Source organism: Rhinoderma darwinii, chromosome 3 (genome assembly GCF_050947455.1).
Source record: "Rhinoderma darwinii isolate aRhiDar2 chromosome 3, aRhiDar2.hap1, whole genome shotgun sequence".
Classification (NCBI taxonomy): Eukaryota; Metazoa; Chordata; class Amphibia; order Anura; family Rhinodermatidae; genus Rhinoderma; species Rhinoderma darwinii.
In genome coordinates, this window is record NC_134689.1 from 38,541,567 (window position 1) to 38,685,745 (window position 144,179).

The window sequence follows — 144,179 nt, forward strand, 5'->3', positions numbered from 1 at the left end:
ATAAAACACCAGGCCCAGATGGCATATCCTTAGAATATTACAAAATGCTTTCACCTTACTTAATACCTCCCTTAACTAGATTTCCAAATGACATCTATACCAAGGCATCTGGGCCACACAAATTTTTCAGTTCACGTACTATTTTAATCCAGAAACCACATAAAAACCCCACAGACCTATATCCCTGTTAAATCAGGACTATAAATTCCTAACGAAAATTTTGGCAGATTGTATGCAATTGATCCTGGGAAGGATAATTACACAGAATCAATTAGGCTTTCTTAGAAATATACATTCAGACAAAGGGATTAGACAGGCAGTTGCGGCCACGATACAGGCCCTGAACCCACACTCTGAAACCACAATGCTTCCGGGACTGGACATGGAAAAGGCCTTTGATTCGGTTTCATGGCCTTTCTTACACGCCAATCTTCGATACAGAGGTTTTGGAAATGTTTTCCTAAACTTTCTCACGGGATCACAAGACCAGGCACATACCACCTTCACTATAAATGGCAGTAACACACTACCCATTGAGATTCACAGAGGCACACGACAGGGTTGCCCATTATCACCCCTTTTATTCAACCTGTCCATAGACCCCTTTCTTAGACACTTACTCTCACTGACCCCCTTTGAGGGGATACACGTTGGTCCCACTGAACTGAAGCTCTCAGCCTTTGCAGATGATATACTGTTATATATCACCAATCCAAGAACCTCCCTTGACACGTTACTATTTGATATTATCGGGTTTTTCAAATTAACACAACTAAGTAAGAAACACTACTTCTAAAAGGCCCTGCAAATCCATCTTGGGTCCCTCGATATGACTTCCACTGGAACACCACTTCTATTACCTACTTAGGTATCCAAATTACTAGATCCCCCAGTCTCCTATACAAGCAGAATATAGGAGCCTTCATCTCATATCTGGGGTACCAACTTACCACGTGGCGAGGCTTCACACTCTGCTTTCTAGGAAGGGTGAATCTCCTAAAAATGGTAATATTTCCCAAGCAATTATATATTTTCCAATCTCTGCAAGTTTTTCTAAAACCACGGGACATTAAGGTCATAAATGGGTTGTTTCACCGTTTCATTTGGAACAACAAACGACCACGAATTGGATTACACATCCTGAAACACAAAACAAATTGGGGTATAAACTTCACGGACATTCAACGTTATAACATAGCCGCCTAACTACGTATTGTGGGAGACTGGTTATAGCAAACCTTGGTATACACAGACATCATATTAGAGGGTCAATTTTTCCCTCATATATCATTGACTAACCTCCGACATAGCCCATATTCAGAACTTCCTGAGGACATTACTAAAAAGCCTTTATTGTTCACAACATGGAAATCTTGGACCAAGAGTTGACCGTTATTGTCACTTAATCCGAGATACTCCCTATCCCTGCAATTCCTGAAAATCCTACTTTTCAAGATGGTCAACCGCCCCCAATATTCAAACTCTGGCACTCTGGAGGCCTGAATATCGTTGGGAAACTAGTGGATAAGTCCAGGAGACAGATATATACCTTTAACGAATTAAGATTGAAACAGGATGTAGTGGGTCCACACCCGTTTTACTATTTACAAGCCCACAGCTACATCACTAGGATATTACATCACGTGACGGATAGTGATTGGGATGATCCCTTTTTGGCAGTGACACCAGCCAGACAACGTTCCCCTAAACTAATAATGACATACTACCAACTACTTTCCTGTAAATGGGATTACTCTAAATCCAAAGAGGGAATGATCCGTTGGACCACTCCACTAACTGACATTGCGGTGGATGATATTTTAGTTGCATTACAAATGGCAAATAAATACCTACCATCAGCGATGTATTGGGAAATGGCATATAAAATAACTCATAGAGCTTACATCTCCCCACATAGAGGCTTTATGATGGGCAACACGACAGATCATTCTTGTCCCAAATGCTCCTCGTCCAACGCAGATTTACTCCACTGTCTTTGGCTGTGTCCCCAAATAAGAATATTCTGGACGCAAATTCACTTTTTTGTCACCAATAACCTGCTACACTCTTGTCCAAATGCAGATGTGTGGAGCTTATTTGGTATTGTCCCACCTGAACATAACATAATCCTGCAACATGAGAAAAAGCTCTTACTATTTATTTCAGCAGCAGCACGTAAAACTAGACTCCACTGCTGGATCTCACCCTACCCGCCTACTATTAGACTCTTCCTTGAGAAGTTATCATACCTCTTTCCTATGGACTGGATAGAAGCCTCCTTGTCTAAGGAACAGAAAGTAAAATACTTCTTCCAAATCTGGAACAAATTTATAACCCTTCTTCCCGATAGGATCAAGCTTAAATTAAAATGTTGCTTTGGCCCTACTACTTGGTATTTGGAGCAGACTCTATTGGGTTCCGCACCGATTAGGATATGATGGAATCAATATACTTGGGGTGATGACCCAACTCTTTGGACCATGAACGGGCCCGGATGTCCCATCACTGTCCCCCCCCCTCCCTTCCCCCTGTATTGATAATATGCTGATCTACTGTATATTGTCCATGGCAAGTTGTGTACCATCAGACTAGATTTTGGATTGACTGTCATTAGAAGACTGTACTAAATAACTCTGAACATGTTATTATGGAAATGGACATTTTGAAATATATTACTGTGTTTATCTAATCCCCCCCCCCTTGCCCCCTTTTCCTTCTGTATCCCTTCCTGAAAAATTGAAAAAAAATAAACTGCACAGCTTTGGAGGAGTCGCCTCTAGCTTGTGAAGCAAAGTCTGTTTTTGCATGTTTAACCCCTTCCCGACATCTGCCGTATATATACGGCACTGTCGGGAGGTGCTTCCCGCAAAGCGCCGTATAGGTACTTCTCAACGGGAAACGGTCATCGGTGCTAATTGCACCGTGACAAAGTAAAGATGGCTGCTGTCCATGACAGCAGGCCATCTCTACTACTCTCCCAGGGTGCCGTTTTGGCCTCCCCGCATCGGCGATCGCTGCTATTGGCCAGTCAATTCTGACCGGCCAATAGCAGGGATTTTTGTTAAAACTGCGCCCTGGAGTCACAGGGCACAGTTAGACAGTGGCGATTGGTGCTGTCTAAGACAACACCCATCGCCACCAACGTCACCTAGGGAGCGATCTGATTGGTCGCTTCATTACAGACCGACCAATCAGTGAACCAGGCAGTGTGGTGAACATCGACACTGCTCTGCACGCCGCCATTCCAGTTTGAGGCAGCGTGCAGAGCGGTTGAGAGAGTGTCTGCTGCGGATTTTCTGGGATCTGTAGTGCGTCCTGCACTACTGTGTAAAAAATAAGAAAGCCCTTTTGCTTCTGTCTGATCACCTTTTTTTTTTATGATCAGACAGATTTTTTTGGCCCTGTCCCTGTCCTTGGGCCTGTCTCTGCCCTTGGGCCTGAGCCTGTCCCAATCCACCCCCTCCCTGTCCCAATCTACCCCACCCCACCCCCTCCCTGTCCGAGTCCTGTGCCCACTGAGCGATGATCAGTGACCACCATCACTGATCAGCATCTGTGCTCAATTTTTGGCACAGGATTTTTTTTTTTACATTTGCACCATCACCCTGTGTGCGCCCTGCGGCCACGAAGTGCTGGTTAGTGACCGCCATCACTGATCAGCATCCGTGTTTTTTTTTTTCCCGCAGGTTCTTTCTTTGTGCCTTTTTTTCACCCACACCAATTACCTGTGTGGGTCCTGTGACCGCTGAGCGCTGATCAGTGACCGCCATCACTGATCGGCATTTGTGCTCAACTTTTGGTCCAGGAATTTTTTTATTTTTGTCATTTTTTTCCAATTATAAATTTGCACCATCTATCTGTGTGCACCCTGCGGCTACAGACTGCTGATTAGTTATCAGCATCTGTGGTAATTTTTTTACGCAGGTTTTTTTAGGTATTTTTTTCACCTGCACCTTTCCATAGTGTGCGTCCTGCGCTGCGTGCTGATCAGTGATCAGCACATTTTCTGGCGCAGGTTTTTTTTTTTAATACAATATAAAATTTAAAATATAATAGTAGTTAGGTGTAGCTAGTAGGTAGGGAGTTAGGGTAGCATACACCAGCGTTAGAAACGTTCATTTAGTTTTAGACCTAGATAGATATATCTAGCAACTTTTTTCTGCAGTTTTAGTAGAAATTTACCGTAGTTCAGTTAGACTACAGTTTTTTTAGTAATAGAAAGCGTCACTTACTGACGGACATTCAGTTGTTTTTTTACTGATGTTCGTCCAGTAAATTTTTAGAACCTAGATTTGCTGTAGCAAGTTAGTTAGACTACAGTTTTTTTTTAGTAATAGATAGCGTCAGTTACTGACGGACGTTGAGTTGTTTTTTTCTAACTGACGATCGTACAGTAAATTCTATTCTTTTTTTTTTTCCTTTTCTTCTCTTCTAATTTCTGTTCACTATACACGTGTAAAAACACCACACATACACACACCCCCCTGTGTAAAAATAAAAGTTGATTACACGTGTAAAAACACCACACAACCCCCTGTAATAAATCAAAATGCCTCAATCGTCCAGAAGGATGTATTCAGTCGAGGAGGCATACGCCATCATTGCCTCTGACACTGAGTCGGCCAGCGAGGGAGAGGAGGAATATGCCCCATTCCTTTTAGTTTCCTCCTCTTCCTCTTCCTCCAGTGATGAGGAACCCCCCCAAAGGCGACCCAGGAGAGCAGCTGAGCCAACCCCAATTATTGATCCCATGTGGACTCCACTTTACGAAACTTATGAGCCTCAAATTCCTGATTTTATAGGCAGCTCAGGAATTCAGTTTGAGACTGAAGGCCTCGCAGAAATGGACTTTTTCAAGGTCTTTTTCTCTGAGGAGTTTGTTAATTTAATGGTGGCCCAGACGAATCTGTACGCCCAACAATTTTTAACCCAAAACCCCACTTCATCATTTGTTAGGTGGACCCCAGTAGATGCAGTGGAGATGATGACATTTTGGGGCCTTGTGCTGCATATGGGACTAGTGAGGAAGCCAGAGCTTAGGAAATACTGGAGTGCGGATATTTTGTACAGCACCCCAATTTAGAGCATGGCCATGACCCGGACTCGCTTTGAAGCCATTTTAAGATTCTTGCATTATAATGATAATGCCCAGTGCCCGCCCCAGGACGACCCCACATTTGACTGTCTTTTTAAAATCAGGCCACTCATTGATCATTTCTCCACCAAATTTTCACAAGTGTACACCCCCGATAAATATATTTCCATAGACGAGTCCCTTGTTCATTTTATGGGGAGGCTTAAAGTCCGCCAATACCTGCCCAATAAGAGGACAAGGTATGGAATTAAATTGTACAAAATGTGTGAGAGTACATCTGGGTATACACACAGGTTTGGGGGTTTACGAACGGAACGACTCTATTATTGAACCCCCAGAATGCCCCCCCGTCCTGGGAGTTAGTGGGAAAATAGTGTGGGATTTGATGCACCCATTGCTGGACAAGGGTTATCACCTTTACGTCGATAACTTCTATACCAGCATCCCACTATTTAAGTGCCTTTCTGCTAGAAGTACTGTAGCATGCGGTACTGTGCGCAAAAATCAGACAGGCCTCCCTAAAACACTGCTTAGCCAAAACCTCAGAAGGGGTGAGAGCAGGGAACTATGCAGCGAGAACATGCTGTTCGTCAAATATAAGGACAAGAGGGATTTCCTTATATTGACCACAATTGAGGCAGCGGCAGCACCCCTGTCCCTGAACGAGCTACCTCCACAGTGACCGAGAAGCCAAATTGCATCCTGCGCTACAATAAGTACATGGGCGGGGTTGATCTCTCTGATCAAGTACTGAAGCTTTATAGTGCCCTACGGAAAACAAAGACATGGTACAAAAAGCTGGCCGTGCACATCATACAGATGGCAGTGTATAATGCTTACGTACTATCCCGATGTGCAGGCCGGACAGGGACATTCCTTAACTTCCAAGTTGTGGTGATCAAGGCACTTCTATTTGGGAACCAGGCAGGGGATGGCCCAAGCACATACTCCACGTATTGTACCAGGGCAACATTTCCCCAATGAAGTGCCCCAAATTGCAAAGAAGGGAAGGACACAAAAAAGGTGCAGAGTGTGTTCCAAAAGGGGAATTAGAAAAGACACTATTTACCACTGTGAAACTTGCCCCGAAAAACCAGGCCTGTGTATCAAGGATTGCTTCAAAGAGTACCATACATCCATAAATTAGTAATTTCATGATTCATTAACCCCTTTATTATGCCAAAAGCAACATTGCGTCCACACACATATCCAGCTAAATCCTAGTTCCAAAAGTCAAATGGCGCTTCTGAGCCCTGCCGTGTGTCCAAACAGCCGTTTATGACCACATGTGGGGTATTGTTTTACTCGGGAGAAATTGCTTTACAAATTTGAGCTTTTTCTCCTTTAGTCCTCGTGGAAATGAGAAAAAATAAGCTAAACCTACATTTTCTTTGAAAAAATGTAGATTTTCATTTTCACGGCCTACTTCCAAAAATTTCTGCAAATAACCTGTGGAGTCAAAATGCTCACTATACCCCTAGATAATTTCCTCAAGGGGTGTAGTTTCCAAAATGGGGTCACTTGTGGAGAGTTTCCACTGTTTTGGCCCCTCAGGGGCTTTGCATATGCGACATGGCCTCTGCTAACTATTCCTGCTAAATTTGAGCTCCAAAAACCAAATGGCGCTCTTTCCCTTCTGAGCCCTGCCGTGTGTCCAAACAGCCGTTTATGACTACATGTGGGATACTGTTTTACTCGGGAGAAATTGCTTTACAAATATTGTGGAGCTTTTTCTTTTTTAGTCATCGTGGAATTGAGAAAAAATTAGCTAAACCTACATTTTCTTTGAAAAAATGTAGATTTTCATTTTCACTGCCTACTTCCAAAAATTTCTGCAAATAACCTGTGGGGTCAAAATGCTCACTATACCCCTAGATAATTTCCTCAGTGGGTGTAGTTTCCAAAATAGTGCCACTTGTGGGGGGTTTCCACTGTTTTGGCACCGCAAAAGCCCTTTACTTCTGAGGCCTGTGCTTCAGTCCATGAGCACACCAGGGCCACATGTGGGATATTTCCTAAATCTGCAGAACCTGGGCAACAAATATTGAGTTGCGTTTCTCTGGTAAAACCTTCTGTGTTACAAAAAAAAAGGGATTAAAAATGAATTTCTGCAAAAAAAAATCACATTTGTAAATTTCCCATCTACTTTGCTTTAATTCCTGCGCAATGTCTAAAGGGTTAAGAAACTTTCTAAATGCTGTTTTGAATACTTTGAGGGGTGAATATTTTAAAATGGGGTGACTTTTTGGGGGTTTCTAATATATAAGAAAATGTGAGAAATTGCTGCTAAAGTTCTAAGCCTTGTAACGTCCTAGAAAAATAAAATGATGTTCAAAAAACGATGCTAAACTAAAGTAGACATATGGGGGATGTTAGTTAGCAACATTTTTGTGTGGTATAACTGCCTGTCCTACAAGCAGATACATTTAAATTGAGAACAATTTTAATTTTTGCAATTTTTCGCTAAATTTTGGTGTTTTTCACAATTAAATACTGAATGTATCGGGCAAATTTTGCCAGTAACATAAAGTCCAATGTGTCACGAGAAAACAATCTCAGAATCGCTTGGATAGGTAAAAGCATTGCGGAGTTATTACCACATAAACTGAAACATGTCAGATTTGAAAAATGAGGCTCTGTCAGGAAGGTCAAAAGTGCCCAAAGAGGGAAGGGGTTAAAGGTCACTTAGTGGAAACTTTTAGGGAAGTGGCGACATTTAGTGGTCAATCCACTAAATCAGTCCCTAAACCTGCAGACTCTATGTCAGAAGAAGAAAGAGCATTCTGCCCTGTTATCACAGAGTCTTCAATGGCGGCCTCTAGCAATTCTGACTCAAATGATGATGATGATGATAATTCCCTTTTTAGGAAAGAACAAGTATCAAAACAGATTAAAGCAGTTAAATCTACCGTAGAAGTTGATGATGCAGGACTTCCGCTATAAGGTAGAAAAAGTTTATTTTATTTTCCAAAGAAGTAGGGTAATGTTTTGCCCTCCAATCCTATTCTGGAAACTATGCTTACTAAAGAGAGGGCAGCTCCGACAAAAAATCTGATTTTGTGAATAGGCTCAAGTCTACCTATAGACTTGATGAAAATGACAGTGTTTCCTGGGATTCTCCTGCAAAAATTGACTTTGCTGTAGCTAAGTTGTCTAAAGGTGTAGTGTTTTACCTGCTGAAGATTCTTCTCTTCTAAAGAACCCTCTAGACGGAAGTGCTGATATTTCACTAAAGAAGATTAACCCTACTTCTGCAGCCCTATGTAAAGCCTCCATGGCCACAGCTTCTGTGGCCAGAGCACTTAGGGTCTGTTTAAGCCAGCTGGTAAATGATATATAAGCAGGAAAACCTTTAGACCAGATTCTGCAGATGTTTTGTACCTGTCTTCCAAGGAGAGAGAGCTTTCTAAACGTGCGGTTTGGCTTAAACCCTGGTCTGGTGATATGGCCTCGAAGAATCAATTTTGCTAATTGCCTTTCAAGCCAGGGTATCTTTTTGGGGAACAACTCAATAAGATTTTAAAGAATCTTAATGAAGAAAAGGGTAATTTTTTTCCTAGGTTCCTCAGCAAGAAGGAGATTTCGTCTAGGCCGAATCTCTAGATCATCTCCTTCTAGGGAAAGAAGACGCTTTCGACCCCTTAATAGGCAACAGTCAGGACGGAGAAGAACGGATTCTGACAAAAACCATAAGAAGCCCTCAGCTCCTCCCTCCAAGATTGATTTTTGTCGCCAGAAGTCTGCCACCCCTGGTAGGTGGCAGGCTGAAACATTTCTACCAGATTTGGCAAGCTACCACCACAAACTCCTGGGTGCTAAAAACAATAAAGGAAGGTTATTCTCTAGAATTTGTTTGTCCTCTGCCAACCAGATTTCTCCTCAACCACGGAAATTGTCCTCAGATCACCTCCTTGCTGAAGGAATTTGTAAAAAAAAAAAAAAGCCTTAGAACCTGTTCCCCTGACCAAGTGTTCAAAGGGCTTGTACTCTCTCGTGTTTACTGTCCCCAAGCCCGGAAGCAGATCGAGACTTATAATAGACCTGAGAGGTCTCAAAAGTGCCTTTGCAAGAAAAAAATCAAAATGGAGACTTTCAAGTCTGCAGCTGCACTAATTACAAAGTAGACATAATGGAAAAATTAGATTTCAGGGATGCATACTTGCACATTCCGATACATCCAGACCACAAACGCTACCTCTGGATTGCTTATCCTCATTTAGGCGAGATAATACACCTCCAATTTGCAGCCCTGCCCTGTGGGCTTTTTGCAGCCCCAAGGGTCTTTTCCAAGACCTCTGTGTTGTTGTTGTTGGCAGCCGTTTTTTGTCTTCAAGGAGTATGTATAGTTCCGTACCTGGACGATTGGTGGTTAAAGGCGTCATCCCCAGAACTTCTTCAAAGCCAGATTCAGCTAACCATAAGATGTCTAGAAGACCATGGGTTTGTCATAAATTGGGAGAAATCCCATCTAGTCCCCAGCAGAACTCTCAAATTGCTGGGATTACAGTTGGCCATGAAAACCTTCCTCCCACCGGAGAAGATAAAGGCTATAACAGAGGGAATCCTGTATGTTCTCAGCAGCTGCATGATTTCCATCAGAGGTGCAATGAGAGTTTTAGAAGCAGTACCATGGGCCAAAGCCCACTTGAGGACTTTACAGTCAGCTATCCTGAGGAATTGGGACCCGGCAGTCTTAGCACGCAGATTCTCCATCACCGCATGAACAAAGCTTCTTTTAAAGGGGTGGATAGATAGAAAGAATCTTCAGAAGGGGGAAGTCCCTTGCATCACAGGACCAAGTCCTGGTAACTACTGATGCATCCAGCAATGGTTGGGGGGCCCACATTCGGGAACACTGGACTCAGGGCAGTTGGAGTTCTCAAGACAGGAGGAGATCATCCAACTTCAGGGAGATGAAGGCGGTGAGGTTGGCATTGTCACATTTCAAGAGCAGAATCAGAGGTTCCCATGTAAAGATACATTTCTGGTGGCCCACTCTGCCCAAGGATATTGTGGACTTCGTTTCTTCCTGTGCTGTATGTGCAGCCAACAAGGCCACCCACTCCAGACCTGCTGGTCTGCTCCAACCATTGCCTGTGCCCAATGCTCCCTGGCAGCATATAGCGATGGACTTTATCACGGACCTGCCTCTCTCTGCTGGATGCAGTGCTGTCTGGGTGGTGGTGGAACGATTTTCGAAGATGGCCCACTTAATTCCTCTGACCGGTCTTCCTTCAGCTCCTCAGTTGGCCAAGTTATTTATCCAACACATCTTCCGCCTGCACGGCTTGCTGCAGCATATTGTGTCTGATTGGGGGGTTCAGTTCATCTCGAGGTTCTGGAGAGCCCTCTACGGACTCTTTGCCAAGAAGTTGGACTTTTCTTTTGCCTACCATCCTCAGTCTAATGGTCAGGTCGAGAGGATCAACCAGATTTTGGAGAACTACCTACGCCATTTCATCTCCAAGCAGCATGATGACTGGGTGCAGCTGCTCCCGTGGGCTGAGTTCTCCTACAATAATCACACCAGCAAGTCTACTAAGAATACACCGTTCTGCATTGTCTATGGCCAGCACCCACTAATTCCTTTCCCGGTGCCTGATACTTCCGAGGTACTTGGAGCTAATTCCACGTTTAGAGACTTTTTGAAGATCTGGCAGCAGACTCGATCCTCGATCCTAATGGCAGTGGACCGCATGACACAAAGGCTGACAAGGAGAAGACAGCCCCCTCTGTTTCTTCCTGGCACTAAGGTCTGGCTGTCGTCCAGGAATATCCGACTGAGGGTGCCGTCATGTAAATTTGCCTCCAGGTTCCCCGGACCATTCGAGGTTCTGCAGCTGATCAATCCTGTCACCTACAAGCTTCGGCTGCCTCCTACCCTCAGGATTCCCAACTCCTTCCATGTGTCCCTCCTGAAACCTGTGATCCTAAACGGCTATTCCAAGACTCCCAGCCCTGCGGTTGCCTCCAGCGGCCCCTCGGACATCTTTGAGGTCAAGGAGATCTTGGACACCAAGAGAGTGAGAGAAAATACTTTTTATTTGGTGGATTGGAGGGGGTTTGGTCCTGAGGAGAGGTCCTGGGTGCCAGAGGAGAACCTCAATGCCCCTACTCTTCTGAAGTTTCTCTCTCGCTCTGGTCCCAAGAAGAGGGGGCGTAAGAGGGGGGATACTATAATGTCCGTGGCTGCGGGCTGTCAGCTCCAACCTCCCCCTGACAGCCGCAGCCACGAGTCGGCAAGCGCTGGCCCAAGCCTCCTCCTCAGGAGACGCCAGCGCTCGCGTCCACTTACCTCTGCCGGATACCGTAGGGTGGGCGCACACGCTCGTGCCCGCTCTTAAAGGGGTAGCGCGCACACCGGACCCTTATGAATGAACTTTGACCCGTGAGTACCCTGGACTATAAGAGGGGTCCAGCCCCCTAGTTCTATGCCTGAGCGTTGTTGTGTTCCCTATAATTTGTCTATGTGATGGCCTCCTAGTGTGTTTCCTGTTCCAGTCCCTATCCCTATACTTGTTTCCAGTTCCTGTACCTAGCAATCCATACCTTCCTGGTCTAGCACGGAGCTGTGCCAAGGTCGTGCTGCACTACATCCATGTCTGACCTGCTTCACCTCGCCTAACGTCCGCCTACTACCTAAGTCCCAGCTGAGTCTGTCCTGCTGCTGTCTGAGCTGCCACAGGTACCTATAGAACTATAGACAGTCACACGGCTCCCTGTTAGCCAGCTGCCTTACAACCAAGGCGGTACGGTCCAGTGGGTCCACAGACCCTTCGTGACATCGGGTTTCAGCTCTTTAAGACCTACTGTTCTCGACATATTCACAAAAACAAATATGACACCACTGGCTTCCACATCAAGGACCTTCCTCTATATCACATGACCTGTATTAGCCCATAGAAGCTCGCAGGTCCTTCATTCTTAGCCTCACTCACATACACACAGATTTTGACCAGGTTTCTAGAACAACCAAGCTATTTTTCTTTACTCTACGTGTTACTCGCCGTAAATGAACTGTACCAATGATTGATCATTCTCATAAATTGAAACCCTTTTTATACCAGTCATACCTCCAAAAAGGTACCCAGCACTTAGACTCCTGTGGCACAGAGCTTGGCTGCTGCCCGAGCTGCTGAAATTTGTCAACAGAACCAAACCTGTGGATTTCAGCACTCTCATAAATTTAACCCGTTTCATACCAGTCATAGCTCCAAAAAGGAATCCTGCACTTGGACTTTATTGGAGATGTTGGTTTCATATTAGTAGGAAACGACGTTTTTAACCACACACACAAACAACAAACACATAGACCAGTGTGAAACCGGGTAACTCTGCTATTCTAGATTATAAAAGTGAATGTCTCTTTGTCGTCCTCTATAGGCATCCAAACGCCTGAACCATTTGACCCCAAATTTGGCGCATAGGTACATCAAGCATCCAGGAATATTTTCATAAATGTCCCAACCATACCGTTGTTCTGTGTTATGAGCCATTATAGCGAATGTTTGTTTGTCGTTCTCTATAGAAATCCAAGCACCTGAGCAATTTGACCCCAAATTTGGCACATAGGTACATCCGGTGTTCAAGTATATTTTCGTAAAGGTCTCAACCTTGCTGTTGTTTTCTTTTATCAGCCATTATCACAATCCAATACTATAAAAGCAAATACAGACATTCACTTTTATAGTAAAGATGTTTTTATCTGGCAGTAGCAGGTAGTGCACTTTACAAGATAATCCTAGATGGGAAGGTACAGGGGAGCGGTCACCCATAGCAACCAATCAGATTACTGATGGCCAGGAGAAAGGCTGCAGAGGCTCCTCTTGCCCAACTGCAAGCTGATCAAATGAGTCATACTGCTGCTCGAGCTGCTGAAACTCCTTAGCAAACTCGGGCGTTCTCAGCAACAGATCAGACAGGTGGCTCTCAGAAGCCCAGGGACTCCTGCCTGAACCCAGGCCAGTCAGCAAGGTGATAGAGCACATCATGTTCAGCGTGCTAATGAGTGGGCTTTCATGCATGATGCGGTTTTCAATTATGATCCAACCATAGTCTATGGCCAACTGGTAATAAAACTGCCAATGTTGTTAATCAACAGGTTCTGTCACAGCCTTATGACTCCATTTCCTACCGGTTTAGCGGTTAGATATTTATGAAATTAAAATTGAAATAAACAGTTTTTAACTGCCAGGGTATATAGGGCTACTAACGATTTCCTCGTAAACCAAGAAAATATGAGGGCATGGATTAGACTCCTGGGCACCCTTGGAACAAATCCAATGGACACAAACAGACAGACCGACACGTTATACCCGGGCAGTGCTGGGTACTTTTTCTAGTTAGGAATATATTTGAAGAAATTAAAATGCAAACAAGATTACAGCATTCACAAGAGCTTGTTGCCAAGTTTCTGCTATTAGATTCTTGTCCAGTAAATCTTATAGGTGCTGACATCCTTGTAGCAATTCAGATGGTCATCCGATATAAGCCTGATGGACAAATTGATGTTACAGATGACACTAAGTTTTAATGCGTGTTGCACTCTATAGGGGATTGCACTGGGAGGACCCCACACCTAAAGGAATTATTAAGGGCAGTCCTGTCCTCCTTTTGGGCACAGGGTAAACAGACGTATGCCTGTGGCCCGTGACCGTTAAAATCATGGCAAAGAGCCCCAAACCCCAGTTGAAGCAGTACCCTCTAAGCCTCCCACAGTTGCAAGTATTGATATCCAGATACAACAGTATTTGGAAGCAGTGATACTGAAGAAATGTGTATCTCCTTATAATCAACCCCTCCCCCTCAGAATGCCAAGCAACCTGAGAATGGATGCCCTCCACCTCTGCCCTTATGCAACCCCTAGACGATGCAATAGGGCGGCAACCCTTCACTTTAACAGAGGAAGACGTTGAGGCCATTAACTGTCTGAAGCATGCCATTGTTTCTGCCCTAGTATTAGGCCCTCCTATCTATACCAGTCCCTTCTTCCTGTTTTGCCATGAGATCAGAGGACATGACCAAGGAGTTCTCACTCATCTCCATGGAGGAAAGCAGCGTCCTGTGGCCTACTACTCCGGCAAGCTTAATCCTCTCATGTGGGTCGTTGCCTTTCATCTGTGTAGTAGCAGCAGCAGCTCTACTCAAAGACAAGGCAACATACATATTGTTAAGATTACCACCTAGTTCTCATGGTGCCCCATGCAGTTAGTGAGATTCTTAAACAAACACACACCAAACACGTCTACCTTACGTCTCACTAAGTTTGAGACCAGTCTCCTCACCCCATCTAACCGAACCATACAGAGATGTACAAACCCAGCTACATTGCTTCCGCAGGATCCAACAGAGGAGGAAGAGAAGGATAGGTTACATGATCAATGAGAGACTTTTGTGAGGGAATGTGATATGTCGCAGGAAATAGCAGACAGAGAACTGGTGGGAAGTTAATTTCCCAGCGCATTTGATTCCCCGGTACTCAGGACATCAAACATAATGGTCTTGAATTAATGAAAATAAAGATGAAACATTAGACAATGTAAGAGAGGTAATAAAGAAAGAACCACTTCCACCCTCCATGTCGGCACAGGCAGCACAGTTGAAGGCACTGCTGAGGGGGTGTAGACTGGCTGAAGGTAAAACTACAAATATTTATACAGATTAGATATGCTTTTGGTATTGCACAGGATTATGGCCCAATCTGGAGGAGCAGGGATTTTTGTTGGATACACGGGTAAACCCAGAAAGAATGCTAAAAAAGAGTGGGAGAACTGTTTGAAGCCCTGACATTGCCAAAGCAGGTGGGTATACTGAAAGTGCAAGTGCACACTAAAGAAACTACCCCCGAAGCGAGGGGGAAATAGACTCGCAGACGAGGCTGTGGCTCGCATGTCCCTCAAAGGGTAGAATGAATCTTGACCAGCATAGTATCTGGTCTCATAGACATGACAATATTAAGTAGACTACAAAGTCAAGCCACAAAAGTAGAAAAAGAACAGCGGCAGACAAAGGGGGAGGATTGAATATTGAAGGTGGGTAATACGATAGGCCTACCCAGAGTCCTCTTCCCCATGGTAACCCAACACGTGCCAAGAGAAGGAATGTGTGCAATGGTGACCAAATGGTGGGTAGCCCCAGGGTTCAGTAGTGCTGCTGCCAGATTTGTTCAGGGGTGCATGATACGTGCCTGCCATAACAGGCAAAACTGTGCGGGTTGCAAAAAGGCATATGCTAAAGGCAGACTATGGACATGCATCATCCCCATACCAGTGGGAAGGTAGAAAGGTTGAATGGGACTTTAAAGGGAAGGTGTCACGAAAAAAAAAAAATATGTTATTGCTTTTAGTATGTTATTAAAATACATTTTATTTGTGTTTTACTTTTCTTTCTTTTACTTCTCTATGGGGGCTGCCATTTTTTTTTTCATCACTGTATGTGTCGATTAACGACACATACAGAGATGGAATACGGCACAAACATCCCCATAGAGAATGCGAACGGGAGCCGTTCCATTCACTATAGTGTACGCCATCTGTGTGGGAACGGCGCATGCGCCGCTCCCACACAGTCCAAAAGGAAGGTCTTCGGCAGAGCGACATCCAGCGCCATTTTCATGTGGACCGGAAGCCGCGGCCGGAGAGTAAGAGGACTACTTCCGGTCGCGGCTTCCGTCCATATGTTCAGAAGCAAGGACATGGAGCGGAGGCAGCGGCAGAGACAGCGGCGATGGCAGGAGCAGGTAAGTTAGGTCTGTGTATGTTCGTGTTATACTGTGTGATTACCACTGTATCTAATCCTCCTACACTGTGCATTTGCTCAAAAAATGGCAGCACACAGTGTAGGAGATTTGAACATTCAACACCCGCACTAGCCAGGATAAAGGAGGGGGGATTGTTTGAGCACATTAGAGCGACTGTGTATTCTCCAATTTTGCAGCATAAAGCAATGAGGTTGCTTTACCACATGCCAATGCTGCAATTTTGGGAATTACTCCCTCTAGTGACCAGCACATGGAAATGTTATAAATTAGAATCTAATTTATAATATTTCCTGATTTGTGAAAAAAATTAGAACAATGTGTAATCATTTATATACTGTTTAACTAAAACAAATAAAATTCTAGCGACAAATTCCCTTTAAAGTTAAAAATCCAGAAGGCAATGGTTGAATCCCATAAACCATGGACTGAGTGCCGGCCCATTGCACTCTATTCAGTAAGGAATGCCCCACAAAAGAGAACTGGATCGAGTCTGACATAATGTTTGGGCAAGCCCCTAGGACAGGACTTTACTTTCCACAAGAAGTCCAAACCTTGCACTCTGACCATACTAGTTATGTGGGAGCCTTGTAAAAAAAACAAACAAAAAAAAAAAACAGCTTACACAGATATGTTTATAATTCCATTCCAGATCCTAACGCAGTGAAAGGAGGACATAGTTTACAGCCAGGGGACTGTGTGTGTTTAAAGAGACATGTCCAGAAAGCACTAGAGCCTCACTTTGACGGTCCATACCAAGTACAATAAATTCCACATCTGTCAGGTTAGAAAGAAAGACAACTTGGATTCACACCAGTCACCGCAAAAAGGTTCCCACTCACAATGCTGAACTATGGGTCTCTTCAAGCTCCAGATGACCATCTTCTCGTTCATCTCTACCTATGGTCTAAATGAAGTGCTAAGAGTTTAACAAGTTTATCAGATATCAAGTGATATCAATATTGACTAACTTATCTGACTGTTGGATATATGTACCCATTTTCCCCTTTCTTCAAAAACGATACCATATTTAGCAATACCCTTGAGGATAGATGTTATAGTCTTGGCCTTGAAGCCCCATCTTTCTTTCCCTAGGACATAAGCCTAAGGCCCCACGCACACGACCGTAGATTTCATCCGTAAAAACAGACCCATTCATTTTAATGGCCAACAGACACCTTCCCGTATATTTACGGGTAGGTGTCCAGGTGGCGGCGTAACTACCACGGTAGCAGCTGCTACGCGGCCCGCGGCTTGAGGGGGCCCATGCCACCAGCCGACCCCCCCCCTCATATGCTCGGTGGCGCGTGAAGCAGCCGTTATGCCCGCGCCGCCGAGCCTCCAACAGGTATGGGCCGGGCAACAGGCCCTCTCATGCCTGTAGACGTCGCTAGCACCGGAGGGGGCCCCGGTGCTAGCGACAGCCAAATACATGCATTAGCACTGAATGGCCAGGCATGTTCCGTGCCCGACCATCCAGCACCTTACAAATGACACTGATTGGCTAGTGGCACGATGATATCACACCGCTTCCACGCTTGAAAGTCGCTGATTGACGGGGCAAATTATTCTGCACCGCCAATTAGCGTCATTGGATGACGCTCGTTTAGCTCCAGCAGACCCGCTCAAGAGAGCAGATCTTCATCGCCAGCAAACAGGAACGGGATCATGAGTAAAGTTTTTTTTTTTTCTCTGATAAAACTTAGTGGGGCACCAGGGGTGGGTCACCGGTGGGGCACCAGGGGTGGGTCACCAGGGGTGGGTCACCAGGGGTGGGTCACCAGCAACAGGGGTGGGTCACCTGTGGGGCACCAGCAACAGGGGTGGGTCACCTGTGGGGCACCAGCAACAGGGGTGGGTCACCAGCAACAGGGGTGGGTCACCAGCAACAGGGGTGGGTCACCAGCAACAGGGGTGGGTCACCAGCAACAGGGGTGGGTCACCAGCAACAGGGGTGGGTCACCAGCAACAGGGGTGGGTCACCAGCAACAGGGGTGGGTCACCAGCAACAGGGGTGGGTCACCAGCAACAGGGGTGGGTCACCAGCAACAGGGGTGGGTCACCAGCAACAGGGGTGGGTCACCAGCAACAGGGGTGGGTCACCAGCAACAGGGGTGGGTCACCAGCAACAGGGGTGGGTCACCAGCAACAGGGGTGGGTCACCAGCAACAGGGGTGGGTCACCAGCAACAGGGGTGGGTCACCAGCAACAGGGGTGGGTCACCAGCAACAGGGGTGGGTCACCAGCAACAGGGGTGGGTCACCAGCAACAGGGGTGGGTCACCTGTGGGGCACCAGCAACAGGGGTGGGTCACCAGCAACAGGGGTCAGAGAATGTGTGTGACAGTGTATGGTACTATTATGAGGGACCGTGTATGGCGTTATTCTAGTTAGAGGTGCAAGAGGTGGAGAATTTTAACTTTGTTTATAGGTGCAGAAATTTTTTAAAAGCTGAAGACATCTGAGCGGAAAACTGCAGAAATGGGTCATGGCCGGTAGAAGTCCATCATAGATGTCTGGAACAGAGGAGAAAAGAACTAGAATCCAAAACGTCACTTAATGTAAAGGTTTATTCTGCCTCTAATCAGCACTGTAGAGTCATAGTCCTGCCTCCAAACCCACCTTTCCATGTTTGAGTGACATCCCAAAGGGGGCCGTGGGCGGGTGCTGTGCAGCACTATACACGTGGGCGGGTGCTGTGCAGCACTATACACTTGGGCGGGTGCTGTGCGGGCTGCTTGTGGGACCCAGGGGGGCCCCCAGTCAAGAGTTTTCTATGGGGCCCAGTCTTTCCTAGGTACGCCCGTGTCCAGGCTGTAGAGTTTCTGTAATCAAAAAAAATGACCCATTTTCTTAATTTACCAGCCATGCTCCCTTACTTTATAATGTGAGCACGGCCCGCAAATGTGGGTTACTGTCCACGGTCATCTGTGCCCATGGGGCCTAAGGCCCTGTTCACACTGAGGTTTTTTGCAGGCAGTAAAATCTGCCTCAAGATTCCTTCAGGAATTTGGAGGCAGACTTGACTGTCTGCACTTCCTTGCTTCAGTTTTTGTAGTATTTAGGCCATGGCCATTACACTGCAAAAAAACTCTGCCGCTCCTTGATTTCAATGGGAGGTGAAATCGCAGCAAGAATGAGCATGCTGGTTTTTGTTTTTTTTACAGCTAAAAAGCTGCCGCCAAAAGAAATGCCTCTGCCTCCCATTGAAATCAAGCTAGGCTACAACCAGCTAGATATTGTTTATGGGACACTGAACGCTTCCATACCTGATAACGTTATGTCAAGCCATAGCATGACACCAAGATGGATGGTGTTGCCCGAATTGTGTAAACTGATTGCTTAAATATTCAGGTGTACAGTATGTAATGTTGTAAAAGCACCTGTAAGGCTGGATTCACACGAGCGTGTTTGGTCCGTAAAGGATGGAACGTATTTCGGCCGCAAGTCCCGGACCGAACACACTGAAGGGAGCCGGACTCCTAGCATCATAGTTATGTACGATGCTAGGAGTCCCTCCCTCTCCGTGGAACTACAGTCCCGTACTGAAAACTCCTAGCGTCGTACATAACTATGATGCTAGGAGCCCGGCTCCCTGCACTTTGTTCGGTCCGGGACTTGCAGCCGAAATACGTTCCGGCCTTTACGGACCGAACATGCTCGTGTGAATCCAGCCCTAGACTTGTAAACTGAACGCCAATTGAATAGTGAATGGCATGTGGTGTCCTGATTCAGGGGATTGGATTAGAATGTAGCTGTTGTGCATTCTATGACATGAATGAGCAAATTTTTGTTCAAAAGAAGGAAAGTCAGATATGTTTATTGTGTGAACACAAATATCTGTCAGGAAGATTTATTGTGGACAGTTACAACTGTCAGAGGCTTGCAGAGGAGGATGGGTGTTCTATTTAAGACCTATGGTATCTGACCCAATGGCCCTTGTATTCTGCTACTAGATTAGAAAGCCTGACGGAATAAAAGCCCAGTGACATTTTGTATTCCATTGGGTTAAGGCTAAATATACATACTAAGACAAGATTCAACTATTGTCTTGTACCAGATGTGGAATACATGTTTAAGCATCTCAAGTGTTCACCTACTCTTGTATGGTCTTAAATAAAGATACGTCAGCCATTCATGGCAGAGGCTTATTTGAACCCAAACTCTGTCATAGTTTAAAATCTCCAGGGAGTCTGAATTCATGGATTTGGAACTCAGACAATTGCAGGTTAAGTCCCATCTATAAAAAAAGGGACACACCTTGTGGAATGACACTGCAGCAGACACATGGGAATCATCCCAGGGGGACTGCATTGGAAAAGCAGTGAGAAGTATTTGTGGATTAGCTCTGCAAACAATTCTGTACTCAAACACTTGTCCCCCCTACTGCAACTGCCCCCATTAAAATTGAAGAAAAAACCCAAAAAAATAACTCTAAAATTATTAATTGGAAGTCAAAAACATTAGCTCTTATACAAATTGAGAATACCATTTCCATTAAATGATACCTAAAAACTGCCTAAACACTAATCCAGGAAAGCTGCCTTTCCATAGGTTCCTACATGAAGTTTGGGACAGAAGGTGCAAGTTCTGGTTGCATTGGCTATTAAGGGCCTCACCACTGGCCCTAGAACTTCTCTGTAAAGAAGCCTGACATGTTGGAGTACAGGAGACCTTGTTAGTTCAGTGGGACACTCCTTTACCAGTTTGTTTTTAAATAAAGAGAGAATTCATAGATTAAAAAGAAGTGTTTATTAAAATATAATCATTTACAACACAGGAGTCTTTAAAAGTCACATGCAAGAGGCAAGTCGATAGTGAGGTCTTCAAACATAGGACTGAATGTCTCATGGGAATCTAGAAAGACATTAATGAAGGCACTTTTAGCTTCGTAAAGGTCATTTTTACAAATAACTTTAGTTAGTTACTCAATTCAAACATTCAGTAGCCATTACACCATTAAAATTGGGGTTCAGAGCCAGACTGCTTTGTGCTAAATTTCAGGTGTGGCGTTCGAAATTCTATGTAGTCATGAGTAAGCCTTCGTTCACACCTGCACCAGGGTCCCGTTCAGACAGCGCGGGACCCTGATTGACAAACGGAAACCATAGGTTCCGGTTTCCATCACTATTGATTTCAATTGTGATTGATCCAGTGCCAATGGTTTCTGTTTGTTGACGTTGTGCAAGGGTTCCATCGTTTTGACACAATAGCGTAGTCGACTACACTATTGATTCAGTTACAACTGAACACTTGCACAACGGAGACAAGCGGAAACCATTGGCACTGGATCAGTCACCATTGAAATAGATGATGGAAAGCTTTGGTTTCGGTTTGTGTCAGGGCTTCGTTCCGATGTTCGTTGGAACAGAGCCCAACGCAGATGTAAATGAAGCCTTCGTCTGCTATTGCAATTGTGCGAAAGTTTTATATTTTCAGGCGTTACTCCATGCAGCTTCGTAGTTAATGTCCAGTTTCTCTGGAGGTCTAGTGGTTAATGTTGTATCATACTCCTGGTAAATGGGATTGGAGGAAGATTTATATAAACCACATGTTTACTCTAAATGGGCCCCCATTCTTAGTTAGGGTTGGAGCTCTGTTCCCCCCACCCAACCACTGCCAATTCAGAGCTCCAAATAGCCTTTCCTTCACAACTATTTGTTTAAAACACAATTCTGTCTGCAGCCAGCACTAGGACATTACTGCATAGGGATTTCTACAGAGCCCATGACACCACGGTTTATGCTGCCACTAGGGGAGCTCACTGCTTCCATCATTTACAAAGGGCTTGTCTGGTTTCAAAATGTTATTTGTATAATTCAATGTTATACAATTTTCCAATATTAATTGTTAGATTTCAAGATCTGCTTGTTATTCAGTAGGAACACTCATTGTTTACATCCAGTGGATAAAGTTCTGTCCATGGTCATGTGATGGACACAGGTGCCGGAACATAAGACACAGCTCTGACACTAATTAGCTGTGTAAGATCACATGATCATGAACAAAAATTCGTCAACTGGAAGTAAACAATGAATGTCCTTACTAAACAAGTAGATGCGGAATATGGATAGTATATTGTATATATTAATACCCTTTATGTCTGACTGAGAGGGGGGCTGGGTATTAATAAACCATCTGCCTGTGCACTGTATCAATTTTATTTAGTTGTACAAGATTATGTTTAGCCTATAAAACAATACTTACCATAGTTTATCAGACCAATGTCCATCGGGGAAAGAATTGGGCTGGTGAGGGTTTCAAACCTCTTTGCATTGTGCAGAGAAATAAACAGTGGAACACCAGCAAGACAGCGGTCACTCAGTTTGTGTTCTTCAGGGACATCAAAGGTCTCAAAATCTGCTCAAGTATTAAAATAAAAAAAAAAGTGTGAGGAAGTATTATAGGCAGAGTGAGCTCAACGCACAATGGTTGAAATGAAATTGGCAGATATGCATATGCCCTAATAGGCCAAGCAATGTCAGAGGCCATGCCCTGCTGGGAACCCCCTCAATGCACAAGAGCCACTGACAAGCATCAGTGGTCACTGGCAGACTGAAGCCACCCTTGCATTATATGGACAGACATTCATCTGGATGGCCACCATGTAACGTATCCACTGCAGGGATGATCATAGCTGGCTGAATTTTTCCCTAGCCAAGTCAGTTTGTTGAGATCCTGGGAACCAGTCTTGTAGTTTTCGGTGAGAAGTCTCGTTTAAAAAAAAAGTTCCTTCAAAATCTTACAGCAAGACAGTCCCTTGGAACAAATTATATTTGGTAAACTTATGTATCTTTTGAAGAAATTTACTTTAATATGGACTCGATGAACCACATCTCAATGACAGGTGTAAATTTAATTTCAAATGCTCTACACACTATCTTACATGAGCTGGAAGAGGACATTCTGTACATACCAAGAGGATTGTATGGGATGAAGGTCTCAATGTCAGGATAAGTCTTCTTGCTCTTGGGGTGGACTAGGTTATTGTTCTTTACCTATATATAGAAGGGTAATAGTGTTGTATTAACATTTGTCTTTTTAACCACTTCCCATAGAGCTTGTTGTGCTACATCCTATTAAAGCGGTGTCTTGTGACACTGTTTAGTACAGTTGCTACCAGTGTAATGTGTATCTGTGCAAGATAGAACAGCAGACTTACATATACAGCTCAGTGAGCAATATATGTAATGCACCCACTAAGGTCATGAAAACTGCATTTTCTGTATCTGCTAGACCAGAATTAGTATTTTATTATTTTTTTTAAGCCAAAGCCAGAAGTGGATTGAAAAACAAAAGTCTGATATATAGCTCCTGTGACTACTCTTGTGTTTGGCTGAAACGGACCCAAAATGGTGTGTGATCCTGGTCTTATGGAGAGTCACCCCATGTGTGGCAATCTGCATACAATATTGAATGTAACATGTGATCCTTGAATGGAGCCACAAAATGAATCTGTGCCCCCCCCTCCCATTTATAAGAAATTAATGCCGTAGGTTTAAAAGACAGTCATTGGCATTAATTTACGGGCACTGTGATTGGTCAGTGGTATGCTTAGGTCCATCTGTTGCTGAATTGTGTCTTTAGAACACCTTTAACTTACAGAAAAAAAAAAGCTGAACCCTTTATTTTCATGTAACCTATTTGAGAATTCTAAGTTAGAGGGGGCCCTTATCTCTTGGACAGTCATTACAAAGAGTCTTGCTCTAGAGGGCCTGTCCTGCATTACACACCATTGATGTGAATGGGCACTTATGCTTTGTTTGCCCAGTGGTGGCACTGCAGGGAAATTGAGCACTAAAGCCTCATGCACACAAACGCATTTTTGTCCTCCCGTAAATACGGGTCCTTGGTCACACGTATTCGACCCGTATTGCACCAGTATTTCCGGACCAGTGCCCGTAAATACGGGTCCGGTGTCACCAGTATTCCACCCGTATTTATGTGCCCGTTTTTGCTGCAAAATTGCACTGCTGTAATCGGCAGCACTTCTCTATCAGTGCGGGATAGAGAGAAGGGACAGCCTTTAACGTAGTAAGAGTAAAAGAAATTCATACTTACCCGGCCGTTGTCTTGGTGACGCGTCCCTCTTGACATCCAGTCCGACCTCCCTGGATGACGTGGCAGTCCATGTGACCACTGCAGCCTGTGATTGGCTGCAGCGGTCACATGGGCTGAAACGTCATCCCGGGAGGCTGGACTGGAGGAAGAAGCAGGTGTCAGGGATCATTACCATGTATATGGTTTGAAAAATATCCATATATATATATATATTCACTATATTACACAGAGATTGGATTCATGGAGCACAAAGAGCAAGCATAACACGCCTATGGAAGACACCGCCCCCTGGAATGCAAAGGAGTGTGCAGAAGAATGTACAGGAGAACTTACAGCTGAGGAGCCAATGGGACTTAAGCAAGTCCCACATCTCTAGTGAGGGGCATGTGTCTTTTCTCTGTGTGTGTTTTTGTTCTGAATAAAGTTAGTTCGCTCACTGCTTGACTGAGGGAAAGAGGTCTACCAACATTTGTCTGTGTGGTGTACTTCTTTCCAGGCATGCCTTCAGCTTTCAATTTACAGAGATGGTTATTCGGTGTGAAACCGGGGCCGGAAGCCACCCTGAAATACAGACCTGACACAGGGAGTTCTGGGTAAGTATGAACTTCTATTTTTTTTCACAGGTTGATCTATATTGTGATCGGTAGTCACTGTTCAGAGTAAGGGTATGTGCACACACACTAATTACGTCCGTAATTGACGGACGTATTTCGGCCGCAAGTACCGGACCGAACACAGAGCAGGGAGCCGGGCTCCTAGCATCATACTTATGTACGATGCTAGGAGTCCCTGCCTCGCTGCAGGACAACTGTCCCGTACTGTAATCATGTTTTCAGTACGGGACAGTTGTCCTGCAGCGAGGCAGGGACTCCTAGCATCGTACACAAGTATGATGCTAGGAGCCCGGCTCCCTGCACTGTGTTCGGTCCGGTACTTGCGGCCGAAATACGTCCGTCAATTACGGACGTAATTAGTGTGTGCACATACCCTTACTGCCAATCGTTTAACTCTTTCAGCACCCTGGACAGTGACTATCCCCTGATGTTGCCTAGCAACGCTCCCGTAATCACGGGTGCACACATGAAGGTCACCCATAATTACAGGAGCCCCATAGACTTCTATGGGCCTGCCCGTGCCGTTATTACGGCCTGAAATAGGACATGCTCTACTTTTTTTTTTTTTTTTTACGGCACAGGCACCTTCCTGTAAGCATACGGGAGGTACCCGTGGCCAATAGAATTCTATGGGGCAGTAATTAGGCGTTTTCACGTTCATGTGCATGGGGCTTTACTGCCAGGTTCCCCACAGATTATAGCAGATCACTGGGACACAATAAACTTTGCCAAAGAACCCTTCTTAGGGTAAGTTCACACATTGCATAAAGCCTGCAGATTTTCTGCAACAGATTGTGGAAAATTCACAGAATACAGTAACAGCAAAGTGGATGAGATTTGAAAATGCTCAGAAATTGACCTGCAGGGAGTTTATTTTTTTAATCCGCAGCATGTCAATTGTAGTTGCATGATCACTGCTTTTGTTGCAGGGTTTCTCACCCATTGAATTCAATGGGCAGATGAAACCTGCAACTAACAGATGTTACAATTTTTATGGCAAAAAAAACAAAAACTAAAAACTTACTCAGTATTCCATGCTCCAGGCTGGCCTCCTGGGATGCCATTTTGTTCCATGGCACTGCTGCATCCAATCACAGGCTGTGGCAGTCACATGTGATGAAAGGTCATCCCAGGAGGCTTGGCTGCAGGATGGCAGAGGGAACAGGTCAAATGACTACACAAGTATGAAACTTTGTGCAGTTTTCTGAAGTGGACACTGGCCAAAAAAACTGCACTACAAGTGTGTGGATTTTTGTCCAGAATTCCCTGCTGCAGCACAGTGCAGGGAGGAACACTACTAGCATCATAGTTATGTACAATGTGGGGAGTCTGCCTTGCTGCAGGGGGGGAAAAAAAAAAAAACCTCCCGCACTGTAATGTTTTCAGCATGGGGCATTAGTTCTGCAGAGAAGATTTGCATCAGAGATAACTGATGCTAGGAGCCCAGCTCCCTGCACGGTGTTTGGTCTGGGAAACACGGCCCGACATGCAGTCTGTGTATCATGGCGGTGTGAATTAGGCCTTAAGGAAAACCAAAAAAAAAAATCACAGTACATTTTGCCGATTTGTACTAGATTACATGTGCTACCGTCACAGGGGAGGCTGTACATCTTTAGTACTACATGGCGGTGGCAAGTTTGCCAGTGGGAGCTTGTTTAGGAGTATTCTGCTATATGGAGCAGATGTGGGCGCAGCATTAGGGTACTACCATCTATAACATTTTAGATCCCTTATAGGGAATATGAACAGGTATGGTTTTGTGACATCCCCTTTAACTAGGTTAAGAAGGCTTTTTAGTGTTATTGAACCCTACAGTGACAATCCACGCTGCTCCACTCACCTTTGTTGAAGATTGCTTGTCCTGCACGTGTTGGTTCACATTTCCCAATGCTTTCCTGAGTGACTGTCCTTTTGCGTTATTAAAACTCCTCTTGGCTTTTAGTCCTTTTGAGGGCTGGTTAACTGGAGAAAAAAAAAATAGTTTCATAGATTAGATGAGTTAATATATGGTCTACCATAATGCAAGGTTAGCGCCTGATCCAGTGAGTGTTCCCATCACAGAAAGTGGAGAAACCCGAGTAGATCTTTCTCACAGTTCAAATCATTTTCCCAACAGAAACATTTTCATGCCATGGGACAGTGCTGATGTGACATTTCCCACATGTATTCTTGGGTGATTGTAGGGGGGGGGGGGGTGGGAATCAGTGTTTACTAGTGACATTTATTTTATTATCAGCTAAGGGCCAGGTTCACAGAACAGTGGTACAGTTCTTAGCCAAAACCAGGAGTGGATCCTAAAGAGGAAATTTATAAGGCTATGTTCACATCAGTTTTTTGCCCTACATTTGAGGTATATGCCAGGAAAAGCTCCCAACCAATCCATTAAACGTAGGCTGTGACAAATGCCTAAGGGCTCTGGTTTTAAAGCATCTTGAGTCACGCAATAGTTTTCATGGACCCATTCACTTCAGTGGGTGAATTGGGTCAGTTTTCACTGTCCACTCCATGGAGAGCTAGAACATGTCCTATCTTACCATGGATCACAGACAAGACTCTGGCAGCACATGGCTGTGTGCAAGAGCCTTAAGAGTGGCCTCTGTCACCCATAGACTATAATTTTATCAGAATAACCATATCATAAAAGTCATGCATTAATGACATACATTAAACTGATATCCAAAGAAGTAGTAGGACAACAGCACACGTCTTCAAATCATCAAAGTGGTTTTATTGTCAAGACATCCACAAACGACAAGCAACGTTTCGACCCATAGTGAGTGAAGGGTCTTTGTCAAGCCTAACATTATGTCTAAAAACATCGTTATAAATGGGTGAATACAAATGATCACATGGCCCATTCCAACCAGTGAACATCGTGAATCTGGTCTCCCAGGTGAAGCATACATTAGTCTTAATGACATACATCAAATAGTTATATAATCTTCAAAAACGTGAAAAACTACAATGTGTAATACATCTTTAATACATCATCAATCATATGTCAATCATTGTTATTACAATAAAAAAGTGAAGGAGGAAAGTTTATGTAGGCGGTTTAACACTAAACAGTATTTGATGACATTAACTCCTAGGGATTGATATCATGTAGCAATATGAACCTGATCCCTTCTCCCTCCGTCTGCCCTGTTCACATGTGACTTAAACAGAGTGAAGGCGTTTTTAATTATCGAATTAATTTTGCCTCAAAAATATACAGATTTGGAGCTGTAGTATGATGGATTCTTGTTTATGACTGAGGATGTCTTATATTTAACTTCTAGTGATTGATATCATGAAGTAATATGAACCTGATCCCTTCTCCCTCCGTCTGCCCTGTTCACATGTGACTTATACAGAGTGAAGACGTTTTTAATTATTGAATTAATTTTGCCTCAAAATATACAGATATGGAGCTGCAGTATGATGGATTCCTGCTATGACTGAGGATGTCTTACATTTATACATACTTTGATTACCATTTTTTGATCGAACGCTGGTCTTTATTTATTTTTTGCACAGCAGAGATGATTGATTGCTGAGCATGCACAGTAGAGCTCTGTGATCGTAGCTGGAACCTGGAGTGTGGTGAACTTTCCTCCTTCACTTTTTTATTGTAATAACAATGATTGACATATGATTGATGATGATGTATTAAAGATGTATTACACATTGTAGTTTTTCACGTTTTTGAAGATTATATAACTATTTGATGTATGTCATTAAGACTAATGTATGCTTCACCTGGGAGACCAGATTCACGATGTTCACTGGTTGGAATGGGCCATGTGATCATTTGTATTCACCCATTTATAACGATGTTTTTAGACATAATGTTAGGCTTGACAAAGACCCTTCACTCACTATGGGTCGAAACGTTGCTTGTCGTTTGTGGATGTCTTGACAATAAAACCACTTTGATGATTTGAAGACGTGTGCTGTTGTCCTACTACTTCTTTGGATATACATCGTGCTGGAGTGGGTTTGCCTGGCTTGACAGCGTGCACCGCACCATACTCGGGACTAGTGCTGCTTCAAAAATCTCCTTTTTTCTGATACATTAAACTGATATGACAGATCATGAAAAGAGAAGACTTCTGTTTAATGGATGCCATACGGTGGCATCCATCAAACATACTTTTATTTTTTAACATGGTAGCCTATGTTTTATTTTTACTGGACTCTGGGATGGAATTGTGTAGTCTGCTATGCTAATCTATACTTTTACCATATACTAACGTATTCTTGCCAGACAGGCCAAAACAACAACCTTGGTGTCTGACAATAGAGTACTATGGGCATGTTTAGCGTGTATGTTGGTAGCTTTCCCAATATATATCCAAGGTTTGTTTTTTTTATGGAATAAAAGCTTACAGCCTTGGTTAAACTTGGAGGGGTGGACATAAAGATCTCCATTTTCCTGTTCCATATGCATGAGAAGCTCCATTATAACGACTCGAAGCCCTATAAAAAAAAAACAAAAAAAAACCAGTGGTTAATATTTATACTTATAACTACTCAGCTTATCTGCATCTAGGAACCTAGAAAGAAAGCGATAAAATACCACGGCGCCACATGGTGCAGATCACAAGTGAAAAAATGAGCAAACGAACAATGGTGAATCAAATGCTCACCTTTGGGAGTTGTGCAAGTAGTAGGCACAACTCTACTGTAGGCAGGTAATAAGTGATGTAGCTGCAGCTAGATCCAAACCGGTGGTCAACAGACAACCGCTCAAGGAGTCATGGAGGGAGAAAAATTGCAGACCAAAGTACAGCGCTGCTAACATCAATTTCAGGCTGAGCTTGGCCTGATGAAGACGCTAGTCCAGCGTTGAAACGCGTAGCCTCAAACTGCCTTAATTGTTTTAAACCCAATAAATCCCATTTATCACATCTGTCTGGACTTGAAATTGATGTTAGCAGCGCTGTACTTTGGCCCACAATTTCTCCCTCCATGTATCTGCATCTAGGGAATGGATAAAGCGGTAAAGGAGTCCTAGGCAGGAGGGATTGATACAATGTCATGAGGTTACCTTACATAAAGGGGGAAGTTTAGTGAAAATTCAGATATTTATTTATAGGAATTTGCTGAAATCTGACACTGCACTCTGAGGAGTGCCATAGGGGATTAAGAATGCAACGGCCATTTCATTCTGGAAATTAGCGGTGGTCTCAGATAAATGATATCTTCCTACATCCATCCTTAAATCAAGAGGTTTTCACTGGATTTCCCCTATAGGCCAAATGCACACTATGCGTATTTGTGTGCGGCAAATCCGCAGCGTCATGCAGTAACAGCAAAGTAAATGAGATTATGAAATCTCATGCATGTGCTGGTTTCTTTTTTTTCCTGCACATACATTGAACTGCGGTGCGTATTTGAAAATCCACAGCATATCAATTTATCTTGCGTTTCTGCTAGCGAATCATATCTGACCAATTCTAAAGAAAAAAAAAATAAATACACCAAAACGCAATTAGGTGCAGTTTTATCCTGTGGTTGTGATACACATTTTCAGCAGCAAATTATGCAATGTGTGCATGTAGTGTAAATGCTGCAGGATTTCTGCAATGGAATTCTGTGTGGAAGTTTTATATCATAGTGAGTGAGATTTAGAAGAATCTCATGCTCACAGTGCAGAAAGTGTTCTGCGGTGCATTTTTCAATTCCACACCATGTCAATTTATGCTGCGTGTTCTGTGCAGAGGTGCTGCGTGTTTGGCCCATAGACTTAAATGGTGAGCAGAAATTCCACGACAGATTTATGTTGTTGGTTTTTACACCGTTTACGCAGTAAAATCTGCAGGTGCACATATACTTGCTATAACAAAGGCTTAAAGAGTCTGTCACCAGATTATGTATGACGCTGACCAGTCAGTGACCAATCAGCGTCATACACTTCTCATTGTTCCAGCCCAGCTTCTTTCACTGCAGAATGACACTGCTGTGGATCATGCTGGGCTGGAACAATGAGAAGTGTATGACACTGATTGGTCACGGATTGGTCAGCCTCATACACTCCTCTGTACAACGCCCAGTTGGTAAAAAGTAACACGCCCAGTTGTCTAAGAAACAAATTAGCATAAATCTAAAATTGCTCATAACTTGCTCTAAAATGACAGTTTTTCAAAATAAAAGCCACTGCTGTTGTCTACATTCCAGCGCCGATCACATTATGTAGGAGATAGGCCACTTATAATCTGGTGACAGAGCCTCTTTAACACTAGATCCGCAGATAAAACTGCGTTTCCGCAGCAATATGAGCAGGAAAAACGCAATATTTGCTGCAGATTTCTGTTCGATTTACCAGCATTTTTCTAGAGATTCTGCTGCAGAAAATCTGCAGCGTATCCAGTGTGGGAACATATCCTTAGGGTATTTTCACACAACCTCTTCAGACGTAACGGAGGCGTTTTACGCCTCGAATTACGCCTGAAAAGACGGCTCCAATACCTCGGCAGACATCTGCCCATTGCTTGCAATGGGTCTTACAATGTTCTGTGCAGACAAGCTGTCATTTTACGCGGCGCTGTCAAAAGACTGTGCATAAAATTAGTGACGTCAAAGAAGTGCAGGACACTTCTTGGGAGGTAATTGGAGCAGTTTCATTGACTCCAATGAAATCCAGCTCCAATATACGTCCGTAAACGCAGCAAAAAACGCGAGTACTTGTAAAAACTTCTGAAATTCAGGAGCGGTTTTCTCCTGAAAACAGCTCTGTAATTTTAGACGTATTTGGCGTTGTCGTGTGAACATACCCTTAGAGTGCACAGTTTGTCAGACATGCTGCCTAAAGGGATGGTTAGAGTAATGAGCATTAAATAATCTGAGCCCACATTATATCCAGAACCTAGATCCCTTTACCACTAGTCAGTGACTGAGCCACAAACTACGTACCACGTTTTTGCTTGTGAAAGTATAAGCTGTATTTTGCCAAAAGTGTACTAGATGCCATCTAAAGTGTACTAGAAGCCATCTAAAAGAATTGTTCTTTCCTTTGGGAGGAGACTAATACTTTTTCATAACTGGCATTGTTTTTACAAAACAGATGCCAACAGCAATGTGAATGCCGCCATTACTACATTTCTGCATAGGAGTGAAATGACAAGATCACACAAAAAAAAACCAGAAGGTTATATATATTTGAGTTATCCAGGATGAGTTTTTAGTAGGGACTTCAAGTGAAAGAAACCCAAAAGCAATACTGATCTATAATTGCCCCCAGCAACCAAGCACTGGCACTCCGGTATCACTCTTGGTGGAGGTTTACATGCACGTGGCATGTAACCGCTGCAGCCAAATACAGGCCTCAGATGAATCATATTTCTGCCATTATGTCAGAAATACAACACATGACCACTGAGCCCTCTGATTTGCAGTGAGAACAGCAGCCAGCACCACCAGAGCAAGGCTTAGCAAGTATTGGGTTGTTTATTTAGAACTTCCAGCCCCTACTAAGAAAAAAAATAAGAAATTCTCACATCCCGGATTACCCCTTTGAAACTACTCAGTTCCTACATAATACCCCATAGACAAGGGGAATAGTAACAACGTTGTCAGATGTGTTATTCAAACATTTCCAGGAGGAACAGATTGATGAGAGATCTAAGCGCTCCAGCATGGTTATTATATGGAACATACAAGCATTTACTAAAGCCAATAAGACTGGAGAGCAGGCAGGTCCTCATCCAAGCACAGATTTACCTTCGGTAAGACAGCAATCTCAAAGGATCACTCACATGAAACATTTAAGGCCTCATGCACACAGCCATAATGGTTTTTACTGTCTGCAAATACAGATCCACATCCATCCACGTTTGTGGAAGCATCCATGGACGGTTATGGGAAGGGTGTCCATGGCCAATGCAAATTAAATCCACAATTAGATGAAAACTACAGTCATGTGCATGGGATCTAATACTTATCCACAGAAAAGATGACAAGTATTACTGGCCTGGCAGCCTCAGAGTGAGGAGGACCAGGAGACACGAGAGCTGGTCAGCAGAGTCCCAGCAGCCAGGAATTTACCACCGCCAGTGGTTTCATGGGATTTATTACCTCTTCGAAAGTTCTTTAGCAAATAGTTATAGAATGATTATTACAGAGGTGCACCGCACATAGGACATTACTAGGGCCATGTACCAGTCTGATGAAAAAAATTCACTGGAAGCAAATGACCACATTAAAATTAAGACAGTTTAAAAAAAAAAGTCTTGCAACCATAAAAGACAGGACATTTTAGGGTGAGTCAAAAGCATCTCAAAATTTTCAAGAGAAAACAGCTCCTGATTCAGAAATTTTTTGTGCCACTCGATTTTCAACAGACGTTTTAGGAGTTTTTTTAAATAGAATCTATGGAAAACGGCTCCAAAAACATCCCAAGTAGTGTCCTGCACTTCTTGTTTGCAGCTGTATTTTTAAACGTAAAAATACACTGCAAAAAACGCTCCCTCGGAAAACAGACCGCCATTCCCATTCTGCATCAGATTTTTCAGCAGTTTACGAAAATAGGCCATGTGAACATACCCTTACAGCAGTAGGAGTGATTTATCATAAGAGGCTTTCATTTAACCTCCAATACTAGGAGTACATTAGGGATACGCTGCATGACTAAAACATCAATATATCTGAAGGAAGAAACATCAACAAATCCAAAATCAGCCACTAACTATTCACAACCCAGGTCCAAAACCCCATCCACTTACACAGCAGCCGCCTCTTAACCCACAGCCAGGGAATGTTCTGAGGAAGTGACCCGCTCTAGGCTCTTTTATATTTCACCACATCTTCCATCGTTTAATCAAATTGCCTCCACCTGGCCTGTAATTACCATAGTAACTATTAGGCCGGATTCACATGAGCGTGTGCATTCTGCGCGCGCAAAAGGTCCATAACAGCTCCGTGTGGCATCAGCATATGATGCGCGGCTGTGTGATTTATCATCATTATCATTTACCATCATTATGACACTCCGTTTGTATGTTTGTAAACAGAAAAGCACGTGGTGCTTTTCTGTTTTCATTGGTACTTTTTACTGCTGTTGCGCGAATCACGCGCGTCACACGGAAGTGCTTCCGTGTGCTGCGCGTGACTTTCACGCACCCATTGACTTCTATGGGTGCGTGATGCGCGAAAAACGCACAAATATAGGACATGTCGTGAGTTTTACGCAGCGGACACACGCTGCGTGAAAATCACGGACTGTCTGAACGGCCCCATTGACTAATATAGGTCCGTGCGAGGTGCGTGAAAATCACGTGCGTTGTGTGTGAAAATCACGTGCGTTGTACGGACGTATTATACGTTCATCTGAATAAGCCCTTAGGCTGGATTCACACGAGAATGTTCGGTCCGTAAAGGACGGAACGTATTTCGGCCGCAAGTTCCGGGCCGAACACACTGCAGGGAGCCGGGCTCCAAGCATCATAGTTATGTACGCTAGGAGTCCCTGCCTCTCCGTGGAACTACTGTCCCTTACTGAAAACATGATTACATAACTATGATGCTAGGAGCCCGGCTCCCTGCAGTGTGTTCGGTCCGGGACTTGGAGCCGAAATACGTTCCGCCCTTTACGGACCGAACATGCTCGTGTGAATCCAGCCTTAGGCTATGTGCACACGCTTACTAAAAAACGTCTGAAAATACGGAGCTGTTTTCAAGGAAAAACAGCTCCTGATTTTCAGACGTTTTTTAAGCCACTCGCGTTTTTCGCTGCGTTTTTCTGACCGTTTTTGGAGCTATTTTTCTATAGAGTCAATGAAAAACGGCTCCAAAAAACGGCTCAAGAAGTGACATGCACTTCTTTTCCGCGGGTGTTTTTAAAATACGCTCCGTCGGAAAAGAACGCTGTATTTCGCATTGAAATCAATGGGCAGTTGTTTGGAGGCGTTCTGCTTTCGATTTTCTCGGCCGGTTACGGCCTGAAAAAAGGCCGAAAATAAGCCGTGTGAACATACCCTCATAGTACACACAGGACATGGTGCTGGGGTGGCAGAACAGAACACAACTAGAACAAAGGCTGACTGAGTTTATACGGGGCGAATACGCTGCGTAAAAGCACGCAGGGTATCCGTCCTGTGCACCGCAGGGAATTCCAGGCGAAAAACCTGTTACATGAGTTACATTCCATGTAACTGCCGCTACAGCCTATGATTGGCTGCAGCGGTCACATGGGATGAAACGTTATCCCAGGAGGCCGTGCTGGAGGGAAGAACACAGACTTCTGGGTAAGTATAAGATTTTAATTTTTTTTCTGAGTTGCGTTTTTTGTGGCGGAATCGCTGCAAACCCACCGCAAAAAACGCAACAACTGCTATTTGTTGCGGGTTTTACCTCCCATTGAATTCACTGGGGAAAACCTGCAACAAATAAGCAGCGGTTACGCAAATACAATTGACATGCTGTGGAATAAAAAAACGCACCTCAGGTCAATTTCGGAGCTGTTTTTCCACTCAGTGTGGATGAGATTTTTTTCCATTTCATCCTTTTTGCTGCTACTGCATGTGCTGTAGAAAATCCGCAGTATTTACGCAATGTGTGAACTGACCCTTTGAGTGTTTTGGTTTCTGGTGTTTTTGAGGCAATTTTGTACATAGTGGGGTTTTTTTCAAAACGCAGCATGCTTTGGGTATGGCGTTTTTTCAGGCCCTTTTTCCATAGACTTCTCCATAGGACCTCAAAAACACCATAAAAAATGCATATACAAAATGACACTAAATGAAAAACGCCACAAAAAACCCAATTAACAACGCATGCTACATTTTAATAATGCTAGCGCTTTTAGAACTATTTTAACCCCTTCCCACTCCTGGACGTACTATTAGGTCATGGCAGCTGTATCGTTCGCGCTCCATGACCTAATAGTACGTCACGGGAGTAACGGCCGTTTGGCCATCCTCACGACACATACAGGAGCTGTGACAGCTGCTGTCTTGTACAGCAGCTGTCACAGCTACTACAGCGGGGACCGATCGCTGTGTCCCCCCCCCCCGCTGATTAACCCCTTAAAAGAGGCGTTCAATAGAGATCGCGGCTTTTTAGGGGTTAAGGTACAATCGCCGGCCTGCTACACGATAGTGGCTGGCGATTGTAACTATGGCAACCGGACACCAAACAATGGCGTCCGGCTATTCCATCGACGGAAGCCTAGTGGGTCCTGACAAAGTCAGGACCCACTATGCTTGCTGTCAGTGAGTAGCTGACAGTTCTAATACACTGCACTACGCATGTAGTGCAGTGTATTAGAATAGCGATCAGGGCCTCCTGCCCTCAAGTCCCCTAGTGGGACAAAGTAATAAAGTAAAAAAAAAGATGTGTAAAAACAAGAAAATAAAAGTTTTAAAAGTAATAAAAGTAAAAGTCCCCCTTTTTCCCTTATCAGTCTTTTATTACTAATAAAAATAGATAAATAAAAAAATAAACTATACATAATTGGTATCGCCGCGTCCGTAACGGCCTGAACTACAAAATTATTTCGTTATTTATCCCGCGCGGTGAACGCCGTAAAAGAAAATAATAATAAACCGTACCACAATCACAATTGTTTGGTCACTTCACCTCCCAAAAAATGGAATAAAAAGAGATCAAAAAGTCGCATGTACCTAAAAATGGTAATGATTGAAACTACAGTTCGTTACGCAAAAAATAAGTCCTCGCACGGTTTTATTGATGGAAAAATAAAAAAGTTCTGGCTCTTAGAATAAGGTAACACAAAAAGTGAATGATTGTTTACAAAACGTATTTTATTGTGCAAACGCCATAAGACATAAAAAAAAACTATAAACATCTGGTATCGCCGTAATCGTATCGCCCCGCAGAATAAAGTCAATGTGTCATTTATAGCGCACGGTGAACGCTGTAAAAAAAATAGAATAAAAAAACAATAGTATAATTGCTGTTTTTTAGTCACCACGCCACCTAAAAATAGAATAAAAACTGATCAAAAAGCCGCATGCACCCCATGAAAACTGCAATGAATTCCTCAAGGGGTCTAGTTTCCAAAATGGGGTCACTTTTGGGGGGTTTCCACTGTTTTGGCACCACAAGACCTCTTCAAACCGGACATAGTGCCTAATAAAAAAGAGGGCTCAATATCCACTAGGTGCTCCTTTGCTTCTGAGGCCGGTGCTTCAGTCCATTACCGCCCGAGGGCCACATGTGGGATATTTCTCAAAACTGCAGAATCTGGGCAATAAGTATTAAGTTGCTTTTCTCTGGTAAAACCTTTTGTGTTATAGAAAAAAAATGGTATAAAAAGGATTTTCTGACAAAAATAAATATGTAAATTTCACCTCTACTTTGCTCTAAATTCCTGTGAAACACCTAAAGGGTTCATAAACTTTCTAAATGCTGTTATGAATACTTTGAGGGGTCTAGTTTCTAAAATGGGGTGTTTCATAGGGGTGTCTAATATATGGGCCCCTCAAAGCAACTTCAGAACTGAACTGGAACCTAAAGAAATAAAAAAATCAGGCAATACTTCCCTTCTCCTAATCAGCAGCGCCCATTCCAAGATGACCCCAGTTTTGACCCTTTGTATAAAAGGAGACCCCTATTAGACCGTTTCAGTGCTCGGTTTTCCCAAGCATACACCACCGAGACGTGTATTTCTATTGATGAGTCCTTGGTACATTTTAAAGGGAGGCTTCAATTCCGCGAGTACCTGCCGGGTAAGAGGGCAAGGTATGGCGTGAAGATGTATAAGCTGTACGAGAGTGCATCAGGGTACACCTACAAATTTAGGATATATGAAGGGAAGGACACCAATATTCAGCCCCCAGCATGCCCACCCTTACTGGGAGTTAATGCAAAAATTGTGTGGGGTTTGGTGCACCCACTGCTGGACCATGCTTACCACCTCAACCTGGATAATTTTTATACCAGCGTTCCACTCTTCAACTGCCACGCTTCCAGAAGTCCTGCGGCATGCGGCACTGCTAGAAGAAATCTGAGAGGCCTCCCTAAGACTCTGCTTGGGCAAACACTCAGAAGGGGTGAGAGCAGGGCACAATCTAGCAGCAACATATTGTGTGTCAAGTACAAGGACAAGAGACATGTCACACCAGTACCCATGTACCTGTACGACATACCAGTACAGAGACCCCCAAAACAGACTGCATCCTGGACTACAATAGGTACATGGGAGGGGTGGATCAAGCCCTGAAGCCCTACAGGGCCATGCGGTGTGGTATAAGAAGCTGGCCGTGCACATCATACCGATGGCATTGTACAATGTGTACATGCTACGTCGATGTACAGGCCAGAGGGGAACTTTCCTGAAATTTCAAGAGGTGGTAATGAATAAACTAATTTTTAGGGACCAAGAAGCACCCAGTACTTCTGGAAGCGAGGCCACACGCATCGTACCAGGGCAACAATTTCCAGGAGAAGTTCCCCAAACTGGCAAGAAAGGAAAAAGTCAAAAGAGGCTCCGTATGAAAGAGTGCTTCAAAATGTATCATACATCCCTTGATTTTTAATCTACCCCAGTTTTACTTACCCTGATGCACTCCGCACAGCTTATCCCCCCTCGTCTTTCCCCTCTAAGCCCTGCTGCGTGCCCAAGCTGCTGATAACAGCCACATGTAGGGTATTGCCATACCCGTGGGGACACACATTACAGTTTATAGGGTGTATGTCTCCGGTCAAAATGCTCACTACACCTCTAAATGAATGCCTTAAGGGGTGTAGTTTTTAAAACGGGGTCACCTCTTGGGGGTTTCAACTGTACTGGTACCTCAGGGGCTTCTGCATACATGACTTCGCACAAGAAAATCCCTAGTAGGCCAAATGGTGGTCCTTTCCTACTGAGCCCTCCCATGGGCCCAAACGTCAGTTTATCACCACAAATTGGGCATTACCGCACTCAGGACAAATTGGGCAACTAAATGGGGTATTTTATTCCTTGTGAAAATAAGAAATTTTCAGCCAAAACGACATATTATTGGAAAAAAATTATTTTGTTTGAATTCCCAGCCCAATTCAAATAAGTTATGTGAAAAAACTATGGGCTCAAAATGGTCACAACACCAATAAATGAATTCTTTGAGGGGTGTAGTTTCCAAAATGAGGTTACTTCTGGTGGGTTTCCATTGCTTTGATACCTCTGGGGCTCTGCAAATGCGACATGGCACCCGAAAACCAATCCAGCAAAATCTGGACTCCAAAGAACAAATAGTGCTCCTTTCCTTCTGAGCCCTCCTATGGGCCCAAACGGCAGTTTATCACCACAAATGGGGTATTGCTGCACTCAGGATAAATTGGGCAACAAAATGGAGTGTTTTATTTCTTGTGAAAATAAGAAATTTTTAGCTAAAACTACATATTATTGGAAAATATATATATATTTTTAATTCCCAGCCCAATTCAAATAAGTTCTGTGAAGAAACTATGGGGTCTAAATGGTCACATTACCCATCAATTAATTCCTTGAGGTGTGTAGTTTCCAAAATGGGGTCACTTCTGGTGGGTTTCCATTGCTTTGATACCTCTGGGGCTCTGCAAATGCGACATGGCACCCGAAAACCAATCCAGCAAAATAGGCACTCCAAAGAACACACAGCTCTCCTTCCCTTCTGAGGCCACGCATGGGCCCAAACGGCAGTTTATCACCACAAATGGGGTATTGCTGCACTCAGGACAAATTGGGCAACAAAATGGGGTATTTTGTTCCCTGTGAAAATGAGAAATTTTTATCAAAAATGACATCTTATTGGAAAAAATGTAATTTTTTTAATTTCACAGCCCAATTCAAATACGTGCTGTGTAAAAACTGTGGGGTCAAAATGGTAACAACAACCATAAATGAATTCCTTGAGGGGTGTAGTTTCCGAAATGGGGTCACTTCTGGTGGGTTTTCATTGATTTTATATCTCTGGGGCTCTGCAAATGCGGCATGGCACCCGAAAACCAATCCAGCAAAATAGGCACTCCAAAGAACACACAGCGCTCCTTCCCTTCTGAGGCCACCCATGGGCCCAAACGGCAGTTTATCACCACAAATGGGGTATTGCTGCACTCAGGACAAATTGGGCAACAAAATGGGGTATTTTGTTCCCTGTGAAAATGAGAAATTTTTATCAAAAATGACATCTTATTGGAAAAAATTTCATTTTTTTAATTTCACAGCCCAATTCAAATACGTGCTGTGTAAAAACTGTGGAGTCAAAATGGTAACAACAACCATAAATGAATTCCTTGAGGGGTGTAGTTTCCGAAATGGGGTCACTTCTGGTGGGTTTTCATTGCTTTGATATCTCTGGGGCTCTGAAAATGCGGCATGGCACCCGATAACCAATCCAGCAATATCTGGACTCCAACAAACACACAGCGCTCCTTCCCTTCTGAGGCCACCCATTGGCCCAAACGGCAGTTTATCACCACAAATGGGGTATTGCTGCACTCAGGACAAATTGGGCAACAAAATGGGGTGTTTTGTTCCCTGTGAAAATAAGAAATTTTGATCAAAAATGACATCTTATTGGAAAAAAATTTAATTTTTTTTAATTTCACAGCCCAATTCAAAAATGTGCTGTGTAAAAACTGTGGGGTCAAAATGGTAACAACAACCATAAATGAATTCCTTGAGGGGTGTAGTTTCTGAAATTGGGTCACTTTTGGGGGATTCCTACTGTTTTGGCACCTCAATACCTCTTCAAACCTGGCATGCTGCCTAAAATATATTCTAATAAAAAAGAGGCCTCAAAATGCACTAGGTGCTTCTTTGCTTCTGAGGCTTGTGTTTTAGTCAACGAGCGCACTAGAACCACATGTGGGACATTTCTAAAAACTTCAGAATCTGGACAATACATATTTAGTAGTGCTTCTCTGGTAAAACCTTCTGTGTTACAGAAAAAAATTTAATACAATTGAAATTCAGCAAGAAAAGTTACATTTGCAAATTTCACCTCTACTTATCTTTAATTTCTGTGAAATGCCTGAAGGGTTAAATAAACTTTCTAAACACTGTTTTGAATACTTTGAGGGGTCTAGTTTTCAAAATGGGGTGTTTTATGGGGGTTTCTAATATATAGGCCCCTCAAAGCCACTTTGGAACTGAACAGGTACCTTAAAAAAAAGGCTTTTGACATTTTCTTAAAAATATGAGAAATCGCTATTTATGTTCTAAGCCTTGTAACGTCCAAGAAAAATAAAAGAATGTTCAAGAAACGATGCCAATCTAAAGTAGACATATGGGAAATGTGAGCTAATGACTATTTTGGGTGGTATAACCATCTATTTTACAAGCAGATGCATTTAAATTCTGAAAATTTTTATTTTTTATAAATTTTCTCAAAATTTTGCAATTTTTCACCAATAAACACTGAATATATCGTCCAAATTTTACCACTAACATAAAGCCCAATGTGTCACGAGAAAACAATCTCAGAATCGCTTGGATAGGTTTAAGCATTCCGACGTTATTACCACATAAAGTGAAATATGTCAGATTTCAAAAATGGTCTCTGAGCCTTAAGGGCAAAACAAGGCTGCGTCCTTAAGGGGTTAAATGGCAGTTTAAATTGCCAAATAATTTTTTTGTGTGTGAAGGAAGCCTTCACCTTTCAGGACGCAGTCATTTTTGGGATTTTTGTTTTCATTTTTTCCTCCCCACCCTCCAAAAGACATAACGTTTTTATCTTTCCGTCAATATAGCCAAATGATGGCTTATTTTCTGTGGGACAAGTTGTAGTTTTTTACGGCACAATTTATTGCACTGCATAATGTATTGGGAAACTGAAGAAAAATTATTTGTGGGATGAAATAGGAAAAAAACAGCGATTCCTCAATCGTTTGAGGGGTTTCGTTTATATGGATTTCTCCACGCGTTAATCAATGCTATATTGTAATATTTCAGACTGTTACGGATGCAGCGATACCAATTTTGTATATGTTTTTTATTTTTTACATTACTCCAGAAGAAAAATGTGAAGTTTTTTTTGTAACTTTTTTTTTACACTAAACTTTATTTTACTTTTTTTTTTACACATTTATATTAGTCTCCCTAAGGGACTTGAACCAGCAATCGTTAGATCGCTGGTACAATACACTACAATACTAATGTATTGCAGTATATTGCCATTTTTCTAGGCTACTGTTAAGTCCTGCCAGAGTCAGTGCTTAAGGGGAGATGAAGAAAGGCAGCCCTGGGGGCCTTCATTAGGCTCCTGGGCTGCCATGACAACCATTGACAACCCACGATCGTGTTGCAGGGGGGCCGATGAGCTGTCATAGGGGGCGCCCCCTCTTTCTAACATCTTAGATGCTGCGATCGTGCTTGATCGCTTCATCTAAGGGGTTAAACTGCCAGGAACAGCGTGATCGCTGTTCCTGGCCGTTAGTCCCGAGTGTCAGCTGTAAAATACAGCTAACACCCGCTGCGTACAGAATAGGCTCAAACATCACCTCCCACAGCACAACGCAAAAGTATGTCGTGCTGCGCGAACATCCTTTCTCAGGCATTTTTTAGTTAATCACGTTTCAGACAGTGGATATTACAAGAAGTTTAGATATTTTTTTTATATCCTTTTCCTGCTTTAGGCCAGGATCACACATACAGTTTTGATGCAGTTTTTGGATCCGTTTTTTGAGCTAAACACCCGACTGAACACAAAAGAAAGGAGATGCATCAGTCTTTTCTTTGTACCTTTCCTTCCTTTCTAAATCCAGTTCTACCTTTGGCTCAAAATCTGCATCAAAACTGTGTGCGTGTGCCATACTTGCAAACAGTCCCAAATTTGCCGGGACTGTTCTAAATTTACAGAGTCAGTCCCGGCAAATTATTGTCCCGGGACTTGTCCCAGCAACTGCTACATTCAATTGTATCTGCGCCCTCAGGAAGCAGATACAATTGAATACTATCACAGAGCTGGAAACTATTCGCTTCCTGCTCTGCCATTCACTCCTCCTGGAGCGCCGGAAAGCTGAAACTGATGCCCTGGCTGTTGATTTCGCTCATAGATGGAGCCCCTGACTCCACTGTCTATATAAGGGCAGTGGCGACAGGGGCACCACCTGCAGCGGAATTCCCGGCCAGAACATTGCCGATGCTCTGGCCTAGGATACCACTCATAAATGGACAGTGAAATCTTGGGCTCCTCCTGGAGCCCCGGAATCCACAGCCCCGTTCAACTGTTTAGATGAGGCAATGGCAAAAAACCCTGAGGGTCTATTCACATGTCGTGGTCAAATAACTGCTAAGCTCACATGTGCTGCCCCTTCTATATATTTACACGTGCAAAGGAGCAACGAGCGCAAGGCAACTGGATCGCCCTGTCTGATGCTGCATCTTTCACTGACGACTATACATTTCGGCATGAGATTCCTATACTATATCGTGACAATGTTTTTTTAAAGGGGTTGTCCAGTCCTAAAAATTTGATGGCCTATCCTTCAATATCTGATCGGTCCGCGTCCTGCCGTGGCAACCCCGTGGATCAGCTGTTTTGAAGGGGCCCCAGCACTCGTATGGTAGCTGCGGTTGCCTCATTTCGTATTAGCGATGCAGCCCCTTCAAAACAGCTGATCGATGTGGGTGCCAGGAGTCGGAGCCCGACCGATCAGATATTGATGGCCGATCCTGAGGATAGTCCATCAAATTTTTGGGACTGGACAAACCATTTAAAGTTTAATTTATAACCAAAACAAGGGAGGATCCATCAGGAGATACCATCCTCTTTGAATCACAGGCCACAAATAGACATGTAACCCTAGTTTTATGTATATTTATCGTATCTATTTATGTATTATTGTCTCGATTGTGCAAAGGTTCCATTGTTTTGACTCATTCAATTGCGTAGTCGACTACGCTCTCAGGGCTCCATTCTGACGGAAAGCTCAGATGGATTGTCGAAATGGAGCCCTGATGCAGATGTGAACAAAGCCTTAGTTATGTACTGCACCAAACCCAATGAAAGAAAAATTTAAAAGGCATGAACACAAAATAATAACATTTCCCATAAAACCATGAAAGTCGTTACCGTTCCACCCCCTGACACGTATAATAATAAGATCGACAGATACAATAACACATTCTCGCAAATTGGCGTACCATTACGTCCTAATTGCAGTCTTAAGACCGCAATAGGACATAATGGTACGGCTGGTGGATGGCACAGACACAGAAACTGTGTTTTTACGTCATCTGCAGTAGGTGCCATCAGTAATATACAGCTTACTACACTATCTACAAGAGGGGGACAGTGTGGCACTATCTACTAAGGGGCTATGTGGAACGATTTACTAAGGGGGGCTGTGTGGCACTATATACAAGAGGGGAGGACTGTGGCGCTATCTGCAGGGGGCTGTCTGTGTGGCGCTATCTAGTAAGGGGGGCTGTATGGCAAAATTTACAAGGGGGAGGGCTTTTCTGGCACTATCTACAGGGGTCTGTGTGTGGCACAATCTACAAGAGGGGGGCTGTGTGGCAGTATCTATGTACCATGAGAGGCAGTGTGGCACTATGTACTAAGGGGGGCTGTGTGGCACTATATACAAGGGGGAGGACTGTGGCGCTATCTGCAGGGGGCTATGTGGTGCTATATGCAGGGGGCTGTGTGTGTGGTGGTATCTGAGGGGCTGTGTGTGGCGCTATCTGCAGTGGGCTGTGTGTATGGCACTATCTGCAGGGGGCTGTGTGGCACTATCTGCACGGGGCTGTGTGTGTGGCGCTATCTGCAGGGGGCTGTGTGTGTGGTGCTATCTGTAGGGGGCTGTGTGTGGCGCTATCTACTAAGGGGGCTGTGTGTGGTGCTATCTACTACGGGCGTGTGTGGCGCTATATATTAAGGGGGGCTGTGTGGCACTTCCTACTAAGGGGTGCTGTGTGTCGCTATATACAAGGGAGAGGACTGTGGGGCTATGTGCAGGGGGCTGTGTGTGTGGCGCTATCTGCAGGAGGCTGTGTGTGTGGTGCTATGTGCAGCGGGCTGTGTGTGGCGCTTTCTGCAGGGGGGATGTGTGTGGCACTATCTGCAGGGGAGTTGTATGTGGCGCTACCTGCAGGGGGCTGTGTGAAGCTATTTGCAAGGGGCTGTGTAAGTGGCGCTATCTGCAGGGGGCTGTGTGTGTGCCACTATCTGTAGGGGGCTGTGTGTGTGGCACTATCTACTAAGGGGGGCTGTGTGTGGTGCTAACTACTAAGGGGGGGGCGGTGTGTGGTGCTATCTACTAAGGGAGGCTGTGTGGCACTATCTACTAAGGGGGGTGTGTGTCACTATATACAAGGGGGGCTGTGTGTGTGGCACTATCTGCAGGGGGTTGTGTGTGGCGCTATCTGCAGGGGGTTGTGTGTGGCGCTATCCGCAGGGGGCTGTGTGTTGCGCTATCTGCAGTGGGCTGTGTGTATGGCGCTATCTGCAGGAGACTGTGTGGCACTATCTGCAGGGGCTGTGTGTATGGCTCTATCTGCAGGGGGCTGTGTGGTGCTATCTGCAGGGGTCTGTGTGGCGCTATTTGTAGGGGTCTTTGTGTAGGGCGCAATCTGCAGGGGGCTGTGTGGCGCTATCTGCATTGGGCTGTGTGTGTGGCGGAGAACCGCAGGGGACTGTGTGTGTGGCGCTATCTGCTAAGGGGGCTGTGTGTGGCGCTATCTACTAAGGGGGGCTGTGTGTGGCACTATCTACTAAGGGGACTGCTGTGTGTGGCACTATCTACTAAGGGGTACTGTGTTGCACTATCTGCAGTGTGCTGTGTGTATGGCGCTATCTGCAGGGGGCTGTGTGGCACTATCTGCAGGGGGCTGTGTGGTGCTAACTGACTTTTCCTGCATCCTCCCCACCTAAACCCCATCCTCTAAACAAACTCGTAATCCACAGTGCCCCAGATTGTAATAATGAACCCTTAGTGCTCGACACAACAAAAGTGCCACATCAGTAACCATGCCCCCTTTTGTGCCCCCCACAGTAATAATGCCCCCTTTGGGCAGTGTGTGTGTGGCACTATCTGCAGTGGGCTGTGTGTATGGTGCTATCTGCAGGGGGCTGTGTGGCGCTATCTGCAGGGGGCTGTGTGGCGCTATGTGCAGGGGGCTGTGTGGCGCTGGGCTGTGTGTGTGTGTGTGGCACTATCTTCGGGCGGCTGTGTGTGTGGCGCTATCTGCAGGAAACTGTGTATGCTGCGCTTCCTGCAGGGGGCTGTGTTTGTAGCGCTATCTACTAAGGGGGGCTGTGTGTGGCGCTATCTACTAAGGGGGGCTGTGTGGCACTATCTACTAAGGGGGGCTGTGTGGCACTATATACAAAGGGGGAGGATTGAGGCGCTATCTTAAGGGGGCTGTGTTTGTGGCACAATCTGCAGGGGGCTGTGTGAGTGGCGCTATCTGCAGCGGGCTGTGTGGCGCTATCTACAGGGGGCTGTGTGGCACTATCTGCAGGGGGCTGTGTGTGCGGTGCCATCTGCAGGGGGCTGTGTGCAGCGCTGTCTACCAAGGGGGGCTGTGTGTGGTGCCATCTACTAAGGAGGGCTGTGTGGCACTATCTACTAAGGGGGTTGTGTGGCACTATATACAAGGGGGGAGAACTGTGGCGCTATCTGCAGGGGGTTGTGTGTGTGGTACTATCTGCAGGAGGCTGTGTGTGTGGCGCTATCTGCAGGGGGCTGTGTGTGGCGCTATCGGCAGGAAACTGTGTGTGTGTTGCTACCTGCAGGGGGCTGTGTGTGTGGCGCTATCTGTAGGGGGCTGTTTGTGTGGCGCTATCTGCAGGGGGCTGTTTGTGTGGCTCTATCTGCAGGGGGCTGTGTGTGTGACACTATCTGCAGGGAGCTGCGCGTGTGGCGCTATCTGCAGGGAGCTGCGAGTGTGGCTCTATCTGCAGGGGGCTGTGTTTGTGGAGCTACCTGCAGGGGGCTGTGTGTGTGGCGCTATCTACTAAGGGGGGCTGTGTGTGGCGCTATCTACTAAGGGGGCTGTGTGGCACTATATACAAGGGGGAGGATTGTGGCGCTATCTGAAAGGGGCTTTGTGTGTGGTGCAATCTGCAGGGGGCTTTGTGTGTGGCAATATCTGCAGGGAGCTGTGCATGTGGCACTATATGCAGGGAGCTGCGCGTGTGGCGCTATCTGCAGGGGGCTGTGTGTGTGGAGCTACCTGCAGGGGGCTGTGTGTGTGTCGCTATCTACTAAGGGGGGCTGTGTGTGGCGCTATATACTAAGGGGGGCTGTGGGTGGCACTATCTACTAAGGGGGGCTGTGTGGCACTATATACAAGGGGGGAGGATTGTGGTGCTATCTGAAGGGGGCTGTGTGTGTGGCGCAATCCGCAGGGGGTTGTGTGTGGCGCTATCCGCAGGGAGCTGTGTGTTGCGCTATCTGCAGTGGGCTGTGTGTATGGCGCTATCTGCAGGAGGCTGTGTGGCACTATCTGCAGGGGCTGTGTGTATGGCTCTATCTAAGGGGGGACTGTGTGGCACTATATACAAGGGGGGAGGATTGTGGTGCTATCTGCAGTGGGCTGTGTGTGTGGTGCTATCTGCAGGGGTCTGTGTGGCGCTATTTGTTGGGGTCTTTGTGTAGGGCGCAATCTGCAGGAGGCTGTGTGGCGCTATCTGCATGGGGCTGTGTGTGTGGCGGAGAACCGCAGGGGACTGTGTGTGTGGCGCTATCTGCTAAGGGGGCTGTGTGTGGCGCTATCTACTAAGGGGGGCTGTGTGTGGCACTATCTACTAAGGGGACTGCTGTGTGTGGCAATATCTACTAAGGGGTACTGTGTCGCACTATCTGCAGTGTGCTGTGTGTATGGCGCTATCTGCAGGGGGCTGTGTGGCGCTAACTGACTTTTCCTGCATCCTCCCCACCTAAACCCCATCCTCTAAACAAACTCGTAATCCACAGTGCCCCAGATTGTAATAATGAACCCTTAGTGCTCGACACAACAAAAGTGCCACATCAGTAACCATGCCCCCTTTTGTGCCCCCCACAGTAATAATGCCCCCTTTGGGCAGTGTGTGTGTGGCACTATCTGCAGTGGGCTGTGTGTATGGCGCTATCTGCAGGGGGCTGTGTTTGTGGCACAATCTGCAGGGGGCTGTGTGAGTGGCGCAATCTGCAGCGGGCTGTGTGGCGCTATCTACAGGGGGCTGTGTGGCAATATCTGCAGGCGGCTGTGTGTGCAGCGCTGTCTACCAAGCGGGGCTGTGTGTGGTGCAATCTACTAAGGAGGGCTGTGTGGCACTATCTACTAAGGGGGTTGTGTGGCACTATATACAAGGGGGGAGAACTGTGGCGCTATCTGGAGGGGGCTGTGTGTGTGGTACTATCTGCAGGAGGCTGTGTGTGTGGCGCTATCTGCAGGGGGCTGTGTGTGGCGCTATCGGCAGGAAACTGTGTGTGTGTGTTGCTACCTGCAGGGGGGCTGTGTGTGTGGCGCTATCTGCAGGGGGCTGTTTGTGTGGCGCTATCTGCAGGGGGCTGTGTGTGTGACACTATCTGCAGGGAGCTGCGCTTGTGGCGCTATCTGCAGGGAGCTGCGAGTGTGGCTCTATCTGCAGGGGGCTGTGTTTGTGGAGCTACCTGCAGGGGGCTGTGTGTGTGGCGCTATATACTAAGGGGGGCTGTGTGTGGCGCTATCTACTAAGGGGGGCTGTGCGGCGCTATATACTAAGGGGGCTGTGTGGCGCTATATACAAGGGGGAGGATTGTGGCGCTATCTGAAAGGGGCTTTGTGTGTGGTGCAATCTGCAGGGGGCTTTGTGTGTGGCAATATCTGCAGGGAGCTGCGCGTGTGGCGCTATATGCAGGGAGCTGCGCGTGTGGCGCTATCTGCAGGGGGCTGTGTGTGTGGAGCTACCTGCAGGGGGCTGTGTGTGTGTCGCTATCTACTAAGGGGGGCTGTGTGTGGCGCTATATACTAAGGGGGGCTGTGGGTGGCACTATCTACTAAGGGGGGCTGTGTGGCACTATATACAAGGGGGGAGGATTGTGGTGCTATGTGAAGGGGGCTGTGTGTGTGGCACTATCTGCAGGGGGCCGTGTGTGTGGCGCTATCTGCAGGGGACCGCGTGTGTGGAGCTATCTGCAGGGGGCTGTATGACACTATATACAAGGGGGAGGATTGTGGTGCTATTTGAAGGGAGCTGCGTGTGTGGCGCTATCTGCAGGGGGATGTGTGTGGTGCTATCTACTAAGGGGGGCTGTGTGTAGCGCTTTCTACTAAGGGGGGCTTAGTGTGGCACTATCTACTAAGGGGGCCTGTGTTGCACTATATACAAGGGGGAGGACTGTGGCGCTATCTGCAAGGGTCTGTGTGTGGCGCTATCTGCAGGGGGCTGTGTGTGGCACTATCTGTAAGGGGCTGTGTGTGGCACGATCTGCAGGGGGCTGTGTGTGGCACGATCTGCAGGGGGCTGTGTGTGTGGCGCTATCTGCAGGGGCTGTGTGGCACTATCTGCAGTGTGCTGTGTGTATGGCGCTATCTGCAGGGGCTGTGTGGCACTATCTGCAGGGGGCTGTGTGGCGCTATCTGCAGGGGGCTGGGTGTGTGTGTGTGTGCGGCACTATGTGCAGGGAGCTGTGTGTGTGGTGCTATCTGCAGGGGGCTGTGTGTGTGGCGCTATCAACTAAGGGGGGCTGTGTGGCGCTATATACTAAGGGATCTATGTGTGGCGCTATCTACTAAGGGGGGCTGTGTGGCACTATATACTAGGGGGGTTGTGTGTAGCGCTATCTGCAGGGGGCTGTGTGTGGCGCTATTTGCAGGGGACTGCGAGTGGCGCTATCTGCAAGAGGCACAAAGGGGGCATTATTACTGTGGGGGGCACAAAAGGGGTCATGGTTACTGATGTGGCACTTTTGTTGTGTCGAGCACTAAGGGTTCATTATTACAATCTGGGGCACTGTGGATTACAAGTTTGTTCAGAGGGTGGGGTTTAGGTGGGGAGGATGCCGGAAAAGTCAGAAACCAACATGTCTGAGTGTAAAATTCTGCAGAGACGAGTCTGGCTGGAAGTCATCACAGTGGTCTGGGCCGGATGGAGAAAACAAGGTAAAGTGAACGACTAATCAGAGAAGACATTACCTGTGAGTCACTAGATATAAATGTGCTGTAATCACTTATATGGTTTGCAGAGCTCGTGTATAATTGGAATCTTTCACTATACGGTCACTACATGGTTGTTATATTGGTCTTTGTACATTGGTTTTTATTCAGTAACCATATGGGGGTATTATTTAGTCACTATGTGGTTATGGTGTGGAGGTATTATTCAGTAACAGTATGGGGGTATTATTCAGTCACTGTGGTTAGGGTGTGGAGGTTTTATCAGTAACAGTATGGGGGTATTATTCAGTCACTATGTGGTTATGGTGTGGAGGTATTATTCAGTAACAGTATGGGGGTATTATTCAGTCACTATGTGGTTATGGTGTGGAGGTATTATTCAGTAACAGTATGGGGGTATTATTCAGTCACTATGTGGTTATGGTGTGGAGGTATTATTCAGTAACAGTATGGGGGTATTATTCAGTCACTATGTGGTTATGGTGTGGAGGTATTATTCAGTAACAGTATTGGGGTATTATTCCGTCACTATGTGGTTATGGTGTGGAGGTATTATTCAGTAACAATATGGGGGTATTATTCAGTCACTATGTGGTTATGGTGTGGCGGTATTATTCAGTAACAGTATGGGGGTATTATTCAGTCACTATGTGGTTATGGTGTGGAGGTATTATTCAATAACAGTATGGGGGTATTATTCAGGCACTATGTGGTTATGGTGCGGAGGTATTATTTAGTAACAGTATGGGAGTATTATTCAGTCACTATGCGGTTATGGTGTGGTGGTATTATTCAGTCACTATGTGGTTATGGTGTGGCGGTATTATTCAGTAACAGTATGGGGGTATAATTCAGTCACTATGTGGTTATGATGTGGCGGTATTATTCAGTAACAGTATGGGGGTATTATTCAGTCACTATGTGGTTATGGTGTGGAGGTATTATTCAATAACAGTATGGGGGTATTATTCAGGCACTATGTGGTTATGGTGCGGAGGTATTATTTAGTAACAGTATGGGAGTATTATTCAGTCACTATGCGGTTATGGTGTGGTGGTATTATTCAGTCACTATGTGGTTATGGTGTGGCGGTATTATTCAGTAACAGTATGGGGGTATAATTCAGTCACTATGTGGATATGATGTGGCGGTATTATTCAGTCACTATGTGGTTATAGTGCAAAGGTTTTATTCCGTAACAGTATGGGGGTATTTTTCAGTCACTATGTGGTTATGGTGTGGAGATGTTATTCATTATCAGTATGGGCGTATTATTCAGTCACTATGTGGTTATGGTGTGGAGGTATTTAGTTACAGTATGGGGGTATTATTCAGTCACTATGGGGTTATGGTGTGGTGGTATTATTCAGTATGAGTACGGGGTATTAGTCAGTCACTATGTGGTTATGGTGTGGCGGTATTATTCATTCACTATGTGGTTATGGTGTGGCGGCATTATTCAGTAACAGTATGGGAGTATTATTCAGTCACTATGAGGTTATGGTGTGCCGGTATTATTCAGTAACAGTATGGGGGTATTATTCAGTCACTATTTGGCTATGGTGTGCCGGTATTATTCAGTAACAGTAAGTGGGTATTATTCAGTCACTATTTGGTTATGGCGTGGCGTTATTATTCAGTAGCAGTATGGGGGTATTAGTCAGTCACTATGTGGTTATGGTGTGCCGGTATTATTCAGTAACAGTATGGGGTATTATTCAGTCACTATTTGGTTTAGGGATGAACGATGCATCGAAACTTCGATACTGTTTCGATACTCTGCATCCCCAAACAGTTCGATACCGCTATTTCCTGTATTTCGATACTTAGTTGCGCAGCCGCATAGCTAAGTATAGTAATACATGAATGTATGAGAGTGGGGCTGCAGCTGTGTAATTCAGCCATTGCCCCGCTCCTGAGTCCTGATAAATAGTGCGCGCCGTCAGGATGAGGAGATGCGGCCGGCGCTGCACTAATGAGCGGCGGCACTGAAGACAGAACATGGCGGGTGGACTTCAAAACACCCCCATGTTCTGTCTTCAGTGCCTAAACCGCCGCTCATTAGTGCAGCGCCGGCCACATCACCTCATGCTGACCGTGCGTGCACTTCAAGGAACAGTGTCATCACAATTTTTTTTTTTATATGTTAACGATGTTAGTGCTTTATTAAAAATGTTTATATTTATTTGTGTGTTTGTGTTTTACTTTTTCTTATTTTTACACTTTTTCTTCCCTATGGGGGCTGCCATTTTTTTTTCCATTTCTGTATGTGTCGATTAACGACACATACAGACATGGAATACGGCAGCCACAGTCCCATAGGGACTGCGAACGGCTCCCGTCCCATCCACTTCAATGTACGCCGTCTGTGTGGGAACTGCGCATGCGCCGCTCCCACACAGTCCAATTTGAAATGCGCGCCGTCCGGCGCCATTTTCGTGTGGACCGGAAGTCGCGCCCGGACAGTAAGATTACTACTTCCGGTCGCGGCTTCCGGACTTGTGCACTTGGACCAGCGGCAGCAGACGGAGCGGACGGGCCGGAGGGAGCCGCGGCGGCAGGAGCAGGTAAGAGATTTATATGTATGTTCGTGTTTGTGTACGTTTACTACTGTATGTAAACCTACTACACTGTGTGTTAGCTCAAAAAATGGCGACACACAGTGTAGGAGGTTAGACCGTTCAAACCCCTCGTTTATCCCGGCACTAGCCAGGATAAAGGAGGGGGGGATGCTGAGAGCTCACTAGAGCGAGGGCTTTTTACCCAATTTTGCAGCATAAAGCAATGTGGTTGCTTTACCACATGCAATGCTGCAATTTTGGGAATAGCTCCATCTAGTGACCAGCAATGGGAAATATTATAAATTAGAATTAATTTATAATATTTCCTGACTCGTGAAAAAAATAAAAAAAAATTTAACAATGTTTAATCACCTACACACTAAATGTTTAATTAAAAAAAAAACAACATGTTTTTCTGGCAACACATTGCCTTTAATGTCAGGAGCAGGGCAATGCCTGTATTACACAGCTGCAGCCCCGCTCTATAACGGCGGAGATCAGAGAAACCTCTACTCTCCGCCGTTATTCCCCTGAATGCTGCCATCAAAGCGGACTGCAGCATTCGGGAAAAAATGAGAAGGGGAGATGCCCATGGATCGCGTCACAGGGAATTCCTGTGACGCGATCGAGGGCCAAACCATATATGGGCAGACAGCTCAGGGTCTATTGACGGACCCCAGGACTGTCTTACCATATTTCTTGCTAGGGCATACTGAGATATGTCCTAACAACTGCCTGTACTATCCGTCCACAGGCTAATGTACTGGCACATATCTGATATATGCCAGTACATTAAAGTTTAAAAATAAAGTAAAAACAAAGTAATGTTACATTTTTAAAAAAATACACATACACCTTTTTTACAATAAACATTTAAATAAGTCTCAATACATAAAATATACACATTCAGTATTGGCGCGGCCGTAATAACCTGAACAACAATTTTTTTGCATCATTTATGATGTGTACGCTGTAAAAAATAAAATAAACACTGCCTACTTTCACTTAATGTGAGGCGCGAGGTGCGATGAATTTTGAATGTGCCTCACATTAATAGAAATTAACCCCATCATGTACCTCACACATGAACCCATTATGAGTGAGAAATATGATGGGATTAATTACTATTAATGTGAGGCACATTCAAAATTCATCGCACCTCACATTAGAAAACGGAAGAACTTTTTTTTTTATTACTGTTGGCAAAGTATCGAAATTGGTATAGAAATCGCAATACTAAATATCTAAGTATCGGTATCGAAGTCCAAATTCTGGTATCGTGACATTCCTAATTTGGTTATGGCGTGGCGGTATTATTCAGTCACTATGTGGTTATGGTGGGGCGGTATTATTTGGACCTTATATTGTGTTATTATTGGTAATATTGGTCTTATAATAGTGAGTTGTGTTCAGCAACAGTATGCAGGCAATATTTCATCTGGTATAGTGGTATGATTTAATAACTATATGTATGTAGATATATGTGAATAAACATGTATTCAAAAAGTCCTAAACGAAAAAATTTATATGTTGTGAAAAACCTGTGTATATAATATATACAGGAAAAATAATAAATTACTCTGCTTATATTTGTCCCGTGATAATAAAATATATAAGCACAACTATGATGTGTGTAAATGTGATGTGTGAAAGACATGAATATAATATTTAATAGATAAGAAATATATATATATATATATATATATATATATAAAAATATTAATAAAAGTGAAAACAAAAAAATAAATGAAAACAAAAAAACTTGCATAAAGCACACACCAAAAGGGTATGTGTGTGTAAATGTCATATACAGACAATCAAAATGGTACATTATAATCCTGAAAAGTCATTCACTTCACTTTCATCATTCTAAGGGTATGTTCACACGCAGTGTTTTCAGCCGTTTTTCAGGCCGTAAACGTCCTGAAAAACTACTGAAAAATCGGAAGCAGAACGCCTCCAAACATCTGCCCATTGGTTTCAATGGGAAATTCTGTTCCGACGGGGCTTTTTTTACGCGGCCATTTTCCAAAAACGGCATGTAAAAAGACGCCCGCCAAAAAGAAGTGCATATCACTTCTTGGGACGTTTTTGGAGCCGTTTTTTATTGACTCTATAGAAAGACAGCTCCAAAAACGCTGCCAAAAACGCTGCTAAATACCCTTAGCCTTTTGGTGTGTCCTATAGCTTCTGCCAGCTGCATTTCAATAATCACACCCAAAATGGCAGCCGGACACTGCTTAGCAATATGAAGACACCTTTTCCTGGCTTGTAGGAAGGGGTGGGGGGGTGTGATTCCCTCCCACATTTACGGCAGCTGTAAGTCAGGTTGCTTTGCCTTATTCACCTTGCTGTAATTCTGGGAAGTGCTCCCTCTGGTGACCAACATAGGAAAACATGTCAAATTATTATTTAATTTTTAATACTTTCCACCATGTGGAAGAAAAAAAAATAATAATACAGCAAAAAACGTAAAAAATATAATAGAAATAAGTAACTTACTTAAAAAAAAAAAGTTTAATTCGCGACACATTCCCTTTAACATTTTTTATTTAATGTGTTAAAGGCTATGTACACCTTTTAAAAACTACTTTTTGAGATATGGCTGCTTTGATCCTGTATACAGAGCAGCTGTATCTAGCACTAAAACCTGTATCAGTCTGGTCTGCGGAACTGACGGGTTCAGTGACAGAGGGTCAATGCGGGATCGAGCTGTTATTGATCACATCTAAGTTCATATATTTACGGTTTTATATTTGAAAAAATTGTTAATAGGATTGTTTGTTTTACAGTTTTAACCCCTTAAGGACGCAGTCCTGTTTGGGCCTTAAAGAGGCTCTGTCACCAGATTTAGCAACCCCTATCTGCTATTGCAGCAGATAGGCGCTGCAATGTAGATTACAGTAACGTTTTTATTTTTAAAAAACGAGCATTTTTGGCCAAGTTATGACCATTTTTGTATTTATGCAAATGAGGCTTGCAAAAGTCCAAGTGGGCGTGTTTAAAGTAAAAGTCCAAGTGGGCGTGTATTATGTGCGTACATCGGAAGTCAGGACCCACTAGGCTTCCGTCGATGGCATAGCCGGACGCCATTGTTTGGTGTCCGGTTGCCATAGTCACGATCGCCGGCCGCTATCATGTAGCAGGCCGGCGATTGAAGCTTAACCCCTAAAAAGCAGCGATCCCTATTGAACGCGGCTTTTAAGGGGTTAATCAGAGGGGACACAGCGATCGGTCCCCGCTGTAGGAGCAGCTGTCACAGCTCCTGTATGTGTCGGGAGGACGGCCGTCAAGGAGCGCGAACGGGGCGGTTTCCATGACGGAATAGTACGTCACTCAGCGTTAAGGGGTTAATAAAAGTTCAAAGAAGAAAAGCGTTGTTTAGGCGTCTAACAAGGGAAAAGGTGGTTGGGGGGGGGGGGGTTTGCATTGCATGTAAGGGAGAAGGAGGGGCCCCATGTTGTGTCAACAGCCCAGTGCCAATGGTGCAATTAATCCGCCACTGCTGTCCCTGCAGCGGTACCTAGCGACACGATTGGTGGCCCCGATAGGTTGCCATGGCTATATGCTTATTAGGCCTAATAGATTGCCACTGACACGCTTATTAACTGACACTGATCTACACTGACAGGCAGTAAGGGTACGTTCACAAGGCCTATTTTCAGACGTAATTCGGGCGTTTTACGCCTCCAATTACTCCTGAAAAAACGGCTCCATTAGGCTTACAAACATCTGCCCATTGCTTTCAATGGGTTTTACGATGTTCTGTTCCCATGAGGTGTAATTTTACGCGTCGCTGTAAAAAGACGGCGCGTAAAAAGACGCCCGCGTCAAAGAAGTGCATGTCACTTGGGACATTTTTGGAGCCGTTTTTCATTGACTACATTGAAAAACAGCTCCAATAACATCCGTAAAATACGCCGCCAAAAACGCAAGTTGTTAAAAAACTTCTGAAAATCAGGAGCTGTTTTCAGGCGAAAACAGCTCCGTAATTTCAGACGTATTTTGCTACTGCATGTGAACATACCCTAATGCTTTGGTATACTGAGTATACCAAAGCATTAACCCCTTCCCGCACCTTGACGTAACTGTACGTCGAGGTGTGCAGTAAGTTCGTGCACCTTGACGTGCAGTTACGTCTGTGCTTTGACAGTTAACCGCCGCGCGGCGCTACACCGCAGCGGCGGTTAACTATGCAGGGCGTCTGCCCTGCATTCCCCGTTGCCGATCAGCGGCCTATCGCCGCTGATTTCGGCAGTTAACCCCTTAATTGCGGCGTTCGATTTGAACGCCACAATTAAGGTGTTTAGCGCCGATCGGCAGCCCCCATGTGAAATCACGGGGGCTGGCGATCGTACCCATGGCAACCGGACGCCAGACAATGGCTTCCGGGTTGCCATGTACAGAAGCCTATGAGGACCACCCCGAGGGTGGTCGTCGTAGGCTTCCTGTCAGTGTGACTGTCACGTCACAATGACAGTTGGAATGCATTACACTACATGTGTAGTGTAATGTATTCCAGCAGCGATCAGAGCTGCAAGTCTAAGTGTCCCCTAGTGGGACAAGTGAAAAAAGTAAAAAAAAGAATAAAAATGTTTTCAAAAAAGTGTAAAAATAAAAGTTAGAAGTGACATAAACATGAACTGCTTTTTTTCCTATTATAAGTCTTTTATTATAGGAAAAAAAATGAACACGTAACAAAAAAGTACACATATTTGGTATCACCGCGTTCGTAACGACCCCAACTATAAACCTATAATATTATTTTTCCCGCACGGTGAACACCGCAAAAAAAATAAATGAAAAACAAAGCGAGAATCACTATTTTTTGGTCACCACCCCTCACAAAATATACAATAAAAAGTGATCAAAAAGTCGCAATGACGCCAAAATTGTACCGATACAAACTACAACCCGTCCCGCAAAAAACAAGCCCTTACACAGCTTTTTTGACTGAAAAATAAAAAAGTTACGGCTCTCAGAATACGGTGACACAGAAAATAAATTATTTTCTAAATAAGTTACTTTATTGCGCAAACGCTGCAAAACATAAAAAAACAATATACATATGGTATCGCCGTAATCGTACCGACCCGCAGAATAAAATATAACGGTCACTTATAGCCCAGGGTGAACGCTATAAAAAATAAATAAAAATCATTGTCAGAATTGATGGTTTTTGGTCACCTGGCTTGCCGAAAAATTGAATAAAAAGTGATCAAAACAATCGCACATACCCCAAAATGGTACCAATGAAAACTACAGATTGTCCCGCAACAAATAAGCCCTCACGCAGCTCTGGTGGTGAAAAAATAGAAAAAGTTCCGGCTCCCAGATTATGGCGATGCAAAATGTGCAGAGCGTTCCAAAAGCGGATAAGATCGGGCGCCATTTATAATATAAGTGCAACACCGGCCACATATCTGCGGATTATTATTTATTTACCCCATTATTATACCCTCTTATTATGCCCCTGATGTACTCTGCCCAGCCTACATTTGCCCCCACATTATAAACTGAAATACCAGCAAAACGGCAGAGCTTCTACCAAGCAAAATCTGCGCTCCAAAAGCCAAATAGCGTCCCTCCCTTCTGAGCCCTACAGTCTGCCCAAACAGCCGTTTATGTCCACCGATATGGCATCGCCATACCCGGGAGAACCCTGTTAATATTTTATTTGTGGTATTTGTGGCACAAACTGGGCACAACATATAGTGCACTAAAATGGCCCATCAGTGTAAAATTGTAATTTTCACTTTCCACCATCGGCTGCGAATTAAACCCTTTGCGCACCATGACTTAATAGCATGTCGTGGTGTGAGGGGTGATATATGGAGCGTCTCACGCACTGAGCCCGTGCCATACGCTGCGGGTGTCAGCTGTGTATTACAGCTGATACCCGGGACTAACGGACAGAAACAGCGATCGCGCTGTTAAGGGTATGTTCACACGGCCTATTTACGGACGTAATTCGGGCGTTTTTGCCCCGAATTACGTCTGAAAATAGCGCCTCAATAGCGCTGACAAACATCTGTCCATTGAAAGCAATGGGCAGACGTTTGTCTGTTCACACGAGGCGTATATTTACGCGCCGCTGTCAAATGACGGCGCGTAAATAGACGCCCGCGTAGAAGAAGTGACCTGTCACTTCTTTGGCCGTAATTGGAGCCGCTATTCATTGACTCCAATGAATAGCAGCGCTAATTACGGCCGTAATTGACGCGGCGTTCAAGCGCCTGCACATGCCGGTACGGCTGAAATTACGGGGATGTTTTCAGGCTGAAACATCCCCGTAATTTCAGCCGTTACGGACCCCCGCCGTGTGAACATACCCTTACAGGAGCCTGTAAAAATCACAATAAACTGCAATACATTAGTATTGCAGTGTATTCTACCAGTGATCTAACGATTGCTGGTTCAAGTCTCCTATGGGGACTAATAAAATATGTAAAAACAAAAGTAAATAGTTATTATTAGTGGAAAAAAATAAATAAATATTTAAAGTCCAAAAAGAAACCCTTTTCATATTTTTTCTCTAAAGTAATGTAAAAAAATAAAAAAAATACACAAGGGCTTACCCAGGAGCAGAATGGTCATTTGAGCGCGGAGATTACACTAGAGGAAGTTTGGAACGCCATTAAAACATTATCTAACGGGAAGGCCCCGGGTCCGGATGGATTCACAGGGGAGTTTTTCAAATCTCTGAGAGAAGAAATCAGCCCTACCTTGGTGGCATATTATAATACTTTACTAGGAACGGGAGCTTTACCAGCAGAGGCCAAGGTAGTGCATATAAAGGTGTTACCCAAGAAGGGGAAGAATCCTCTTGACCCGGGGTCGTACCGTCCCATCTCGCTGATAGATCAAGATCAGAAATTGCTCACAAAAATTTTGGCCAATCGACTGGCTATGTATCTACCCATACTGGTGGGAAAATCTCAGGTAGGCTTTGTAAAGGGCAGGGCTGCAGTGACAAATTTACGCAAGGTATTGACGGTGCTAGAAACAGTCAGGCACGATCCCCAGCCAGGTACCAGGCCGGCACTTTTAGCGCTAGACGCAGAGAAAGCCTTTGATAACATACAATGGGAATGGCTGGGGATGGTGCTAGACAAAATGAACATTCAGGGAGATTTCCGGGTCTTCCTGAAGGGAGTCTACAATAGCCCGCAAGCACGTGTTCACTCCTCGGGGTTCCTATCAGATCCCTTCCAATTACATAAAGGAACACGACAGGGTTGCCCCTTGTCGCCCCTGCTATTCAATCTAGCACTGGAACCTATGGCCAGATTCTTGGAGGAATCGGACATGTTCAGAGGCATTCAAGTGGGATCTTGTGCAGTGAAATTAGCCCTGTTCGCTGATGATGTCATACTTTTTATGTCAAACCCTCAGGAGCATTTAGGGAAGGTTTTTCAATTTTTGCAGGAATTTGGGCAATGCTCGGGATACAAAGTCAATATAGCTAAGAGCGAACTGCTGGAGTTGGGCAGGCCACTGCCAAAGACCTTTTGGCAATCCTTGGGTTGCGGGATATCACCGGTGGAACACTGCATTACCTATCTGGGTATCAAAATAGGGAGGGTACCAGACACTCTGTATGGCTTAAATTATCCCCCGTTAATTAAAAAAATACAAGCGGAACTCACTAGATGGGGCCAATTGCCGTTGTCCCTCTTGGGAAGATGTCATCTGATCAAGATGGTTAGTTTTCCTAGATTGCTATACCCCTTTCAAACGCTACCTCTCTTATTGAAGCATGTGGATGTCTCGAAATTGACGGCTTCATTCACTAAATTTATATGGGCAGGAAAAAGGCCGCGTATAGCGCTCACCAAGTTCATGATGGGTAAACAAGAAGGGGGTGTGAACTTTCCGAATGTCAGGGGTTATAACGTGGTCTGTCTTTTGCGTCATGTAGTAGATTGGCTTCATGAAACAAGTAATTATTCCAATTTAGATTTGGAAGGGGAGTATGCTTCACCCTGGAACCTGAAAGCTTTGTTACATTGTAGAATCGCTTCTCTTCCGTGCCGTCTCAAAACCTCCATTGTGTTGAGAGATACAGTTCTAGCTTGGAAAGTGGTACGTAAGCAGTTTGGGTTACCCCACCTGTTATCGAAGTATATGCCGTTGAGCGGCCATCCGGAGTTTTTACCGGGAATGGACAAGGGGGGCAGAATTGCCTCATGGGGGAGGGTAGGCATTGGTAGCGCAGGGGATCTTATGCATACAGAGGAAAAGAGGTGGTTAACTGGGGAGGAAATCACCGCTAAACTCAGACCCATAGTAGATAGAGTCAATTTTTTGCAAGTACTTCAGGTACGAACATTTTGTACCTCCAGGCTCAGGGATTTGAGTAAGGAAGCTACTACGCACACTCTGGATGAGGTCATAGGTCCAACAACTGGGCGGGCGACCATTTCAGGAATGTATAGAGCATTGAGAGAGGGTTTTGTTCGTCCGCAATTAAGGATTAGTTTTAAAAGCTGGGAACGGTGAACTCAGGATCCAGATATAGGAGAGACCATACTGGGGGGTTGGGAGACGGTACGGAAGAGTGTGATAAATGAGAGCTGGAGGGAAACCTATTTCAAGTTGATGCATACAGCTATATATGGCTTTAATATCTTGCCCTCACAATCTTTCCCTGATCGCATTACAAGTTGTCCCAAGTGCAATACACCACTGACGAATTTGTGGCATGGAGTGTGGGGGTGTGTACATACGAAAAGATTTTGGGGGATGGTACAGAAATATATTAAGGACCATTGGAAAACGAATCTCCCAATGACGCCTCAAGCGCTACTATTCCATCAGGCGCGGCCGCCAGAGGAAGAGGGTGCTCGAGGAGTGAGATCACCTCCCGTGTTGGTGCACACGATTTTACTGGTAGCTTTGAGATGCCTCCTGAGTCACTGGTTAGAGGCAGACACGCCGGGGTTAGAAATGATTGTGTCACGGCTGAAACAGTTATTGGTTCTTGAGAGGGTGGAGGTGGAAAGGCGGAAGGAAACGGGAACCAAGAAGCTATTTGATAAGTGGCAAGTATTTATAGAAACGCAATGTACAGCAGCCGAAATAGCGGAAATTGTTAGGCCTTTCCAGTACACAAAGTGGTACTGCACGCAGCTCTTGGCAGGCGTTTTAGGGAGGATGCAACTGTGAACCAGCTGGGGGAGAAAGGATGAGTGGAAACTCATTGATGATCTAGGTGGTGTTGGAGTTGGGGGAGTCATGTTTGTTTGGTCCATCTGAAGATCGACAATTATGCCATATTTTCTATGTTGGTGTGTTTATATGTTATGTTGAATTTAATTTAAAAGTTAATCCCATGACAGTTGAGTGCTGCGCACTCATGATGTAACTCTTACGTGAAATGTTAGTAAGAAAATGTGAAAACTGACAATAAAAAGGATATTTAAAAAAAAAAAAAAATGCACAAAATTGGTATTGCTGCGTCCGTAATAGTCCAAGCTATTACAATATACCATTATTGAACTCGCACGGTGAACGCCGTGAAAAATAAAGAATTTTAAATGGCAAAATCGCAGTTTTTTGATCACCTTCGCTCTACCAAAAATTTTTATAAAAAGTGCTGAAAAAGTCTTATGTACCAAAAAATGGTACCAATAAAAACTACAGCTCGTCCCGCAAAAAATAAGCCCCCACTCCGCTCTATTGACGGACAAATAAAGACGTTGTGGCTCTCGGAAAGCGGGGAGGAAAAACGAAAAAGAAAAAGCAAAACATGGATCAGTCCGGAAAGGGTTAATTTATTTTCTATTGAAAAAACATTTATGACCACATGTGGGGTATTGCCGTACTCGGGAGAAATTGCTTTACAAATGTTGGGGTGCATTTTCTCCTTTATCCTTTGTGAAATTGAAAAAATTCAACATTTTAGTGGAAATAATGTTGATATTCATTTTTACGGCCTAATTCTAATAAATCCTGCAAAAGACTTGTGGGGTCTAAATGCTCACTGTACCCCTAGATAGATTCCTTAAGTGGTGTAGTTTCCCAAATGGGGTTACTTTTGAGAGGTTTCCACTGTTTTAGTACCGCAGGGGCTTTGCAAATTCGACATGACACCCAAAAACTATTCCAGCTAAATTTGAGCTCCAAAAGCCAAATGGTGCCCCTTCCCTTCTAAGTGCCGGTGTGGGTCCAAACAGCAGTTTATTACCACATATGGGGTATTTACGTAATCAGGAGAAATTGTTTTACAAATGTTGGGGTGCTTTTTCTCCTTTATTCCTTGTCTAAGTTCTTACAGAAAAAAAGTTGATTTTTACCTTTACAGATTAATTCCAATGACTTCAGCAAAACAACTGTGGGGTCAAAATGCTAACTTTACCCCTAGAAAAATTCCTTGAGGGGTGTAGTTTCCAAAATGGGGTCACTATTGGGGGGTTTCCATGGTTTTCATCCCTCCAGTGCATTGCAAACGTGACACGGCACTGAAAACTATTCCAGCAAAATCAGAAATCCAAATGGTGCTCCTTCCCTTCTGAGGCCTGCTGTGGGTCCAAACAGCAGTTTATTACCACATATGGGGTATTGCTATAATCGTAAGAAATTGCTTTACATATGTTGGGGTGTTTTTTCTACTTTATTCCTTGTAAATATTTAAAAATTTTACGTTTTTTTCACAAAAAAAGTTGATTTTTATCTTCACGTACTAATTCAAATAAATTTAGCAAAAAAACTGTGGGTTCAAAATGCTAAGTATACCCATAGATAAATTCCTTGAGGGGTATAGTTTCCAAAATGGAGTCACTTTTTGGGGGTCTTTACTGTTTTGGTACCACAAGACCTATTCAAACCTGACATGGTACCTAAAATAGATTCTAAAAAAAGGAGGCCCCAAAATCCACTAGTTGCTCCTTTGCTTCTGAGGCTGGTGCCTCAGTCCATTACCGCACTAGGACCACATGTGGGATATTTCTAAAAACTGCAGAATCTGGGCAATAAATATTGAGTTGCGTTTCTCTGGTAAAACCTTCTGTGTTACAGAAATTTTTTTATTACAAATAAATTTTCGGAAAAAAAAATGAAATTTGTACATTTCACCTCTACTTTGCTTTAATTCCTGTGAAACGCCTAAAGGGTTAAAACACTTTCTAAATGCTGTTTTGAATACTTTGAGGGGTGCAGTTTTCAAAATGGGGTGATTTATGGGGACTTTCTATTATATAAGGCCCTCAAAGCCACTTCAGAACTGAACTGGTCCCTGAAAAAATAGGCTTTTGAAATTTTCTTGAAAATATGAGAAATTGCTACTAAAGTTCTAAGCCTTGTAACATCCTAGAAAAATAAAAGAATGTTCAAAAAACGATGCAAACATAAAGTAGACATATGGGAAATATAAAATAGTAAGTATTGTGTGTGGTATTACTATCTGTTTTACAAGTAGATGCATTTAAATTTAGAAAAATGCTAATTTTTGCTAATTTTCTCTAAATCTTGGTGTTTTTTACAAATAAATATTGAATTTATCGAACAAATTTTTTCCCTAACATAAAGTCCAATGTGTCACGAGAAAACAATCTCAGAATCGCTTGGATAGGTAAAAGCATTCCGGAGTTATTACCACATAAAGTGACATGTCAGATTTGAAAAATCTGCTTCGTCCTGAAGGCCAAAACAGGCTCAGTCCTGAAGGGGTTAATAAAGTGATCAGTGGATCTAATATTTAAGTCCCCTAGTGCGACCAAAACATTAGTTGATCACAGTTTAATAAAGTTTATTCGGAGAAAAAAAAGTGTTCACAGTATGGCTGGATTCACACGAGCATGTTCTGTCCATAAAGGACAGAACGTATTTCGGCCGCAAGTCCCGGAACGAACACAGTGCAGGGAGCCGGGATCCTAGCATCATAGTTATGTACGACGCTAGGAGTCCCTGCCTCTCCGTGGAACTACTGTCCCGTACTGAAAACATGATTACAGTACAGGACAGTTGTCCCGCAGCGAGGCAGGGACTCCTAGCATCGTACATAACTATGATGTTAGGAGCCCGGCTCCCTGCAGTGTGTTCGGTCCGGGACGTGCGGCCGAAATACGTTCTGTCCTTTATGGACCGAACATGCTCGTGTGAATCCAGCCTCAGGTCCCATGCACACGACCGTGCCCGCAATCACGGCCCGCGATTGCGGGCACGGCCGGCCGCCGAATGACAGCCGCATTTTCGGGCCGTGCTCCCATACAAAGTATGGGAGCACGGGCCGCAAAATGCAAAAGAACGGACATGTTCCATAATTCCCGGAACATTTCCGCGGCACGGACACCCTTCCGTAGTGCTACGGAAAGGTGTCCGCGTTCAATGAAAGCGAATGGGTCCGTTTTTGCAGACCGCAATTGCGGTCCGCAAAAACGGAGCTTTTTTACGGTCGTGTGCATGGGGCCTAAGGGTATGTCCACATGGTGTAAATGCCCCCGAAAAACGGCTGAAAAAACGGAGGTTGAATGCCTCCAAACATCTGCGCATTGATTTCAATGGGAAAAATGGCATTTCGATCCGACGGGGAGGTTTTTTACGTGGCCGTTTAAAATAAACACCCCATAAAAAGAAGTGCATGTCACTTCTTGAGCCGTTTTTCATTGGGTCAATAGAAAAACAGGTCCAAAAACGACTGTAAAAAGTGCATCAAAAAACGCTTGATGCTGAAAATCAGAGTCTGTTTTCCCTTGAAAACAGCTCCGTATTTTACAGCCGTTTTTTGTTTAGCGTGTGAACATACCCTCAAGATTAAAAAAAAATACACAATTAAGTATCGCCGTGATCGTATCGACCAGTATAATAAAGTTAACACGTAATTTAAACCTCATACCTGCAGGGTAAAGTTAACATGTCATTATTACCGCACTGTGAACGCTGTAAAAACAAAACTCGAAAAACAACGGAGGAATTGCTGTTTGTTTTTCCATTTCCCCACAGAAAAAAATGATACATTTTTTTAATAAATTCTATGTGCCCCCAATGCTGGTAAAAAGTTATTTAATACATTCTAAGTACCCACAACTCCTCTTGCAAAAAACAAGTTTACAGAAAAATAAAAGTTAGCTTGGGTTCCCACTTCGCGGTCAATATGCGCTTTCTACAGCGATTCACGTTAAAACCTCACCTTTATGCCTCGATTTCTCAACCGCGGTCGCGTCAAAACACGCATTTTACCGCGACGTTTAAACCCAGCCTTATGGCCCTGAACGCAGTGATGAAAAATTGAAAAAAAAGTAGCTGCTTCCTCAAAGTAGAAAATAGATGCGACCTGAAGGGGTTAACTACATTACAGGACTCGTCCAGTGTAAACATCTCCACGTTACTTGTCTCCATCCAATAACGGCGCGTCCGTCACTGAAACACGCGTCCAATCAAATGACAGGCACACTCAAGAATAACCAATGAAAACGTGCTGCTTGATTTAAAAGCTGGTGCCGGTAATCAGCTGGAGCGTTCTGTGTTCCGGCTCTCTGAGTACGGTACGTGGCGGAGGAGTGGGCGGTGGTTACGCCGTGTACTTTGTTTGTGTTACTGCTTTTCCTGTCGGTGCCCGGTAAATACTTTCTAAGGTCCTGCTGGCGCCGGGAAGCGTCTTGTTGCTGTAGAATGCTCCAAATATGTTCCGTGCAGGTGGAGTGCGGCGGTTTGTCTGTCACGTGGCGGTTAATTGCCTTGGTTAATAGTAGTAATGTTTTGTGTAATAGTAACCTACGACTTGCCGGCTTCTATGAAACTACGACTCCCAGTATATAAACTGCTATTCAATGGCTTATAATCTGCAGACCATGAAGCTTTTAGAAAACCAATGGCCTAAAACATCACAGGAATGTGGTCCTGATCTTCTGTTCTATTACAAAGTGCAGTTAAAACCATCCTGGTGTTGGAGAGTGATGGGTTAATGAAATAGCGGAGCCGGAGATGGCACAGGAGCCCTGGTCCCCTCACATAGAGGTGGTGGTTTGGGTAATTGAAGTATATTTGTCAGTTGATGGTCATTGGGAGCGGTTCATTCCAGACTGTAGACACTGAGGACATGGATATCAGAGGGGTTAGCAAAGGAAGAACTCGGAGCTGCACCCTGGCAAAGTCTTTCTGGTGCCCGTCACCTGGTGGGCTTGGATCTATCTCACCTGTACAGGTAGTGAATACGATACATCTTTGCGTTACAAGAACGGCTGTTCACTTCAACGGTCAGACTAAGGGCCCATTCACACTAGCGTGTATACAGTCCGTGTGCTGCGCATGGAAATCACGTGCATGGAAATCAGGATGCATTGATTTCAATGGGACTGTTAACACATGCATGAGTTCACGTAGCGAGAATCTGCTGCGTGCAACTCACTGCCTGTCCTATATTGGCGTGTTTTCACCTATGCACCCACTGAAGTCAATGGGTGTGTGGAAACCATGCACCGCACATGTATGCACAACTGTCTGCGGTGTGTGTATTGCACATCAATTCAATTGATAAAAAAAAGTGCCTTGCTAGGGTAGTCTCAAAGCACATTGATGCATAACGCAACACACGGACCAGATTCACGCGCTCATGTGAATGTAGCCTAATATTACTTTCACTGCAGTGGCCGCTACAGGGAAAACGTGTGGTTGGCAGCTGCTTTCCCCTGGCGATAACAGTGGCTAAGAAGTCAGACCTGCATGGTACTTTTTGAAAAGGTTATCTTCATGTTCCTTTCACCTCCCCATACATATGCAGGATGTAATGGGCAGGGCTGCACAAAGCCTGGGGCACGTTAAAAAAAATTTCCACCCTCCTCTGTTATTTAGACATCGGTGCTGTTATATTTGGCACCTGATATTTAAATAACGCCACTGAATTGTCAAGGGGGTGTGTAATGGCAGGGGGGTGTGTTACTATGGCTGTGACACTGTCTAGTCAGATACAGACAGTCTTGGGGCCTGTTCACATCACCGTTCGCTTTCCGTTTCCCGGAGTTCCGTCGGATGAACCCCGCAAGTGAAACCACGGCTTCCGTTTCAGACACCATTGATATCAATGGTGACTGAAAGATCGCTAATGGTTTCCGTTCGTCACTATTGCGGCAGGCTTCCATTTTAACGACTGAATCCATAGCGGAGTCGACTGCGCTATTGATTCTGTCTGAAAAACTGAAATCTGCCGTATTAGTGATGAACGGAAACCATTAGCGATGTTTCCGTCACCATTGATATCAATGGTGTCTGAAACGGAAGCTGTGGTTTCACTTTCACTTGCGGGGTTCACCCGACGGAAACCTCCGACAGAACCCTGGAACGGGAAGCGAACTGATGTAAACAGGCCCTTAGAGCAACAGCGAGGATAGAGTAGTGTGCGCGTGCACGCTTTCACTCTTCAGCTGTCAAGATCAGTTTTCTATCGAACTGGCAAGGGGGTGTGTTACTGCTACCGACTAAGAGCTGGAGAGTGCGCATGTGCGCTCTCCTCAGCTCTTACTGTCCGTAGCAGTGACGCCCCCTTGCCAGTTCAACAAAGACTGATCTTGACAGCTGAAGAGTGAAAGCGTGCACGCGCACACTACACTATCCTCGCTCTTGATGTAACTGTCTGTATCTGATTGGACGGTGTTGCAGCCATAGTAAAACACCTCCCCCTGCCATTGCACGCCCTATTGACAGTTCAGGGGGTTATTTAAATATTGAGTGCCAAATATAATGCCCATTGCATCCTGTTCTCAGCTGCACATGTTTGGGGAGGTGAAAGAGCCTCTTTAGGGAGAACCTGTCACCAGATTATACGTGCCCCATCTTCTACCTAATCTAATAGGTGCTCTTAATGTGGATAACCGTTTTTTGAAAAATGTTTATTTTTTAGCACGTTATGATAGTTTTTTGCGAATTTGTTCTAAATGACCAACTGGGCGTTCTTTTTTTTTTTTTTTTTTTTTTTTAATTTCAACCAAGTGGGCGTTGTAAAGAAAAGTGTATGACACTGACTATATGCTTCCCTTCATTCATGACCAGCTTGTTTCACTGCACAGTGTGATCTCACAAGATCATGCTATGACGGGACTTCCTCCCGCAGATCCTTCACCGAAGTGACGGAAGAGTCAACAAATCTTGCCTCCAGCCATGCCAGGACCTCTATCTGAACCTGGAGGCGAGGTCTGTTCAGTCTTCCATTGCTCCAGTGAAGGACCTACGGGAGGAAGTCCCGTCAGTGTTCTCACGAGATCATGCTGTGCCGTGATACAAGCTGGGCATGAATGGAGTGAAGTGTATGACTCTGACTGGTCAGCGTCATACACTTTTATTTACAACACCCACTTGGTTGAAAAAAACAACAAACTCCTAGTTGGGCAGTGATTTAAACCCTGTGGTCGCTATTGCCCACAGCATTTAACGGGTTAAATGGCAGCGATTGAAGTAAACTTCGATCGCTACTGTTGGCGCAGGAGTCCGGCTGTCATCAGACAGCCGAGCCCCGGCTCCAGCCTGCACAGGACACCGGTGCAGGGCTTCGACTGGCCACCGTGAAAAGGCGACGGCCTAGCCTTAGTGACCGCTGTGAAAAGGTGTATTGATGGTCACTAAGGGGTTAAACACTTTTGTGAAAGCCTGTTAACAGAGCAGCAAGTTGGAGGTTGTATGTGTAGGGGGAGAAAGATCCTATTCAGGGTGGGGTGGATAACACAAGATGTACTAAATCAGTCTAGATAGGGGGAAGTCTCTGTAGAGCGCACCTACAGACGGCTGTGCAGGGGGAAATCGCACACTCCTTAACAAGGAGGAAGAGATCCATCATGGACTGTAGAATAGGGAAATCAGTACAGAAATAAAACTGAGAGCCAGTCAAGGCAGCATCCTGGACTCTGGAATCCTATCCAGCATGTATTAGGAGGGACTGTCCCACAAGAGAAGTCTGAAACTAGGAGTAGGTTGTAAATGGGGATATAGCCTGGAGCTAGACATATGATAAAAAAAAGATTCCTATGTGAAGGATGTCATTGAAGGCTATGTAAAGCTTTGACCTTTATTTAAAAAAAAATAAAAACCAATTCTTTCAATCCGTGTGGTGCAACTTTATAAATATTTTTTAATAGATGTTTTTCCTGTTTGAGGTACAGCTGCTCTATATTCTCTATACAGGGTAGCTGCATCTAGGTCTAAATCTTGTTCCCGTCAGTGAGACGGACAGGTTCAGTGAAAGCAGGTCGTGTCTGACGCAGGATCTACCTGTTATCCATCACGTTTAACTTCATAACTTAGGTGTGATAGATTACAGGTAAATCCTGTCTGACCCGCTGACACTCAACCAGTCAGGTCCATGGGACTGATGGATTCAGGTCATAGTGAAAGATACAGCATACGGAGCAGCTGTATCTCAAAGCAAACTGTTTATGATGTTGCACCACCCTGACCTTTTTGCCTTTCAAAGGTGTATGTAGTCTTTAAAACAAAAGCCTAGAATACTCCTGTAGTGTTGGGTGCTGTTCACTGTTTCTGCGAGGGATATGTGGGCAGCGAGTCATGCAGAGATGGCCTTCAAGTGATCGATACTAATCTATATTTGGGCTTTTGCCTGAAAGGACATGTACAATTACATTTTGGAACAGGTGTAATTTTTTTTATTTTTTTTTCAGAATTTGACTTTAGAAACAACAAAAAAATGGCAACCATGATCTTCATTGACCAGGAGAATGGTGATGTTGCTGTTTCACTGTTGTCCAAGGATCGTGTAAATCTGTCAAATGCCGGTAAGTTGTATCTAGCAACTCGACAATCCTGGTAAACTTTCTGTTTTGTTTACATCTGTGCTGCCCAAACTCTGAAGAGAACTGAAAGATGCCCCCTGTTGGCAAATCTTGAGGATAGAATCACAGCTGAGATCATGGTGCAGCTGCTTGATAGCCCAGACGTGGAGGATCTTGAGAACTGAGTCTTTGCACCACTGGTTTACTTAGAGAACCGTTCACCAGCCCATACATGTGCAGGATGTAATGGGCACGGCTGTACAATCCATGGGCCACTTTACATTTTTTTTCCTACCCTCCTCCGTTATTTAGACATTGGTGCCGTTATATTTGGCACCCAATATTTAAATAACACCCTGAACTGTCAATGGGACGTGTGACATTGTGACACAATCAGCTTCGGACAGTGTCACAGCAAGAGCTGGAGAGAGGAGAGCATGTGCCTGCACGCTCACTATTCAGCTCTCGGCAGACAAGTACTAGACTGATCTCTCATGAGAGATCGGTCTTGTCTGCCGAGAGCTGAAGAGTGAGCGTGCGTGCACATGCTCCTCTCTCCAGCTGTAGCTGATTGGACAGTATCACAGCAATGTTACATGCCCCCTTGACAGTTCAGGGGGTTATTTAAATATTGGGTGCCAAATATAACGGCACCAATATCTAAATAACGGAGGAGGGTAGAATTATTTTTTTTAAAGTGGTCCAGGGTTTGTGCAGCCCTGCCCATTACATCCTGCATATGTATGGGGAGGTGAGAGGTTCTCTTTAATGATGTGGTTGTCTTAGGCTGTTATTTTTTTTTTGGTTGGGGGGGTTAGGCCCCATGCGCACAACCGTAAAAAACCTCTGTTTTTGCAGACCGCAATTGCGCTCCTCAAGAAATGGACATTTTCATTGAACGCGGACACCTTTCCGTAGCGCTGCGGATGGGTGTCCGTGCCGTAGAAATGTTCAGAAAATTATGGAACGTGTCCGTTCTTTTGCATTTTGCGGGCCGTGCTCCCATACACATACTCTGTGTAGGGGACAATAGAAGTCACCTGATTGTGGGATTATTACTTTAGCATTGTTTGTGCAGTAAGTGACTGCATGAGATGTATTCTGGGGATGGCTTTCTGACTTATTTTTCTCTGACTAAAGGTAGGACTGTTGTCAAAGGCCACCAGGGTAAAGCTTTTAGTGATTCTGCATCAGAAGAAAAGACTTTAAGAAAAGCTCTAGGAAATGTGAACAAGCAGGTGAACCAGAAACCTGTGCAGCCTCTGAAAGGAAACGTGACAGTAAAGAAGGCGGCAGCTAAAAAGGTACTGAATGTGTCATCCTGTAACCGCTTCCATGCACCGCACCCTCCACATTACCAACCTGGTCAGTGAAGTGACCTAAAAATCACGTCCTCTGCCCTGACCATGTACATAACAGACGAGCGCTTCACATTGACCTTCTAAGATGGCATAGAAGATCCTAAGACGACGATGACTGCACTGAGATCTCATAAAGATGGAAGCCAATGGTATTATACAGCCATGAAAGAGGATCTCACTAGTTTATTAATTCCCTATCTCTTATAGAGGCTCTGTCACCACATAAGTGCCCTATCCCTTACATACTAAGATCGGCGCTATAATGTAGGTATCAGCAGATTTATATTTAGAAAAACGATCTATTTTCACCAAGTTATGAGCGATTTTAGCTTTATGCTAATGACTTACCTAATGCCCAACTGGGCATGTTTTTACTTTTGACCAAGTGGGCGTTGTGGAGAAGTGTATGACGCTGACCAATCAGCATCATACACTTCTCTCCTTTCATGTAATCGGCACAGCGTGTGCTGTCACTTACACCCACATTAACCCCTTAATGACCAGCCTATTTTAAACCTTAATGACCAAGCCATTTTTTACGTTTTTCCAGTCATTCCAAGAGCTATAGAAATAGAAAAAAACAGAATTTTCGCGTCTTAAATCTACGCCGTTTACTGTGATATAAATAACACTAACTTTATTCAGCGGGTTGTTAAGATTGCAACAATACCAAATTTGTATAGTTTTTGTATGTTTTGCTACTTTTACACAGTAAACGCTTTTTTTTTTTTCAAAATTATTTGTTTTTGTGTCCATATTTGAAGAGCCGTAACGTTGTTTCGCCGATGCGGTTGTATGAGGATTTGTTTTTTGTTTTTTTTTGCGGGAAGACTTGTAGTTTTTATTGGTACCATTTTGGAGTAGATGCGACTTTTTGATCACTTTTTATCACATTTTTGTTAAGTCAGGATTCACAGAAAACAGCAATTTTTCCATAGTTCTTTATAAAAAATACGGCGTTCACCGTGCGGGTTAAATGTAATAGATTTATAGTCGGGGTTGTTACGGATGCGGCAATACCAAATATGTGTAACTTTTTTACTTTATTTTGTTTTTTTTAACAGTAAAGCATTTTGTAAGGGGAAAAGCTGGGTTTTTTTTTGTTTTTTTTTTTTTTTCCCTTTTAATGAACTATTCTATTTTTTTTTTTTTTTTTTACTAGTCCCACTAGGACTTTAATATGCGATTCTCCGATCGCTATTATAATACACTGCAATACTTTTGTATTGCAGTGTATTACTGCCTGTCCGTTTAAAACGGACAGGCATCTGCTAGGTCATGCCTCTGGCATGATCTAGCAGGCATTCGCTCCAGGCAGACCTGGGGGCCATTATTAGGCCCCCGGCTGCCATTAGAGACAGACACTCGGCGATCGTATCGGTGGGAGAGAGGGAGCTCCCTCCCTCTTTCCAAAACCACTCAGATGCGGTGCATGCTATTGTGCACCGCATCTGAAGGGTTAAACGGGTGAGATCAATACTAATAGCGATCTCACCCGGCAGAGCAGGGACGCCCCCAGCCCTCAGCTGCCTCTAGCAGCTGAGAGCAGGGAGATTTGACGCTCCCTGCTCTGTTTACTTTATCCTGATGCAGTGCCGTAAAAAGGCATATGCATCAGAAATCCAGTTAGTGGCCGCCGTTAAAAGGCGTATTGGCGGTCACTAACGGGTTAACGTTACTGAAGTGTCTTGACAGTGAATAGACATAGCTTCCATCCAGTGCAGGATGTCTATTCACAATCCCGACACTTCGGTAACGTGTGTGGGACTTACAGCACATCGAGATCACGTTGTGCTTTCATTTACAGCGTGATCTCGCGCGCTTACGATTGCTGTGCTGTAAGTCCCACACAAACGTTACCGAAGTGTCAGGATTGTGAATAGACATCCTGTCCTGGATGGAAGCTGTCTGTTCACTGTCAAGACACTTCAGTAACGTTAATGTGGGTGTAAGTGACAGAAAACGCTGTGCTGATTACATGAATGGGGAGAACTGATTGGTCAGTGTCATACACTCCTCTGTACAATGCCCACTTGGTCAAAAGTAAAAACACGCCCAGTTGGGCATTAAGTAAGTCATTAGCATAAAGCTAAAATCGCTCATAACTTGGTGAAAATAGATTGTTTTTCTAAATAAAAAAATCTGCTGTTACCTACATTACAGCGCCGATCACATTATGTACAAGATAGGCCACTTATAATGTGGTGACAGAGCCTCTTTCGCTAATCTAATAGGTGTTATGATGCTGACAACTAGTGATAGTTGGTTTTTATTTTTTTTGTAAAGTTGAGCCTTTTTCTAAATGCACTAATTTTTCTTTAAGGGTATGTTCATACGCAAACTTAAAATACACCTGAAATTACGGAGCGGTTTTCAGGCGAAAACAGCTCCTGAATTTCAGACGTTTTTGCATGTGCAGGCGTTTTTCGTGGCGTCCATAACGGACATAATTGGAGCTGTTTTTTCTATGGAGTCAATGGAAAACTGCTTCAATTACGGCCCCAGAAGTGACCCTGTACTTTGACGTGGGCATCTTATTTTTTTACGCGCTGTCTTTTGACAGCAGCACATAAAAAAATAAAAAACTGTCTGCACAGTACATCGTAAAACCCATTCAAATGAATGGGCAGATGTGTGCCGACGCTTTGGAGCCGTATTTTCGGGCGTAATTCCAGGCGTAAAATGCCTGAATTACGTCCGTAACTAGGGTATGTTCACACGCCCTAACAGCCAAATAGGAGGTGACATTCTCTTCACTCTGGGTGGTGTATTGTTTTCTGTATGACTCCATCCAATCATCATACAGCTTCTCCTCCTTCCCTGCCCAGCAACACAGCCTGATCATATAGTATACAGCTTCCATTCCCGACTGTCTTCAACTGGTGATATCTCTGGATGTTTCACAGCTAGAACTGCTATCCTGGTGCCATATGAAAGATTAGAATCTTTCATATGACACCAGAGCCACTGTTTTATGTGGTCCACAGCCCAAGATATGGCTATTTGAAAAGTGCTTTCCCCCTCCCCCTCTTCTGCCTTATTCTCTCATACTGTGTGAGGTAGCTCCACCTCAGGAGAATTACTGCGGTTTACACCCACTTGGCTAATCTAGGCTCACTTGCATATTTAGAAAAGCTAAACTTTTAAAATCGTTTCGGACACCATTGTCACTAGCATTACCAGTGTGACCGCACCTATCAGATAGGACATCACTAAACAAGTGCCAGAGCCTCTTTAGGTGTTATATGAAGAATAAAATGACACAACAGCGAAATCTCATTACTTACAGAAACTGTATATATAATTGTGGGAGGTTAGACTAACACTTAACTTCACGTTTCTCTTCCTCATCAGGTTTCTAAAGCTTCTCTGAAGCCAGACAAGCCATGCTACCCTGAAATAGAGAAGTTTATTCCCTACAATCCTGCAGGTATCTTATATACTTTATAAAACTCTACAGCTATACTATGTTTATGTTGAGAATTTGTGTCTACACCCTCCAGCTTGTGAAAGGATGTTTGGTAAATATAAACAAAGTAGGAATCTGGGCAAATGATGGTATTGTTCCTCCCCATTGACTAATATGATGTAAAATAGGCTTGGTTTTTCCCTAGTTCCATGTCTTTATAGCAAAGCTGATGGGCTTTTTGGGAACCAGACTATTAATTATGATAAACTATCAGCCTACACTGGAGAAAACAAACACTTCTACTTTGTCACGAGTTATGGCCATGCGTGTATTGATTCTTATATTTTTAACCTGTCTTGTAGATTTTGAGACCTTTGATCTCCCAGAGAAACATAAATTGAGTCACCTCTCCCTGGCTGGGGTTGGTCTTATGGTGAATGTGGAGGATGCTAAAAAGTTTGAGTCACTACTAAGTCTGGAACCATCTCCAATGGAAATTCCTGCCTTTAGCTGGGAGTCAGGTTAGTTATCTTTATTGTGGTGGGACCCAAGGGCATCCGCTGCTCATCTTGACCCATCTCAATGGCCTGCAAGAAGCCTGCACTGCATTTTAGTGTTATCTACCACTTTCCTAAACGACACCAGATCCTTACAAGAATGTAGATCCAAGTGGTCACTGGCCATTTCTTATTGTTATAACATGTTGGCTTGGGTATATGTCTTATGTGATCATTTTATATTCCAGATGCAGCGGACTGTCTCCCATCTTTCCTCGCTACTCTGGAAGAGATCACCTTGGAATTGCCCCCAATCCTTCAATGTTAACCACTTTACTTTCCTTTAAAATTGTGTTCATTGTTAATAAATAGTTTTTAATGTATTTTATAACCTGGTCTCTCTCCAACTCTTACATTTTAGAGCCCCTCAATGTGAAAGCAGAAATGGCCATATCTTTGGGAAAGTTGTTTTTTTTTGTTTTGTGGTAACTTAAGATCTGACATTTGGGTCCTATTAACACTTTACTGCACTGAGGGCTTTTGCCCTGTTTCCTTTTGGGACCTTAAAGTCCTTGAAGAAATTTGATTCTGGCCATAATATATAAAGCAGATGACCTTTTTGCTACTGATTAGTTTCAGTTCTAAATACAAAAGCGAGGCTCAAAGCCATCTGATGTTGCCCTTCCGTTGAGGGGTTCTGTTGGAGGTTTCCGTCGGGTTAACCCGCCCCCCCCCCCTCCGCGGCAAGGCAAACAAACCTTAGCTTCTGTTACCCTCACCATTTGAGCTCAATAGTGATGGAAATGTTGCTAAAGGCTTCCATTTGTCACCGTTGCGACAGGGTTCTTTTCTTGACGGAACAAATAGCGCAGTCGACTGCTCAATTCCATCTAAACAACGGAACCCTGTGACAATGGTGACAAACGGAAGCCTATAGCAACGTTTTCATCAACATTGAGATTAGGGATGTAACGATACCAGACTCTGGACTTTGGTACTGATACTTCGTGTAGTATTACAATACTCGATACCATACCAAAACTATACTTTTGCCAACCATAATAAAAAAAACAGGACATATGGTCATACAGCCCTGGGGTCCTTCAATGGACCTTGGGCTGTCTGCCCATATATGGTATGGCCCTTGAGTCACAGGAATTCATTGTGATGCAATCCAAAGGGCATCTCCCCTTCTCATTTTCCCCTGAATACTGCAGTCAGCTTTGATTGCAGCATTCAGGAGGATAGCGGCAGATATGAGAAGTTGTTCTGAGCTCCGCCGTTATAGTGGCTGCGCCTGTTCACATCAGCGTTGGCTTTCCGTTCCGGGCGGTGAACCCTGCAACGGAAAGTCAAACTAACCACAGCTTCTGTTTCAGTCACCATTGATATCAATGGTGACGGAAACATTGCTAATCGTTTCCGTCAGTCACCGTTCAGGCAGGTTTCCGTTTTAACAACGGACTCAATAGCGGAGTCGACTGCGCTATTGATTCCATCGGAAAAACGGAAACCTGCCGGAATGGTGATGAACGGAAACCATTAGCAATGTTTCCGTCACCATTGATACCAATAGTGACGGAAGCTGTGGTTTCAGTTTGACTTTCCGTTGTGGGGTTCACCTGACAGAAACCTCAGACGGAACCCTGGAACAGAAAGCTAACGGTGATGTGAACAGGCCCTTATACAGTCATTGCACCGCTCCTGAAAATAAGTGCACGGTCAGCATGAGGTGATGTGGCCGGTGCTGCACTAGTGAGCGTTGGCACAGGCACTGAAGACAGAACATGGGGGTTCATGTTTGGTCTTCAGTGCCGCCGCTCATTAGTGCACTGCTGGTCGCATCACATCATGCTGACCATGCTTCTCGGCAGCGGCTGTATTACACAGCCGCAGCCCCGCTCTCATACATGTGTTACTAAGCTGTGCAGCTGCACAGCTTAATATAGTATCGGAACGCATGAAATAATGGTATCTAACCGTTGGAGGGTGCACAGTATCGAAACAGTATCTAAGTTTTGATGCATTGTGCATCCCTAATTTAGATCAATAGTGAGGGAAACAGAAGCTAAGGTTTCAGTTTGCCTTCCCGTTGAGGGGTTAACCCTACAGAAACCTCCATTGAGGGGTTCTGTCCAAAGGGCAATGCTGTGAACGCAGCCTTACTTAACTTCTCACTTCCCAAGAATCCCAGAACCCTGATAGGAGGGGACATCTGATAAAGATAATACAAAAAAGGAATAGTAGCAAATATGTCTAAATAGATCCATAGAAAAAGTAAGAACACATGGATACGAGCTTGAGCGGAGTGAGCCTGCCATGCTGCTACCCTGAGCAAACTATGGTAGAACAGAGTGCCCTTGGCGAGCTGGGTGCAGCGAGTAGAGCCCCCCCCCCCCCCCCCCCCCCCCCCACATGTCCGAGAAGGGCTGTAACAGGAGGGAGGGGGATGTGCAGCAGAAAGTAAAAATTCCCTAATATGGTTTTAAGATTTGATAGCGTGCTTTATCTTTTGAGCTATTTTTCATGCTGTGTATTGACTGACAATGTCATGATTCATAGGATGGAAAGATATGTAACGTTCTACCAAAAATAGCTGCTGCCCTCAGTGATCGCTATAAACCCAGATACCCATTACTGTAGGATATAAATCCGAGCAGGTGATTGTTAGACATGTTTTCCGACTCCAGTCTAGTTGTGTTGAGCCTGGTGACTAAATGTTCCATATAATTTATATGTGGTAAGTGTGGTCTGATTGAATCATTTATAGGCAAAGGAAAATATGGATATTAAAAACTTGTGTGGTTATGTTCACACTTGTCATGTACACTGCATATCCAGCCACAAGACCACTCAGAATCACATTGCAGATTATTGTTGGGAATTGCTACTGTGGAAAGAGCAGAAAAAAAGCTAAAATTTGCCTTCACTGACATAGTGGGGTGTCCAGCTGGTCTCCAGGCAGCCTATGTGACCACTACAGACTGATTGGCTGCAGCAGTCGCATAGGATTATTATTTTTTTTTCCCCTCCAGCATGTGGATAAAATTGTTAAACTCATCCACTTTGTAGTAGTATAGTAATAGCAGCAGACTTTCCCCAATGAGATCATTGTAGAAAATCCAAATCTTATCTGCCCAGTGTGAACATACATCTAATGCTGACAATCTGCTTGACTTCAAGACTGGCCTTTATTGTAAAGGTATCACTATAATTCTGAATGGATTCCCATAAGATGGAACACTTTTGGGTAGTTGGTGGCATAAATAGAGGGACTCTATAAGAAAGGGCATACAGGGCCCCTATGGGTCAAAGCGCTGCCACCCAAGGAAGAAGTTTGCCCTCTGTTACCCCTTGGCCAATTCCCCTTGAATATGAATTCTAGAGACACTAGAGCGGGTAATAAGTTCTCACCACTAAAAGTAAATTGGATGGCATCAACCAGGGCTGGGTCCCCCAGTAGCTCTATGGTATGTATGCCCTTGGTTAGTTTTTAGAAGTTGATGGTCAACTTATTCAAACTGCTGTGTTCAGAGATATATTTTTTTTTTGGTAGGATGGGCTGTTGGGCTTTAGTAACTCCAATGAGATTAATGACCACTCCAGGTACAATACTGATATAGTCCTATCACTGTCTAGGTTTCTGAATAATTGTGTAATGGAGAATGCCTGCAGACAGTGATTTCTACAATCAAAATGAACAAAAGCTGGATTATTCTAAAAAGCAAGTTAGAGGTGGCTTAGGGAGGCTATAGAGGAACACTTATGTAGGTGAGGGGCTGGTGCCAATTTTGCCTGTTGCAGCATTTCAGGTGCAGATAAAAAAAAAAAGGAACAGAACTTGATAAAGAAAAAAAACATTCTGCTCTGTAAGACAATTAATTGGAAGCCTAAAACATTAAAAAAAAGCATTCTTTTAAACAGTGTATAATTGATTAAACATTGTCCTAATTTTCAGGAAATATTATAAATTAGATTCTAATTTATAACATTTCCCAGTGCTGGTCACTAGATGGAGCAATTCCCAAAATTGCAGCATTGCATGTGGTAAAGCAACCACATTGCTTTATGCTGCAAAATTTGAGAACTCACTCGCTCTAGTGAGCTCTCAGAATCCCCCCTCCCTTATCCTGGAGAAAGGAGGGGATTGAACGGTCAAACCTCCTACACTGTGTGGTGCCATTTTTTGAGCTAACACAGTGTAGTAGGTTAACATACACTAGTAAACACACAGTAAAACACGTCGCTCGGCCGAAGACCTAAAATTTGGACTGTGTGGGAGCGGCGCATGCGCCGTTCCCACACAGACGGCGTACAGCATAGTGGATGGAACGGGCCCCGTTCGCATTCACTATGGGGCTGTATGTGCTGTATTCCATGTCTGTATGTGTCGTTAATCTACACATAGAGATGGAAAAATAAATGGCAGCCCCCATGGACAAGAAAAAGTGAAAAAATAAAAAAAAGTAACACAAACACAAATAAAAAAATGTTTTAATAAAACACTAAAAGCAAATTGATAAAAAAATAAAAAATTTCCGCAACACTCGTCCTTTAACTCTTATGCAAATAGAAAATACCACTTCCATTAAATGATAACGGAAGCTGCCTTTCCATAGGTTCCTGCATGAAGCTCTGGATGGATGGTGCAAGTTCTGGGTGCCTTGACTATTTCAGGACCGGTAATGAGGCCCATGGCATAGAACATCTGTAAAGAGGCCTGACTTGTAGGAGTACAGGAGACCTTGTCAGTTTAGTGAGACATTCCCTTATTACCAATTTTTGTTTTTTTAAATCGTGCGAATCCATAAATTAAAGACTGTTTATTAAAATAATTCAACACAGGAGTCTAAAAGTCACAGGCAAGAGGCAAGTCGATAGTGAGGTCTTCAAATGTAGGACTGAATGTCTCTTGGGAATCTAGAAAGGAAGGCACTTTCAGCTTAGTAAAGGTCATCTTTACAAATAACCCATTAGTTACTCAATTCAAACCTCATTCAGTAGCCATTACACCATTAAAATTGGGGTTCAGAGCCAGACTGCTTTGTGCTAAATGTCAGGTGTGGTGTTCGAAGTTCTACGTAGTCATGAGTTAGTCTGCTATGGCAAATGTGCGAATGTTTTATATTTTCAGGTGTTACTCCATGCGGCTTCGTAGTTAATATCCAGTTTCTCTGGAGGTCTAGTGGTTAATGTTGTATCATACTCCTGGTAAATGGGGTTGGAGGAAGATTTATATAAATCACATGTTTAGTCTAAATGGGCCAGCATTCTTAGTAGGGGTTGGAGCTCTGTCTTCCCCACCCCCAATACAGAGCTCCAAATAGCCTTTCCTTCACACAACTACTTGTTTAAAATACAATTCTACCTGCAGCCAACATTAGAAGGATGTTACTGCATAGGGATTTTTACAAAGCCCATGGAGCACAATGGTTTATGCTGCCACTAGGGGAGCTCACTGCGTGCTGATCAATCATTTAAAAAGGGATTGTCTGGTTTCAGAAAGTTATTTGTATAAATGTTATACAATTTTCCAATATACTTTCTGTATTAATTCGTTACAGATTTCAAGATCTGATTGTTATTCAGTAGGAACATTCATTGTTTACATCCAGTGGTTAAAGTTCTGTCCAAAAATGTGATGGACACAGGTGCTGGGAACATAAGACACAGCTCTGATAATGTAATTATCTGTGCACCTGTGTGTCCATCATGTCACGTTCTGTGGGTATGTGGACCCACTGGGCAGTACCGCCGTAGCGGGATAGCAGCTGGCAAATCAAAGTACCAAGTCAATGTCTAAGTAAGGATACCTGTGGTCAGGGGCGTAGCTAAAGGCTCATTGGCCCAGGTGCAAGAATTCAGCTTGGGGCTCCCCAACACCACCATCACCAGACACCATCACGCCTATGCCCAGCTGCCTTGCCCAACAGCCCTCATAGTATAATGCCCCCACACAGTATAATGCTCCCATAACTGCCCCCACAGTATAATGCTCCCATAACTGCCCCCATACAGTATAATGCCCCATAACTGCCCCCATACAGTATAATGCCCCATAACTGCCCCATACCATATAATGCTCCCCATATCAGCCCCCACAGTATAATGCCCCACATAGCTGCCCCATACAGTATAGTGCCCCCCATATCAGCTCCCCATACAGTATAATGCCAACATATCAGCCCCCCCATACAGTATAATCCCCCCATACAGTATAATGTCCCCATATCAGCTCGCCATACAGTATAATGCCCCCCATATCAGCGCCCCATACAGTATAATGCCCCCATATCAGTTCCCTATACAGTATAATGCCCTCCATATCAGCTCCCCATACAGTATAATGCTCCCCATATCAGCTCCCCATACACTATAATGCCCTCCATATCAGCGCCCCATACAGTATAATGCCCCCATATCAGCTCCCCATACAGTATAATGCCCTCCATATCAGCTCGCCATACAGTATAATGCCCCCATATCAGCGTCTCATACAGTATAATGCCCCCCATATCAGCGCCCCATACAGTATAATGCCCCCATATCAGCTCCCCATACAGTATAATGCCCTCCATATCAGCTCCCCATACAGTATAATGCTCCCCATATCAGCTCCCCATACACTATAATGCCCTCCATATCAGCTCCCCATACAGTATAATGCCCCCCATATCAGCCCCCATACAGTATATTTCACCCATATCAGCCCCCCTTGCAGTATAATGCCCCCCATCTTATCAGCCCCCATGCAGTATAATGCCCCCTGCCATATCAGCCCCCCATACAGTATAATGCCACCATATGTGCATAATAGAAAAATAACATAATTACTTACCTATCCCCGTTCCCTCGCCGGGTGGATGCTCCTCCGGTGTGTGCTATGAGTGACTCGGCACAGACAGGCGCGATGATGTCGCTACATCGTGCCTGCCTGCGTCATGCCAGTCAGGGCACAGTGAATGCTGGAGCGAGGAGATATCAGCTCCTTACTCCAGCATTGAATGGAACTGGGACCTCGGTGAGTGACTCGCGACACCCCGGAGGTCTTCACACGACTCCCCAGGGGGACGCAACCCACAGTTTGTAATGTATTGTGTTGTATTGTGCAATTTGCGGTGGAGAGCGGAGTGGGGCTGTAATTTAATGCCCCCCCCCCCTCTCCACTGCAAACACAGACAGCACAATACATTACAAGACAACACAATACGTTACAACAACACAATACATTACAATACAGACTCTGCACTGGCTGGTAGACGTGTCACGTGACACCGAAAAAGGCCATACTTGCAAATGGACACAGCCAGGCCAGAAATGCTGATGAAAGGGCGAGCAGGTGCTTTAAATAATAATAGCCACTCCCACTAGTCTTGAGGGGAGTGGTGTGTGGTGCATGGGATGTGTAGTAAGAAATAATAAATGAATAGTGTGTGTGCAAGTGTAATACTATAAGTGAAATATAGGGGGCAGTAATAAATGAAGTGCCTCAATAGAAATAAATGGATAATGGGGTGCAAGTGAGTGAAACATGGAGGGATAGTGTGTATGTCATGAGGCACAACGTGTATAGCCAGGTAGAAGCCTATTTGTGACGCCTTGATAATTCATAGAGCGGGCTACCCTGCTTGCTATACCAAACAACAACACACCATGCTCTCCCAGCATCAAAGACCCGGCTGTGTCCAAGAGAAGCGAATATACATAATGAAAAATACCTGGGGTATTGGTAATCATTTTGGCCAAAAGGACGCAAGCTCGCAATCCACGACAAGGATCCCCAGACTTGCGAGTCCCTAAATCCTAAACTGGAACAGAACGTTCCTGATGCACAAACAGAACCGATAAAAACACAGGGACATATACAGAAACACCGAAAAAGGCCATACTTGCAAATGGACACAGCCAGGCCAGAAATGCTGATGAAAGGGCGAGCAGGTGCTTTAAATAATAATAGCCACTCCCACTAGTCTTGAGGGGAGTGGTGTGTGGTGCATGGGATGTGTAGTAAGAAATAATAAATGAATAGTGTGTGTGCAAGTGTAATACTATAAGTGAAATATAGGGGGCAGTAATAAATGAAGTGCCTCAATAGAAATAAATGGATAATGGGGTGCAAGTGAGTGAAACATGGAGGGATAGTGTGTATGTCATGAGGCACAACGTGTATAGCCAGGTAGAAGCCTATTTGTGACGCCTTGATAATTCATAGAGCGGGCTACCCTGCTTGCTATGCCAAACAACAACACACCATGCTCTCCCAGCATCAAAGACCCGGCTGTGTCCAAGAGAAGCGAATATACATAATGAAAAATACCTGGGGTATTGGTAATCATTTTGGCCAAAAGGACGCAAGCTCGCAATCCACGACAAGGATCCCCAGACTTGCGAGTCCCTAAATCCTAAACTGGAACAGAACGTTCCTGATGCACAAACAGAACCGATAAAAACACAGGGACATATACAGAAACACCGAAAAAGGCCATACTTGCAAATGGACACAGCCAGGCCAGAAATGCTGATGAAAGGGCGAGCAGGTGCTTTAAATAATAATAGCCACTCCCACTAGTCTTGAGGGGAGTGGTGTGTGGTGCATGGGATGTGTAGTAAGAAATAATAAATGAATAGTGTGTGTGCAAGTGTAATACTATAAGTGAAATAAAGGGGGCAGTAATAAATGAAGTGCCTCAATAGAAATAAATGGATAATGGGGTGCAAGTGAGTGAAACATGGAGGGATAGTGTGTATGTCATGAGGCACAACGTGTATAGCCAGGTAGAAGCCTATTTGTGACGCCTTGATAATTCATAGAGCGGGCTACCCTGCTTGCTATGCCAAACAACAACACACCATGCTCTCCCAGCATCAAAGACCCGGCTGTGTCCAAGAGAAGCGAATATACATAATGAAAATTGGTAATCATTTTGGCCAAAAGGACGCAAGCTCGCAATCCACGACAAGGATCCCCAGACTTGCGAGTCCCTAAATCCTAAACTGGAACAGTCTGGGGATCCTTGCAGGGTAGCCCGCTCTATGAATTATCAAGGCGTCACAAATAGGCTTCTACCTGGCTATACACGTTGTGCCTCATGACATACACACTATCCCTCCATGTTTCACTCACTTGCACCCCATTATCCATTTATTTCTATTGAGGCACTTCATTTATTACTGCCCCCTATATTTCACTTATAGTATTACACTTGCACACACACTATTCATTTATTATTTCTTACTACACATCCCATGCACCACACACCACTCCCCTCAAGACTAGTGGGAGTGGCTATTATTATTTAAAGCACCTGCTCGCCCTTTCATCAGCATTTCTGGCCTGGCTGTGTCCATTTGCAAGTATGGCCTTTTTCGGTGTTTCTGTATATGTCCCTGTGTTTTTATCGGTTCTGTTTGTGCATCAGGAACGTTCTGTTCCAGTTTAGGATTTAGGGACTCGCAAGTCTGGGGATCCTTGTCGTGGATTGCGAGCTTGCGTCCTTTTGGCCAAAATGATTACCAATACCCCAGGTATTTTTCATTATGTATATTCGCTTCTCTTGGACACAGCCGGGTCTTTGATGCTGGGAGAGCATGGTGTGTTGTTGTTTGGCATAGCAAGCAGGGTAGCCCGCTCTATGAATTATCAAGGCGTCACAAATAGGCTTCTACCTGGCTATACACGTTGTGCCTCATGACATACACACTATCCCTCCATGTTTCACTCACTTGCACCCCATTATCCATTTATTTCTATTGAGGCACTTCATTTATTACTGCCCCCTATATTTCACTTATAGTATTACACTTGCACACACACTATTCATTTATTATTTCTTACTACACATCCCATGCACCACACACCACTCCCCTCAAGACTAGTGGGAGTGGCTATTATTATTTAAAGCACCTGCTCGCCCTTTCATCAGCATTTCTGGCCTGGCTGTGTCCATTTGCAAGTATGGCCTTTTTCGGTGTTTCTGTATATGTCCCTGTGTTTTTATCGGTTCTGTTTGTGCATCAGGAACGTTCTGTTCCAGTTTAGGATTTAGGGACTCGCAAGTCTGGGGATCCTTGTCGTGGATTGCGAGCTTGCGTCCTTTTGGCCAAAATGATTACCAATACCCCAGGTATTTTTCATTATGTATATTCGCTTCTCTTGGACACAGCCGGGTCTTTGATGCTGGGAGAGCATGGTGTGTTGTTGTTTGGCATAGCAAGCAGGGTAGCCCGCTCTATGAATTATCAAGGCGTCACAATTAGGCTTCTACCTGGCTATACACGTTGTGCCTCATGACATACACACTATCCCTCCATGTTTCACTCACTTGCACCCCATTATCCATTTATTTCTATTGAGGCACTTCATTTATTACTGCCCCCTATATTTCACTTATAGTATTACACTTGCACACACACTATTCATTTATTATTTCTTACTACACATCCCATGCACCACACACCACTCCCCTCAAGACTAGTGGGAGTGGCTATTATTATTTAAAGCACCTGCTCGCCCTTTCATCAGCATTTCTGGCCTGGCTGTGTCCATTTGCAAGTATGGCCTTTTTCGGTGTTTCTGTATATGTCCCTGTGTTTTTATCGGTTCTGTTTGTGCATCAGGAACGTTCTGTTCCAGTTTAGGATTTAGGGACTCGCAAGTCTGGGGATCCTTGTCGTGGATTGCGAGCTTGCGTCCTTTTGGCCAAAATGATTACCAATACCCCAGGTATTTTTCATTATGTATATTCGCTTCTCTTGGACACAGCCGGGTCTTTGATGCTGGGAGAGCATGGTGTGTTGTTGTTTGGCATAGCAAGCAGGGTAGCCCGCTCTATGAATTATCAAGGCGTCACAAATAGGCTTCTACCTGGCTATACACGTTGTGCCTCATGACATACACACTATCCCTCCATGTTTCACTCACTTGCACCCCATTATCCATTTATTTCTATTGAGGCACTTCATTTATTACTGCCCCCTATATTTCACTTATAGTATTACACTTACACACACACTATTCATTTATTATTTCTTACTACACATCCCATGCACCACACACCACTCCCCTCAAGACTAGTGGGAGTGGCTATTATTATTTAAAGCACCTGCTCGCCCTTTCATCAGCATTTCTGGCCTGGCTGTGTCCATTTGCAAGTATGGCCTTTTTCGGTGTTTCTGTATATGTCCCTGTGTTTTTATCGGTTCTGTTTGTGCATCAGGAACGTTCTGTTCCAGTTTAGGATTTAGGGACTCGCAAGTCTGGGGATCCTTGTCGTGGATTGCGAGCTTGCGTCCTTTTGGCCAAAATGATTACCAATACCCCAGGTATTTTTCATTATGTATATTCGCTTCTCTTGGACACAGCCGGGTCTTTGATGCTGGGAGAGCATGGTGTGTTGTTGTTTGGCATAGCAAGCAGGGTAGCCCGCTCTATGAATTATCAAGGCGTCACAAATAGGCTTCTACCTGGCTATACACGTTGTGCCTCATGACATACACACTATCCCTCCATGTTTCACTCACTTGCACCCCATTATCCATTTATTTCTATTGAGGCACTTCATTTATTACTGCCCCCTATATTTCACTTATAGTATTACACTTGCACACACACTATTCATTTATTATTTCTTACTACACATCCCATGCACCACACACCACTCCCCTCAAGACTAGTGGGAGTGGCTATTATTATTTAAAGCACCTGCTCGCCCTTTCATCAGCATTTCTGGCCTGGCTGTGTCCATTTGCAAGTATGGCCTTTTTCGGTGTTTCTGTATATGTCCCTGTGTTTTTATCGGTTCTGTTTGTGCATCAGGAACGTTCTGTTCCAGTTTAGGATTTAGGGACTCGCAAGTCTGGGGATCCTTGTCGTGGATTGCGAGCTTGCGTCCTTTTGGCCAAAATGATTACCAATACCCCAGGTATTTTTCATTATGTATATTCGCTTCTCTTGGACACAGCCGGGTCTTTGATGCTGGGAGAGCATGGTGTGTTGTTGTTTGGCATAGCAAGCAGGGTAGCCCGCTCTATGAATTATCAAGGCGTCACAAATAGGCTTCTACCTGGCTATACACGTTGTGCCTCATGACATACACACTATCCCTCCATGTTTCACTCACTTGCACCCCATTATCCATTTATTTCTATTGAGGCACTTCATTTATTACTGCCCCCTATATTTCACTTATAGTATTACACTTGCACACACACTATTCATTTATTATTTCTTACTACACATCCCATGCACCACACACCACTCCCCTCAAGACTAGTGGGAGTGGCTATTATTATTTAAAGCACCTGCTCGCCCTTTCATCAGCATTTCTGGCCTGGCTGTGTCCATTTGCAAGTATGGCCTTTTTCGGTGTTTCTGTATATGTCCCTGTGTTTTTATCGGTTCTGTTTGTGCATCAGGAACGTTCTGTTCCAGTTTAGGATTTAGGGACTCGCAAGTCTGGGGATCCTTGTCGTGGATTGCGAGCTTGCGTCCTTTTGGCCAAAATGATTACCAATACCCCAGGTATTTTTCATTATGTATATTCGCTTCTCTTGGACACAGCCGGGTCTTTGATGCTGGGAGAGCATGGTGTGTTGTTGTTTGGCATAGCAAGCAGGGTAGCCCGCTCTATGAATTATCAAGGCGTCACAAATAGGCTTCTACCTGGCTATACACGTTGTGCCTCATGACATACACACTATCCCTCCATGTTTCACTCACTTGCACCCCATTATCCATTTATTTCTATTGAGGCACTTCATTTATTTCACTTATAGTATTACACTTGCACACACACTATTCATTTATTATTTCTTACTACACATCCCATGCACCACACACCACTCCCCTCAAGACTAGTGGGAGTGGCTATTATTATTTAAAGCACCTGCTCGCCCTTTCATCAGCATTTCTGGCCTGGCTGTGTCCATTTGCAAGTATGGCCTTTTTCGGTGTTTCTGTATATGTCCCTGTGTTTTTATCGGTTCTGTTTGTGCATCAGGAACGTTCTGTTCCAGTTTAGGATTTAGGGACTCGCAAGTCTGGGGATCCTTGTCGTGGATTGCGAGCTTGCGTCCTTTTGGCCAAAATGATTACCAATACCCCAGGTATTTTTCATTATGTATATTCGCTTCTCTTGGACACAGCCGGGTCTTTGATGCTGGGAGAGCATGGTGTGTTGTTGTTTGGCATAGCAAGCAGGGTAGCCCGCTCTATGAATTATCAAGGCGTCACAAATAGGCTTCTACCTGGCTATACACGTTGTGCCTCATGACATACACACTATCCCTCCATGTTTCACTCACTTGCACCCCATTATCCATTTATTTCTATTGAGGCACTTCATTTATTACTGCCCCCTATATTTCACTTATAGTATTACACTTGCACACACACTATTCATTTATTATTTCTTACTACACATCCCATGCACCACACACCACTCCCCTCAAGACTAGTGGGAGTGGCTATTATTATTTAAAGCACCTGCTCGCCCTTTCATCAGCATTTCTGGCCTGGCTGTGTCCATTTGCAAGTATGGCCTTTTTCGGTGTTTCTGTATATGTCCCTGTGTTTTTATCGGTTCTGTTTGTGCATCAGGAACGTTCTGTTCCAGTTTAGGATTTAGGGACTCGCAAGTCTGGGGATCCTTGTCGTGGATTGCGAGCTTGCGTCCTTTTGGCCAAAATGATTACCAATACCCCAGGTATTTTTCATTATGTATATTCGCTTCTCTTGGACACAGCCGGGTCTTTGATGCTGGGAGAGCATGGTGTGTTGTTGTTTGGCATAGCAAGCAGGGTAGCCCGCTCTATGAATTATCAAGGCGTCACAAATAGGCTTCTACCTGGCTATACACGTTGTGCCTCATGACATACACACTATCCCTCCATGTTTCACTCACTTGCACCCCATTATCCATTTATTTCTATTGAGGCACTTCATTTATTACTGCCCCCTATATTTCACTTATAGTATTACACTTGCACACACACTATTCATTTATTATTTCTTACTACACATCCCATGCACCACACACCACTCCCCTCAAGACTAGTGGGAGTGGCTATTATTATTTAAAGCACCTGCTCGCCCTTTCATCAGCATTTCTGGCCTGGCTGTGTCCATTTGCAAGTATGGCCTTTTTCGGTGTTTCTGTATATGTCCCTGTGTTTTTATCGGTTCTGTTTGTGCATCAGGAACGTTCTGTTCCAGTTTAGGATTTAGGGACTCGCAAGTCTGGGGATCCTTGTCGTGGATTGCGAGCTTGCGTCCTTTTGGCCAAAATGATTACCAATACCCCAGGTATTTTTCATTATGTATATTCGCTTCTCTTGGACACAGCCGGGTCTTTGATGCTGGGAGAGCATGGTGTGTTGTTGTTTGGCATAGCAAGCAGGGTAGCCCGCTCTATGAATTATCAAGGCGTCACAAATAGGCTTCTACCTGGCTATACACGTTGTGCCTCATGACATACACACTATCCCTCCATGTTTCACTCACTTGCACCCCATTATCCATTTATTTCTATTGAGGCACTTCATTTATTACTGCCCCCTATATTTCACTTATAGTATTACACTTGCACACACACTATTCATTTATTATTTCTTACTACACATCCCATGCACCACACACCACTCCCCTCAAGACTAGTGGGAGTGGCTATTATTATTTAAAGCACCTGCTCGCCCTTTCATCAGCATTTCTGGCCTGGCTGTGTCCATTTGCAAGTATGGCCTTTTTCGGTGTTTCTGTATATGTCCCTGTGTTTTTATCGGTTCTCTACGTGTCACGTGACGTCACGGTCACATGGTACACTAAGTGTATCATGTGACCGTAACCAGGAAGTGCTGGCTTCACGGCACAGAAAATGTATTTAACCACCCGTGGGCCCCCCAGGCTAAGGGGCCCAGTCGCAACTGCGACCGCTGCGACCCCTATTGCTACGCCACTGCCTGTGGTAGTTCAGACAGTAGCAATGGTTAGGCTCGGATGGGACCTCGGCAGCAGATGTGATCGGTGGCACAACACGACTCCAACTCTCTAAGGCACAGGAACTGGAATACTAGGAACTGGAAAACACTAAGGAACCATTTGCAAGGACTAACATGGGTAAACGCAACAACGCTAAGGCAATGAAGGAAGGTGCAGGGCCCTTCTTATAGTCCAGGGTAAGTAAGGGCTAATTACTGATTTTCTTCATGTGCGCCCACTGGCCCTTCAAGGCCGGGCACGAGTGGGTGTTGGCCGTAGACGATGAAGAATGGTGTAGCAGCAGTGGACTCGCTTGTGTGATTGTTATAAGAGAACTCGGCCCAAGGAAGAAGCTGCACCCTGTCATCATGCTGCCTGGATATGAAGTGTCGTAGATAGTTCTCCATGATCTGATTTTCTCAACTTGACAATTGGACTGGGGGAGGTAGGCTGAGGAAAAGTCCAACTTTACATTGAGGAGTTTAGAGAGGGCTCTCCAGAACTTTGAGGTGAACTGAACCGCCCGATCAAACACGATATGCAGAGGTAAGCCATGCAGGTGGAAGATGTGTTGGATGGTTGGCCAGTCGAGAAGCAGAAGGTCGGCAAGCCAGCGGAACAAAATGAGCCATTTTCGAGAATCGGTCCACCACCACCCAGACCGTACAGCATCCAGCAGAGGGAGGCAGATCCGTGACAAAGTCCATTGCTATATGCTGGCAGGGAGCATTGGGCACCGGCAGCGGCTGAAGTAGGCCAGCAGGCTTGGAGTGAGCAACCCCTGTTAGGCAAGCACACCGTGCAGGACGAGACAAAGTCCATGATGTCCTTGGGCAGCGTGGGCCACCAAAAATGACGGGCAATCAGATCTTGGGTTTTACGGGCACCCGTGTGACCTGCCAGTTTGGAGCTGTGTTCCCAGCGAAGAATTTTTCTGTCTGCCAGGCGTACAAAAGTCCTCCCCGGAGGGATGTCTCTAATTTGCAGAGGGTTGACAGAGACAATGCAGGACAGATCGATGATGTTTTGCGGAGACTCCATGGAATCCTCAGTCTCGAACGACCTGGACAAGGCATCGACCCTCACATTTTTGTCGGCAGGGCGGTAGTGGAGCTCAAACTGGAACCGGGTAAAGAACAGAGACCACCTGGCTTGCCGGGGATTCAGCCGTTGGGCCTACTGGAGATAGTTGAGGTTATTGTGGTCGGTAAATATCAGAATAGGGTGAGCTGCGTCCCCCCAGTAGATGTCTCCACTCCTCCAGAGCCAACTTAATGGCCTGTAACTCCTGATCCCCAATCGAGTAGTTGCGCTCTGCGGAAGAGAAAAGTTTAGAATAATAGCCACATACCACTGCCTTGCCTTTGGGACCTCTCTGGAACAGAAGTGCGCCTGCAGCAACCGAGGCTATTAAACGCAGATTCTGCCTCTGGAGACCACACCTTGCCGTTCATGACCTTTTTGGTGAGGGTAGAGATGGGCGCTGTCAGAGAAGAGAAGTTTGGGATGAACTGCCGGTAGAAGTTGGCGAATCCCAAAAAGCGCTGTATGGATCTTAAGCCATGAGGGTGTGGCCATTCCAGGATGGACTTTACCTTCTCAGGATCCATCTTGAGGCCTTGATCTAAAATGATGTAGCCCAGGAAGGGTAGAGAATTTCTCTCAAACACGCACTTCTCCAGATTGGCATATAAGCGATTCTCCCTTAATCGCAGCAGAACTTGACGGACATGTATCTGATGAGTCATTGGGTCTGGAGAAAAGATCAAGATGTCATCGAGGTAGATCACAACACAGACATAAAGGTGATCTCGGAAGATGTAATAGACTAACTCTCGGAAGACCGCAGGAGCGTTACACAGGTTGAAGGGCAGTACCAGGTATTCACAATGCCCGTCTCGGGTGTTGAATGCCGTCTTCCATTCGTCACCCTTGTGGATCCGGATTAAGTTGTAAGCCCCCCGTAGGTCTAGCTTGGAAAAAAATCTTGGCTCCTCGTATGCGGTCAAACACTTCAGAGATTAGTGGCAACGGATATCTGTTCTTAACCGTCATCTGATTGAGACCCCAGTAGTCGATGCAAGGTCGAAGAGATCCGTCTTTCTTTTTGACAAAGAAGAACACGGCCCCGGCCGGGGAGGAGGACTTTTGTATAAACCCCCTCTCCAAATTCTCCTGGATATAAGCGGACATAGACTAGGTCTTTGGCAAGGAGAGAGGGTATACCCGTCCACGAGGAGGGGACGCATCAGAAACCAGTTCAATGGGACAGTCATATGCCCGGTGTGGGGGCAGCGGCTCAGCCTCCTTCTTCCTGAAGACATCCGCAAACTGAGTAGTGAGGGGGGTAATCCTACCAACCGACCAAGGAAGAGGAGGTTGGGCCGGATGGATGTATCCCAGACAGCGGTTGAGACACATAAACCCCACTGGAGAACCTCACCGGAATTCCAGTCCAGGACTGGGGATGTAGTCGAAGCCAAGGCAGACCCAGCAGCACAGCGCTGACGGCCCTGGGCAGGATGAGGAAAGAAATTAGCTCTGAGTGAAGAGCTTTAACTTGGAACCTCAGCGGTTCGGTCTTGAGATCGCTCCCGGAGGCTCATGTCAACCCGGGTGGCAAGCAAGATGAGGTCATTCTGGATAGATGGCAGATCACGAGCGGCTAGTTCGTCCTTGATCTCGAACGACAGTCCCTGCCAGGGCCTCAATGTTCCAGGACAGCTCCCCTGCCAGGGTACGGAACTGAATGGCGTACTCGCCCACAGAGATGTCTCCCTGGCGAAGGTTCAGCAGGGAGGCAGATGCCGATGAGACTCGTCCAGTCTCCTCAAACACAGTGCAAAATGTCCGTAGTCACGGGTCTCCGGTCCCTGTCGTTCCCAGATAGGGTTCGCCCATGCTAGGACCTTGCCAGTGTGCAGAGAAACGATGAAGGCGATCATGGCACCATCAGAAGGGAACGCTCTGGCATATAAAGATAAGTGGATCTGGCACTGGTTAAGAAATCCCCTGTAGGTACTCGCGTCTCCGTTGTAACGAGGCGGTAGTGGTAGCGAGATTCTGGGATAAGCATTGGTGATGACAGGAGGTGTAGCAGGAGGGTCAGCCGGGGTAACCAGAACAGGAGCTGAGGAGACTGCAGCTTGCGCATCCAGCAGCTGTGCAATGGCGTTCACTGCCAGGAGGAGTTGGTCCTGTCGTGACCAAAGGTCTCGCAGATCTGCTTGCATGGCTTGAGATGTCGACATGGTCTTGGGTTGACCAGCGGGGTCCTTGGCCTGAGCGTACTGTCACGGTGGGTGTGTGGACCCACTGGGCCATACCACCGTAGTGGAATAGCAGCTGGCCAACAGGATATCAAGTCAATGTCTATAGTTTGAATAAGGGTACCTGTGGTAATTCAGACAGTAGTGATGGTTAGGCTCGGGTGGGACCTTGGCAGCAGGCAGACACCAGGCGCGGTGTAACACAGCAGGTGTAGAATATGGCACAACACGACTCCAACTCTCTATGGCAGAGGAACAAGGTATAACGGGATACAGGATACAGGTAGCAGGTACGGGAACACTGGGAACTGGAAAACACTAAGGGACCATTTGCAAAGACTAACACGGGTAAACACAACAACGCTCAGGCAATGAAGGAAGGGGCAGAGCCCTTCTTATAGTCCGGAGTGATCATGGGCTAATTTGACATAGGGGACACAGCAGAGTGAAGTGGAAGTGAGTGATGGCATCTCCGAAGGGGGAGATGCAGACCGGCGCTCACTGATCCATGGCTGCGGCCGTCGGGGGGGGGGGGGGGAGGTGAGTAATCCCGACGGTCCGCGGCCATGGGTGTCACACTGTGCTTTATCCAGGCTGGCCTCCTGAGATGACGTTTCTTCCCATGTGACTACTGCAGCCAATCACAGGCTGCAACAGCCACATGGAATGAAGGGTCATCCCAGGAGGTTGAGCTGCAGGATGAAACTTAGTGCAGTTTGCCGTAGCGGACATTTCGGCTGAGAAATTGCACCACAATTTGTGTGGTTTTTCGGCTGGAATTCCCTGTGGTGCCCAGGGCGGATACGCTGTATGCTTTTACAATTTATATGCTGTGGAGAAAAAAAAAAAAAACACAAACCATCTTTGCATGGGTTTTTGAATGTGCAGCAGAAGTCTTCCAAAATTGCCCATGTGTCATGAAATACTTAAAAAAAAAAACATCCCACATTTAAGGAAAGCCAATATAGTAAAAAAAAATAATCACAATCAGTACTTTTTGCTGATTTGTACTAGATTACAAATATGCTGCCATCACTGGGGGTGGGGGAGTGCCCATCTTTATTACTACAGGGCAATGTAATACATGGCTGTGGCAAGTTTGCCAGAGTGGGAGCTTATTTAGTGACGTTCTGCTCCGAATAGCAGATGTGGGCCTTGCATTTGGGAACTACCATCTATGAAATGTTAGATTACCTGTTCATATGCCCTATAAGGATTGTCTTGTGACATCACCTTTAACTAGGTTAGGAAGGATTTTTAGTGTTATTGAACCCTACAGTGACAATCCACGCTGCTCCACTCACCTTTGTTGAAGATTGCTCGTCTTGCACATGTTGGTTCACATTTGCCCAATGCTTTCCTGAGTGACCGTCCTTTAGCATTCTTAAAACCCCTCTTTGCTTGTAGTCCTTTTTTTTCTCCAGTTAATCAGCCCTCAAAAGAAGTTTCATGGACTAGTAAAGAATTAATATATTGTCTACCTTAATGTAAGGTAAAAACCTGATCCAGTGAGTGTTTCCATCACAGAAAGTGGAAAAATCTCTGTAGACCTTACCCACAGTTTGAATGATTTTCCCAATGGAAAAATGTTCATGTCATGGGACAATGCTGATGTGACATTTCCCACATGTATTCTTGTGTGATTGTAGGGGGATCAGTGTTTACTAGTGACATTCATTGTTCCAATCATTATCAGCTAAAGGCCAGGTTCACAGAACAGTAGTGCAGTTCTTATCCAAAACCAGGAGTGGATCCTACAGAGGAAATTTATAAGGCTATGTTCACATCATGTTTTTTTTTTTGCCTACTTTTGAGGTATATGCCAGGAAAAGCTCCCAATGTAGGCTGTGACCGATGCCTAAGGGCTCTTGCACATGACCAAGTGCCACTCAGGCTGTTTTACAGCCTCAGGGTGTCACCCGATAATTTTCATGGACTCATTCACTTCAGTGGGCGAATCGGGTCCGTTCTCTGCTCCATGGAAAGATAGAACACGTCCTACCTTTCCATGGATCACGGACGGGGCTCGGCTAGTACACAGTGGTATGCAAGAGCCTTAAAGGAACAGTGTCACGAAAAAAATTTTTTGAACATCAGTTTGATTTTAGTCTTTTATTAAAAACGTTTAGATTTATTTGTGTGTTTGTGTTTTACTTTTTTTTATTTTTACACTTTTTCTTCCCTATGGGGGCTGCCATTTTTTACTCCATTTCTGTATGTGTCGATTAACGACGCATACAGACATGGAGTACGGCAGCCCCAGTCCCATAGTGAATGCGAACGGGGCCCGTTCCATCCACTATGGTGTACGCCGTCTGTGTGGGAACGGCGCATGCGCCGCTCCCACACAGTCCAAGTTGAACTGCGCGCCGTCCGGCGCCATTTTCCTGTGGACCGGAAGTCGCGGCCGGACAGTAAGATTACTACTTCCGGTCGCGACTTCCGGACTTGTGCACATGGAGCAGCGGCAGCAGACAGAGCGGACGGACCGGAGGGAGCGGCGGCGACTGGAGCAGGTAAGTGATTTCTATGTATGTTCGTGTTTCAGTGTGTTTACTACTGTATGTAAACCTACTACACTGTGTGTTAGCTCAAAAAATGGCGACACACAGTGTAGGAGGTTTGACCGTTCAATCCCCTCGCTTCTCCCGGCACTAGCCAGGATAAAGGAGGGGGGGATTCTGAGAGCTCACTAGAGCGAGTGAGTTTTTCCCAATTTTGCAGCATAAAGCAATGTGGTTGCTTTACCACATGCAATGCTGCAATTTTGGGAATTGCTCCATCTAGTGACCAGCACTGGGAAATATTATAAATTAGAATCTCATTTATAATATTTCCTGACTCGTGAAAAAAATAAAAAAAATGAGAACAATGTTTAATCACCCACACACTAATTGTTTAACTAAAAAAAAATACATTTTTTGCTAACAACACATTCCCTTTAAGTGTGGCATCTGTCACCCATAGACTATAATTCTATAAGTTTAACTATGTCATAAAAGGATCACGAGAGTCCATGACATACATTAAACTGATACCATCATAGCCTATAGGTGACAGATGCCACTTTTACCATAGACTATAATGGCATTCATTTGGCAGATCTGGAAAAGATCTGATCTGTTTTTAATGGGTGCCATACATCAAACACTTTGTTTTAACATGGTAGTCTATGTTTTATTTTTACTGGACTCTGGGATGGAATCGTGTAGTCTGCTATGCTAATCTATACTTTTACCATATACTAACGTATTCTTGCCAGACAGGCCAAAAGAACGCCCTTTTGGTGTCTGACAATAGAGTACTATGGGCATGTTTAGCGTGTATGTCCAATGTATATGGTAAACATAATGTGAACAGAGTCTAAAGGTTTTTCTATCTCTCCTCTGATCCAATACCTGCTTTGGCTTAAAACGGCACTGTGTTAACACCTTAGGCTCTATGTGCATGACAGTTCTGCTATATGGTACCTCTGTATGGCACTATTGTGGAGATTTTCTCCTAGAAGCAATGCATCGGGGGGGGGGGGGGGGGTTTATCTCCTTTATACAGCATCAGATGGAGATTGCTGCAATTGTCAGTTTCATACAGAACATCTGAAGTCAGATATACAGAGGTACATACACTATTGTCTATAGACTGCTATGGATGTTACAGTACAACCTCTGAATGAGCCTTTGTGGTGGATCAGACCATTCTAGCCTTTTTTTGTTAATTGAATGAAACAGCTTACATTAGCCTTGGTTAAACTTGGAGGGGTGGAAATAAAGATCTCCATTTTCCTGTTCCAAATGCATGTGAAGCTCCATTATAACCACTTAAAGTCCTGAAAAAAAAACAAAGACAGTCCCAGTGGTTAAAATATTCATACTAATAACCACTCAGTTTATCTGCATCTAGGGAATGGATAAAGCTGTAAAGGAGTCCTAGGCAGGAGGGATTGATACAATGTCATGAGGTTACCTTACATAAAGGGGGAAGTTTAGTGAAAATAATTTTCTGATATTGATTTATAGGAACGTTTGCTAAAATCTGACACTGCACTCTGAGGAGTGCCATAGGGGGATTGAGATTGCAACGGCCATTTCATTCTGGAAATTAGCGGTGGTCTCAGATAAATTATATCTTCCTACATCCATCTTTAAATCAAGATGTTTTCAGTGGATTTCCTCTTTAGGCCGAATGCACACGATGCGTATTTGGGTGCGGAAAATCTGCAGTGTAATACAGTAACAGCGAAGTAAATTACATTTCAAGAAATCTCATGTACGTGATGAGGTTTTCTTTCTGCACATACATTGACCTGCAGTACGTATTTTAAAATCCGCAGCATGTCAATTTATCTTGCGTTTCCGCAGTTTTTACCTGCGGTTTTGATGTGTATTTTCAGCAGCAAATTATGTGCATGTAGCCTTAGAGCGCACAGTTTCTCAGACATGCTGCCTCGAGGGATGGTTAGAGTAATAAGCATTAAATAATCTGAAGTGATCTGAGCCCACATTATATCCAGAACCTAGATCCATTGACAAGGGATAATAGAGTGCAGTCCTGTCTTACCTTACATCACGCTGCTGTACCAATTCACACCCCCTTATATCTCCCACTTACCATAACGCTAACTAGTCCAATAAAACACAGAGACTTTGCTCGGAATGAATTGCCCACAGCAGCCATTTTTATTAATAAACAACAAACAATTCCACAAATCAATATACAGGAAATAAATAACCACAATTGACATAACATTGGGGAGGGAGGTTCTTGAAGCTCAGGAAGGAGGATCTGGCGCCATTCTGCCCATACAACTGTAATTTTACCCCCAGCCGTCCAAAACACAGGCTCAGGGGCACCGTGACCAACTGCAGATGGCTAACCGTCACATGTATTTACTCCTTGGGACACCACCCAGCAGGAGCCCAAATTAACCAGATCCCCCATAATATAATTTTGGGAGGGACCATCCCTACTATAAGTCCCTACCCCACCAAATTTGACCAACTCCAAGGACCCCTAACCCCACCAAACTGCCGTTACACCGTACTAGTATGTATAATAGTACAATAAAATGAAAAGAAAAGTGAACAAAAACCCCACCCCCCCTAACCAAACAGAAAACAACATGAAAAACAACCCCAAAAAGAAACGGAGGGCGGAATAACTGCTCCGTCGCTGCTTCCATTTAGACTGGCTCTCAGAACAGAGCGCAGTCTAACATAGCCTCGTGTCCCTCGGCTCCTCCCCTTCCTCTTCCCCTCGTCATGGGGCCACCCCATAGGCCTGTGGCTCGGTCCGGCTGGTCTTGACAAGGGATAATAGAGTGCAGTCCTGTCTTACCTTACATCATGCTGCTGTACCAATTCACACCCCCTTATATCTCCCACTTACCATAACGCTAACTAGTCCAATAAAACACAGAGACTTTGCTTGGAATTAATTGGCCACAGCAGCCATTTTGTTAACAAACAACAAACAATTCCACAAATCAATATACAGGAAATAAATAACCACAATTGACAAAAAATATGGGAGGGAGGTCCTTGAAGCTGAGGAAGGAGGATCTGGCGCCATTCTGCCCAAGAAACTGTAATTGTACCCCCAGCCGTCCAAAACACAGGCTCAGGGGCAGCGTGACCTACCGCAGATGGCTAACCGTCACATGTATTTACTCCTCGGGACACCACCCAGCAGGAGCCCAAATCAACCAGATCCCCCATAACATAATTTTGTCCCTCCCCCACCAAATTTGACCAACTCTAAGGACCCCCAACCCTGCCACAGCGACCATATATTGACCCCCTCAAATATGCGAGTTCCCCCACAACAACATGGCCTGCTCGATTCCTTCCTGAATCCTTAACGCCCACAGATCCACACCCACTGCATTCAAGTGCACACCATCCGCCAACCATCCTCAAAATCAAAGTGACGCACAAACACCCCACTATTTCTCACCACAAATGCAGACACAGCCCTGATTCACCTTCACCCGTGCCCTATTAATCGCCGACATGGACCTGACGGCCCTCCATGATCTACGAGGTACGATTTCCGACCATACCACCAGCACCCTGGGAAAACAGGACCATAGCCGCAGCAGATCGATATGTATGTCCCGAATCAGTTCCCGAAAAGGACGGACGCCCAGGTCATTCCCCCTAACATGGAGCACCAGGACAACCAGTACTCTGTCCAGCCCTGCCGAATGATGGAACTCTGTCAAAACCCTCGCCCACGACATGCCCCGGAATCCAAGCTACCGCAACGTGGCCACCGATCTTGCAAAACCCAGCTGGCACATGTCCAGCCGAACCTCCGCCCAAACTGCCCCCAAAGAACATACGAGTGCCCAAAGATCCACACCAGGCAAGGTTGCCAACCGTCCGTTAATTCACGGACAGTTCGTGAAATGAGAGGACTTTTGGCAACTGTCCGTTGTGTCCGGAATAAAAAGAATGTGTCCGTGATTTCTATATTTTTTTGTTGTCCAAGGAACTGCGCATGTGCAAGCTGTATGCGCCGGGTCACACGCAGGCTGCGTGATGACCTCTCATATAGTACATTGTTAGCAGCCTTCCCAGCCTCCGCGCACCACGTCTGGTGTGTAGTACTAGCAGGGGCCTCCTGCCCGCCAGAGAGGAGGAGGACAACGGAGAGCAGAAAATCTGAGGGCAGAGAGAGCGCGGCTTGGCTGGGACCTGACAGGTGGCACATGAGAATATATGCAGAGCAGGACGCTGGGCGGCCGTTACTTGAGCATGTACTGCTGATGTGTGAAGTCCCTGCCCGGCGGCCTGCTCTGCTTCTAATTCACTGCCCAGCAGATGTACAGGTCAGCAGCACCCGGGTCCTTCACTGTCTGCACTGCTAACCTGTATCACTGCTGCTGCTAAAATGTCTCTGCCCTGTACAGCCCAGTACTCCCTTGATAGCCCCTTCAGCTCCTAACCTCCCTCTGTACACCCCTTCCCCCAGCACTGGGGCACCACCTCCTGCTGAAGTGAGAGGAGACAGAAGTTGCCGAAGGAGTAGACTACAGGAAGGAGCTAAGTGTCAATGTGTCTAAAGCCAAAGAGGTGACTGGAATGTGCCTCAATGTATGTATGTATGTATGTATGTATGTATGTATGTATGTATGTATGTGTGTATGTATGTGTGTGCAGCATGTATGTGTGTGCAGTATGTATGTATGTATGTATGTATGTATGTGTGTGTGCAGTATGTATGTATGTATGTATGTATGTGTGCATTGTGTATATATGTAGTGTGTGGGATGTATGTATGTGTGCAGTATGTAAATGTGCAGCATGTATGTATAGTATGTATGTATGTATGTATGTATGTGTGTGTGTGTGTGTGTGCAGTACGTACGTATGTACACTACCGTTCAAAAGTTTAGGGTCACTTAGAAATTTCCTTATTTTTGAAAGAAAAGCACAGTTTTTTTCAATGAAGATAACATTAAATTAATCAAATACACTCTATACATTGTTAATGTGCTAAATTACTATTCTAGCGGCAAACGTCTGGTTTTTAATGCAATATCTACATAGGTGTATAGAGGCCCATTTCAAGCAACCATCACTCCAGTGTTCTAATGGTACAGTGTGTTTGCTAACTGTGTTAGAAGGCTAATGGATGATTAGAAAACACTTGAACACCCTTGTGCAATTATGTTAGCACCACTGTAAACAGTTTTGCGGTTTAGAGGAGCTATAAAACTGACCTTCCTTTGAGCTAGTGGAGAATCTGGAGCATTACATTTGTGGGTTCGATTAAACTCTCAAAATGGCTAGAAAAAGAGAGCTTTCATGTGAAACTCGACAGTCTATTCTTGTTCTTAGAAATGAAGGCTATTCCATGCGAGAAATTGCCAAGAAACTGAAGATTTCCTACAACGGTGTGTACTACTCCCTTCAGAGGACAGCACACACAGGCTCTAACCAGAGTAGAAAGAGAAGTGGGAGGCCCCGCTGCACAACTGAGCAACAAGACAAGTACATTAGAGTCTCTAGTTTGAGAAATAGACACCTCACAGGTCCTCAACTGGCAGCTTCATTAAATAGTACGCGCAAAACGCCAGTGTCAGCGTCTACAGTGAAGAGGCGACTCCGGGATGCTGGCCTTCAGGGCAGAGTGGCAAAGAAAAAGCCATATCTGAGACTGGCTAATAAAAGGAAAAGATTAATATGGGCAAAAGCACACAGACATTGGACATAGGAAGATTGGAAAAAAGTGTTATGGACAGACGAATCGAAGTTTGAGGAGTTTGGATCACACAGAAGAACATTTGTGAGACGCAGAACTGAAAAGATGCTGGAAGAGTGCCTGACGCCATCTGTCAAGCATGGTGGAGGTAATGTGATGGTCTGGGGTTGCTTTGGTACTGGTAAAGTGGGAGACTTGTACAAGGTAAAAGGGATTTTGAATAAGGAAGGCTATCACTCCATTTTGCAACGCCATGCCATACCCTGTGGACAGCGCTTGATTGGAGCCAATTTCATCCTACAACAGGACAATGACCCAAAGCACACCTCCAAATGATGCAAGAACTATTTAGGGAAGAAGCAGGCAGCTGGTATTCTATCTGTAATGGAGTGGCCAGCGCAGTCACCAGATCTCAACCCCATAGAGCTGTTGTGGGTGCAGCTTGACCGTATGGTACGCAAGAAGTGCCCATCAAGCCAATCCAACTTGTGGGAGGGGCTTCTGGAAGCATGGGGTGACATTTCTCCCGATTACCTCAGCAAATTAACAGCTAGAATGCCAAAGGTCTGCAATGCTGGAATTGCTGCAAATGGAGCATTCTTTGACGAAAGCAAAGCTTGAAGGAGAAAATCATTATTTGAAATAAAAATCATTATTTCTAACCTTGTCAATGTCTTGACTATATTTTCTAGTCATTTTGCAACTCATTTGATAAATATAAGTGTGAGTTTTCATGGAAAACACAAAATTGTCTGGGTGACCCAAATACTTTTGAATGGTAGTGTATATAGGATATATTTATAATAACAAAATTGCGGGGAAGATGGAATTGTTCTCAATTCATTGTATATTTCATGGGAACCTATCTAGTAGTTTTAACCACTTGAGCAGCCACCATGCAGTAATACATGACCTGACAATATTCCTCTGTTTGTTTTTTCTTAGATGCAGCAAAATCTTTCAAATCCACTAAACCATTAAAACGGGGCACACTATATGCTTATTACTCATTAAAGGGTCATGGGTCGGTGCCGCTATCCTGACGAGTCACATAGTCCTGCCTCCAAACCAAACTTTCCATGTTTGATTGACATCCCCTGGCTGATACAACTTTCTCGTATGCGCCATTGCCTTGTGGCACTATATACAAAGGGGGGCTGTGTGGCACTATATAAAAGGGGAGCTGTGTGGCACTGTACACATGGGGGAGCTGTGTGGCACTATATACAAGGGGCCATGTGGCACTACTAAGGGGGTGGCTGTGTGGCACTATTTACAAGGTGGATGGCTGTGGCTCTATCTACAGGGTGCTGTGTGTGGCGCAAACTACAGGGTCTGTGTGTGGCACTATCTACTAAGGGGGGGAGCTGTGCTGCACTATATACAAGGGAGGGGGGCTGTGTGGCACTATATACAGCGGGAGCTGTATATCGCTATATACCAGGGGGCTTTATGGCAATATCTACAGGGTGGCTGTATGGCACTATCTACAAGGGGGAGGTGGGGGTCGCTTTCTACAAGTGGGGTGTGACAGTTTATAGGCAGGGCTGTAAAGCACTGTCTACAGGGGGCTGTATGGCACGTTCTACTGGGGGCACTATCTATAAGGGGGGCTGCTTGTGGCACCTGGGAGGGGGGCCCAGTAAAGAGTTTTGTCTGCCTGCTATGGGGCCCAATCTTTCCTAGTTACGCCCCATGGCGGCATTTTGAACCAGGAAAGGACTGGACCGGGGGGAGGGGGCATGCCTTATTTTACTTACTTGACGTGCCGCATGATGGTGCCCATCTGTAAGAACACTCCTCCTCTCTGACGCTGTACGCAGCACGCACCGCCATACAGGAGCAGGTCTGCAGAAGGAGCGGTCAAGTGCTCTCAAGAAGAGGAGTGACGAGATGCACGATGCAAGCAGTGGCCTGTATTAAAAACTGAGCGCCACTTACAGCGCTCACGCTCCTGCCTTCACTAATTTAAAAGGTGTCGGTCGGCTGTAGCTGGGGGACCGGGACCCGGGAGTTTACTGCAAGGGAGGTCTGGGCATTTTACTGACAGCCAAGGGCTCTATGAGGGGGGAATAATCCACCCCATAGAGCCCTCACGTTACTATAATGGAAGGATAGGGGGATGCAGGGGAGGGACGGTCTGAGCGTCTGACTTACTGCAGAGGGCTCTATAGGGGGGAGTATTCTGCCCCCCCTTTAGAGCAGTCAGTCGGATGCTCAGACCCCCCTAAACCTTTCAGTATAGTAGCTAGTGAGGGCTCTATGGGGGGGGGGGGGATTACTCTCCCCTATAGAGCCCTCTGCTGTCAGTAAAACGCCCAAACCCCCCCTTGCAGTATACTCCCGGCCCCCCAGCGTCGGCCGACCCCTTTTAAATTAGTAGGTGCAGGATCGAGCTGTTACCGATCACATCTAAGTTCATAACTTAGATGCGATCGATAATAGGTGACCTAATGGATTCAGGTCTCAGCACTAGATACAGCTGCTCTGCATACAGGATACAAAGCAGCTGTATCTCAAAAAGTACAAATCATTTTCAATAATCGCTAAAACGAAGCAGCTGAAGTGCTCGTGTGAGCGCTCAGCTGCTTCGTGTCTGTTCGGCTATTTCCAGAAATAAATGTATCTGAGTACGGACTCAATACAAAGTCTATGAGCCCGTACACAGATACATTTATTTCCGGAAAAAGCCGAACAGACACGAAGCGGCCGAGCGTTCACACGAGTGCTTCAGCTGCTTCGTTCTAGCGATTGGTGGGGGTCTCCGTGCTCGGACTCCACCAATCCAAGCTTCTGACATATCACTATGACATGTCAGAGGTTTGTCGAACGTTTAGATACACTTTAAGCTATTTTTTCAATAAAACTGTTTTTTTTATGTCTGTTTTTGAATACTTCATTACCGCCTTAGTAATGGCAGCTGTCTGATTGAGAGCGTCCATTACTAAGAAGGGGCTTAGTGTTAGCCAGTAAAAAGGCTAGCACTAACCCCTTATTATTACCCCGCTACCCACCACCACCAGGAGTACCGGGAAGAGCTGGGTACGATCCAGTACCCAACCATCTCAAGTGAAGGGCACTGGGGTGGCCGCAGGCTGGTACTATCAGGCTAGGAAGGGCAAAAAACCATGGCCCTTCCCACCCTTGTGATGCTAGGCTGCTGCTGCTTTATTGTATCTGGCTGGTTATGAAAAATGGAGGGGATCTCACTTTTTTTTTTCTATTTATTTTTTAAAAAATGACGTGGGGTTCCCCCTTTTTTTCATAACCAGCCAGATGCAATAAAGCAGCTGCAGCCTAGCATCCCCAGGGTGGGAAGGGCCACGTTTTTAGGCCCTTTCCAGCCTGATAATACCAGCCTGCGGCATAACCGTCGTTTCAGATGGCCAGGTACTGAATCGTACTCGACTCTTCCCGGTATCCAGTGGGAATCGGGGTAATAATAGGGGTTGGTGATAGCCTTGTTACTGGCTAATGCTAAGCCCCAGCCTTAGTAATTGAACGCTGTCAATCAGACAGCAGCCATTACTAAGGCCATAATAAAGTATTAAAAAAAACAATATTTTTTATTGAAATCAAAACTCCCCCATGAAACCCTCTTTCACAATTTATTTTTATTAAAAGTAGATCATTGAAGTAGTCCAATGAATCTACAATGTAGTCCAAACGGTCCAGCGGAACCCACCAAAAAAAAGTTAGCAGTATTAAATTTAAAAAAACTTAAATTTGCCACAATAGAAACACCTGCTCCGCCGTTTGCTCTTGTAGGACACAGCCTGGTTTAGGCCTGAGGTCTACAAGAGATCGGGAGCATGCTGATGACGTCAACTGCCCGGCACGATGACGTCACTGCATCATGCCGTCCACGCCAGGCCACTGAACTCAGTTAAAAATCATAAGTCAATTAGGTAATAAAAAGGGGGCATAGAAGATGCATTAAACCATTTTCAGTTTTAATGCTGCGTTGTTGATCTATGATACTAAAGTAATACAGTAAGTAGAATTCTTTAAATCTTTTCTATACCTCAACAGCACTTTAGCAAATAAACAACAAATGATTTCCTATTTTTTAAATTTATATACTGCGTGTTTGTAGGTAGTGCCACACAACACAGCCAACTTATAGGTAGCGCCACACAGCCCCCTTGTAGGTAGCGCCACACAGCCCACTTGTAGGTAGCGCCACACAGTCCCCTTGTAGGTAGCGCCACACAGCCCTCAGTCCCCTTGTAGGTAGCGCCACACAGCCCTCTTGTAGGTATGGCCACACAGCCCCCTTGTAGGTAACGCCACAAAATACAGCCACCTTATAGGTAGCGCCACACAGACCACAGCCCCCTTGTAGGTATCGCCACACAGCCCCCTTGTAGGTAGCGCCACATGGGCCCCTTTGTAGGCAGCGCCACACAGCCCTCTTTTAGGTAGGGCCACACAACACAGCCCCCTTGTAGGTAGCGCGACACAGCCCGCTTGTAGGTAGTGCCACACAGCCCACAGTCCCCTTGAAGGTAGTGCCACACAGCCCACAGTCCTCTTGAAGGTAGTTCCACACAGCCCCCATGTAGATAGCACCCCCTCCCCCTTTCTGCAGATAGCCTATAGCTCCCTGAAGGAGCGAAATCCCCCTTTGGCCGGGGATTCCGCTCCTGGAGCGCTCCCCTTCATGTATCTGTCCATATATGGACAGTGACATCAGAGGCAACCCTTGAAGCGGAATCCCCGTACACAGCGTTGCCGATGCTGTGACCGGGGATTCCACTCCAGGAGAAGCCCCTGTCGTCTGTGTCCATTTATGGTGTTACCTGATAATGAAGAATTATAAAAATGCATTTGAAATATTCTCATGGTATGCTATTGGATGAATAAGAGTGAGGGTATGTTCACACGCTTAACAAAAAACGTCTGAAAATACAGAGCTGTTTCTCAAGGGAAAACAGCTCCTCATTTTCAACCGTTTTTTTAGCAATTCGCGTCTTTCGCTGAGTTTTTTTTACGGACGTTTTTTGGAGCTGTTTTTCACTGAAAAACGGCTCCAAAAATGTCTCAAGTGACATGTACTTATTTTTCGCGTTTTTAAAAACGGCCACGTAAAAATACGCCCCGTTGGTACAGAACGCCGTATTTCCCATTGAAATCAATGGGCAGATGTTTGAAAAATGTCCGAAATTTAGCTATATGAACATACCCTTATTGTCACATTGTCTCTGATTGGTTAACCTCAAGCCTACACCCCTTTTGAATGATATTATTGTAATTGAGTTTGGCAGTAAACCTCAGAGGAGTATTTTGAGCATACGAGCAGCGTCTTTGTGTAAGGCCTCATGCACACGAACGTGCTTTTGCGGCCGCAATTCCCCCGAAAATCCATGGGGGAATTGCAGCCCCATTCATTCCTATGGGGCCATGCCCACTACGGTCCGTGCATGGCCCAGAAGCCTGCACCGCAGAAAGAACGGTCATGTCTTATTACGGCCGTGTTCTGCGGTCCGGGCTCATTAAAAATAATGGCCGCAGTCATGTGCACGGCCTGTGATTTGCGGACGGTTCGCGGCTGTCACTCCGTGGCCGGCCGGCTGACCCAAAAATCACGGCCGCGCACATGGCTATGGTCGGTCGTGTGCGTGAGGCCTTATTCCTCCTCTCTCATATCGATATGAAATCTCCTGATTAGGATGCTGGATAAAGTTCCTGGCGTGAGTGTTTGTTGGACTCGTCTAAATTTCAGTCTAATATATTTTGAGCCATTGACTTCCACAACAACAGTAAAAATTAAAAAAAAAACATTTTTATTCAGTGTTAAAAAAAATACACAATTAAGTATCGCCGTGATCGTATCGACCAGTATAATAAAGTTAACACGTAATTTAAACCTCATACCTGCAGGGTAAAGTTAACATGTCATTATTACCGCCCTGTGAACGCTGTAAAAACAAAACTCGAAAAACAACGGAGGAATTGCTGTTTGTTTTTCTATTTCCCCACAGAAAAAAATGATACATTTTCTGAATCAATTCTATGTGCCCGCAATGCTGGTAAAAAGTTATTTAATACATTCTAAGTACCCACAACTCCTCTTGCAAAAAACAAGTTTGCAGAAAAATAAAAGTTAGCTTGGGTTCCCACTTCGCGGTCAATATGCGCTTTCTACAGCGATTCACGTTAAAACCTCACCTTTATGCCGCGATTTCTCGACCGCGGTCCCAGCAAAACACGCATTTTACCGCGACATTTAAACCCAGCCTTATGGCCCTGAACGCAGTGATGAAAAATTGAAAAAAAAAGTAGCTGCTTCCTCAAAGTAGAAAATAGATGCGACCTGAAGGGGTTAACTACATTACAGGACTCGTCCAGTGTAAACATCTCCACGTTACTTGTCTCCATCCAATAACGGCGCGTCCGTCACTGAAACACGCGTCCAATCAAATGACAGGGACACTCAAGAATAACCAATGAAAACGTGCTGCTTGATTTAAAAGCTGGTGCCGGTAATCAGCTGAAGCGTTCTGTGTTCCGGCTCTCTGAGTACGGTACGTGGCGGAGGAGTGGGCGGCTGGGCGGTGGTTACGCCGTGTACTTTGTTTGTGTTACTGCTTTTCCTGTCGGTGCCCGGTAAATACTTTCTAAGGTCCTGCTGGCGCCGGGAAGCGTCTTGTTGCTGTAGAATGCTCTAAATATGTTCCGTGCAGATGGAGTGCGGCGGTTTGTCTGTCACGTGGCGGTTAATTGCCTTGGTTAATAGTAGTAATATTTTGTATAATGGTAACCTACGACTTGCCGGCTTCTATGAAACTACGACTCCCAGCATGCACTAACAATTGTTAGTGTTTAGGGCATCATGGGAGTTGTAGCTTCATAATGGCTGGAGTGCATCAGGCTAGAAACTACTGATGTCGGTTTTTTTCGTTTTTGTGGCTGAGCTCCGTGTACCAGGCTCCTCTGCAAGGACCACCAGTTCCGGGCTTGTTTTCATAGTTCCTCCCATTTATAAAAACCAAACCCAGTAGGGTAGACGTCCTACAATTGCGCTGGTTTCTGATGTCAGGTGATGCATCTGTAACTGATGTTCTCTAGGAGGTTTCACCCAACTCTCCTGGCGTCCAGAAAGGGAAATCTACTTGGTCACGTGGTGACTCTTCACTGTATAATGGGTTTGCACTGGTGTAATGGCAGTGGTGGTCTTTGTAGCACGGCTGTCCCAGAAACTGGCATGAATTGGTATAGACTGCCATTCAGTGGCTTATATTCTGCAGACCATGAAGCTGTTAGAAAATCAATGGTATAAAACATCACAGGAATGTGGTCCTGATCTTCTGTTCTATTACAAAGTGCAGTTAAAACCATCCTGGTTTTGGAGAGTGATGGGTTAATGAAGTAGCGGAGCCGGAGATGGCACAGGAGCCCTGGTCCCCTCACATAGAGGTGGTGGTTTGGGTAATTGAAGTATATTTGTCAGTTGATGGTCATTGGGAGCGGTTCATTCCAGGCTGTAGACACTGAGGACACGCACATTGATATCGGGGGGGTTAGCAAAGGAAGAACTGGGAGCTGCACCCTGGCAAAGTCTTTTTGGTGCCCGTCACCTGGTGGGCTTGGTTCTTCTCACCCATATGCCGTAAATAGAAAAATGTTGTGTAGGTTTGATGATGGCACTCAGTCCATACAGGTAGTAGTAGATATGGTACGTCCTTGTATTACAAGAACGGCTATTCACTTTTATGGCCTGACTGTAAGGGTATGTTCACATGCTTACTAAGAAAACGTCAAATACGGAGCTGTTTTCTTTTCAGACGGTTTTTGACCAACTCGTCTTTTTCACTGCGTTTTCGTGGCGTTGTTTTTGGAGCTGTTTTCAATAGTCTGAGAACTGCTCCAAAAACGTCCCAAGAAGTGTCCTGCACTTTTGACGGGCCGTCATTTTACGTGCCGTATTATGACAGCGACGTGTAAAATGACAGCTCGTCTGTACAGAACATCGTAAGACTCATTGCAAGCAATGGGCAGATGTTTGCTGACGTATTGGAGCCGTCTTTTCAGGTGTAATTTCAGGAGTGAAACATCTCCATTACGCCTGAAAATTGGTCGTGTGCACATACCCTAAATACTACTTTCACTGCAGGGAAAATGTGTGGCTGGCAGCCGCTTCCCCTGGTGGTAACTGTGGATAAGTCAGACCTGCATGCTACTTTTTGAAAAGGGGTTGTCTTCATGTTGCAACCTTAAGGCCTCATTCACACGACAGGGTTTCCTGGCCGGGTGCCGGCCGTTCATAAATCGGCCGACACCCGGCTGCATTAGGAATAATAGACCCCTAATGGGGCTATTCACACGACCGATTTTTTTTTTTTTTTTTTTTTTTTTTTTTTTTTTTTTTTGACGGCCGGGAAAACCGTCCGTCAAAAAATAGGACATGCTCTATCTTCGCCCGGGTACCCGGCCGCCCGGCTCCCATAGAAGTCTATGGGGCCGGGTAATACACGGCCATCACCGGGATGTGTCCCGAGTGATAGCCGGGTTTTCCGGCGCTTGCGCTCTCTCTCCTCCTCCTCACAGCGCAGAGTGCATGTGAGGAGGAGGAGTTGATGCCATTCTGACGAATGGCATCGCTGTACACTGTGGGGCCGGGGTGTACAGCAGGTGGAAGGGAGTGCTGCGCTGGCTCCCTTCCCCTGCTTGAAAAGCGCCCTGGCCCGGCGACACCTTTGATGGCGCCGCTAGCAGCTGCTGTAGCGACGCCACTATAGCAGAGCAGGGAGGTATCTCCCCGCTCTGCTATGTGCTAGCCGCACTTTAGCTCCTTGAAGGAGCAGAATCCCTGTGTTTTCGGGGATTCCGCTCCTGGACAGAGCGCTTGATGTCTCTGTCCATATCTGGGCAGTGACATCAGGGGAAACTCCTGAAGCAGAATCCCCGAACACATGGGGATTCCCCTTCAGGAGTTGCCGCTGATGTCACTGTCCGGATCTGCCCGGCCCGGCACGGATGCAAAACTTAATGCAAACCGGCCGGGCAAAATGGCCGATTTTACCGGCCGACACTCGGGCTCAGGAACGACCCGGTCGTGTGAATCCCGCCTTAGGGTAGGTTCACTTTTTTTTTTAATTTTTTTTTTTATTTTGAGGCAGACTTTGCTTTGCCTGCACGCTGATTTGCAGTGTTTTTTGCCCGTGGCCATTGAGCGCTGTGGGCAAAAAAATGCAGTGAAATGCACTTTCTCTGCCTCCCATTGATGTCAATGGGGGGGTCAGAGACAGAAGTGCCCAAAGATAGGGCATGTCTCTCCTTTTTCCTGCAAGACTGTTTTTCCGCTTGTGGTAAAAAAAAACGCCTCCGCCTCCCATTGAAATCAATGGGAGGCATTTTCGGACTATTTTTTTAAAATGGAAACCGTGTCGGAAAACGTGCCGTTTTCCGACACTGTTTCCATTTAAAAAAAATAGAGTTGAGAAAAACCTGTGAACATACCCCAAGTCTGTCACTCGAGTGGTGTATAGTGAAAACAATTGCCTTTTCTACGTAGGCTTACAAAATACTTCTGTGAGACTTTAGACATAGCAGCAGAGTGGAGGTTGTAAGTGTAGGGGGAGAAACATCCTATTCAGGGAGGGTGGAGAACACGATATGTACTAAATCACTCTAGATAGGGAGGAAATCAGAGTGAAGTCTGTAGAGAGAACACCTACTGAATGCTGTGCAGGGGGAAATTGCACACCCCTTAACAAGGGATGGTCTGTAGAAAAGGGAAACCAGTACAGAAATAAAGCTGTGCTGATAAGAGTTAGTGAAGGCAGCATCCTGGACTCTGGCTTCATATCCAGCATGTATTACTAGGAAGGACAGTCCCACAAGAGTGGAAACTAGGAGTAGGTTGTAAATGGGATATCGGCAGATCTGAAATGAAGGAATAAACTGTAGCCTGACAGTTAACATATGATATAACATGTGAAAGGTGTCCTTAAAGGCTATGTAATCCTTTGAAAGGCTTTTTTTTTTTTTTTCAAATAAAAAGGTCAATGTGTGGTGCTACCTTTTATAAATAGTTTTAATTTAAAATAAATTTTAACTTTTTGAGATACAGCTGCTCTGTATTCTCTATACAGAGCAGCTGCATCCATCCAGTTCTAAATCCTGTTCCCGTCAGATCCATGAGTGAAAGCGGGTGCTGGGTTTCTGACGCGCAGGATCCAACTGTTATCCATCACATCTAAGTTCATAACTTAGATGTGATTGACACAGGATCCACCTGTAACCTGGCACACAGGACCCACTGAACCAGTCAGTTCTGTGGGACTGGATTCAGGTTATAGCGAAAGATATAGCTGCTCTGTGTATGGAGCAGCTGTATCTCAAAGCAAAAATTAATTTTTAATAAATTAAAGTTGCACCACCCTGACCTTATTAAAAATAAAATAGCCTTTCAAAGGTTTACATAGTCTCTAGAACAAAACTAGAATACTCCTGTAGTGTTGGGGTGCTGTTGACGGCTTCTGCGAGGGATATGTGGGCAGCGAGTCATGCAGAGATGCCCTTCAAGTGATCGATACTAATCTATATTTGGGCTTTTGCCTGAAAGGACATGTACAGGGAACACGCCTAATCTTTTATATATAATTTATTTTATACTACTTTTCAGAATTTGACGAAGAACAAAAAAATGGCAACCATGATCTTCATTGACCAGGAGAATGGTGATGTTGCTGCTTCACTGTTGTCCAAGAATCGTGTAAATCTGTCAAATGCCGGTAAGTTGTATTTAGCAACTCGACAGTCCTGGTAAACTTTCCATTTTTTTATTTTATTTTTTTTTTACATCTGTGCTGGCCAAACTCTGAAGAGAACTGAAAGATTGAAAGAATCTTGAGGATAGAATCACAGCTGAGATCATAGTTCAGCTACTTGATAGCCCGGACTGTGGAGGGTCTTGAGGACTGAGCACCACTGGTTTACGTAATGATGTGCTTGACTTGAAGGCTCGGGCTACACATAGTTGTGCTGAGATCTCAATCGTCACTCATGCGGGGAGAAGCTGCATCCACCTTGCAACTGTCAAAAGTTCAGACACTACGAGGCCAAAAAAATCCATAACAAAAGAAATCTGAAATCCTACTTCTGTAGCATCAGGATGCTGTTTTTTCTTTCTCCTCTGTACAAACCAAACAGCCCCTTCGGTGACACCCGTTCTCCACAAATCTTCATATGACCTAAATGTCTGAGTTGGCAACACCAGTTTAAAGGTGTTGTCCCATAATTAAACATTTTATTTTTTTTTTGCAAACAAATAGAATTTATATTTTAAGTTAAAGCGTAGCTAAACGTTCGGGGAAAAAAAATGTAAACTGCTATTATGTCCCTCTATGTGACTTCATTACTCCTAGCAATTTTATTTTCACTTCAAAGTATTATTTTTTTTTTTCTTCCCTTGTGAAACCGTCAATCTATTTTCTCACACTTCCTGATTCTGGCCAGTTGCTAGGGGCGTGTCTAGGGGGTGTGTCTTTACTGTGTGATGTTACGCTTTGTCTGTAGTGAACTCTGAGGTGATCATTACAATACTGTGAGCGAGCACTGAGCTATGCACAGCAGCACAACACATTATATATAGAGATGTGAATATCTCTGCACACTCCAGAGGAGAGCAATCAGGTTTTTTTTTTCACATTCCCTGGCAAGTGCAGAGAAGATAAGACAGGACGGCAGGGTGATTGAGGGGGGGGGGGGGGAGGGGGGACTGATGGAGCAGTCCTCGTCTTATCTGATGCTAATTAGCAGCTCAGATCGGTGTCCTGAGACGGGGAGAATCTGAGACCAGTGCACACAGTCTCTTCCATGAACTGTATAATACATAGAGGCAGACAGACCTTCCTGACATCAGGATGGGGCCACCACCCACCTGTACTCACAGGCAGCAGAATTCGTACACTGATACATTCAGACGGTGTACGGATTTCTGCTAGCAACAGGAGACATACAAGAAATAAAATGTGGTAGAAAAGTGTCAGAGTGGCCATTTAAAACACAAAAAGGAGCCCAAATTCATTGATAAAGTATATTACAAAACATATTTATATTACACATGCTGCTAGAAAAGAAAAAGTTGATTGAATGTTTAGTTACGCTTTACACTTTTTTTTTTTTTTTTTTTTTTTTTTTGGGGGCCACATTCTGTTGAGGGAATACAAAGAACACCAGGGCACAAGTTTCTGAACACTAGTCCAGGTTATCCCAGCATGTAACTTTTTAACCCCTGTATACTATAAAACATATAGCAAGTTGCTTCTGGCATAGTATGTGAGTGGCTTTCTCGCTCTAGGTCTGCGTCTATCAAAGTGGGTGGTCCTTCATCACCCAGCATGTGACCATTAATTTAGACTGGGAAACTACATTTCCCAGAAGCAGGTTTTAAATATACATGTGGCTATATATTTTTATTGGTGGATTATCTTCAGTGCATCCTTGGCTGTGACTGTACACAGGTCTGACAGCCAAGGATCTATTCCAACTGCGCATACTCCCCGCTATAGAAACATGGTGGACTGCACATGTTCAGCCTACAGCTACAGAACTACTGGTGGACATAACCAGTAACACAACACCAAGGTATTTTGCATGTTGGGGGGGGGGGGGGGGGGGCTAATTTCTCAATAGCCATGCACAATTTTTTTTCTATTGTATCTCACATACTAATTTTTACATGTAGGGGACAATAGTCGTCACCTCTGTGGGATTATTACTTTAGCATTGTTTGTGCAGTAACTGCATGAGATGTATTCTGGGGATGGCTTTCTGACTTATTTTTCTCTGACTAAAGGTAGGACTGTTGTCAAAGGCCACCAGGGTAAAGCTTTTAGTGATTCTGCATCAGAAGAAAAGACTTTAAGAAAAGCTCTAGGAAATGTGAACAAGCAGGTGAACCAGAAACCTGTGCAGCCTCTGAAAGGAAACGTGACAGTAAAGAAGGCGGCAGCTAAAAAGGTACTGAATGTGTCATCCTGTAACCGCTTCCATGCACCGCACCCTCCACATTACCAACCTGGTCAGTGAAGTGACCTAAAAATCACGTCCTCTGCCCTGACAATGTACATAACAGACGAGCGCTTCACATTGACCTTCTAAGATGGCATAGAAGAACCTAAGACGACGATGACTGCACTGAGATCTCACAAAGATGGAAGCCAATGGTATTATACAGCCATGAAGGAGGATCTGTTACTAGTTTATTAATTCCCTATCGCTTAACTAATCTAGGTGCTTTTTTGCTGACCACTAGTGTTTTTGCTTTCTTTTAAAGAGACTTATTTGCAGTTATGAGCATTTTTATAAATGTTAATGTGGCTTTAATAGCCATATAGGAGGTGACTCCTTTTCACTCTGAGTGGGTTAATATTTTCTGTATGACTGTCAATCGTCATACAGCTTCTCCTCCTTCCCTGCCCAGCAACACAGCCTGACAATATAGTATACAGCTTCCATTCCCGACTGTTTTACTGGTGATACCTCTGGTTGTATCACGGCTAGAATGGCTGGTGTCCTATTTGAAGTGATCCCCCCCCCCCTTCCCTCCAGCCTCCATCTCTCATACTGTGTGAAGCAGCTTCATGCTGATGGGACAGCGTCAGAGGTTGTGAGTACCCACTTGGCTAATCTAGGCTCACTTGCATATTTAGAAAAAAGCTAAACTTTTAAAATTGTTTCAGACACCATTGTCACTATCATTACCAGTGTGACCGCACCTATCAGATAGGGCATCACTAAACTAGTGCCAGAGCCTCTTTAGGTGTTGCATGAAGAATAAAATGGCACAACCGCTAAATCTCATTACTTACAGAAACTGTATATATAATTGTGGGAGGTTAGACTAACAATTAACTTCACTTTTTCTCTCATCAGGTTTCTAAAGCTTCTCTTAAGCCAGACAAGCCATGCTACCCTGAAATAGAGACGTTTATTCCCTACAATCCTGCAGGTATGTTATATACTTTATAAAACTCTACAGCTATACTATGTTTATGTTGAGAATTTGGGTCTTATCTATATACACCCTCTCTATATTTACCTGACATGCTTTCACAAGCTGAATAAACCTAGGAATCTGAGTAAATTGTATTGTTCCCTCCCCATTGACTAATATGATGTAAAATAGGCTTGGTTTTTCAGACATTGCAGTCTGCCCTAGTACCATGTCTCTACAGCAAAGTTAACAATTAATAAACTATCAGCCTACACTGGAGAAAACACTTCTACTTTGTCACGAGTTATGGCCATGCATGTATTGATTCTTATATTTTTAACCTGTCTTGTAGATTTTGATACCTTTGCTGTCCCAGAGAAACATAAATTGAGTCACCTCTCCCTGGCTGGGGTTGGTCTTATGGTCAATGTGGAGGATGCAAAAAAGTTTGAGTCACTACTAAGTCTGGAACCATCTCCAATGGAAATTCCTGCCTGTAGCTGGGAGTCAGGTTAGTTATCTTTATTGTGGTGGGACCCAAGGGCATCGGCTGCTCATCTTGACCCATCTTAATGGCCCGTAAGAAGCCTGCTGAGGGCTAGCGCGTATGGGTTAGTGATCTAGTACATCGTTGTCCAACAATCTTAAGTTATTTATCAGGGACATTGCAGTCCCACTAGATCATCTTCACATTGGTTCTAGTGATCAATAAGGGTCTTTACTCATACTCCCACCAATCATCTTCTAATCTGTTGGGATTTTAAATGTGCAACATGGCTGCTTAAAGGTTGTGTGTATTCCGGCATGTCCAGACTCTTATAAAGATGGTGTGACTGGCTAATACCTTAAGTCACTTGTGCACTACAAACCAGCATTGTCCATATTTATAAAAAAAATCCCTGTTGGACTGTCCACCACCCCAATGCTACTAGCCATCCCCCACTCTAAAATGCAGTGCCAGCCGTAGTGTTATCTACCACTTTCCTAAACGACACCAGATCCTTACAAGGATGTAGATCCAAGTGGTCACTGGCCATTTCTTATTGTTATAACATGTTTGCATTGCTACTTGGGTATATCTGTCTTATGTGATCATTCTATATTCCAGATGCAGCGGACTGTCTCCCATCTTTCCTCGCTACTCTGGAAGAGATCACGTTGGAATTGCCCCCAATCCTACAATGTTAACCACTTTTTACTTTCCTTTAAAATTGTGTTCATTGTTAATAAATTGTTTTAAATGTGTTTTTTTTTTTTTATAACCTGGTCTCTCTCCAATTCTTATATATTAGAGGCAATCAATATGGAAGCATAAATGGCCATATTTCTGGGAAAGATTTTTCTGCGTTTTGTGGTAAATTAAGATCTGACATTGGGTTCTATTAACACTTTACTGCACTGAGGGCTTTTGCCCTGTTTCCCTTTGGGACCTAAGAAATTTTGATTCTGGCCATAATATATAAAGCAGGTGACCTTTCACTGCTGATAGTTTCAGTTCTAAATATAAAAGCGATGCTCAAAGCCATCTGGTGGGGGTGTCGAGGTCTTTACAGGTAGATGTCTCCTTTTTAGCCACTGCCTTAGACTTTTCACATCCTGCGCTAGGGCTCCGTTCTGAAGCCATAGGTTTCCATCACCATTGTTTTCAATGGTGACTGATCTAGTGCCAATGGTTACAGTTTGTCGCCGTTGTGCAAGGGTTCTGTCGTTTTGATGGAATCGATAGCGTTATTGAAGCCTTACTTAAAGGGAATGTGTTGCCAGAAAAACATGTTTTTTTTTGTTTTTTTTTAATTAAACATTTAGTGTGTAGGTGATTAAACATTGTTCAAATTTTTTTTATTTTCACGAGTCAGGAAATATTATAAATTAGATTCTAATTTATAATATTTCCCATTGCTGGTCACTAGATGGAGCTATTCCCAAAATTGCAGCATTGCAAAATTGGGTAAAAAGCCCTCGCTCTAGTGAGCTCTCAGCATCCCCCCCTCCTTTATCCTGGCTAGTGCCGGGATAAACGAGGGGTTTGAATGGTGTAACCTCCTACACTGTGTGTCGCCATTTTTTGAGCTAACACACAGTGTAGTAGGTTTACATACAGTAGTAAACACACACAAACACGAACATACATTGAAATCTCTTACCTGCTCCTGCTGCCGCGGCTCCCTCCCTCCGGCCCGTCCGCTCCGTCTGCTGCCGCTGGTCCAAGTGCACAAGTCCGGAAGCAGTAATCTTACTGTCCGGCCGCGACTTCCGGTCCACAGGAAAATGGCGCCAATTTCAAATTGGACTGTGTGGGAGCAGCGCATGCGCAGTTCCCACACAGACGGCGTACACAAGTGGATGGGACGGGAGCCGTTCGCAGTCCCTATGGGACTGTGGCTGCCGTATTCCATGTCTGTATGTGTCGTTAATCGACATACAGAAATGGTAGAAAAAATGGCAGCCCCCATAGGGAAGAAAAAGTGTAAAAATAAGAAAAAGTAAAACACAAACACACAAATAAATATAAATGTTTTTAATAAAGCACTAACATCTTTAACATATGAAAAAAAAATTTGTTCCTTTAACTTCTCACTTCCCAAGAAGCCATCTGATAAAGATAATACAAAAACGGAGTACAAGTAGGAATAGTAGCAAAACCATCTAAATAGATGCATAAACTAAGAACACCATGGATCAGGCCCCATGCACACGACTGTAAAAAAAAAACCTCAATTTTTGCAGACAGCAAAAAAATGGACCCATTCACTGTCATTGAACGCAAACACCTTTCCGTAGTGCTACGGATGGGTGGCTGTGCCGTAGAAATGTTCTGAAAATTAGGGAACATGGCCGTTATTTTGCAGGCCGTGCTCCCATACTTTGTATGGGAGCATGGCCCGAAAATGCAGCTGGCTGTGCCTGCAATTGCAGGCCATGATTGTGGGCACGGTGATTGTGCATGGAGGCTAAGAGCTTGGGCAGAGTCGGCCTCCATGCTGCTACCCTGAGAACTAAATGGTAGAACGGAGTAGCCTTGGCAAGCTGGGTACAGGGAGTAGCGGCCCCCCACATGGCTGAGAAGGGCTGTAACAGGAGTGAGGGGGATGTGCAGCAGAAATTCAAAATTCCATCTTATGGTGTATTAAGATTTGGCGTGCTTTAGCTTTTGAACTATAATTTTTCATGCTGTGTATTGACTGACTATGTTGTTTTTGATTCATAGGATGAAAAGAAATGGAACGTACCACCAAATATAGTGATAGCTATACACATGGATACCCGTTACTGTAGGATATAAATCAGAGCATGTGACTATTAGACATGTTTTCCAACCAAAGTGAGCTCTAGTTGTGTTGAGCCTGGTGGCCAAACTTTCCTCATCGTTGATGTGTCAGAAGTGTGTGAGTCATGTGTGAATCCCATTTATGGGCAAAAGGAAACCTGGATATTAACCCCTCTATGGCTATATATGGTCCAACTGCCGATGCCCTGTGCAGTTGTCACGTGTATAAAAGTTGTCAGCCTTTAATGGGGTTTAATGAGTGCAGTGCTGCTTTAGTGTGAGCTGTGCACATGTCTAAATCATGCTAAAAACATATGGTTGTTAGTAGGGTTTAAACTACACTTCGGCCCTTAGGGTAGGGACACACGGAGGATATGCTACGTAATGTACACAGCATATCTTTCCTGGAAACTGCAGGGAATGCCAGATGAGAACCATTGTGCAGTGGTTTTTTTATTTTTTTTTGGGTGGAATGTCTGCTGTGGAAATACTGCTGAAAAAAGTGCATACCTACGCCTGGGTGTTATGTTGACGTGTCCCTCTGCCCAGAGGTCAGCCTGGTATGATGCTGTAGTCCAAGTGACCGCTGCAGCAGTCACGTGATTAAACATTATCCCAGGAGGCCGGGCTGCACTCAGAACAGAGGATCCCATCACTATGACAACAGCATGTGGTATACGGATTTATACGTTCTAACTGCTGATGCAGTTCGCATGTGTATAATCATTGACGGCCTGGAACAATGCTTTGAGAGCCCTGGAATACCCCCCCCCCCCCCACACTGTAGATGGTGTCACCCACAACCCCCCCCCCCCCCTGTAGGCAGCACAAAACACTCTGTAGATGGCGCCACCTGCAGCGGGGGGGGGGGGGCTTGTGCGACATATGGGGTGTAACACTACCTACATGGGTACTGGCATATTGGCACTCTACATGGGCATGATATACAGGGAGAGCTGTGGCGCCATTTACGGTGGCCACTATGTGGGCTGTGGCGCCATTTACGGTGGCCACTATGTGGGCTGTGGCGCCATTTACGGTGGCCACTATGTGGGCTGTGGCGCCATTTACGGTGGCCACTATGTGGGCTGTGGCGCCATTTACAGTGGTATTGTGTCACTATCGGGTTGGGACAAAAAACCCTAACAAATTATTTTTTTTAACCATTAAAAACGGATGGCAAATGCCGGTTAAAAACAATCAGACGGCTGAGAAATTGACTCAAATTTATTTTTTTGTCACATTGATGCAAAACAGCCATGAAAAACTGACCGTTGATTCGTTGTTGATAGACATTTTTTTTTTCCCACGGCCGTGTGTATATAGTCCTAATTGTGTGTGTGTGTGTGTTGCATATATATATTTATATATATATATATATATATATAGTTACAAAAGTTTTTGTGGTTTGTCTGCTCATAAATTAAAATCATGGAATTAATTAACTTAATCTACAAAATGAAAACCAAGTCTTGTAAAAATAGTTGTGATATTCAAAGCGATTCCAAAGATCTTATCGTTTAACCCCTTCCCTCTTTAGCCACTTTTGACCTTCCTGACAGAGCCTCATTTTTCAAATCTGACATGTGTCACTTTATGTGGTAATAACTCCAGAATGCTTTCACCTATCCAAGCGATTCTGAGATTGTTTTCTCGTGACACATTGGACTTTATGTTACTGGCAAAATTTGCTCGATATGTTCAGTATTTAATTGTGAAAAACACCAAAATTTAGCGAAAAATTGCAAAAATTAGCATTTTTCTCAATTTAAATGTATCTGCTTGTAAGACAGGCAGTTATAATACACAAAATTGTTGCTAATTAACATCCCCCATATGTCTACTTTAGATTGGCATCGGTTTTTGAACATCCTTTTATTTTTCTATGACCTCACAAGGCTTAGAACTTTAGCAGCAATTTCTCACATTTTCAAGAAAATTTCAAAAGGCTATTTTTACAGGGGCCAGTTCAGTTGTGAAGTGGTTTTGAGGGCCTTATATATTAGAAACCCCAAAAAAGTCACCCCATTTTAAAAACTTCACCCCTCAAAGTATTCAAAACAGCATTTAGAAAATGTCTTAACCCTTTAAACATTTCACAGGAATTAAAGCAAAGTAGAGGTGAAATTTACAAATTTCTTATTTTTCTGCAGAAATACATTTTTAATACAATTTTTTTTATAACACAGAAGGTTTTACCAGAGAAATGCAACTCAATATTTGTTGCCCAGTTTTTGCAGTTTTAGGAAATATCCCACATGTGGCCGTAGCGTGCTACTGGACTGAAACACCGGCCTCAGAAGCAAAGGAGCACCTAGTGGATTTTGGGGCCTTATTTTTGTTAGAATATATTTTAGGCACCATGTCAGGTTTGACATGGCTCTTGCGGTGCCAAAACAGTCAAAATCCCCCAAAAGTGACCCCATCTGGGAAACTAGACACCTCAAGGAAATTATCTAGGGGTGTAGTGAGCATTTTCACCGCACAGGTTTTTTACAGAAATTATTGGAAGTAGGCCGTGAAAATTAAAATCAACATTTCTTCAAAGAAAATGTAGGTTTAGCGATTTTTTTTCTCATTTCCACAAGGACTAAAGGAGAAAAAGCACCGCAAAATTTGTAAAGCAATTTCTCCCGAGTAAAACAATACCTCACATGTGGTAATAAACGGTTGTTTGGAGACACGGCGTGGCTGAGAAGGGAAAGAGCGCCATTTGGCTTTTGGAGTTCACATTTAGCAGGAATGGTTTGCGGAGGCCATGTCACATTTACAAAGCCCCTGAGGGGACAAAACAGTGAAAACCCCAAACAAGTGACCCCATTTTGGAAACTATACCCCTTGAGGAAATTATCTAGGGGTATAGTGAGCATTTTGACCCCACAGGTTTTTTGCAGAAATTTTTGCAAGTAGGCTGTGAAAATGAAAATCTACATTTTTTCAAATAAAATGTAGGTTTAGCTAATTTTTTTTCATTTCCACAAGGACTAAAGGAGAAAAATCACCATAAAATTTGTAAAGAAATTTCTCCCGAGTAAAACAGTACCCCACATGTGGTAATAAACGGCTGTTTGGACACACGGCGAGGCTGAGAAGGGAAAGAGCGCCATTTGGCTTTTGGAACTCAAATTTAGCAGGAATGGTTTGCGGAGGCCATGTTACATTTACAAAGCCCCTGAGGGGACAAAACAGTGGAAACCCCCCACAAGTGACCCCATTTTGGAAACAACACCCATTGAGGAAATTATCTAGGGGTATAGTGAGCGATTTGACACCACAGTTTTTTTGCAGAAATTATTGGAAGTAGGCCCTGAAAATAATAATCTACATTTTTTCAAAGAAAATGTAGGTTTAGCTAATTTTTTCTCATTTCCAGAAGGACTAAAGGAGAAAAAGCACCACAAAATTTGTAAAGCAATTTCTCCCGAGTAAAACAATACCCCACATGTGGTAATAAACGGCTGTTTGGACACACGGCAGGGCTTAGAAGGGAAAGAGCACTATTTGACTTTTTGAGATCACATTTAGCAGGAATGATTTGCGGAGGCCAGGTCACATTTGCAAAGCCCCTGAGGGGACAAAACAATGAAAACGCCCAAAAAGGGACTCCATTTAGGAAACTACACCTCTTGAAGAATGCATCTAGGGGTGTAGTGAGCATTTTGACCCCACAGATGTTTCATAGAATTTATTAGAATTAGGCAGTGAAAATAAAAACAGTCCTTTTTCTTCAATAAGACGTAGCTTTAGCGCAAATTTTTTCATTTTCTCAACAAATAAAGGAAAAAAAGAACCCAACATTTGTAAAGCTATTTCTCCCGAGTACGGCAATACCCCATATGTGGTCATAAACTGCTGTTTGGGCAAACGGCAGGGCTCAGAAGGGAAGGACCGCCATTTGGAGTGCAGATGTTGCTGGATTGGTTTCTGGGCACCTGTGGGCCCAAAACAGTGGAAACCCCCCAGAAGTGACCCCATTTTGTAAACTACACCCCTCAATGCATTTACCAAGGGGTGTAGTAAGCATTTTAACCCTGCAGGTGTTTTGTAGAAATTAGTGTGCGATCAATGTTGCAGAGTGAAAATGGGATTTTTTTCCATAGATATGCCAATATGTGGTGCCCGGCTTGTGCCACCATAACAAGACAGCTCTCTAATTATTATGCGGTGTTTCCCGGTTTTAGAAACACCCTACATGTGGCCCTAATCTTTTGTCTGGACATATGACAGGGCTCAGAAGTGAAGAGTACCATGCGGAGTGGAGGCCTAATTTGGCGATTTACAAAGTATTGGTTCACAACTGCAGAGGCTCAGATGTGAAATAATAAAAAGAAACCCCTGATAAGTGACCCCATTATGGAACTGCACCCCTCAAGGCATTTATTAAGGGGTGTAGTGAGCATTTTCACCCCACAGGTCTTTTCCATAAATGAATGCGCTGCGGATGGTGCAAATTAAAAATTTATATTTTTCCCTAGATATGCCATTCAGTGGCAAATATGTCATGCCCAGCTTATGACGCTGGAGACACACACCACAAAAATTGTTAAAAGGGTTCTCACGGGTATGACGGTGCCATATATGTTGAAGGAAACTGCTGTTTGGGCACGCTGTAGGGTTCAGGGCCGAGGGAGCACCATTTGGCTTTTGGAGAGCGGATTTTGCTTGGTACTATATTTGTTTGAGTATTGCTGGTGTTTTATAATGTGGGGGTACATGTAAGCGGGGCGGAGTATATAAGGGGCATAGTCAGGTGGTATAAAAAAATAAAAATAATCCATAGATGTGTGTTACGCTGTGAAGCAATCCTTTCTGCACAGGCCGGTGTCGCACTGATAAATGGTGTCATTTCTTATCCCCCTTTTGGTCCACACTCCGCGCCTTTGTAGTTTGGGGAATTTTGCTGGGAAAGTATTATCCTGGTATAATACGGGCACCGTCGCTTCCATCGGATATGATTGGGCCCTCCCTTCCTGGTTCCCTAATTTTAGGTCCTTGATAAATCGCCTCTTGAAACAGAAGAAATGTTCCCCTCGGGCACAACTGCACATTTTTTTATTTCCTGACTTATTGGAGCCATAACTAATTTTATTTTTCATAGACGTAGCGGTATGAGGGCTGGTTTGTTGCGGGACGAGCTGTAGTTATTATTGGTACCATTTTGGGGTACATGTGACTTTTTGATCACCTTTTATCCTATTTTTTGGGATGCCAGGTAAACCAAAAAACGCAATTCTGGCACAGCTTTTTTTGGTTTTTTTTTATACAGAGTTCACCACGCATTATAAACTACATGTTACCTTTATTCTGCGGGTCAGTACGATTCCGGCGATACCTCATTTATAGAACTTTTTTATGTTTTACAACTTTTTGCACAATAAAATTACTTTTGTAAAAAGAATGTATTTTTTCTGTCGCCAAGTTGTGAGAACCATAACGTTTTAATTTTTTTGTCGACGGAGTTGTATGAGGGCTTGTTTTTTGCGGGACGAGCTATAGTTTTTATAGGTACCATTTTTGGATACGTGCGACTTTTTGATCACTTTTTATTGTAATATTTGTAGGGCAAAGTGACTAAAAAACAGAAACTCTGGTAACGTTTTTTACGGGTTTTTTTTACGCTGTTCACCGCGTGCAATAAATAATATAATATTTTGATACCTCCGGTCGTTACGGTCGTGGCGATACCAAATACATATGGTTTATTATTATTTTTCAATAATAAAGGACTTGATAAGAGTAAAAGGGGGATTGTGTGTTATTTGATTACTTGAAACTTTTATTGTTTTCAAACTTTTATTTTTTGCACTTTTTTTTACACTTTTTTATACTTTTTTTACACTTTTTCTCAAGTCCCACTAGGGGACTTGAAGGTCCAACGGTCAGATTTTTTTTTTTCTAATACATTGCACTACCTATGTAGTGCAATGTATTAGATCTGTCAGTCATTCACTGACAGCAAGCCGTTTAGGCTTCGCCTCCCGGCGGGGCCTAAATCGGCTTCCGTAATGTCAGAGCAGGAGACCATTGTGTCTCCTGTTGCCATAACAGCAGTCGCCAGTCCCGATTGCCTGTCAGGGCTGGCGATCTGCTTGTAACCGCTACGATGCAGCAATCGCTTTCGATTGCTGCATCGAAGGGGTTAATGGCAGGGATCGGAGCTAGCTCCGGTTCCTGCCGTTACAGGTGGATGTCAGCTGTACAGTACAGCTGACTTCCACCGCTGATGACGCCGGATCAGCTCCTGACCCGGCGCCATCTTGCCGGCAGCTACGGAAGCCGATCAGGCTCCGCCGCCGGGCGGATCTTGACCGGCTTCGGTGCTAGGCAGACCGGGAGGCCAGTATTAGGCCTCCGGTTGCCATTGCAGCCACCGGAACCCCGGCAATTTCATTACTGGGGTTCCGATGAGCTGCAAACACCTTAAGTGCAGCGATCGCGTTTGAGCGCTGCACTTAAGGGGTTAATGGCGGGGATCGAAGCTAATTTCGGTCCCCGCCGTTACAGTCGGATGTCAGCTGTAAGATACAGCTGAGATCCGGTGATGATGGGACCGGCTCAGCTTCTGAGCCGGTGCCAAACGTTTGACGTACATGTACGGCAAGATGCGGGAAGTCAGTACTTTCCATGACGTACATGTACGTCAAATGTCGGGAAGGGGTTAAAGAAGTGCATATCAAAAATGGAAAATTTGATCCATGACACAGGGGCCTCAATGACCCTATGTCATGAAAGGGTTAATTTTCAGCCACAGAACATTCTGCAAGGAATTTGCCTAGTCTGAACTCTGCTATTCTGAGGTCTCTTTTTAGTAAATACTTGTGGGCCCCATGCACACGACTGTAAAAAAAAAAAAACACAACTCTAATTGTGGACTGCAGTTACGGACCCGTCTGGTTCTATTGGCTGTGGACACCTTTCCATACCGCTACGGATAGGTGTCTGTGCCGTAGAACCGTGACCGGAATTATGGAGCATGTCCTACTTCTTTTTTTTTTAACAGGCTGTGCTCACATACTTTATCGTAGGCTGTGATTATGTGCACGCCCATGTGCATGATGCCTTACTCAAAGATTACCTGTCCTCCCTAAAACTGGTTGCATACCTTTTTAAAAGGGGGTTATCCCACAAACACTCTTAGGCCATGTTAACACAGCATATTTTTAGGTGTATAACTAAGATACGCTGTGTAGTTCATATGAAGAGTATGTATTCTGCTCCATGAGGAGCCACTGACGTCAATATATAGACAGTGACCTCGGGTTTCCTCTAGGAGTGTAATCCCTGGCCAGATCATCGGCAATGGGGATTCCGCACAAGGAGTAGCCACTAATTCTGAAGCAGGGAACCATCAGCTCCCTGCTTCAGAATTAGTTCAGAGTGGAGGAGCAGAGGGAGCTCCTCTGCTCGCCGAGGACTCCGCAGGCACCGCGCTACTGTAAGCGCTGAGCTCAGGGAAGCCCTTGATCGTACTGTTCATATATGAACAGTGACGTCAATGGCTACTCCTTGAGCGGAATCCCCGTTGCCGATTCTTGCCGGGGATTCCGCTCCAAGAGTAGCCACTGACGTCACTGTCCACATATGGACAGTATCATCAAGGGCTTCCCCGTGCACATCGCTTACAGTAGTCCTCGGCAAGCAGAAGAGCTCCCTCTGCCCCTCTGAACGAATTCTGAAGCAGGGAGCTGATCGTTCCCTGCTTCAGAATTAGTTTGACAGCAGGACATACCCCTGGCCACCCAGGACAGTGGGACGCCGCCATGAATCCGGGACCGTCCCGCTGAATCTGGGACAGTTGGGAGGTATGCAATTCTGGAGGGTCCTTCCTTACAAATCTGCATTGTGCTGTTATGCCTGGAAATGTATGGATAAATTTACAATTGGGTGTTACCATTATTTTCTATAGGGTGTGTTCCTGCATATTCTGACACTGTCAGCACTGATTGGACAGTGTCAAAGCAAGTCGGGACATGCCACTTAAAAAAGGGAATCTAAACAATTAGGCCCCATGCACATGACCGTAAAAAAAACTCTAATTGCGGACCGCAATACGGTCCACAATTATGGTCCCACTTGGTTGTATTAGCCGCGGACACCCTACCGCATCGCTACGGAAGGGTAGCTGTACCGTAGAACCGTGTCTGGAGATATGGAGCATGTCCTACTTTTCGTTTGCGCACCACGAGTGTCGCCGGCCGTGCCTGCAATCGCGGGCTGTGATTATAGGCACGGCCGTGTGCATGAGGCCTTAGGCCCCATGCACACGACGGTATTTTCATCTATCCCGAAATACTGACCGTAAATACGGTCTGTATTCCATCCGTATATATGGAGCCTTACAAAAAGAGGGAGGTTGCAAATTGTCATCAACATGTTGCCCAGCAATGCTTCCATGGATACAGACGGTTTACGGATGCACATCAGTAGCCATGCATATTTACAGAAGCTCTCATAGATTTCTATGGGAGAGTCCTTGCTGTAATTACTGACAAGAATAGGACAGGTTCTATAATTTTTTCAGCACGGGCACCCATCAGTAAAAATACTGAAAGGTGTCCGTGACCAATAGAAATGGGTCCGTAATTACTGTCAGTATTTACTGATGAAAAATAGTTGTGTGCATGGGGCCTTAGTTGTTGGTTTTCCCCAGCTATTTCTAGGAGGAGTAATAGAGGAATGGCACAATGCAGAATTCTAAGAAAAAAAATGCTCCAGAATTATTTCCTGAACTACCGATTGCCGGGGTCCCCTGACACTTTTTGTCAACCAGAGCCACGTTACATTACTGTTGCATCCAATCAATTATGAGAATGTAGTAAGGTATTATGGGTTCAGAAAACCTGTTTAACACTTTCGATTTTGATTTTCAGACGTTTTTTAAGCCACTCGCGATTTCCGCTGCGTTTTTTAACGGCCGTTTTTGGAGCTGTTTTCAATAATCAATGAAAAACGGCTCCAAAAACATCCCAAGAATTAACCTTCACTTCTTTTTCGCGGCCGTTTTTTTACGTGGCCGTTTTTCAAAACAGTTCGCCGTTTGCAATGGGCAGATGTTTGGAGGTGTTCTCCTTCCGATTTTTCTGCCGTTTTTCAGGCGTTTACGACCCGAAAAACGGCCGAAAATAGGCCCTGTGAAAATACCCTAAGTGTATACCTTTTAATGTGCATTCTTTTTTCTAGCATTATCTGTGCGATTACTAATTGTAATATAAACTAAAGATCAGTTCGCTGCAGCTCAGCAGATTTATTTGCTGCTATTTATTAGTTTCACCGAAACCAGCCTAGAGTTTTGGTGGCTTTTGGGCAGCTGATTCTGCTCTCAGGATTTCCCCACGTCAGGCTGTGGAGTCTACAGACAGGAAGCTGAAGCGACAAGCGCCTGACCAGAATTTCCTTTTGAAATAGCATGAAGGAGATGATAAATGGAAATCAATGTGAACCTACATCAGATCCATTATGGTCTTCTTAGATCTGGATATGTTAAAATTTATTTCTTTAATCATGTGGTATGGGCAGCCATACATGTGTCCCTAGCACGGCCAGCAGGGTAACATTGAGAGATCAGTGACAGTTTATAGGGGTGCAGTCATTGCCAGCTTTGCTTACTATTGAGCACTGTTTTCGTCTACTAAGAGTGTCCTGGAAAATAATGAGTTCATATTGCTATGGTGGAGCTGCACCGTGTAATTGAGCTCTGTGGCTGGTATTATGGGGCACTGCGGCTGCTGTTATGTGGCTTTGACTGTTGGGACTATGACTGGTTTTTATTTGTGTATTATATATGCTATCGTGTTATATAGTCAATATGACTGGCACTACTTTATATGTACTACAGCTGGCACCTTTAAATATACGCTACGGCTGACATTTTTTTTTTTTATATGTGATACAGTTATTGTAGGAGTGGCCTATGGCTTAAGGGACGCATGACTGCCATCATTGGTGAAAAAAAATCTGCCGTTAAATACATTTCTGTCCCCAGCCTCCTGTATATTCATTTGATGGCTTTGCCTGTAGGGTAATTTCGCACTGCCCATTGCTATTGGCACTGCCCTATTAATGATGAAACGAAACATCACCCCCTAACATAGCATTCAATCACATAGTATACTGTGTATATACCACTTCTCTTGGCAACTTTTAGTATATGGGTTGATATGTACCAAAGCAAGAGGTATAAATTGGATCATTCTGTCCATATATTTAATGGAGTTGTCCAAAGATCGTCATTTATCACCTATCCGCAAGGTGATTGCTCAGGGCCCCACAGATCACTAGAACGGGAGTCCCGAGCGGTTATTTCAGGGGTTCCCCGTGGTAAAAAGGTTGTGAATCACTAGATTGGTGCGGGATAATAAAGAAAAGTACAAACTTTCCAATTTGTATATCTTGCTGATTTCTGCAGGTTTCTACAGGAGGTAATAGAATTTCAGGTAGTCAGTCTTCATTTTCCTATGGTTTTCTTTTACAGTAATTACACTGTAAGGCCGATTTCACACACAGCCTCTTGACACATTTTCGGTGCATTTATTTTATTTTCTGTCCAGAAACGCCGCCGCCAGATGTTAATAAATCTGCCACTGTGTATGAAGGCTCTCATATTTAACTATAAACTTTAACACCTTAACGACCAGCCTATTTTAAACCTTAATGACCAAACTATTTTTTGCGTTTTTCCATCGTCGCATTCCAAGAGCTATAACTTTTTTTATTTTTGCGTCAACATAGCTGTATAAGGTCTTGTTTTTTGTGGGACAAGTTGTATTTTTTTAATAGCACCATTTTGGGGTACATATAATTTATTGATTAACTTTTATTAACTATTAAAACCCATAAATTTGGCCACACTTTTTGCGTCTTAGATTTACGCCGTTTACTCTGTGGTATAAATAACGTTATTCAGTGGGTCATTACGATTGTGGCGATACCAAATTTAGATAGATTTTGTACTACTACTTTTACACAGTAAAAACACTTTTTTTTTCAATTATTTTTTTTTTGTGTCGCCATGTTTTAAGAGCCATTATTGTTTTATTTTTACGCCGATGCAGCTGTGTGAGGGCTTGTTTTTTGCGGGACGACTTCTAATTTTTATTGGTACCATTTTGTACAACATGTGACTTTTTGATCACTTTTTATCAAATTTGTTTAAAGGCAGAATTGACAGAAAACAGCAATTCTGGCATTGTGTTTTATTTTATTTTTACGGCGTTCACCGTGTGGGTTAAATAACATAATCGTTTCATAGGTGGGGTCGTTACGGACACAGCGATACCAAATATGTGTAATGATTTTAAAATTTTTTCCATATTAAAGTATTTTCTAAAAGAAAAAGTGGGTTTTTAATTTTTTTTTATTTGGGGTTTTTATTTATTTATTATTAACTTTATTAAACTTTTTGATAACTTTTTTATTAGTCCCACTAGGGGACTTCACAATGCGATCTTCTGATCGCTTTTATAATACACGGCAATACTTCTGTATTGCAGCGTATTATTGCCTGTCAGTGTAAAACTGACAGGCACCTGCTAGGCCATGCCACAGGCATGGCTTAGCAGGCAGCCACTACAGGCAGACCTAGGGGCCTTTGTTAGGCCCCCGGCTGCCATAGAAGCCATTGGCAACCTTCGATTGCAATTTCAGAGTGCTGATGGGGTGAGAAAGGGAGCACCCTCCCTCTAAAACCACTTAGATGCGGCGATTGCTATTGAGCGCCGCATCTAAGGGGTTAAACCGGAGAGATCGATGTTGAAATCGATCCTGCCCGTTCTTATCAATGCATCAATTGATAGGGCAAGAAGCTACGCTTTACTCTTCAAAAAAGAGGTTCTGAAGCATCTGAGGTGTGCATTATAAGAAATAAATTACCCCTGCTGTATATTACAAAGAATATTAGAAGTCCAATTCTGAGTTTTGGGACCTTTATGTACTCTATGGTTCACCGCCTGAAAGAACGATTAAAAAGTATAGTTTATTAATTGTATTTATAAAATTGTGGCTCAACCAGCCACTGATACCAGACCAGGCATAAGCAAGCGATTTGCGACAGGAGAAAATGGTTCAGAGTGAATGATGTCTCTCACACCTAAATACCAACTCTCCTGCTTATAGTATAAATTCCGCTATATCCTTGCCAAAAATCACTATCTATATAGATCCTACGCGTTTCCTCATCACACTTAAGGTGATGTTTCCTCAGGGATTCATAGATATAAATTGTTTAGTTGTAGTTAAATTCTAAAGTATTTCAATAGTTGCAATGTTACAGCACTGGATAGCACTGTTCGTGTGCTGATTGTTAGCCTACAGACGCATGCACGGCTCTGATACACTGGCCGTACACGCGCCGAAGAGACCCATGGTTTAAAAGGCTGAGAGCCCGCCCTCAAAAGGTCGTCCCCGGGGCAAACCACCAATCCGCGTCATGCACGACAACCTGTGACGTGCCGGAGGCGGCGCCCCGCGGACCTAGCAACCAGTGAGGGTTCCTGAACGACGAACGCGTCCATAGTAACTAGGGGACGCTAAACGCGGCTCCTGAACTGTCAGTCGACAGCAATACACGTATGGATATAGTTAATGTAGCACACGGCAGTGTAAAAGAACAAGGCCGTGTAGGTACATGGGGAGAAGTAAGTCATCATGAGAGCCGTCTCGGTCAGAGACTACACTCCTGGACGTGACACAGTTAGTGTCCTTTTATCCCAAACGTCAGCCAGGGATCACAGATACAAACAGACAGCGTCCATAGCATCGCCGAAAAAGTATGTTAGATAAAAGGTATGGGGGATGCGATCCACAATATTAATCGTCCCGTCCCAGTTTTCCCTTCAGAAGGTCGCACGCACAGGCACAGCTCGCGCCCACTGACCGGTGATCCACAGAAAACATCAACTGGTGACCTACTTTAGGGGATATCAATACTAGATGTAGGAGTATACAGGGTCAGAGAAGGTACAACAAGAACCGGGAGAACTAGACCGCGGAAAAACGCGGTAAAAAACGCATGGTGTGCATGGAGGACAAGGGCCGATTAATCAAAAATACCCAAGAGTGGCATATATTCGCATGGTATATATGGAAGACTCCCTAAATGTCAAAGCAACCCATATGGTCACATTATGTGACTAAAGGAAACAAGAATAAGAGATTTGTTTGTTAATGCCATGAGGGTTAATTGTCTGCATTCTAAATATCCATTCTGCCTCTTTTTGTAGTATTTTCTTATCCAGGTCCCCACCTCTCAGGAGGGGTCTCACATGTTCTATTCCCTGGAAAACAAGAGCAGTAGCATCCCCATCATGGCAGGACCACACGTGTCTTGATACCGGGGTGTCCACTTTCCTTCTGACATCCCCAATGTGGTCACGAATCCTTCTCCTAAATTCCCTTTTGGTCTTACCCACATATTGTAGGCCACACTTACAGGTAATGAGGTAAACAATGCCCTTTGTTTTGCAGTTTATGAATGACCTGTTGTCAAAGGTTTTACCAGTTTGGGTGCTCGTGAAGTTCTTGCTACATAGTATGGACACACATGCTTTGCATGTTCCACATCTGTATGTCCCTTTGGTACTGTTAACCAGCCAGGTACTACATGGTGTCACCGGTTGTAAATGGCTATGGACCAGTCGGTCCCTGAGATTACGTCCCCTTCTATAGGTAATGAGCGGGGCGTCCCCAACCAGGGCCCCCACATCCGGATCTGCCTTCAGAATGCCCCAAAAGCGTTTGAGCACTTCCCTGACCTCTCTGTTGGCCGAGTCAAAAGTACCAATGACCCTAATTTGTTCTTCATTCGTTTCCTTCGGTTTGGGGTTAAGCAGGTCATCTCTATTGCACCCGAGTGCATTCTGATATGCCCCTCTCAACACATCCCTGGGGTATCCCCTATGTCTAAATCTGTTCTCAAGGTCACGTGCGGATACCCTAAAATCCGTAATAGTAGAGCAATTCCTCCGTGCCCTGAGATATTGGCCCTTCGGTATCCCTCTCTTCAGGTTAAATGGGTGCCAACTTTCCCACCGTAGTAGGCTATTGGTCGCCGTCTCCTTGCGATACATATTGGTCTCCAAAATCCCCGAAGGGCCAATATCTCAGGGCACGGAGGAATTGCTCTACTATTACGGATTTTAGTGTATCCGCATGTGACCTTGAGAACAGATTTAGACATAGGGGATACCCCAGGGATGTGTTGAGAGGGGCATATCAGAATGCACTCGGGTGCAATAGAGATGACCTGCTTAACCCCAAACCGAAGGAAACGAATGAAGAACAAATTAGGGTCATTGGTACTTTTGACTCGGCCAACAGAGAGGTCAGGGAAGTGCTCAAACGCTTTTGGGGCATTCTGAAGGCAGATCCGGATGTGGGGGCCCTGGTTGGGGACGCCCCGCTCATTACCTATAGAAGGGGACGTAATCTCAGGGACCGACTGGTCCATAGCCATTTACAACCGGTGACACCATGTAGTACCTGGCTGGTTAACAGTACCAAAGGGACATACAGATGTGGAACATGCAAAGCATGTGTGTCCATACTATGTAGCAAGAACTTCACGAGCACCCAAACTGGTAAAACCTTTGACAACAGGTCATTCATAAACTGCAAAACAAAGGGCATTGTTTACCTGATTACCTGTAAGTGTGGCCTACAATATGTGGGTAAGACCAAAAGGGAATTTAAGAGAAGGATTCGTGACCACATTGGGGATGTCAGAAGGAAAGTGGACACCCCGGTATCAAGACACGTGTGGTCCTGCCATGATGGAGATGCTACTGCTCTTGTTTTCCAGGGAATAGAACATGTGAGACCCCTCCTGAGAGGTGGGGACCTGGATAAGAAAATACTACAAAAAGAGGCAGAATGGATATTTAGAATGCAGACAATTAACCCTCATGGCATTAACGAACAAATCTCTTATTCTTGTTTCCTTTAGTCACATAATGTGACCATATGGCTTGCTTTGACATTTAGGGAGTCTTCCATATATACCATGCGAATATATGCCACTCTTGGGTATTTTTGATTAATCGGCCCTTGTCCTCCATGCACACCATGCGTTTTTTACCGCGTTTTTCCGCGGTCTAGTTCTCCCGGTTCTTGTTGTACCTTCTCTGACCCTGTATACTCCTACATCTAGTATTGATATCCCCTAAAGTAGGTCACCAGTTGATGTTTTCTGTGGATCACCGGTCAGTGGGCGCGAGCTGTGCCTGTGCGTGCGACCTTCTGAAGGGAAAACTGGGACGGGACGATTAATATTGTGGATCGCATCCCCCATACCTTTTATCTAACATACTTTTTCGGCGATGCTATGGACGCTGTCTGTTTGTATCTGTGATCCCTGGCTGACGTTTGGGATAAAAGGACACTAACTGTGTCACGTCCAGGAGTGTAGTCTCTGACCGAGACGGCTCTCATGATGACTTACTTCTCCCCATGTACCTACACGGCCTTGTTCTTTTACACTGCCGTGTGCTACATTAACTATATCCATATGTGTATTGCTGTCGACTGACAGTTCAGGAGCCGCGTTTAGCGTCCCCTAGTTACTATGGACGCGTTTGTCGTTCAGGAACCCTCACTGGTTGCTAGGTCCGCGGGGCGCCGCCTCCGGCACGTCACAGGTTGTCGTGCATGACGCGGATTGGTGGTTTGCCCCGGGGACGACCTTTTGAGGGCGGGCTCTCAGCCTTTTAAACCATGGGTCTCTTCGGCGCGTGTACGGCCAGTGTATCAGAGCCGTGCATGCGTCTGGAGGCTAACAATCAGCACACGAACAGTGCTATCCAGTGCTGTAACATTGCAACTATTGAAATACTTTAGAATTTAACTACAACTAAACAATTTATATCTATGAATCCCTGAGGAAACATCACCTTAAGTGTGATGAGGAAACGCGTAGGATCTATATAGATAGTGATTTTTGGCAAGGATATAGCGGAATTTATACTATAAGCAGGAGAGTTGGTATTTAGGTGTGAGAGACATCATTCACTCTGAACCATTTTCTCCTGTCGCAAATCGCTTGCTTATGCCTGGTCTGGTATCAGTGGCTGGTTGAGCCACAATTTTATAAATACAATTAATAAACTATACTTTTTAATCGTTCTTTCAGGCGGTGAACCATACTTAACAATATTGGAACGACATTTATTATCAATTTTCAGTGAATCAACTTTATGTACTCTACCTGCACCTCGTACTTTTATATGGTTACAGAACTGCCCTGTATGTTCTAATTTACATGGCGGGGGCACATTATGCCATATATATTCTATAAATAGCTAACTTTCACCACTTCCACATTGGTTGACCAGCTCTGACCTCTTTCTTCAGTAGTTTCACTTTCTACCAGTCCATCAATGCTCGGAAAGGTGACAACTTTTTACTTATATATATATGAAAGCTGGCAATATAACGGGAACAATAACAGACCAGAAACCCTGAATTCGAGATGAGGCCAGATGTGACTCCTTGCACGCTATAAGGGATTTCTACAGGCAGTGTGCCCCTTTGTCAGCTCTGTGCTCACATAAGGAAGCTTATATTATTAGGCAGGGGCTACACCGTGAATTTGGTTGCACGACAAGGTGCACACAAGTCGCGTGCCAAAATTTTTTTGTAATATGTCTGTGAATTGCTGTTGCTCAACTATTTTAGTATGTGATTTGGTTGAGACTCACATGCTCTTTAGACTTTGCGATATCTGTCAGACATCCAAAAAAAAAAGAAAAATGCCCTAAGGACTTACATTAAAGTCTATGAAGGAAAAGTTGCATGATTTTTTTGCAACTATCATGCCGCAGTTGCGTTATGTCACACGTCGTAACGTGACCACATTTACAATCATCTGCGATGTCGCAATGCAACATTATGATCTTCGTTTCTCCATGTAGCCCTAACCTTATTATTATGATGAGGGTACAATTGCCATAGTTATTTATACCAGCACATTCTGCAAATCTGGATGTTTGCCCTTGGTGGACTGCTGGCTTGCCGTGGCTTCCTAGCTCGGTACTGATGAGCCTCCCAGGAGTTCTCAGAGCAGAGAAAATACTTCCTATGTAGATAACTTGGAGGCTCATGTCTGTGCTGGTCAAGAGCGGTACAAGATGAGGCAGAGATCAAGCTGAGTTTTCCATTTTTACCTGCAGTTACACCATAAAAGGGTCTCCTCACTTCCCGGACACGGAACTCCTCGCGACCAGGCATCTTGCAGAGAATTGCCCCATTCAAGTGAATAGGAAAAAAAACTGTCAGGAAAAAACAACAACCAGATGCCACACTTTACAAAGTGTTGAGGCAACATGGGGAATGCCAATGGCCAGAGAAATTTTGTACTTCGAACCTGCCCAGCTGAACCCCTTAGATGGCAGACTCAGTATGAGCCACAATGGCTGGGTCACCTTGTTTACTCTCTGGGCCTCTCCCCCACAGGAACAGGATGTAAATGTATAATTATATTGACTAAGCAGGCAGCTACTTTAGGGCCTGTTCACATCAGCATTGGCTTCCTGTTCATGGGTTCCGTTGCAGCTTTCCGTCGGAGGATCCCATAGCTTATGTTTGCATTACCATTGATTTCAATGTTAATGCTTCCATTGCAATTGTTTTCTGTTTGTTTGCGTTCCATAAGGTTTCTGTTTTTTCAGCGGAAATGATAGAGTAGTCGACTACGCTATTGTTTCCGCTAAAAAAACCGAAACCTTTACGGAGCGGAAACAAATGGAAACCATTTACAACGGAAGCATTAACATTGAAATCAATAGTAGTGCAAACGCAAGCTATGGTTTCCATGAACGGAAAGCCAACGATGATATGAACACAGCATTAGTGTTTGACATAGCTGCTGTGCATTCTGATGTTTTGCATGGTCATATTCGTGTTTCTTGTATTTATTTAGCAAAAACAGATCTCGGCACTGCATGGCCAAATGGTCAGTGTGCTCCTTAATGGAGGGTCACATGGGTAAACGCCGTAATATAGCAGGTTGACCACCACTGTTCTAACTGAAATACCAGCACATACCAGCAAGCTACACATACCAGCAAGCTACAAACCAGGCCGATCCTTGTTATTTTTTCAGCTGCCATATGCCTTTTAGCCCAGTTTTGGAAACGCACTATTTATCCTTTACATACATGATCTATATAACGGTATTAAAAATGTGCGTATTCACTTGAATGTGGCAATTCTCTGCAAGATCACGAGGAGTTCCGTGTCCGGGAAGTGATAAGACCCTTTTATGGTGTAACTGCAGATAAAAATGGAAAACTCAGCTTGAGCTCTGCCTCATCTTGTACCGCTTCTATGACAAACTGAGGTTGAGATCTCCACATTGCAGAAAAAAATGCGTCAGTGTATTCCTTATTGCAGGGAGCGCCATATTCATGAACAGACGCATACATTCATGAAGAGTAAGGCATGAGCTTAAAACAACGGCAGATCTGAGACAGCTTTGTTTTCAGACATTTTTGTAATCAGAAGAGTTGAGGGAAAAAATATCATAAATTAATTGCTCAAAGTGAGGCCTAGATATGATGCAAATTTGTGGTGCGGATCCCGCACCACAAATCCACTGCAATTTACTGTACAATACAAGTGGATGGAGTTTCATTTAATTTGTGGTGAAATCTGGTACTGATTTCTGCTGCTAAGCCTTAAGTTCCATTCACTTTTTCCAACAAAGGCACGTGTGGGGCAGCCGGGCTGCACAGATAATGTCAATAATTTAGCCTTTTTTGTGAGCTTCTGTTACCTGTTACCAACCTATTTCCGACCCTAGTTCCCGTTAGCAAACGATGTCAGCCTATAAGTAGACCCACAATGTGATCACAACAATGCCGATGGGTTGCTAACGAAGTCCCCAGGCCTGCTATGGCTAACAACCCATAGAATAAAGTAAACATATTACTTATACCGCACATCAGCTTGGAGAAGGCCTGTGTTCCGAAACGTCGCTGTAGTATGGGACATTACACGTGACATGCCTCTTATCACCACTGCTTCCTGCTCCGCCCGCTCTATCTCTGTCTCTGGAGGGATCGTGTTTCACATGCTGGGCACAGAGCTGTGTTCCAGTAGCAGACAGTGAGTAATTACAGCAATAGCTTGCACTGTGTAACAGAGGGGCATGCAGGCAGCTGTAAATAGAGGCAATGAAAACTGGTCAGCCTGCCCACAGCAAGCCCTGCCAGCATCAAAACGCAGGTGCTATACAGAGCTGGGTAAGATAATAACCAAATAACTACTTCTGTGCTCTGGTGGTATCATCGGGTAAGCATTCAGACACATACAGGTACTTTTATGTGTTTTTCATAAGCGTGGAAAACCCCTTTAATAAAAAGAATATTATAAAGGAAAAACTTGTTTGTTTTTTATTTAATTCCTTAGTTGGCTAAAAGAAACGCATCAAAACAGCACCAAAGCTGATTGTGTGAACAAGACCCCCAACATCGTAGAGAATAAATATTTTTATTATTTATGGACTGCACACTAGTCAATATTGATTTCCGTCACAAAGCCTTCGTCAATTCACTTTAATTTTTGCATGTATTAAATGGATTTTATTTTTTTTAGATTAGAAATCAATCAAAGGGTGCTGCGGGATGATGACAGAGAAGTACTGAGTAAACTTAACTTATTCATAGACTTGTCATTGTAAATTCCTGCAGAGAAGGGAGTGCACAGTGTGAGGGACTTTCCAGAGAGTAAACATGCTGGTTGCTTAGTGGAATAAATACTTATGCAAATTAGAATTATTATGTTCCTCCTATTGTGTTTAAATATATGTAACAGCTCCAACCTACACTGCAAACATATACTTCACTGGAAACATCTAATTACAGGGGTAAGTGGAATAATGAGCCAGTCATTGCCATTATGGTTTTAGATATGTCAGTATAATTTACTTGGCGTATACGGTATATATAGATAGATCATTTTAAATATATGACCCCTAAAGTAATTATTGTTTATTTGTGATACACTCCAGAATATTTTTTGCACATTGGACCCTGAGATGAGACCCTGCGGACAACATGGCCCATGAGATCTTGGCTCACGAAACGGCGAAGGATTGTACACTAAAGTTTCAGCACTCTCCTTGATGGTGCACCGAAGGATACGTAAGTGGTATTTTCAATGCATTTCCAAAGTGGATTTTTTTTTCCCTAATTTATTTCAACATTTTTGTGTAATAATGACAGAAAACTATTTTCATGTTTTTTAAAAAATATTTTTTTAAATACTTTAAAAAGCCACAGTGGAAATGTTGTGAGAACGTCACCATTTAAGAACCTTAAGCGAATATTTGGAGTCCTGAAAAAACCCTTTGAAAGTTTTATTAGACTATTTCTAATGTACTATGTTCAAACTATGTTTATCCTATATAGGCCACTGACTCAACATAATAAGGGAGATTTACTAAGCGGAATGCGCCAATTTTAAAAAAAAATTAAAATAAAATATGCAATGTTATCTAAATTTCTTATGTGTTTTAGACACTTTTCTGAAAAGTGTCTAGAAAAAAAATCTGACTATGAGGGGTCGCAAAATATTTGTGTAAATGTATTCTAGACATGAGGAGTCATACGGAAAAGAAAGTATCTATGAAACCAAGCCAGTTGTGCCAAACTTATCATTTTGATAAATTTGGTGCAATTTGTTTCATTTTTGCGGACTTAAAAGTTCATGCAACTTACAAAACTATTCATAGACCTTCCTCAATGTAAGAATTTTCTCTTTTTAAAAAGGTCACAGAATAAGTAGAAATATTAACATAGATATTTTATTAATCATTTCAAAACCTACCAGTTCTTCACCGTGACCCAATAGTAATGAGATGTGTAACCCCTTAGATGCTGACTTCTCAATTTTTACTAAGAGAGATAGAATCGTTGGTCAATAAAAAGGGTGTATATATCAGAGATCCCCAACCCTTAAGCCATAATTCTTTTAACTCTTTAAGGTCTGGCCTATTTTGGGCTTTCTGGATGAGCTATTTTTTTAATTGTTTTAAATTTTTTTCTGCTGTCAATTACAACCGCGCTTTTGCTGTATATCTCACTGTCAGTGTCCTGTTCTTGCGTGATCATCATGACGAAACTGTATAGGCGTACAGTGGCATATGTCGCCGAAAGGCTCAACATGATAAAAAAAAATGTATACTGCACGGTTTTTCTCCATGATGCCTCTGTATAGGAATGTGCAGTAGCAAACTACGCTTTCTTATATAGTGAAAAGAAAAGGTATGCCAATACTCCTTTGCCATCCAACAGGTAATGGGGCCCTATGTAGATATTTAGATTAATAAGAATCATATTCTAACTAGATACTTCAGGAGAGCGTATACAAGTATATACAGTAGATTTACTTAAACCACTAGGGCAAATGCTCCCTTTACTCCCTATAAAACTTACCTTTTATTCAATTATTAATATAACAAGTTACCTGTGTGTGCTAATTTATATTTATTTCATACAGTATTTATATCAATATGGCTGCAACTGTTGCGTTTCTGTAAATAGCATCTATGTCACTGACTAATGATATGTGGGAATGACAGAGGCTGTTTTTCAATAGGGACAATTCTTGTGTACATCCAGCTTGAAATATGCAGCGATGAAGTCTTCTATACTATGATCCAGTTTTTACAACTTCACTATATATTCCACAGAAATGATTTGTAACGCGGCAGTGCCGGTGGCTACCGGCACTACTGACTAATTTCTCGGCACACTGAGGATGCAGCTAGTAAAATACGTTATTTCCGCGACACATTTTGCCAAATACAAGGCGTCCAATTACCCCCTGAGGATGCCATGTATTTGGCGAAACATGTTGGGGGACATTGAATATATTTTAACTAGCTGCAGCCTCAGTGTGACCAGAAATTAGTCAGTAGTGCGGGTAGCCACCGGCACTGCCGCGTTACAAATCATTTCTGTGGAATATATAGTGATGTTGTAAAAACTAGCGGCACTGCTGCATTAACCACTGTGGTCTATATGTAATTTTGCTCTCACTCCTAGAAGCTGTTGAGTACTATTTTCGCATAGCCAGCTACTTTATCTTACTTTATCTGAGCCTCCATCACTTACTGGGTACTCGTCTTTGGTTAAATGACCCACAGTATTAATTTGACAAATTTTTCTGAGAGCGGCACTTTTATTTTGGTATGAGTTGTAATGCGGATTTCCATAGAATTCTTTACTGGACTTTCTCTGCAATTGGTGCCAGCCCATTGGAACCCTGGCTCAATATTAAATTTACCATCAAAGGATCTTCCAGAAATCCCAGTCTGCTCTAAAAGAAAACTGTTATCTGCTGCTACACAAACAGCAACAAATGTATTCAGTGTTTTGAAAACCTCATGTAATGCCAGATGAGTTCCCAGCTCTGAGAACTGAATTCCATAGGTTGTTACATATAGCAAAACCTGTGGGGCTCAGTTCTGTAGCTTGGATCACATTGACTTCAATTGAATGAGGTTATCTGAGTAATGTTGAATCACGAAGACATACAAATATTGCATTCAGTTAATACTTGTATCTAAAGTAAATTTCCAGCCCAAACCATAAAATTCTGGATCATCTACCATTCTGTTTGTTCAGGTTTTTTCCAGTAAGGTAGCCAGACCCAGTGGTAAAGTGGTGATACACATTAGAAGAAAGTCAGCCAGACTCACCAATTTGCCTGGGATTGGCCGATGATCTAACGTGTATGGGGGCAGGCTGACCGTTCCCCGGCAGTTGATGTTGAAATAAGCATGCACTCTCAGCCGAGGTTTATGGATGGGGAGAGGAGGGGTAGACAGCTGTCTACTGTGTAGCTGGCTATACTGTACAGGGCTATTCAGATGTTGTATCATAACCACTCACTGTAGCCCTTCTCTTTACATAAGAAAATACTCCATTAAGTCAGACCTGAATGAGATTGTATTATGTTTAGAGAAGGGCATCAGGAGATATGGTTATAGCGCCCAACCTGGGTTCAGATGGCCATAACTTTTTTATTTTTCCATCAATATAGCTGTGTGAGGGTTTCTTTTTGCAGGACGAGACATATTTTTTAATATAACCATTTTGAGGTAAATTTAATTTATTGATTAACTTTTATGAATTTTTTTGCGTGTGAATAATAAAAAAGGTATTCCATTGTAGATTTTTGTGTTTTTGTTTTTTTTCTTACACCTTTCATCGTGTTGTTTAAATAATGTGTTACAATCATGGCGATACCATATATGTGTATTTTTATTAACACTTTTGCTAAATGCTAAAAAAAACATTGAAAAATGTTTTTTTTTATTTTATTGGGAACACTTTTTCTTTTCTTAATAATATGTATTAAACTTGAATTAACTGCGAGCACCGCATCTGAGTGGTTTTGGAGAGAGGGAGCTCCCTCTCATCCTACTGACACCCGGTGATAAGATCGCCGAGTGTCTGTGTCTCCGATGGCAGCCGGGGGCCTAATAAAGGCCCCCAGGTCTGCCTGTATTGAATGCCTTCTAGGTCATGCCAGAGGCATGGCCTAGCACATGCCTGTCAGTTTTAAATGGACAGGCAGTAATACACTGCAATACAAAAGTATTGCAGTGTATTATAAAAGCGATTGGATGATCGCATATTAAAGTCCTCTAGTGGGACTAGTAAAAAAGTTTAATAAAAAAAAAAAGTGAAAAAGAAATTAAAAACTCACTATTTCCCCTTACAAAATGCTTTACTATTAAAAAAACAAAATAAAGCAAAAAAGTCACACATATTTGGTATCACCGCATCTGTAACCACCCCGACTATAAAGCTATTACATTATTTAACCGGCATGGGGAACACCGTAAAAAATAAAATAAAAAACAATAGTAAAATTGCTGTTTTCTGTGAATCCTGCCTTAAAAAAAATGTGATAAAAAGTGATCAAAAAGTCGCATCTACTCCAAATTGGTACCAATAAAAACTACAAGTCGTCCCACAAAAAAAAAAAGTCCTCATACAGCTGTATCGGTGGAACAATAAAGAAGTTATGGCTCTTCAAATATGGAGACTCAAAATCAAATAATTTTGAAAAAAATGTCTTTTTACTGTGTAAAAGTAGTAAAACATACAAAATCTAAACAAATTTGGTATCGTTGCAATCGTAACAACTCGCTGAATAAAGTTATTGTGTTATTTATACCACAGGGTAAATGGTGTAGATTTATGGAGCAAAAAAGAGTGGTGCAATTTCTGTTTTTTTCTATCCCCCCCCCAAAAAAAAGTTAATAAAAGTTAATCAATAAATAATATGTACCTCAAAATGGTGCTATTAAAAAAATGCAACTTGACCCACAAAAAACAAGACCTTATACAGCTATGTCGATGCAAAAATAAAAAAGTTATAGCTCTTGGAATGCGACAATGGAAAACGTAAAAAATACCTTGGTCATTAAGGTTTAAAATAGGCTGGTCATTAAGGGGTTAAAACGGCTTTATTCAATTCATGCCAGCGTACTGCACAGGAGGGCACTGATCCTTGGCCACATAGCTTCTCAGACTCACTATGTATTATTCAAGACCCAGAGTGACATCACACAGAGCAGATCCTGTATAATTCAAACCATCACACACACATTTTCCTGAGATTTTGCTGGTGTTACTGGCCACAACTCTTTAAAAAATTCTGTTGCGTGGCCAAAGTTCTGCTATAAAGTCCAGGCCTAGCAAGGGATGTCTGGGACGCCCCCCCCCCCCCCAGAGAATTAAAGGGCAACCTCTTTTGAATTTTTATCCGCACAGCACCACGGCCAACCAGGTTTATGCTCTTACGGTAAGCTCCTTTCTGAGTCCAAGCTCTCTGTAAGGAAGTGGCGCTGTGCAGAGAAAATACCAAGTGGGGGTCCTGTTGTTGGCCCCTTACGATTAGCGAGTGATGTCATATTCTGGCAATATGCCTTCTGTTGCCATAGTTAGAATACCCCTTTTACAAAGAAATATGTTTGCCTTTGTTAGGTTAGTTGTGATTGTCCTGACCCATTTTCATTGCTTTTTGGGTAAGTTTGGTGCACGCCCAAATTTGTTTAAAGTTTGCTGTACTTGCAAGTCAGCTTTGGGAAGCTGGGTAAGGCAACTCGTCCTTCAGAGAGCAGCCACAGAAATTTTGGAACAAACAGAGCGATTTGGGTTGGTAACAGTGAATTACAATTTGTTTTTGGATCATTAATTCTGGCGTCATAGGGACTCTGCTGTGGTAGCGTTCATAGCCTGTATTTTGCAGGTTGGCTTGTAGTATTTGAGCTGTATGAAATACATCCAGAAAACAGCCACATAATGACAGAAAGTTTGAAACTATTCAACTGCAGCTCCATTACTCGGAGGCCACAGGGATGGACTGTACCATTTGGAGCGGAGGTTGTTGATACTGACTTTGCCGCTGATCAGCCCACCTCCTTATCCCTCGGATTGTGCTTTGCATCATTA

The 144,179-nt window shown here is 44.2% G+C and overlaps 3 protein-coding genes across 11 annotated transcripts; 2 read left to right on the forward strand and 1 right to left on the reverse strand.

Annotated features, from left to right (window-relative positions):
- Window positions 1-20,583: 20,583 nt before the first annotated feature.
- Window positions 20,584-107,914, reverse strand: LOC142748913 (securin-like). Of its 3 annotated transcripts, XM_075856299.1 has the most exons (7): window positions 107,678-107,914; window positions 97,035-97,127; window positions 28,897-28,986; window positions 26,366-26,487; window positions 22,767-22,848; window positions 22,058-22,210; window positions 20,584-20,707 (listed from the first exon to the last, which is right to left on the reverse strand). In XM_075856299.1, the coding sequence occupies exons 3-7, from the start codon at window positions 28,967-28,969 to the stop codon at window positions 20,637-20,639; spliced, it is 501 nt and encodes a 166-aa protein (XP_075712414.1). In that variant the 5' UTR covers window positions 28,970-28,986; window positions 97,035-97,127; window positions 107,678-107,914; the 3' UTR covers window positions 20,584-20,636. The 3 variants fall into 3 exon arrangements, with proteins under 3 accessions (XP_075712414.1, XP_075712412.1, XP_075712415.1); XM_075856297.1 differs by lacking the exons at window positions 97,035-97,127; window positions 107,678-107,914 and adding an exon at window positions 65,207-65,674; XM_075856300.1 differs by lacking the exons at window positions 97,035-97,127; window positions 107,678-107,914 and adding an exon at window positions 33,231-33,303.
- LOC142748912 (securin-like) lies at window positions 65,457-75,449 on the forward strand. Of its 3 annotated transcripts, none has more exons than XM_075856295.1 (6): window positions 65,457-65,561; window positions 69,681-69,794; window positions 70,932-71,095; window positions 74,507-74,582; window positions 74,924-75,082; window positions 75,307-75,449. In XM_075856295.1, the coding sequence occupies exons 2-6, from the start codon at window positions 69,707-69,709 to the stop codon at window positions 75,384-75,386; spliced, it is 567 nt and encodes a 188-aa protein (XP_075712410.1). In that variant the 5' UTR covers window positions 65,457-65,561; window positions 69,681-69,706; the 3' UTR covers window positions 75,387-75,449. The 3 variants fall into 3 exon arrangements, with proteins under 3 accessions (XP_075712410.1, XP_075712409.1, XP_075712411.1); XM_075856294.1 differs by lacking the exon at window positions 65,457-65,561 and adding an exon at window positions 65,685-65,712; XM_075856296.1 differs by lacking the exon at window positions 65,457-65,561 and adding an exon at window positions 65,776-66,220.
- A 13-nt stretch (window positions 107,915-107,927) lies between the features above and the next one.
- On the forward strand, window positions 107,928-116,713 carry LOC142748910 (securin-like). Of its 5 annotated transcripts, none has more exons than XM_075856291.1 (6): window positions 107,928-108,033; window positions 112,137-112,245; window positions 114,312-114,475; window positions 115,391-115,466; window positions 115,804-115,962; window positions 116,560-116,713. In XM_075856291.1, exons 2-6 carry the CDS (start codon window positions 112,158-112,160, stop codon window positions 116,637-116,639), a joined length of 567 nt encoding a protein of 188 aa, XP_075712406.1. In that variant the 5' UTR covers window positions 107,928-108,033; window positions 112,137-112,157; the 3' UTR covers window positions 116,640-116,713. The 5 variants fall into 5 exon arrangements, with proteins under 5 accessions (XP_075712406.1, XP_075712407.1, XP_075712408.1 ...); XM_075856292.1 differs by having other exon boundaries at window positions 108,032-108,115; XM_075856293.1 differs by lacking the exon at window positions 107,928-108,033 and adding an exon at window positions 108,389-108,548.
- The last annotated feature ends 27,466 nt before the right edge of the window (window positions 116,714-144,179 follow it).

Excerpts from the sequence above, each read along its gene's own strand:
- LOC142748913 (XM_075856299.1), bottom strand. The coding sequence starts at position 28,969 with ATGGAGCTTCTCATGCATATGGAACAGGAAAATGGAGATCTTTATGTC. Across the intron at positions 22,211-22,766 it reads CATCCCATACAATCCTCTTG|ATTTTGAGACCTTTGATGTC; the intron begins GTATGTACAGAA and ends ATACTTGAGCAG. Across the intron at positions 20,708-22,057 it reads CATTGGTCTGATAAACTATG|ATTCCCATGAGACATTCAGT; the intron begins GTAAGTATTGTT and ends ATGTCTTTCTAG.
- LOC142748912 (XM_075856294.1), top strand. Across the intron at positions 69,795-70,931 it reads TGTAAATCTGTCAAATGCCG|GTAGGACTGTTGTCAAAGGC; the intron begins GTAAGTTGTATC and ends CTCTGACTAAAG. Across the intron at positions 75,083-75,306 it reads TGCCTTTAGCTGGGAGTCAG|ATGCAGCGGACTGTCTCCCA; the intron begins GTTAGTTATCTT and ends TTTATATTCCAG.
- LOC142748910 (XM_075856289.1), top strand. The coding sequence starts at position 108,714 with ATGAATTGGTATAGACTGCCATTCAGTGGCTTATATTCTGCAGACCAT. Across the intron at positions 108,783-112,136 it reads AAGCTGTTAGAAAATCAATG|AATTTGACGAAGAACAAAAA; the intron begins GTATAAAACATC and ends ACTACTTTTCAG. Across the intron at positions 112,246-114,311 it reads TGTAAATCTGTCAAATGCCG|GTAGGACTGTTGTCAAAGGC; the intron begins GTAAGTTGTATT and ends CTCTGACTAAAG.